Source organism: Miniopterus natalensis, chromosome 17 (assembly GCF_054644295.1).
Source record: "Miniopterus natalensis isolate mMinNat1 chromosome 17, mMinNat1.hap1, whole genome shotgun sequence".
Lineage (NCBI taxonomy): Eukaryota > Metazoa > Chordata > Mammalia > Chiroptera > Miniopteridae > Miniopterus > Miniopterus natalensis.
Window position 1 is genome coordinate 44111820 of NC_142097.1, and position 137764 is coordinate 44249583.

General features: G+C 58.4%; 6 protein-coding genes across 11 annotated transcripts; 1 reads left to right on the top strand and 5 right to left on the bottom strand.

Annotated features, from left to right (window-relative positions):
- Positions 1-478: 478 nt before the first annotated feature.
- On the bottom strand, positions 479-27737 carry USP36 (ubiquitin specific peptidase 36). Of its 3 annotated transcripts, none has more exons than XM_087826383.1 (21): positions 27687-27737; positions 25499-25662; positions 23671-23929; positions 22919-23140; positions 20282-20392; positions 19622-19724; positions 15740-15807; positions 15198-15268; positions 14546-14628; positions 13228-13339; positions 11409-11549; positions 10853-10953; positions 9934-10072; positions 7588-8241; positions 6913-7040; positions 4806-5378; positions 4261-4472; positions 3906-4007; positions 3150-3265; positions 2668-2818; positions 479-2270 (listed from the first exon to the last, which is right to left on the bottom strand). In XM_087826383.1, the coding sequence occupies exons 3-20, from the start codon at positions 23918-23920 to the stop codon at positions 2687-2689; spliced, it is 3318 nt and encodes a 1105-aa protein (XP_087682509.1). In that variant the 5' UTR covers positions 23921-23929; positions 25499-25662; positions 27687-27737; the 3' UTR covers positions 479-2270; positions 2668-2686. The 3 variants fall into 3 exon arrangements, with proteins under 3 accessions (XP_087682509.1, XP_087682510.1, XP_016061783.2); XM_087826384.1 differs by lacking the exon at positions 27687-27737 and adding an exon at positions 26920-26974; XM_016206297.2 differs by lacking the exons at positions 25499-25662; positions 27687-27737 and adding an exon at positions 25343-25475.
- An 8630-nt stretch (positions 27738-36367) lies between these two features.
- On the bottom strand, positions 36368-70247 carry TIMP2 (TIMP metallopeptidase inhibitor 2). The gene is made up of 5 exons (XM_087826387.1): positions 70100-70247; positions 46586-46686; positions 45506-45614; positions 39379-39503; positions 36368-36671 (listed from the first exon to the last, which is right to left on the bottom strand). The coding sequence occupies exons 1-5, from the start codon at positions 70227-70229 to the stop codon at positions 36474-36476; spliced, it is 663 nt and encodes a 220-aa protein (XP_087682513.1). The 5' UTR covers positions 70230-70247; the 3' UTR covers positions 36368-36473.
- Positions 55499-57353, bottom strand: CEP295NL (CEP295 N-terminal like). Its single transcript, XM_016206269.2, has one exon. The coding sequence runs from the start codon at positions 57164-57166 to the stop codon at positions 55499-55501; it is 1668 nt and encodes a 555-aa protein (XP_016061755.2). The 5' UTR covers positions 57167-57353.
- An 18485-nt stretch (positions 70248-88732) lies between the features above and the next one.
- LGALS3BP (galectin 3 binding protein) lies at positions 88733-96038 on the bottom strand. 2 transcript variants are annotated; one of them, XM_016206299.2, is made up of 6 exons: positions 95199-96038; positions 94552-94691; positions 93685-93876; positions 92960-93091; positions 90990-91242; positions 88733-90149 (listed from the first exon to the last, which is right to left on the bottom strand). In XM_016206299.2, the coding sequence occupies exons 2-6, from the start codon at positions 94601-94603 to the stop codon at positions 89060-89062; spliced, it is 1719 nt and encodes a 572-aa protein (XP_016061785.2). In that variant the 5' UTR covers positions 94604-94691; positions 95199-96038; the 3' UTR covers positions 88733-89059. The 2 variants fall into 2 exon arrangements, with proteins under 2 accessions (XP_016061785.2, XP_087681828.1); XM_087825702.1 differs by having other exon boundaries at positions 94552-96038.
- A 3358-nt stretch (positions 96039-99396) lies between these two features.
- Positions 99397-104138, bottom strand: CANT1 (calcium activated nucleotidase 1). Of its 3 annotated transcripts, none has more exons than XM_016206300.2 (3): positions 103510-104137; positions 102408-102611; positions 99397-101585 (listed from the first exon to the last, which is right to left on the bottom strand). In XM_016206300.2, the coding sequence occupies exons 1-3, from the start codon at positions 104096-104098 to the stop codon at positions 101215-101217; spliced, it is 1164 nt and encodes a 387-aa protein (XP_016061786.1). In that variant the 5' UTR covers positions 104099-104137; the 3' UTR covers positions 99397-101214. The 3 variants fall into 3 exon arrangements, with proteins under 3 accessions (XP_016061786.1, XP_087682515.1, XP_087682514.1); XM_087826389.1 differs by lacking the exon at positions 99397-101585 and adding an exon at positions 101744-101947 and having other exon boundaries at positions 103510-104138; XM_087826388.1 differs by lacking the exon at positions 99397-101585 and adding an exon at positions 101744-102002 and having other exon boundaries at positions 103510-104138.
- Positions 104139-117234: 13096 nt separating this feature from the next.
- Positions 117235-136180, top strand: C1QTNF1 (C1q and TNF related 1). Its single transcript, XM_016206302.2, has 4 exons — positions 117235-117553; positions 130670-130835; positions 133108-133247; positions 133806-136180. Exons 2-4 carry the CDS (start codon positions 130687-130689, stop codon positions 134354-134356), a joined length of 840 nt encoding a protein of 279 aa, XP_016061788.2. The 5' UTR covers positions 117235-117553; positions 130670-130686; the 3' UTR covers positions 134357-136180.
- Positions 136181-137764: the final 1584 nt, after the last annotated feature.

A 137764-nucleotide genomic window follows, 5' to 3' on the forward strand; every position in this document is an offset into this window, starting at 1 on the left:
TCACCCACAAAGGTTAGGAGCCCCGTCTCCTTAACCCTGAGTAAACGTATTGTTCAGACACCCGAATGCCCCTCTGTCCCCCTTTATTCTTAACTGAGACCTGCTTAGACGTTCCCACCAGAGCTGAAGGCGACCAGTCCCACTCCCCATGGGTCACCTGGACGTCCAGAGGGCAACACGTCATTGGAACTGAGGAAAACAGATGAGGGTCAGGATCTACCTTTTTTAAAAATCAAAGACACAGGCAGGACTCAAAATACCTCGTGATTTTATTGCACCAAGATCTTGGCCACATCTGGGGCTCCTCGGCCCAGGGAGCGGAGGCATGGAGCGTGGGGCGCAGACCTGCCCGCAGAGGTTAGCCGTTGGCCGGCAGAAGCAGGTGAGGCGGGCGGGGTGGCCCCTCCTACAGACCCTGCCCCCCTCCCCTCCACTCTAAACAGTTAAACCCAGGTTCTAAGCCAGCCGAGGGGCCGAGGGGCCGTGGTTATAAAAGCCCTGGTTACTTATATGTATTTACATATGTACACACCACTTAGAATTTGGACTAATTTTCTGGGCCCGCCCTTCCCCGCCCGTTTGGCAGATGACGTTGTGGGAGGGGAGGGCTGGCCTCTAACAGTGATAAATGCTGTCTCCAGTCAGGCCGGGCTCAGCACTGCCCATGGTGACAGACACACTCCCTCAGGTTTTACAGTGACATGGTGCGGGGAGGGGACACAGGACAGGGCCTGATCTGGAGGAGATGAGGGCGGTAACGAAAGGGGAGATTCTAGCACACAATGGACTCTTCTACTTCAGCCACAGGACACCAGACAAGCATGGCTGGGAGGCGGTCCCCACAGGACGGAGGGTCTGCAGCCCACTGCACCGCACAGGGAGCAAGTCCTGCCCACAGGGGCACCTGACTCCTCTCTGGAGGTGACAAGTGACAAAGCGCCGGGTTGGGCCCCGAGTCTCTGAACAGGTGTGGCTGACAAGCAGAGGTCAGGCCTCAGAGAAAGGGCAAAGCTCGGGACAAGCGTCTGCACAGCCCCCTCGCTTTCTCGGGACCAGAGGCAGCCCCAGGGCCAGCCACCGGTATCACCCTCCCCACTTTTTCAAAGGGAAAATGAACAGAAAGGAAAACCAAAAACTACCCCCATGAAAAAGTTAACACACCTCCCCATATAAAAAATATAACATTTAATTACCACCGGAGACCGCAGAGCAAGGGCAAGGCTGTCGGGAGAGGGGCTCGGGGCCAGGCCAGGGCACCGCTCAGCCTCGGGCCGAGGACTGCTATGGGGACAGTCCACGCAGCCCTCGGTCCAGCTCCCCGCGCAGGTCCCAGAGAAAGGAGCCGAGACGCGCGCTGAGGAGGAGCTTCCAGATTTACTTCTACCCCTGGGGCAGGTGTCTTTTTTCTGGAAAGCATCGGCTGGACTGAGAATTTCCTGTAATTACTAATTTATAAGTTTGCAGGCACGGCTTGAGCAAGGTAGAAAGTGATCTGCAGTTACACAACTGTCTAAATTCAAAAGCACTCACGCAACCGAGCGAAGGAAGCCAGCATGTGCATGTGGGGAGAGGAAAGGAAACCCACTGCTGACGGGACCCAGGCCTGGTCAAAATAATCAGCTACGTGAAGACCCCCACCTGGATAGGGACCCACGGTTACTGTGGTTACACGGAAAGGCTCGGGAGGCACCCTCAGAGCCAGCAGCCTGGTGAGCACATGGTCAGCTCAACAGTTTGAGCCCCCAGCCCACCCCACACAGCCCCCTGCCCCCAGAGAGGGTCCAGTTCCCTGCAAAGCACGATGCGCTGTGGGCCAGCCTCGGGCCCTGGCGTTTTGAGGGTGGACAGGGAAGGCATAGGGACAGAGCCCTGCCCAGGAGACAGGAGGGCAGGGCGCAGGCGGGAGAGCAGCGCCGGCCACCAGGAACAGGTGACGGATGGCTCGTCAAGAAGAGCAACCGACCACACACGGTCACCCCAAGGGCACTGGATCGAGCACACAGGAAGAGTGGCCGCCATCCTCTCTGCTCTCTCCCTTGGCTCAGACCAGACACGGCCGTCCAGGCCTCCAGCCGGGGCTGCTGTCTGTGCTACGCGTCACTGTGTGGCTGGTCACCGGCGAGCTGTCACCGGAGTACTCGTCCACAGAAGCCAGAGCCCACGTGCGCCATCCTCTCATGGCTGTCCAGGGCCCGGCTCAGGGCCCAGAGGTGACCCAGCCAGGAGTCCATGCGGCAGTTCCCAGGAAGGGACACCCCATCTCTGTGAGTCTGCGGGCAAACAATAGTGTTTCTGACATAGAAAGGACACCGAGAGTCCCTGCACCCACCCACCAGTGCCTGTCAACAGGAACCACACGGGGCATTGGATGGAGCTGGGAAACAGCATGGTCCTCCCTCCTCCAAGAGTGGCTGGAGGGCTCCACACTCCACACCCCCTACCCACGCACACCACACACACCCACACTCCACACCACAATCACCCACCAAACACACCCACTCCATACCACACACACCCACATCACACACACCAAACACACCCACTCCACAGCACACACACGCACACCTCCACTCCATACCACTCGCGCACCCCCCCCACTCCACGGCACATGCACACACACACACACACACACACACACACCCCCCCCGACTCATGCCCCAAACTGACCCATCCCAACAGCGGCGCTTCATCGGCGGTAGCTGAGGCTGGCGGCCTTGGCTGGGTGAGTCACAGACCAAAAGTTCCGTCTATTCTGAAGTTTCTGGAAGGCGTTGAAATTTCTTTTCTTTTCTCTCTTGAATTTTTTAATTTTCTTTTCCTGTATTGAGAATCACAGGTGTCACAACTGCCAAAAAGGGCTGTTCCTGGTCCCAGTGGCTACGATGAGCGACACACCTCAATGTGAGACGTTATCAACAGGCTTACTCCTCCCGTCGCCTGGAGGGGGCCCCACATCCCAACTTCACAGACAAAAGGACAGAAGCAACCTGGGACCAATGCCCTGCCCGGGCCACATCCACAGAGGCCAAGCAGTACCTGAACCCAGCACCTGGCTCCAGTCTGGGCCCCAACCACGTCAAGCTGCCCCCGTCAGGCCCTCCCTGACCGCCCGTGGCCGAGCTCCAGCCTGTGGTCGAGTCACACTGTACCTTCCCACGGTCAAACTCTTCATCCCAGTCGTCGACCACGGTGGCGGCGCGGGCCAGCCTGCTGTCTCGAATAGCATCCTGGCTAACAGCTGACACCTCGCCGCCCCACGTCAGAACTGCAACAGACACGTGATCGCTGGCACCTCCGGATTCCCTGCCACCCTATTTTTTTGTCTTTTTTTTTTTTTAAATTAACTTTACTGGGGTGACATTGGTTAATAAAGTATGTGGGTTTCAAGTGTACGTTTCTAGGACACATCGTGTGTACACTGCATTGTGTGCCTACCACTCAAAGTCAAATCTTCCTTCAACATAAATTTGACCCCCTTTACCCTGTAGCACCCCCCACCCTCCACGAAGTGCAGCTGTTTTTAAACCCACGGCCTCGTTTGAGAAACAAGGATCTCATGTCCTTTCTCAGAGTCTGAGTTATGAAAACAAGTTTGGGAGTAAGAACTCACCATGGGTGCTGGACAAGTGTTTCCGCCCCTCCCTCCCTCCCGCCTGGCCTGCCCCCCAAAGGTGCATGTCTGCCTTCTCCCACCCCCAGCCCAGGGAGAAGCTGTTCTGGACCCTTCCACAGACCCCCTGTGGGGACCAGTTCTGGACCTTGGTGCAGTGGCTGAGGGGTTGGAGAGGACCATTTAGATGCTCTCCCCACCTTTAAGCCAGTGGCGCCTGCACCCACGGTGCACCAGGATCCACGAGGACACCTCCACCCCCAAATAACCCCAAAGTCCAGGCTCGAAACAGCACCTCTCTTCCCGTAGGCTTTATCAGACGAGTATTCGAGCAACTCCCAGACCACATCGGAGCCTCGCTCCTTGTGGCCGGATACCGGGGGAGCCTGGTCCAGCCCTGCAAGCAGAGACACTTTGATGTACATTTAAAACCACCACTGGGAAAGCGGTTATCCCTTTACTTAGAGCAGGACTCCAGAGCGTGCTCCTGGCAACTGCTCTAAAGGTCTAAAAGGGAGCTCTCCCCGCCTGCCCGGGGGTGGGGTGGGGGGCTAAGTCGCTTGCGGGTGCCGGTAAGTCCCACACCTGCCTCTAGACATGGGGGGCCTGCTCCCAGATCCCTCGCCCCCAGGGCCCCGCCCCGCGCACACCTGCGAGGTCCCCAGGACACTGGCCGTTGACAGTGGGCACGGGATCGCTCCCAGGGACGGCAGGGCCCCCCAGCCTCGCGCCCCTCCAGCCTTCGGGGTGCTCCTTCTCGTCTACTTCCTGCCGAGCCTCTGGCTTTCGTTTTTTCTTTCTCTTTTTCCTCGGAGATGGCACAGTGGGCTCTGGCTTGACGGCGTCCAAGGGGGAGCAGCTCCTGGGGCATCAGAGTCAACAGCCAGTTCCCAGCAAACTGAGTGTGAGACACCTTCCTCCCTTCAACTGGCACCACCTCAACCCACAGTCACCCAGAGAACCACCACCCTGAGCCTGGCCCGGGGATGCCACACCACAGCCAAGCACGGGGGACACCGCAGCTCCTGGCAGAGGTGAGCCCTACAGAGCGGGGACCAGGTGGCCACCCTGCAGTGCTGGCCGGGCCTGGGTGCTGCTGACCACGCGCATCGGTCAGCGCGCTGCACCTGCAGGTGACCCACCCGGGAGCGGGCGGGGTGCTGGCGGGAGGGCGGGCTGTGCTCCCTGCTCTCACCTGCGCCCAGGCGGGTCCTGGAGGCCGGCTGCCCCGCCAAGGCCCTCGGCTCCCTTCTCCCTCTTGCGCACGCGGGCGCCCTCCGTCTTGCATCCCGCTTGCCAGCCGTTCACCAGGCCCTGGCCGTTCACCAGCCGCTGTCCACCGTCCTCCTGCGGCCCGGCCGCCGGGCGCTGTGCCTGGCCCTCCTTCCTGCGCTCGGGGCTCCCGGGTGGTCCTGGCGTCGGCCCCTCTGGCGGGGGACAGGGGTCCACGTCCTCTGGGCGCCGCCTCCTCTTCTTCCGCTTCTTCCCAGGAGGGGCGGCGGCTTCCCCGACCCCTGAGCCCGGCCCCTGGCTCTCTCCCGGGTGCTTCCTTTTCCTCTTCTTACAGAGGCTCGGGGGGGGCTCAGTGGCCTCTGGCAGCTGGTGTGGGGGGGCCCGGAAGCCCCTGTTGACCTGAGGCAGAGAGGCAGAGGTGGGGCTCTGTAGGCCCGACGTCCTGAGAGTCTGGGGGCTGCTGGGCAGTGTGGCGGAGTGGGGGCCAAGGGGGAGCTTCGGGAGGCTGGACGGTCCAGGAGCAGGTGAAACAGCCCTGTGAGGACAGGCCGGCAGTGAGGATGGCTGTTCTGAGACCAGGCCCACCCTCAGCCCCCTTCCCCCCAGCCAGGGTCACCCTGTGGATCTCAGACGACATAAACTATGCGTAAGTTAAAGAAACAGGCTAATGAAATTCAGATCTAGGCAAGATCAAAGTTGGTAACAATCATTGTATTGTTACTTTCCCACCTCTCTTCGTTTGTCACCAGCTCATAGTAATTTTGCAAACTCTGATGTTTTTAATTTTCAATGCATATACATCAATAGAGGAAAGCGTCACTAAGCAACACACTCCCAGCCCCCACGAGTCTCAGGATGTTCAGGACGGGAAGGGGGCCCGTGAGAAAGGCCAGTGCGGGCCTGCACATTTCCAACTATGATTTCCTCTGGAATCTGGGGCTCAGGAAGAGCAGGGAAGCAGACCGTACGGGTGGGTCACACAGCAAGACCAGCACGGGGCGGGGTCTAGGACCAGGTTGGGTTAGACTCTGACCATCGCACTTGCTACGTGACCCTGAAAAGGTGAACTTTCCACTCTGGGACTTTCCCACCTGTAAATGACTGACCAGGATGCCTGTCTCAGAGGGTCACCAAGTAAACAGGACTGTCATCGTCACCACCTGAACCAGAAGAAGCTGGGATGCCCGTATAAGCTGTACTACACATTACTGTGTTTTCTGGGATTAAACGTCAAACAAAGAATAACTACCCACTAACGGTCTTAGATCTTTAAGAACCTGCCATGTGGAAACATACTGTGCTGGGGACAGTGGTGTGCAGTGAGACAGGGTGGCTGGGGCACTGGGGGAGGGGACATGCATCAGCGCCTCCCCAAGTGGGAGAGTCCATCGGGCACAGGGCCAACAGCAGCCCCTCCTTCCCTCCCTCCCCAGCTGCCAAAGGCCTTGAAGGCCCCTCAGCCAGCCATTTATCAGTCATTCCCAGCTTTCTGCCACTCAATACACTAGGTAAGATGAGCAGAGTGGGGTCCACCAAGCCAAGAGGGGGGACCTGAACCTCCAGGGAGGGTGCCTACCAGGGGCTGGAGCACCCACAGAGCCTGCTCGGGAAACCAGCTCGAAGCAGGCAGGACCAGGGACAGTTCCCACGGGGGGGCCTCTGGGGAGCCAAGGAGACTGAGCCACTCCTCAGAGATGGGCCTGGGGAGCAAATTCACAGGCCCAAGCCCATTCGGGGTCTGTCTGGAGCTATGCCCTTCTCTCCTCCTGTGGGCTCCTGTACTGAGGCCAGAGAGGGCCCAACGGACGGATCTGTTCACAGCACACCTGAGTCACACAGGGATGTGGCAGGGAGATGGAAAACAAAGACGAAAGTACAAAAGGCAGGTGCAGAGACCACACAGCCCCTGAACAGCAGCAGGTCCCTGGCCAGGTGGAACAGAGACCCTGGTATACACGGCGCCCTGTACCTGTCCAGCCGCGCTAGCCTTCCCGCGGCGGTCACCCCGCAGCGCTCGTGCGAACCGTGGGGAGAAGCAGCCGGCCCCGCGGGGCCACGCCCAAGCTCACCTGGTGGCACCGACAGGCCGGGCGCAGGCAGCGGCAGGGTGAATGGCTTTCCTGGGGTAGGTGAGGTCGGAGAGTGGAGGGGGGGGCGGCGCACAGTCAGTGCCGGTGGCCCTCCGCAGGGTGCTGGCCTGCAGTTATTGACATAAATAAAAACTTGGTGGTCTAAATAAGGTTTCCGTGAGTGAGGAGGGAAGTAAATGTAAAAAACAGAAAACAACAAACCAACAACAACAAAAAAACAAATGAAGACGTCCAGGAAGCAGGATGAGGGGACAAGAGGGGGAGGGGGGGCGGGGCAGGGGTGGCGGAAGAAGAATCAGAGTGTTTTTGGTTAGAAACAAAAAGGAAAAAGGAAGGAAATTTCAACAAAAATCCAGGCACGACCGTTCCACCAGAGGTGCCAGCCATGTCCTGCGGGGCCCATGTCCCCCCCACGCTCAGAGCCCCGAGCCCAGCACCCCAGTCTCCCTCTGGAGCCATTTCCTCCACTGACAGGAGGGAGACCTGCTGCCCACCCCAGGCCGCTGTCAGCCGAGTGACCGCGGGAAATCAGGGCTCCCTGCCCCTGCCTCATCCCTAAACCACCTGCTCCTCCGGTCCAGGAAGGCCCGGGGCCCCACTCCCCCAAACCGGAGATGCCTGACATTCCCGACCGTGAGACTCCCACACACACACCTTCTTGGCAGAAAGGGCCAGTTTTTTGGCTGGTGGAGGAGACATGGTGTTTGTGGGCTCAGTGGCGACATTGCTCAGGACGGGGGACCTTGGCTTCACCGCCTTCGAGTCTTCGCCGTTCAGCGGTGCCCTGGGTGGGCCGACTGTGGAGGTCCTTCCCTGAGAGTCGCAGAAGCGGGCGCCGCTCCTGGGGGTTGGGGAGGCCTGGGCGGGGTCGCTGCTCCCAGAGTGCTCAGGACTGGAACTGCTGGAGTCCTCCCTGTCGAGGGCGGTGCCCTCAGGCCTGTGCCCGTTGGCAGTCGCTGAGGGCGGGAGCCTGGGTGAGGTAGAGAGGACAGCACCCCTGCTGTCCCAGGAGCCTGGCCTGTGGCTGTCACACCTGCCGCTGGCACCATGGGACCCCTGAGAAGTTTTGAGGGGCGGGGAGAGGTGCTGCAGGGGAACCGACTTCTTGACTTTCTTTCCAGGTTCATCCAGGATGGTCGGCAGGGGAGTGGGTGTTTTGGAGAGTCGGGGGAAAGAGGACCCCAAGGGCATCTTTGGAGGAATGTGTCCATTCTGAGACTTCAGGCCCGAAAGGAAGCCGTTCCTGGACACGGGCACACCCGTCTCTTCGGTGGCCTGCAGCTTCCTCATGGTCGCTGGGTCCAGTCTCTGAAAGAGAGCAGAGCGGGGGCGCAGTGAGACCCAGGCGATTCTCCCGCGGTGAAGGCCCGCTGCAGCCGCAGCAGGTCACGCTCACAGACACAGTGAAGACGCCGTTACTCCTCTGAACAATCTTACCTACGGGTGCGTGTCTTATGATCACCTTTACTGTGAAAACAGTACATTTTCATGAAGATTTGAGAAACAGGAAAAAGTATAAAGGAAAAAAATTTACCACCGTTCCATCCCGTAAGCATAACCACTGACGAACTGCTGATGTTTTCTCCTTGGGCTTCCCTTTGGCCGGGTTTAGGTGGCGGAGGGGGAACCAGTGCGTTTCAGGGGTCCCTGAGCCACGCTCTGTGAGGGTCTGTAATGCCTGACCAGCAACCATCTCATCCATGCAGCCTCCTGCACTACACTGTCTCCAGTGGTTCCGGAAACACCGATACCACAGGACGCCCCCCCCGCCCCCCCCCCCCGCCAGGCCCACTGCGATCCTGACACTGAGCCTAAACCACCCACCGTCTAAAGGCCCCGTCCCACCCCCAGGCCTGAATCAGAGTGCTGGCCATCGAAGCCCCCGGCTACCCCCATCCGGCAGAGTCTATTAAGCACTATTTGCCGAGGGAACTGAACTGAATGTTTTCGCTGTTACTATTCCATGCTGGCTTTCGAGTACGTTCGTGAGTTGCAATGCACGCTGACAAACTGCGTTTACCACGCGCTCTTACGAGCCAGCATCTCTTTTTCAAAATGTTTGCTAACTGGATACTGTGTTTGGCTCCCATCACTTAACACTAAGCATCCTTTGCGCAGGCAACAGGGCGATTTTAAGTCACCTGAATGAGTCCTTTCCATCGCTCATTGCTTTGTCTGCAAATCTGAGCTCAACTTTGTTAGTAGGAAATTTCCAATACACACAAAAATAACTTCAAGCCCGGCCGGGTGTAACTTAGCAGTTGAGCATCGACCTAGGATCCAGGAGATCGGGGTTCGATTCCCGGTCAGGGCACATGCCCGGGTTGGGGGCTAGGCAAACGATCAATGACTCTCATCATTGATATTTCTATCTCTCTCTCCCCCCCTCCTTTCCTCTCTCTGAAATAAAGATATGTTTAAAAAAAAAATTAAAGATAACTTCAAGGGTATTTCCTAAGGGTTAAGGTTTTGTCACATTAGCACTCTCACTGTCTCTCACTCTCTCTCTACCCCCACTCTCTATTTCTGTTTTTCTAACCATTTGATTACATTGTAGACATGATACCTTTTTACTCCTAAATTCGTCTGCCTGTGTACATTCCTGAGAAAAGGGCGTTCTCTCACCACAGCCACAGCGTAGTGATTAAATGAGATCACCACTGGTGCACACTCCTCACACTCTCAGCATTAAAATGTGAGGGTAGAACCTATTTTCCCAGATGCCTCAGGCCATGAGTTTGCTCAGCGATCCTGTCACTGGGCTTCTGCATGGCAGCTGGTCTAAGAGGGACGCAGCCAGCGTGACTTAGTCCTGATCGGCTGGGTCATCACTGTCCCCTCCTCCTGCTCACCCAACATCAGCTGACGACCAAACTAGGGCCGACTGTCTGCCTCTCCGACCACTGGGAAAGGTCCCTACAGAGATCCGGGGGCTCCATGACCCCACGAGGCACTGCGTGCCTGTCTGCTGCGCAAATGCCGATCCTCTCGAAGAAGTACCTTTCCTGGCAGCGGGGAAGAAACGGTCCCATTGCTAATACTCTTCTTGACGTGGTTGGGAACCACGCCGGGGCGCCCAGAAAGGGAGGAGCCCGTCCTGGAGATGGAGCCCTCGGGACTCTTCTTGGAGCCTGGGATTCTGTCAAAGGAAGAAAACAGGCCAGGGATTCTCTTACTAAAGCCACAAACCTTTACAGAAACAGTGTGAGAAGGAGCCAGAAAAAAAAAGAAAAAACGCAGGGCCGCAGCCAGAGAGAACCTTGACCCTCCTGGCGCGGTCTCTGAAATCCCACTTGGCCCTTCAACCCACGTGACATTGTTACCTAGCCTCAGATATGTGCTCAGTATAAGCGGAGAGCAAATTACAGTCAGAGCTCTTCCGAGATTAGTCTCAATTTATCAGAAAGCCTCAGATGCTTTATCCAAATTTAGGACACGTACAAAGCCGCAGGAATGCCTCCAGTCTCCATGTTCTCCAACCTCCAGGGCGGTGACAACCAGCCCCAGTCAGAGGCACCTTCCAAAGTTGCTCAGCTACAGCCCCCCCCCCCGACAACTGAGCCTCCCCCTCTGACAGCTACTTCAGGTCCCACCACGAGCACTGCCACAGAGGAAGGGGTGCTGGCCAGCCAGTATCTCCCACTAGTGCAGTAAGGGAAGAGGTAACCTTCCCATTACATTCATAGTCACTTCCATGGGGGGCAGGTGGAACCCTGTGCCGACCTTCCCAGAGGTTCTGGCTTTTACTTAATAGCCAGGCAGACGTGGTCTAAAGTGTCCCTCCTGGGGGACACAGCCACACCCACGACGGGTGGAAGGAGCGCAGCTCAGTTTCCCGCCTTCGGGGTCCCCCGGCGGGGAAGGCCCGTGGGCAGTGTGTGCAGCAGAGCAGAGGGACCGAGGGGCGAGGGGTGCCTACCGCAGGTAGAAGAGCACGTAGGCCTGCTGGTTCAGCACCACCTTGATGTTGCTGGAATGGACCAAGGAATCGTTCATCTGGTACCACTGCCCGTTGCTCGCCTGCAGCCGCCAGGGTGTAGGGAAGACGAAACAAACACCAGATCCCATCACCCTCACTTTTGAAAAGGGTATAAAACACCTGCTGATAACTGCCACACACATCCAGGTGCTGCGCAACCAGCAGCGACTCCACGCTAACACGTCTCATGCTCCCCTCACTCTGAAAGTGACCCACGGTGCGCCGAGTGCCCCCTTCTCCTGGATCCACAGACCCGAGCTTTCCCTCCCGAGGGACATTTTGGCAGCTCTGATCAGCACAGCACCTCCCACCGACACTGGGCGTCTCCAGGGTTCTAGGGCCAGGGCCCTGGGAGCAGCCCATCCAGAACCTCTCCATGAGTCCAAGAACACTGTGGACGCCAGGGCCGTCTCAGAGTCGCTGCACCCCCACACCGAGGCAGCACCGGGGCCGGGGTGCCCAGACCCCTGCCCCCTATGCAAGCGGAGCCACTGACCTTCACGTAGCAGTAGTAGTGCCCAGCGTGGCAGCTATAGCCCGAGTGCACCAGCACTGCGTACAGCCCGTAGGTGACGGGCTCGCCACTGCTCTGCGACATGTACGGACGGATGTTCAGGAATTCCGGGTAGCCCACGTCCTGTGGGAGGAGCCAAGGAGGGGGCTAAGTTCACCGCTGGGAGGCAGGGCCAGGCGGCCTCTCCGCCCAGGACAGAGGGCGCACGTTCAGCTGGCCCTGAACAGCGCTGCAGCAGGGCGCCCGGCCACGCTGGCGGGGCCCCGAGTCCACGGCTGAAAACCGAGGCAGAGGAGGGCGTCTTCTGACTTTCGTCCCCGCCACCACGGGGCTCCGCAGGGGAGGGCGCCGCGAGGCGCCGGGGCAGGCCTTCGGAGGGGCCGCAGTGGTTCCATCTCACCGGAGCGGGTCAGAACAAAGGTCGTGCAACGTTTATTTCAGAAACGGACAGTTTTTCACGGGAAAATATTTTCATAAACTATCTTTGATGGGCCACAGGAGCGGTGACGTACCTGCGTGTTTGCCTGCACAGGCTTCTCCTTAAAGAGCGTAACTTACAGGGCGAAATGCACGGCTCTCAGTGTAGTTTGATGGCTCTGACAGGTATACACTGTGACCCATGTTCCCATCACGATACAGAATCAACCCAAAAGCCTCCCGAGAGTTCCTGTAAGTGCCCGACCCCGATCGCCGCTGTTCTGATTTCTCCATCAACTAGTTCTGCCCATTCCTCAGCTTCATAACACCAGAATCAGACAGATTGTGCTTCTCTGTGTCGGGCGTCTTTAGATCAACATACCATCTGTGATGTTTACCTACCTATCCCTTTCCTTCCACTAACAAACTCAAAACCTCCAAAGCCAATTTACACCCTAGGCTCAAGAGCCCCAGTGCAATCTGGACACACACACGGCCCCCGGATCAAACAGACCCGCGACCCTCAAACTGTGTTCCAATGGAAACTAGTTCTATGAGCGCCTCGGGGCAAATGCACACCACCTCATTCACCGCCGATGACTTCCCACTGACTTCCCGGTGCCTGGCATGGCACAGTGCAGTGTAAGTTCGTAATTACTAGTAAAATGAATGAATGGATGACTCCCCAGAAAACTAGGTTCAGAAATTCGTCACAACAAATTCCCCTCTGGGAGATTCAAAATGCTATAAAGCTCAATAAAGGCTCTGAGAAGGCCTGCAATTAAGAAAAACTAGTGGCATTTCTGAAACTCAGTTGAACACAGAACACTTTTTCAAAATGCAATACTGACATTCTGCAGAACACCAACTAGGGAGATATGCTGATCTAAGCAAGTCCCCTACCACTGCCAGTAAGGGCACTGAGGCTCAGACGAGTGCCTTGCCCCAAAACATATAGCGAGGCTCTGACAATAGATGTCTAGACTTTTATGCAACAAGACATCTGCTGTTGAAATGCCACTGTGTAAAATCAACTTTTACTCCACATTTCACTAAAAGCCACAGCATGTGAGTGCACCTGTTTTAGACACACACAGGACACAGAGGACCAGAGCTTCACAGTCCACACTCACCCTTAAGGAAATGACCTTGACCTTCCACATCAGGAGCAGCCCAAGAACAGGCAGAGGTCGGGGAAAAAAGTCTAGTGAGACAGTGGTTCTTGAACTTGACTGTGTGATAACCATTTAGGGATTTCACAAAAATGCAGATTCCTGGGCCCTGTCTCCCAGGATCTGAACTTGTTGGTTCTGGGGTAGAGCCCGGAGCCTGTATTTTTAAAGAGCAGCCGGCTGAGGAGACAGATGCCTCGGTGAGCACTCACCTTGGTGATCTTGCCCCCACTGAAGTTGGCGAAACGCTTGAGGGAGAGGGTCAGGACGTTGGAGGTCCTGTGGATGGTGAAGCGCTTGCTGGCCGGCACCTTCTTCTTGCATCTGAGGAAGGGAGGGGGTGTCAGCTCCTGCTCGAGGAACTGTCCTCGCGCCGGGTTAATGGTTGCACTGCACTGTAGCGACAGGCCCGCCTAAGATGAGACTTGTGGCTCCCACACCCCTAACAACCAAACCGACACCACTGAGGAAAGGAAAGCCAGGCGTCCTGGGGAACTGGCAGAGCAAACTAGAGCACCTTCCTGACTCCAGGCTCAGAGGCATGAAAAGTAACTTGTTTTTATTTTTTACTATTATTTTTTTTAATCCTCACCTGAGGATATTTTTTCCATTGCTTTTCAGAGAGAGTGGGAGAGAGAGAGAGAGAGAGAGAGAGAGAGAGAGAGAGGGAGACACCGATGTGAGAGAGACACACCGATGGGTGCCTCCTGCACATGCCTCGACCTGGGGCTCAGGATCGAGCCTGCAACCGAGGAACGTGCCCTTGGCTGGAATCGAACCAGGGACCCTTCAGTGCACAGGCTGATGCTCTCTCTAACCACTGAGCAAAACAGGCCAGGGCACGAAAAGTAACTTTGGGCAAAGAACCAACCAGAGCAGACATGGTGGCGCAATGGCCGGGCGAGAGGGACTCGGAGCGAGTGAAGCCAGAGACAGGAAACGAAGGGGCAGGGACAGCGGCAAACGGACAGACAGCTCCCGGAGCACAGGGGGCGGGTGTAGGGGGCGCTAAAGGCAGTGTTTTGGCGCAGAACAATCAACCAGAAAAGCAGAATTAAGAAAACAGCTTTTAAATGACCTAAATACACAGTAACAAACACAGCCACACACTGAGATGGCACAGCCCCCGGAAGAACAGGGCCAGAGCTACACCTGCCGAGGGGGAAAAATGCCAAGAAAACCTAAGAAATAGCAGCCACAGAACAGGGTCATCTAAGAGGCGGGACTGCAGCCCACAGCCACGTGCATGCCCCTGTGAAATGGGGCCACTGCAGGGCCCGCCTCCCATGTGGACACAGTGAGGCACTCGGAGCAGCACTGAGTGCTGTGCGTGTGTCAGCCACAGAGACCACGCGGCGCCTCTTTGGCGTCCTCCAGAGGTTTTTCATTGAAAGACAGGTGGACTGTTCTCAAGAAATGTGAGCAGGGTCACCTCTGGGGGACACGGTGCATAGCAGTGCCGGGTGACGTGACTCTTCTACGTCTTTCTGGCAGCCCTGGTCTCTGGGCCGTGAGCAAAATTAAACTTACTTGGCACACATGTAGGCGTTCTCTCCGCTCAGGACATCTGGCTTCACAAAGAGCTCCAGAGCACGCACAATATTTGCAGCTTGCTGAGGGGGACGAACCGGGGGAGAGGGTAAGAATAAGCCGCGGAAGGAAAGGCTCCCTCCAGAACTGCCACCGTAAGGCCTTTTCAGGCTGAGACAGCAAATCCCAACGCTCCTCTTGCATAGAAATTGATCCACTAGCTGCCGCCTTCTGGGGCTCAAATCCTATCGCAAAGGATGGAGGAGCCGGGCTGCCACCCCTCCCTTCCCCACTGACAAGCAGTCTGAGCAGAGGCTGCCCACAGGCACCGGCCCCGAGTTCAAGGCTGCAGCTGGGTTTGCTCTGAGCCTCAGGCAGAGATGACCTTGCTGGGCGGCAGGAACGGCCTGGGCCCCTACGGTGCCTCATGACACACACTTGCATTTTATCTTTATTTTTTCAATGAAAAAATGTGCACAGAAAACCAGCTAGAAAGAAATATGCAGAAATGGTAGTTCCTACTTTAAGGCAGGAAGGTTCTAAGTGTTTCTGACTCATCTATTTGCACAGTGGGCCCTTGTGGGCTTGTGTGGTTTGGGGATTTTCGCCCTCTGTCCTCTGGTCCAGCTACAAACGGAACCACGGTATGTACCCGGATCTCCAGCGCCACGTCCAGGTAGGGGTCGTAGGTGTCCGAGACGCTCTTGCACACGGAGCACTTCACTGCAACAGAACAGGGGGTGATGGGCAGGTGCAGGCATCACTGCCCCCCACAGGTGTCCGAGTCCTAGAACTGGGAGGTGCCCCCGGTATCCGGAGAGACAGCTGACACCGAGTTCACAAGACCACGTACGTCAAACCCGATGCCACCCTGAGGTGGGCCGCCTTCCCTGACAGCCCATGGCACCCCCAGGTCCTCACTGCCCAGCTGGAGGGCAGAGGTCACATCTGAGGGACTAAGGGAGTCACAGGAAAAACAGTGCTGCCTTCGCTCTACACATGCCTGATGTTTTGCTGCAAACCTCCTCCCAGGAATAGTGCGCCCGTCAGGCAAAGCACGGGGCACGGGCGAGTCTGAGCCCAGACTCCGGCCTCGGGGCTTCCCCAGGAAAGAGCCCAGCTGGTGTCAGCTCTCAGCCTTTGCAGGCTAACCTTCCCGTCCCTTGACAAGAGGGGTAGAGAGAAACCACGTACCACGCGATCTGAGATAGCCTCCGAAAATCTGATGGACCAAAGTAGTCGCCTGCGTCTGACGGTCCAACCTGGAAAGGAGGCCACAGCCTTCAAGCCAGTGACAGGTACCGGCAGCCCCGCGCCCAGCACCCCGCCCACTGAGTGACACCCGGACATTCCCCACACAGCCAGGAGTCCGGTACACCCAGCCTCGGTCTCAGCAGGACCCCCCTGGTGCCTGGTGGGCTCTCCACACTGCTCTGATCTACATGGCCTGCTCCCCACAACTGCCCCCTCCAGCCTTCAGGATCCCTCTCCACCCCTCAGCAGGTGACCCTGCCCCCCACACTCCCACCCCTTCAGCTCCACCCCCTCAGTCCTGCCTGGTCACCACCACTTCTCCACTGGCTGTGGCCCGTACCAGCCCCTTATCTGAGACAAATGCCCGCAGGCGGGTCCTTTCGGCAGGACAGCACTGGTCCCAGGCGTGGGCTCAAGGTCGGACAAACCTGCATTCAAGTCTCCCAGCCTGTTTACGAACCATTCAGAGCACAGCACCTGGACACCACTGCTGCCATGTACGGAAGGTTCTGGAAGCAACACACCACATCCAGCCTCAGCTCCTGGGGTCACTCGCAACTCACTGAAGCTGCAACTTGTTCCTCAGAGTCACCACGACCTCCAGGACACACATCTAATCAACTTTTTATCTTCTTATTTAAAATGTTAAAACTGCACAGGGAACATGGCAGTGCCCGCTGGACAGTGTGGCCCTCTCCCTCCGAGGACAAGCGTCCCCTCCACCGGCTCCGTCCAGCCCTCGGCCTCCACTGCGGCGTGCACCTCCCCGGGCCGGCAGGAGGGGGCGCCTGTGCCAACTGTGCAAGTCAAAGTCACCGAATTCCGGGACAAGTGAAAACAGCTGAAATCCATGCAAAGGCACTTCAAGCAGGAAACTGCAAACCAGAAGCAAGCCCATCATCAGGTGAGAATCGGCCCCAGAAAACAAGCATGAAACAGGAGGGAGGAGCCACCCAGAACTCCGAGCTGAGCTACGGCTGTCCGGGACGCGAAGACCACCCGAGTAAGATGTTTTCAAACTACACATTAAGAAAGAAAGTTAATTGTACTCAGGAAGAAAACGGGGGGAAAAGAATGACTTGAGAAACGAAGGCTGAACTACAAGGAGCCCGTCGAGAAGAGCTCAGATGAAAGCCCAGCAAGGCGGCGAGAAGGAAGCAGCGGGAGGATGACCCCCGGGCAGGACAGCCGTCGGAGAACAGGGCGAGCGGAGGGCTGAGTGCGGGAGACCCCGACAGAGCAAAACACACCGACGGCCACGTAGAACCAGCCCACGAGGAAGATTTCCAGACATTAGACTAACGGGACTAACACCAGCGTGTGCTCCCGAGGATACAGTCCCTTTCCTGTCAGTGGGGACTGCCACCAAAGGGAGAGCACTGTCCCCGGTGATAGAGACTGGCCGTACACATTTCACAAAGAAAGCGCCGCACTGGGCGGCCTGTTGCACTGACCGACCACATCTGCCTGAGTTACTGTCGCATGTTTTCAAACCCCGACACTGGGCAGAGCTGCCCAGACACCAGCCGCCTCTCATGCTGGTAAAAACATCTTCCTGTTCACACATCTCCAGAGTCCGTCTCCACCACAGTCACCGCTCACTGTTCAGTACCTGGTACCTGGGAAAAGTGGCCAACAGCAATCAGCTCCGGGACAGTCCCGGTGAGAGCACCAGACTGTAAAGATCAAAAAGGGACCCTGAAGGCCTCTGAGCAGAAAGATCAAACACTGACCATCACAGGCAGAGAGGGGACTGGCCTCAGGCTCTGGGACCCAGCAGCCCAACCTGGGGCGGCCAGGAGACTAAGATGGAAGCAGAAGCGGGACCAATGTGGGAGGAAGGTAAACAAATCTTGTCTGTCCCAACAGAATAAGAAATAATGTGACCAAGATTTAGGAGCAGGGAGAAGGGAGGAAGCAGGGTACACACACCGCTGAAACTGACTAAATCGAGGTTCTGAAAGACCAGGGACACATGTAGCCGTCACCAGAACCAAGTGCAGGTCTCCCGAAACGCCGAACGGAAGTTTGACATAAACAAGCAAAACCAGACAGAGAAATAAGCACAGCCAAGATCTCTGTAATAATCATAAAACAAAATAAAACGGCCAAGTCAAGACCAAACTTCAGCCACAACAATGAATGTGAGGGGCTGAAGCTCCCTATAGAACAAACAGATCCCCAGACGGACCGGAGGCGCCGAGAGCAAAGCGCTTCAGGCGCTGGGAGAGGACCAAAGGGCCAGGCGATGGGCAGGGCTGTGAGCCGGGCGGGGACAGACTCCGAGCCAAAGAGCATCCAACGGTGACGCAGGCCACTCTGTGACGCTGACAGCTATAGGTCTGCACAAAGACGTGGGGTCCTGAGTGTCCAAACACAACCACTTTCATAAAAAGCAGCAGCCATGGAGGAGCAGGGAGACGCCCCATTCTCAGCAGAGACCAGGAGGGAAGGAGGGTGCTCGGGTACAGGAGACACCACCACAGTCCCGCAGCACCGACGTCACAGACGCAGACTGCCCCACAGCACGAGCAGGCCCCGTGGCACTGCACAGGGAGTGTTTGCAAAGAACAGAAATATGACACTCTGCTCACATGAACAAAAGGCCCGTCCATCCACCTGCTGTTAAATGGGGTAAGTCACTGTGCGCGACCACGCCTGCACCAGTCCTACAGTTTCTCTCCCTTCACTACAGACCAGTAAACGCTTTCTCATGGATGGGTGTCCACAAGTGTCCCACTCCCCCCCGCACGGGTGCCCGGCCACGCCTGGCTCACTGGATGTGGCACCGGATGCCCCACCAGTGCCTGCTGGATTCTGTGACACGCACCATACATGGCTCACCACTTACCTGCTGCCCAGATCACAAGCCTGGACTCCTCCCTGCCCTCAGCCCCAAACTCAAACTAGTCCATCTTACCCTCATCCCACCCCTCCCAAATTCTCCCACCTCCAGAGTCTGGCTCATGGGCCTGGCATGGGGTCAGGACCAGTTATGGTCCTAAGAGCTCCCAGGTGACTCCACCCTGGGAAGGGCTGGAGCCACTGCAGACGTGCCGCGCCCACCTGCATAGCACCACCTGCCTCTGCAGGCCTCGCAAGCCCAGCCACATTCCTCGAGGTGCAAGCCCTGGGGTAACCCCCCCAGGAGGCCTCCTGGAGGTGAGAGGAGCATGGGGTGCTCCTGGGGGCAGGTGGCCCTCCACCACAGAGCTTACACAGGCCCTGAGCTCTGAGAGCTGTGTTCCAAGCCCAGGAAGCAGCCATGAAACAGGAAGCAGCTCCTGCCTATTGTCTGAACCCACAAACCCAGGGACGATTCGAAAACCTTCCTGACAGTCACCGTTTGACAAGGGCACAAAGTTGTCAATGTGTCACGTGCTTGGTCTGTGCTCTCAAACTTGCAGTTAAGACACAGCAACTGGGCAGAGTGAATGTCAAAAATCACCACCTTCCTGCCTTCAAATCCCCAGCATGCTTTCAGGCTCCTCCATAAAAACACTGTCATTTCCACCCCCGTCCTGTGTCAGAACAACGGATGGTTTAACAAAGATGGGAAACACCCACAGTGAAGGCCCCGAAATGTGCCAGAGCCTCCCCTCCAGTGAGCTGATGAGCTGCGGGGACAGCTTGGCCACCACTGCCCGGTCCCGGCCACGCCGCCCGGGCTGAGGGAAGGTACAGGAGAGGCCTTTCCCGAGGAGCATGTGCAGCCCGTCTGAGCTTTAGCAGGTGGAGGACCTGGATGCACCAGCCCAGAGGAACCCCGGGGGGGGGGGGGCTGGCCCCTCCAGGGTGGAAAGGCGCGAGGGAGGCGCGTACTTGGCAAAGCCGTTCAGGCAGGCCTTCTGCATGGCGTCGATGGTGTACCGCAGGAACTCATGGGCGTCCTCCTGGTTCCCGAAGCGGAAGTGCCGGGCGATCTCTGCCGAGGGAAGAGGCGCCCATCAGACGGGAGGGGGAGCCCCAGCCTTCTTCAGACACCTGCATGTGTACACCCACCTCCCTGCTGACCCATTGTCCATAGCCGACCTCTGCAAAGGGCAGTGAGGAGATGAGCCCCACATACTCTATGATGTCCCACTCTCGGTCCCTCAAGGCACAACTTTCTCAGTGAGACCTAAGGGCTTGAACCCTCCCCACTGGACAGAGGAGCAGACGGCTTGGGATGCCCGGCACTGAGACTATAAATCCACCCATGACCAGCTGGTCCCGAGCCGATGCAATACAGATGGGAGGGACATGACTTGGACAGCATGTGGTCACAGGCAGAAGAGGCCTCACCCACTGTCCATCACCCAGCTCTCACTCGCATTCACCTGCCCCCGACCCCACGATAAAGCCATCCCCACGGACCTGGCCACAGCAGCCTGGAATCCACAGCCCCTTCAGTGTGCACCACCTGCTCCACGAAGTCTCGGGGCGCCATCCCCCCAACCCACCCTCCCAGCACCTGCTACAGGCAGGAGGTCCAGAACTCACTTCTCAGGTCCCGGATGAAGGATACCGGCTTGATGGCGTTGCCGCTGTTGGCGAAGGCCTGCACGATGTGGTTCTGCATGACACACAGCATACAGAAGCTGCCCTGGAGACCTGCAGGGGGATGGGGGCAATGTGAGGGCACCCCCCCGCATACACAACAGAGGGGCCTGTGACAGTGCAGCCGGAGACCAGACCCCGTGGCGGCTCAGGGACCACTGGGGACTGCCTGCCGTGGGGGAGGGAAGGAGGGCACTGGGGTTACGACCCACTGAGGCTGCGACTCTAACTCACCCAGGACCCAAGGCTCATGTGTTGGCCCCTGTAAATCCTTCTCATGTTTTTTTAATCTATTTACTGACAAGAAAAGCATGTCTGACACTCAAGGGGAAGTTCTGCAAAATGTTTCCTCTAACTTCAGCCACGTCACATGGTCAACAGGCTGGAACAGTGGGGGCACCTAGACGCCCCCCAGCCTGCACTGCTGCTTCTAGGGGACGCCCGCCGGCGTCAGGGCTCAGGAAGCTCCTGTGAAGCCCACATGGTGCACACGCCTGGTCTGCGGGCACTAGCCCTGTACACGGTGCCGACTGTGGCCCTGCCAGAGGACAGTGCCGGGATGCGCTGGGTGGCGGACGCCGACGAAGGCGGGAGGCAGCCCACCCCACAGGCCAAGTCCATCAGCCAGAAACTATGTTCCTCCCCAGGCACCAGGCGATATTTAGACTGAAGTGCGATGACTCCCAGCACCCAGCTCCACCCATTCTAGGCTGTCAGCGGGGCACTGGAGAGCCGCAGGCCTGGCCCCCGCGTCACCGTCACTGCAGCCTCGCGGGCTTCCTCTCCGTCCCCCGCAGCCCGCTGCTCAGCCCGCCAGCCGCTCAGCCTCGCTCGCACAGGGTTCCCCGAGCCGAGGGGACCGAGCGCAGCCACTGCGCCCCGCCTGGGAACGCCACCCCCACTCGCTGTCACAGCGAGGCTGCCGAGCCTGTCCTCGTGCACGTGACCTTGTCCCCGAGGGCAAGCACGCCCTGCGCACCAGGATGCTGCTGTCTCGTCGACAGCACCACCTCTGCAAACAGACCCGGCCCCTAACGCCAGATCCAACACCAACCCATCTGCCTTCCCTTCGGCACCTCCAGTCCGTCTCCCAGACCCCGGAATCAATAACGGGACGGCCCGCAGCCTGTTTACTGCACACACAACGATGCTAGTGCCGCCGGGCCAGGTGGCTCCCCGGCTGGCGTGCTGCCCCACACCGCAGGAAGGCTTGGGTTCAACTCCCGGTCAGGGCACATACCTAAGCTGTGTCTCAGTCCTGCGTCGGGGCACGTACAGGAGGCAACCGATCAATATTTCTCTCTCACATTGATGTTCCTCTCCTTCCTTCTTTGAAAAAAAAAAAAAATCAATGAAAAGTATCCTCGGGTGAGATTTAAAAAAAAGAAAAAAACTAGTATTTACAAACAGAAAAGAATCTGTGTTGGCAAAGATGTGGGAAATTGGAACCCCTGTGCACTGTTGGTGGGAATTTAAACGGTGCAGCCACTATAAAAAACAGTTGGCAGTCCCTCAAAAATTTAAAAATAGAATTCTCATGTGACCCAGCAGCTCCATTCTGGGTCCACACACAGAAGGGAGGAGAGGCAGGGTCTGGGAGACGTGGGCGCCCAACTCACAGCGGATCGCAAGAGCAAACGCGCAGACGCAACCCAAGTGTCCACGTGACGACCGTGTGCCGAGCACCAGCCCGAGCACTACGCGCGACTCGTTTGCACCCCACAACACCTGAGGGGGACAGTGTTAACTACTGTGGGTGAGGGACGGGAAACTCCAAGAGGTCAGGTAACATTCTCAAGGACGCGGAGCCGGGGGGCAGCTGGCTCAGCGCCGCTCCAGGGCCAGGGCATCCTGCATGCCCAGGATGAACCCACGCTGCCCGAGGCGTTCGTCGGTGTCGTGTGGAACGCTGACATCTACACCCACAAATAAGGCGGCTGTAATCTCCTCCCTTTCACGTTGTGCTTGCTTCGTGGTGTTATCCGAGCTGCACAAACCTCACGGGACGAGCTGGCGAGCTCCCTCCCCTTTCTACTCTCTGCGAGAGTTTATGAGCCTTGGGACACTCGCGTCCTTAAAAGTTGCATAAACTCAGCAGTCAATCATCTCAGCCTGGTGTTTTCTTCAGGGGAAGGTTCTGATGTAATTTCCTTAACAGCTGATAAAACACCAGTAAAATAAGAGGCATATGAAATAACTGAGTATACCTACAGGGCGGGGCAAACGGAGGTTCACAGTCGTGAGCGCACGAAACAGGGTTCGTTCTTGCGTTACTGTTAATTACCGTATTATTTCCCATACGAACAACTGTAAATCTACTTTGCCCGCCCTGTACTCGGAGGTATGGTTTGAAAACGCTTTGTTCTGTGCAGGTGATTACGCTCAGAAAGGCTGGGAGACCATCACTCCCCCTGAGCGACTCCCTTTCATGGCCTATCCCGCAGCAGCATGAAGCTCAGGATTTATCGGTTGCTGGGTGTCGTGAGCTTCACCCCTAAGTGTGATCCAGGTGCACGTGGCCCCACGAGCGCGCAGGTCTGCCTAGTGCCAGGACTCAGAGCCCTCCCCGCAGTCACTCACAGCCCCGCGCGTGCTCCCGGGACAGCAGGTAGTTGGCCAGCGGCGGCGTGTAGGTCAGGCACTGCACGGTCGAGTTCAGGAAGCACGTGTTGCCCAGGTTGTGCAGCCCGGCTCCCACGCGGTACACGCGCTCCCACCTCAGAGACAGCCGCTCCACGGGGAAGAGCACCTTCTGGGGGGCGGGGACACCATCGCCACCGCTCCCGTACACATGCTCGCTGCCTGAGACGGGGACAGGGAAGAGAGGGCCATGTGAATCTGCGCACAGGTGGACCACGGAACGAAGTCCCCGGCGTGTACTCAGCACACATCTGTCCGAACACGGCGGCGAAGGGTAACCGGTGTTCATTCCCATTTACTGGGGGATCCTCGAGAGCCCAGGAGGAAGCCCAGCCACCCCACCATCTTCCAGATGGAGCAGGTCTGGAATTCAAGGCCTCTCCATGGACAAGAGGACGAGATGCAGAGAACGAAGGGCCGGAGGGGCCGGAGGGGCCAGGCCCGGACCTCTGCAGCCCACCCGTTTCTCTTGCTTGTTTCCAAGCCCCAATTTGACCCTGTGAAACACACACGTTCCCAGGAAACCTAGGGACACAGATCTTTCTGACCAGCCCCGTGTCATTACTTCTGCCTCCGAAATTCACGGCCCCCACACGAAACTCACAACTCTGACCACACTCTGCTTTGGTTCCTACTCCTCCCACTCGGCCCACACGGCGAGGCCCCTCTGCCAGCACCCCGTGCGCCCGTACCCTGCCTCCGGGCCTGTGGCTCCTCCCCGCCCCGGCGAGCGGCGCCCTCTGATCTGGGGTTCAGCAGCACGTATTTGCTCTTCAGCGACTCCAGCTGGTAGGAGAAGCTCCTGCTGGCCGGCTGGAACTCGATCTTCTGTAACAGGACCTTCTTGGCAGAGGAGGCCAGGAGCCTCCCCAGCTCCCCATCGTCGGCCAAGTCCTTGCGGCCAGGTTTCAGGGCTTCCTTCAACTTATCAACAATGGGCATGGTGTGTCACTGTGGGGACAAGAAGGAACACGGAGCGATGGGTAACCAGGTCCCCGTTACTGGAACAGAGTACATCTCTGAAAAGCCCCTTTGGTCACTGCGGACACTAGCCACCATGAAAAGCTTCGCTGGGTGGCTTCCAGCCCGACAGGGGAAGCATAAAACACAGAGACCCACAGGTAACCACGAGACAGTGAGTCCACGCTGTTCCTCTCAAAAAGACAAGGCGCCTCCACAAAGGGCGCTAGACAGACAGGTGTGGCGGCACCTGGAGGCCGGGTCACCCTCCGGGCGTGCACCTCTTCCACGGGTGACTGTGGACTTAGCGCTTGGTGCATCCTGTCCAGAGGCACCCGTGGGGTGCTAATGTCTGCTCGAAATTAGGGAAACACCAATTCTCATTGGTTACATACCCAAGTCCACGTAATAAAGGAGTCAGTGTGGCAACTTAGAGGCGCACACTTGGGTGTTGAGACCCACTCTCTCCAAATCGAAGGCCACGTGGAAGGAGGCTGTTCCAAACCGAGATGTGCTGTGAGTGTAGCACACAAACCAGACTTCGAAGACTTGTAAGTAGGAGAACGTAAAACGCCTCAATAAGTCTTAGACTGCTTATGTGCTGGATTGATATTTCACATGTATTGGGTTAAATAACACAGACTGTGAAACTGACTTTCACCTGCTTCTTTTTACATTTTACTGTGGATGCCGTAACATTTTAAATTACATCCGCATTATTGGACAGATCACCTTTATAAGGGTCAGAAAGGAGAGCAGGGACAGTGGCTGGGGAGGTCACCTTTATAAAGGTCAGAGAGGAGAGCAGGGAGAGTGAGGGGACCAGAACAGTAAACTCAAGATGCCTCAACGGGAGCAAAGTGGCAGTGGCAGCTCCAGGCTCTGGAACATGACAGGTCTGCACTGTCCCATCCCCTTTTTGCTATGAGCTCAAGGACAATCACTGTGACTTCCACAGGTCTCCTAGTCTTTGTAAAACAAGGACCGACGTAGCGCCACAGGTGGGTGTGAAATTAGGGGGACGACCAGCACTGGGTGGCGGCTGAGCACCGGTCACAGGGAGGGCGCTGGTGGGGCAGCCACAGAAGCTGTAACAGTCAGGAAACCCCATCACCTCTGCCGGCTACAGCGGCATCTCCCACTTCTCTTCCCTACGCCTCTGCCTCTGGACTCAGCATCCGGTCACAGTTAGAAAAATACCTTCCCATCAGATAAATGGTGACTCCCTCGGGTCCCTGGCGACATGCCTGCCACAGGGGCACCAACTAGTCAGTTGCCCCCCAAAACCTCTGCTCTGGTGAAAGGACCACTCAAGTTTATCGTCATGAAGCATCTAATTTTCCACATGGATCAAGTTTCTTTGCCTATTAAAATGTCTGTACAGTACAGAATTGTAAAACTTACTTTTTAAAATAGAAGCACGAGTTCTATGATTTGAGGAAATAAATGCCCTTTTTGGAGGGGAATCATCTAAGAGTCCTCACCACCGAGCGTCAGCCACCGGGTCCCGAGCAGGAACGAACGAAAGGTACGCAGGGCCCCGCGCGCCGCATGGCTTACCTGGGACCGGGAGACTGGGACGCACAGTTGCTGCAGCATGGGTCAGGGTCTCGGCCAGGCTGGGCGGACGGGGCGCTGGGCACGCAGATGCATTTATTTGCTCTTCCTCTTTGGCCGTTAAATCACCAAAACTGAAAACGTGTCCTCGGAACAGGTGTCAGAACCTGCAGGATAAACAGGGCATCCGGTGAGCCCAGCTCTCCCCCCACTGCCTCATCGGCCCCCCTCTCGGCGCGGAGCAGGGAGACGAACATCTACCGGGAGCAGTCCCTCCCGGAACAGAGGGTGTGAAGGCGGGAGAGGCACCAACAACTCGGATCTAGAAGAGTCAGGAGGGGAACCGAGTAGCTACAAATCCGCTCACTGGGCAAGACATGAAAACACGCTGTTCGCCTTATATTTCAACTTTCCTGTCAGTGACAGGACCAGCCAGCGAGCAAAAACCTCCCTGCATTCGCCAGTCAGCTCCAGTCCAAGCTGCATTCTAAGGAGGAAGAGGTGAGCTTTCCAATTTCATGAGCCAGTGAAATTTAAAAAATAAAAGAAAAAGAAAACCGAAGGAGCAATAAGAATTGCCAAATTATCACTTTGACTGGCGTGGATTTTTTTTCCATTTAATACCCACAATCACTACGGTTACATAAAATCGAGGTACCCGTGGAAATGTTCAGACACACACGACATCCCGTCCCCTTATTCAATGTCAACAGTTATTACTCTGCAGGGCCATCCTGACTCCTCCACTGTCCCCACAGGACCTCACAGCAAACCTCAGGTATACCCCGTCTCACATCCTCGAATTCAAGCTCATCAACAGCAAACAAAACAGAAACTCCCTACAGTGTCCCTGCTGCAGCCAGGACTCACCCCTGGGGGGGGGGGGGGAGACAGGCTCGGGGACCTGGTCCAAGGGCGAATGTCTGGGAACCGAGGAGCCAGAGGGTAAACAGAACTTGGGGAGATTGAAGCCAACGGAATTCCAGGTAAGTCACCAAAACAGCACCTGTCCCCGTGGCCAGCGCCTTCAGGTGGAGTCAAGAGATTTTGGACGAACGTCATTTTTCCAGTTCTGCCGGCAAGACCAACCTCTACATCGTCACCAGTTCCCCCCCGCCCGGGTGAGCAGGAGCCTAACAATGACCTCTTGGGGGTGCAGGAGCCTAACAATGACCTCTTGGGGGTGCAGGAGCCTAACGACGACCTCTTGGGGGTGCAGGAGCCTAACGACGACCTCTTGGGGGTGCAGGAGCGCAGAGCCATGTCCCTGCCTCGCCAGCGGGCAGGCCCTCTGCAAACACTTTCACCCGGGAAGGATGCTGAGTCCTCCGCGCAGCAGTGACCCCCCCACTCCCCGTGTCGGCTTCTCCCCCCCCCCCCCCCGCTCTCAAACACGCTCCCCTCAAGCACTTTCTCTTTCCTACCCCCACAGACCCATAAACCGCACTGAAGACTCGGGGTCAACCACGTGCAGGCGGGGAGGAGCCTCGGACGCGCAGAGCTGGGCCTCCCCGGGGCGCGTCTAGAGGGGGGCCCCCGGTCCCCAGCAGGCTAAGCGCCCGCCCCTTGGAGGCCCCATTCCCCGCACCCCTCCTTCCAGGAAGCTTCTGTTTCCGGGTGCTCCTCTGCCTCCTGAGACCCCAGGGGACACCCAACAGTCCCCGACCACAGCAGCGGTGCCTAAAACACCCACGCGCGCCGCGACCACGGCCGCGACCACGCGCCAGCTGCCCGCCTCCCCCAGGGCCGAGCCCGTCCCTGCCGCTCCTGCGCGGAGACCCACGGGCCCCCGGCCCTGCCGCCCGACGGGCCCCCGCCCCCCGGCCGAAGCGGACTTAGGCTCCTTGCAGGCGAGCCTGGCTCCTGCGTCAAGGATGCTTCTGTGCGCAACCAGGGTGCCCAGGTGCGCGCGGGCCAGGCCTCCTCCCCGCGCGGGCTCCCGCGGCGCGGCGAGCTCTCCCCTCCACCGCCGGTCGGGGTTCGCGGGGCGGGGGGGCAGCACACCGGACCCAGGCCGTCCGGTGCCCCCGGGAGCCTCCCGGACGCGCGCCCACGTTGCCCCGCAGCGCCCCCGGGTGCGCCCGCGTCGGGCCGCAGCTTCCCGCGCGGCAGGCCCGGCGGAAGCCCCTGCCCCGGACAGACGCGCAGCCTTTCCCGCCCCACGCGCCACCCAGACTCAGCCCCGACCTACCCGGCCCGCGGCCGGCCCGCTGCAGCCCGCGGCGCTGGCTCCTGCTCGGCTCGGGCCCCGCAAGCTCACCATCCGGGCCCTCGGCGCAGCACACACGTGTCACCGCGACACTTAAAGGCGCCGCGGCCTGCGGCCAGCGCAGCTGAACGCGGAACGGCCCGGACGGCTTTAAGAGGAGGGGCTGGCCTCGGCCCCACTCCCTGGCCCCGCCCCCAGCGCCCTTACGCACGGGAAACGTCATCTCGCGGCCCCGCCAGCCTACGCAATGACGCGAGCACGCAGAGCCCGCCCCCTCGGCCGGCGCTCGGCGGTTCCCGCGGAGCTGATGAGGCTCCCACTTCCGGGTCCGGCGCGCGGCGCGGGCGGCGAGCGCACCTGGGGCTGAGCCCGGGCCGCGCACCTGCTGTCGGGGGGCGAGCGCACCTGGGGCTCGCCCTCCAGGGCCTTCACTGACCTCCAGAAGCGCCCTCCCGTGAGGTCCATGTTAAGGCTTTTGCTTGAATGTTTGCAAATATGCACGGCACATCTGCAATATATATTTTTTTAAATCCCTTTCATTTGCCCGGCCGGTGTAGCTCAGTGGTTGAGCTTCGACCTATGAACCAGGAGGTCAGGGTTCAATTCCCAGTCGAGGCACTGACCAGGGGGGCGAGCGTGCAGGAGGCAGCTGATCAGTGTCTCAAAATCGATGTTTCTGTCTCTCCCTCTCTCTCCCTTCCTCTCTCTGAAATCAATAAAAACATTTTTTTAAAAAATCCCTTTCACTTGAAGCAGCTTCTGCGGCCTGGGCAGGTGGAGAGTGCGGCTCCTGACCTGACCTCACCTCTGGTGGTTGGCTCACGGAAGCAAAGGGTGGAAATAAACGCTTTTCCCAAAAACCAGCAGCTTCGTGCACAACCCCATCTGCTGCGTCTTTGTCTTTGGGCCCTTCTTCCAGCCCCTCTAGTGGGGACTGGGGATGGAGAGAGGGAATAGGTGTGATTGGAAAGAAGTTCACCATGTAGTTAACACCCGGTCTTGGTGGGGTTTTTTTAACAAGCAAATGAGCAGAAACAAAACCTTCGGAGCCGGTTCCCCATCTGAGAATCCTCAGCGGAGCTCCAGGTTGAGATTTGTCCCTGTGTGAGTCTGCCCTGCGCCCCAGCAGTCGTTCAAACAAAGACAGTTCTCACTATCCCAGGCCTGATACAATATACGTGGGTGATTAAGTGTGGGCCAGGTGTGGGCCAGGTGCAGGGCAGGGGCAACCGGCAGGGGAATGAGCAAACTTGAGTTTTATTCCAACTCTGTCCTAAGTGGCAGGTTCTTTTAACTAGCCCCAGGCCTCAGTTTCCTCATCTGAAATAAATATGCTCTCCAACACCTCTTTAATTCTTCCAGTAACAAAACCAACGGCATTTACTTCAACTGCTGAGCTTGTATGTGCCAAATACTGAGCTGGCCACTTTTCCAACATTGACTTAATCCTCGTGGCAACCCTACAAAAAGATATGGTTCCCATTTTGCAGATGCAAAAACCTGAGTGTGCATGGTCCCAGCAAGCGAGCGGCGGTGGGGGCCTGAGGGTTTAAACCCAGGTATCTGTTAGGCTCTGAGTTCACATCTTTAGCTCAGGCTCTCAGAGGTAACCCAGACAAAGAAATAGCCAGAAAGGCCTGTGGGCTGCTTGAGAATGTAACCTGAACCCTGGATGCTGGGAGGAGCCTCGGGCCACCCACACTCTGGCCCCCACTCTCCCCTTCACCTTCCCTCACAGAGGCCCTCAGAGTGGAATCTTCTGGACATGTTCACATGACACACATAAGTCCTCCTAAGGTGCTCAGTCTCAGAGAGCACCTGAAAAATGCCAGTGAAAACCACCATGAGGTGCATATCACACCCCCTAGAACAGCTAAAATAAAAAGACCGGATGTCGTAGAGGATGGGAGCATGCAGACCCTTTGTAAGACTGCTGGGAAGGTAAAGTGAAGCAACCACTTTGGAAGCTAGTTTGAATGTTTAAGTACCAGGAGCAGGTTCCCTGTGAGCACATCCATTGCTATTGTTGCTGTAACTAGGGCCGTAGGCTGGCAAATTCCGTGTGCAGACGCAGGCCTCTCTCCCCATGTTTGGAATTGTGGACCCAGTAAGTGCCTCCTGGACATCTTCCCTGGAGGTCCCAGGAGCACCTCACACTCACCATGCCCATGCCCACGCCCATGCCCATGCCCATGCCCAGAAACAACGCCTCCCTGCCCTCTCCTAAACGGCCTCTCCGTGTCTGCCCTGTTGCCCACTTGGGCTGCTGTGCTGGCGCTCAGACCGAATCCCTGCCCTCTTCAGCTCTTTCCAGGCTGCCTTGTGAACTGGTTTCCGGGGAGGGGGGCAGGACTGGAGGGTGGAAGGGAAAAGCGGGGCCATCTCTTCCTCTTCTTTGAATGGAGCTTCTTCAGCTCCACCCAGAGGCGCACTGCGGCCCCAGCCTCCCCACCTGTGCTCTCCCTGGGCTCTACCTCAGCTTCCCCCTCTGCCCCACCGCCCTGGAGGTGCCGTCAGCTTCCTGCGTGCCCTAGGTGGCTTCTCTGGGAGTTTCTGTTAAACAAAAATGTGAACTTCCAAAGCCGAAAGTCTTAAGAAAGGTTTTATTGAGCCAAAAACACTAGCTAAAAAGAAGACTGGTCTTGGGGCCTCAAGCCCTAACCTCCAGCAGATGTAAGCTGCTGAAAAAATTTACTTTAGAGGTAGGCAAAGGGTGGGAGAAGGTGAAGTGGAGCCACCCCAGGGACAGCAGAGTCGGGAAGAGGGAGATCCACTCCTGTGGACTGGCCGTGGGCAGGGGGTTCGCTGGCGCCTGGCTGAGAACCTGCAGACACAGGCCCCTGGAAATCAACTCCACGCCCGACAGACATGGAAGGCGCGCGAGTGGTCCTCTGTTAGCCGGCCGGCAGCCCTTAGCACACTAACAATGCTGTCTTCTCTCACTCTGGTTGCTGTGATTTAATTTAGAAAAACTTCAGAATGTTCTCCTTGTCGCTTTTATCAGGATGTAACCAACCCCTGCATGAACCTCCAGAGTGGTTCCGTGTTCCTGGTTGAAATCCCAGCATCCGCCGGCCTGGCCAGCATTTTGGGCTCCTCTCTCCCTCAACTCCCTTTAAATCATCAATTAACAAATTTTGCTCATTTTACCTCATATATTCTTCAAATCATTCCCTCCCCTTCATCCAATTGCCCAAGTGTAGCCCCCTCCGCCCTCTTCTGTGTTGTTAGAATAGCCAAGTCCACTGCTCAAACTGCTAAACAGAATATTTAAAAGGCCTACCTGGGCACGTTGCACTGTGTCTGACACCCTCCCGTGTCCCCCATGCCCATGGGAAAGCCAAGCTCCTCAGCTTGGTCTCTAAGGGCCCCTGGGGGCTGGCTCCTGCCTGCCTTTCTCCCCTCATCCCCAGCCACTCCCTGCCCTGGATCCTTCAGTGGAGTAAATCCAAGTGCCCCCTAGGCCCCAGTAAGACTGTCTCTGCCCCAGGCTCCAGCTGGTATTTGGCCTAAAATTTTCTTTCCCACTCACCCTTCAACCACCTCTGGCATCACCTCCTCCAGGAAGTCTTCCTAGATTCCCTCCACCTGAGTCATTAGGTTGGTACCGCCTTGAGCTGGTCTGTACATGCCACTTACACACTCAACGGGAATGTTCTCTGGGCTTCTCCCTCTCCCACCGTGACTCTTAGGAGCCAGCGCCGCGTCTCATTCATCTGCAACTGTGAGGCGAGTGTCCCCGCTGGAGGGGAGACGCCTGACCTGCGGAGGTAGCTGCTTCCACCTGAGCCGCATCTCTGTGGGAGGCTCTGTGGTCCGCAGGTGCGGAGGAAGGAGGGGAGGAACCAGTACTCCGGAGGAACTGGGTCCGGGAGCCCACCTCTGCCTGGGTTCAAACCCCAGCTCCGGGGCTTCCTGGCTGGGTGACCAGGTAAATCAACCTCCCAAGCCTCCGTTTCTTTATCTATCGAATGGGGAAGATGGGAGGACCGATATATCTGCGTTTTATCTGCGTTGACAAGTGTTCAATGAGGTAACGTGTGTAAAACCTTTAGCACAAGTCCAGTGTGGAGCACCCATTAGCCGTGACTGGAATTACTAGATGCACTGGGGTGATTTCCTAAGCAGCGGTCCAGGGGAGTCTGGGAGGAGTCTCCTAAGCTGGGGGACAGATCATGAAAGGAAACGGACAGGACCTGCATGTGCAAAAGGGTTATCCCCGCAGACCGGAGCCTGTTCAACTTGGGAAGCCTGCCTTGCCCGGTGCCTGGGAACCTGGATTTCGGGAGGGCTCCCCCATTCCCGGCTCACTGCCTCACTGTTTGTTGATGCCGAACACCTGCTTTCCTTCTGGGAGCCTGGAGCGTGCTACCTGCTGGGCAGAGGGTGCCTGAGTGACCAGCACCCCATCACCACCCTGGTTGGAATCTTGCTGGTCCTTCCTGCAACCCCGACCTCTGCACCCCATCTTGGGCCCCATCCTCAAATCCTAACACGCGCCCTTTCTCCACGTGACCCCACCCCCACCGACACCCGGCCACTCTGCGGACTCGAGTCGGATCTGTATCGTGTGTTTCGCTGAATTGAAAGAAAATCCTCTCCCGGTTGTGACCGCGCGAACGTGCGCAGAGTGAGCTCCTGCTTCTGAAAGGCTTTTTCCTCCTGCCATCAATTTGGTTCTTGGAGCAAAGCTGCTGTGACAGCTGAGTGATCTGCCCAGATCAGAGCCGGGCCTTTCACTGCGAGACCCTCGCGGCACCTGCGGGGTGCGATGCGTTTCGGGTCCGCTGAAGGCGCGAGCCCCGGGCTGGGAGGAGGCCAGGTCGTGAGCTTCAAAGTCTTAATGCAAAACCCACGGTAACAGCAGATCGCCCGCAATGAAACCGGCCCCAGCCCAGTACATCTGGAGGCCGTTTGGGTTTGATTTCTTTTTAAGTTAGATCAGGTAAACATATCCATTAGTAATTAGGAGGGAAAAGACTGCGCTACCAACTTCTACAGTATTGGGACCAGTCCTGGTGGCCCTTCCTCCCCCGCCCAAGCCCCGCCCCACCCCGTGTCTGCTGGGTGCTCTGCCCGGACAGCCAGGCTGTCCTCAGTTGTCCCACTGACTGTTCTGCCACAGAATGAGCAAAACTGAGGGGAAATAAGAGTGTCTGGTAGACTCTCTGACAATCTGGTCGCCCCATATGTGGGTCTCCAAACTGACTTCACGTTGTTTGCAAAGATTGAGAAAACCTGGGCCTGTGTGGCTCAGTGGTTGAGCGTCCGCCTATGTACCAAGAGGTCAAGGTTCGATTCCTGGCCAGGGTCGCGGGCTCAGTCCCCAGTAGGTAGCGTGCAGGAGGCATCGGATCAATAACGGTCTCATCACTGGTGTCTCTCTCTCTCTCCCGCTCCCTTCCTCTCTCTGAAATCAATACATATTTTAAAAAAGAAAAAAATAACAAATGCACCTCTGTGGTTTAAAAGAAAAAATCACGTTTGACCTGAGTATATGGGAGAGATGAAAGGGGCAGCAACGGTCCCGCGTGCTGTTTGCTAAGACCCCAAACGCGGCCCACAGGTCAGGACAGACACAAATGCCTAGTAAGGTCGCTTGTGTGACACAAAAAGTTTGTCTTATCTTTGTCAGATGCCGGTAAGAACCATTTCTCCATATGTGTCACCGTACAGGAAAAAGCCATAAATATTTCTGCAGCCTGTGACATTAAATGGATGGCATTTACTGCTCTGTGACACAGGCGGGTGGAGAGGGAAGACGGGGCATGAATCCTCACCGTGGGAGGTGCGGGGTGGGTGCGGGGCTCTGCTCCTGTGCGTGTGTGAACAGAGGCGCCTGTGCTAAGTGAATGAAGGGGGCCCCTCCTACGCTCCTATCATTTGCCGATTTAAGGAAATCCTGCCCGGGGTGTCTGCCTGTCTGTGCCCCCCCCAGGGTCGGCCTCAGAGCAGCCAGGCCTGTTTCTGTCCAGGACAAGGTGCGCTGTGTCCCCCCCAGGTGGCGGAGGCTCCCGTGGAGGCCTTTGCTCAGCCAGCGAGCAGCAGCTCAGGCGTCGGACACAGCCACGCGGAGGGAGCCACACTTTCTTTGATAATACAGTTTATTGTCCACTGACCGAGTGCCCCCCAAGAACGATACAGAGCATCGGGGACATGCGCAGCCCACCCGCCACTGTCCACGGCCCGCATGAGCTCCCAGCGCAGGAAGGTCTCAGGCTTCACGCCCCAGCAAAAACACATCGCCCCAACATTTAAAAAAACAAACAGGAACCACCCAACAGAAACAGACAAAACCAACAAAGCTTTAAATTACGGCGGCGAGTCAGAGGTTTCTTATCAGTCACCAAGCGAAGGTCTGAAAGGAACTACAACGTAAACTTTATTTTAAACAGCTTGAGTCGCTTGCCTGAAGACGGCAGAGGGAAGCGCGAGCGGGGCTGAGGGTCGAAGGTAGCGACGCCGCAGGGAGCCTCCTGGAGCTGTGCCTGCTGGTCACCCGCTGCGCGCACCAGAGCTGCCACCGGGCACTGCCTCCGGTTCGGTGGTTCTTTCTGTCCGGCACGGCTAACAGACCAATGCGCACGGATCAAACACAAAGGCCGTCCTTTAGGGCCGCCCGACTCAGAGATCCTTTGCTTTGTCACCTTTTGAACCAGAGAGATGGGAGGCGGAGGCAGCAACGACACTCGGAGAAGCGAGGACGACAGCTAACGGAGCCGCCGTCCCAGGCCAGGGCCCCGCCACGCTTTCCGCTCTGGGCCACGTGCTTCCACGACGGAGAAACCGCTACAGAAATAAAAGCGCGAGTCTAACACCTACCGAGGGTAATAAAGAAACACAGCACGGGAACGATGACAACCGGTGACGTCAGGAACAAGCCCAAACATTGAGCGAGTCAGCAGACCCCGGGAAACGTCACATAACGCCTTCCGCGAAGCGAACGGCAGGGGGCGCTATACTGACCGCGGGTCTGGCGTCCTGGTCTGTACTGAAACCACAGGGACCGATCCACGACGGCACCTCCCAGGCCTGCTGGCACCAGGCAGCATGAACGCGCCCCCGGGCGGGGCCGGTGCCTGGACCGTCTCGCAGCTGGCTCCCGGAAGGGAAGTCACCAAAGTCTATGCCGACCGGGTCCCGGCGGGCACAGGGGCCGCATGCCTCTTGGGGGTCAGGGGTCTTACAGGTGCTCTGGGGACACCGCAGCACAGAGCAGAGGCTTGGAAGACAGAGGCTTTGGGAGCATTCTGCAGAAGGGACACTCGCAGTTGCGTGTGCATGCGTGCACGTGCGGTTACATGTGTTTGCGTGGGTAATGTGCATGATAAACTTAGAACGCTGTGTCTTTACAATACAAGCAGGATTAAAAAGATTATCTGTACTCTTACTGGAAGCTTTCTGCCTGTGGTAACCCCCACTTTGCTGGCATCAGAAAACCATTTTTAGGGAACAAACAGATTCCCTAGTTCCCTAGGAATTAAGTTTCTTAATGGAGACATCTTGGTAATATAAGAAACGCCAGCAGGGGGAGGTATGCCTGACTTGGGTTCACACACTATCCGAGAATCCATCTTTAGAAGAATGAACCGTCTCCGAAAGCCGGCAACAGCGTCCTGGAGGCCCAGGAAGAATGCGTTTCCCCAAAGCCGCCTGCCGCCAAAATGCGTCCCTCCCTGGGTGGGACTTCATAAGACACTTAGCTAACTCCCCCCACAGGGATCCAGGCACAGCACAGGGACTGTCGGGCTTGGAGGGGGTCACACTAAACGCTCCCAGGTTGGCAGACCCAGCAGGACCCAGCTGTCGCTGTCTGCAGGGTGTGCACACAGAATGTGCAGCTGGCTCAAGCCCCTGGCCACACACAACGCCCTGCAGAGCCACTCAGTGCCGCTCCGTCTAGACACCGGTGCCAGCATGTGGAGGAGGTGGCGGCATGGGGGACCTCAGAAGCTCAAGAATAAACCAAGGGCAGCCAAGTGTCCCCCAACGTCTGTCTCCAGGGCAGAGGGCCTCATGTTCCCCTAAGGGCTGGGGGATGTGTGTGCGGGGGCAGGGGGGAATACAGTGACTCGGTGGAAGCTGAAGCTTGTCACTCCCACATCCACATGGCCCCGGAGGGAGGCTCCCCCCTGGAATTCTGCAGATTAATAAGAGTAATCGGGGCTCCTTCCAGAACAAGCTGCTCCTGGAATACAGGAGTTGCAGGTGTGGGAGTCCGTGGTTATCTAAGGGGAGCCTGGGAGGGATATTTGCAAGGGGTGGGGACTGACACCCTAGGGCCAGAGGTGTGGAAGCTGCAAGAAACGAGGGACACGCCCCTGTCGAGATGAAGGGACCTGGTAGGCCTGCTACACAGTCTTGCAATGACCCTCAAGTTTCTGCAAAATGCACATTTCCAGGCTCTGCCCTGACCAGGCTGGGGTGGGGGACAGACCCCCTAAGTGCTGCCCGCTCAGCGTCTGTGACAGTGCCAAGGCTGGGCCCAGGAGGGAAGCCGTGTCCCACCCCTGCCCGCAGCCCAGGATCGAGGCTGAGCTGCACGGGGCCAGGGCTGGCCGGCGCGGTGTGGGACCGACCTCTCCCTCCAGGACCACAGCCATGTTTAAGGGAAAACGGGGGGGAGAGGGGGGGAGGGCAGAATGACACTAATTTAGACCCACTTGGATGACTGTTTTATTCATGCTATTTCCAAGAAGGGATGTCAGAGCTGGACCAGTCTACACTCTCGCAGGCTTTTCTGTTGGCCAAGGGGTGCCACTGGCCTGCTTACGGGTCCTCAATGTCGAGAAACTCCTGCTTGGGGGGCGCCGCTCCGCGGTACCATGCGCAGGAGCCATCATTTCTCTTGATACAGGCGAAGAACTTGGCCTGGTGCCCGTTGATGCTCTTCTCCGTGACCCAGTCCATCCACAGGCACTCGTCCACGGAGGAGATGTAGCAGGGGATCATGGGACAGCGTGTGATCTAGGAAGAGGGGCATGGAGGACTCAGTCAGGGACAGAGGTGGCTCGGGCAGCTCCAGAGCCCAGCCATGTGCCTGCCAAAGGCAGCCAAGGGCAGTGCGTTGAATGAGTGGCCACAAGAGGGCAGCACAGGAGCTGAGTGGGGCTGGAGTGGAATCATCTCCGCCATCAGCCTTTCCTAAGTGTCAAGCTCTACACCCCCTCTACACCCCTCCCCACTACAGGTGCACCTCAACATTGGGCCATCTAGTCTACCTTCTGGCTGGGCCACCATGTCTACCTTCAGGCTAGGTCATCCGGTCTACCTCCTAATTTGTTGACCTGGTCTACCTGCTAGTTTAGCCATCTGGTTTACGTACTAGTCTGGCCATCTGGTTTACCTACTACTTTGGCCATCTGGTCTACCTACTAGTCTGACCACCTGGTCTACCTACTAGTTTAACCACCTAGTCTACCTACTAGTTTAGCCACCTGGTCTACCTACTAGATTGGCCATCTGGTCTACCTACTAGTCTGGCCACCTGGTCTACCTACTAGATTGGCCATCTGGTCAACCTACTAGTCTGGCCACCTGGTCTACCTACTAGTTTAGCCATCTGGTCTACTTACGAGTTTAGCCACCTGGTCTACCTACTAGTTTAGCCACCTGGTCTACCTACTAGATTGGCCATCTGGTCTACTTACTAGTTTAGCCACCTGGTCTACCTACTAGTCTGGCCACCTGGTCTACCTACTAGTCTGGCCACCTGGTCTACCTACTAGTATAGCCATCTAGTCTACTTACTAGTTTAGCCACCTGGTCTACCTACTAGTCTGGCCACCTGGTCTACCTACTAGTTTAGCCACCTGGTCTACCTACTAGTTTAGCTACCTGGTCTACCTACTAGTTTAGCCATCTGGTCTACTTACTAGTTTAGCCATCTGGTCTACTTACTAGTTTAGCCACCTGGTCTACCTACTAGTTTAGCCACCTGGTCTACTTACTAGTTTAGCCAGCTGGTCTACCTACTAGTCTGGCCACCTGGTCTACCTACTAGTCTGGCCACCTGGTCTACCTACTAGTTTAGCCATCTGGTCTACTTACTAGTTTAGCCACCTGGTCTACCTACTAGTTTAGCCATCTGGTCTACTTACTAGTTTAGCCATCTGGTCTACTTACTAGTTTAGCCATCTGGTCTACCTACTAGTTTAGCCACCTGGTCTACCTACTAGTCTGGCCACCTGGTCTACCTACTAGTTTAGCCATCTGGTCTACTTACTAGTTTGGCCACCTGGTCTACCTACTAGTCTGGCCACCTGGTCTACCTACTAGTCTAGCCATCTGGTCTACCTACTAGTCTGGCCACCTGGTCTACCTACTAGTCTGGCCATCTGGTCTACCTACTAGTCTGGCCACCTGGTCTACCTACTAGTCTGGCCACCTGGTCTACCTACTAGTTTAGCCATCTGGTCTACTTACTAGTTTAGCCATCTGGTCTACCTACTAGTCTGGCCACCTGGTCTACCTACTAGTCTGGCCACCTGGTCTACCTACTAGTCTGGCCACCTGGTCTACCTACTAGTCTGGCCACCTGGTCTACCTACTAGTCTGGCCACCTGGTCTACCTACTAGTTTAGCCATCTGGTCTACTTACTAGTTTAGCCACCTGGTCTACCTACTAGTTTAGCCACCTGGTCTACTTACTAGTTTAGCCAGCTGGTCTACCTACTAGTCTGGCCACCTGGTCTACCTACTAGTCTGGCCACCTGGTCTACCTACTAGTTTAGCCATCTGGTCTACTTACTAGTTTAGCCACCTGGTCTACCTACTAGTTTAGCCACCTGGTCTACCTACTAGTCTGGCCACCTGGTCTACCTACTAGTCTGGCCATCTGGTCTACCTACTAGTCTGGCCACCTGGTCTACCTACTAGTTTAGCCATCTGGTCTACTTACTAGTTTAGCCATCTGGTCTACTTACTAGTTTAGCCATCTGGTCTACTTACTAGTTTAGCCATCTGGTCTACCTACTAGTCTGGCCACCTGGTCTACTTACTAGTTTAGCCACCTGGTCTACTTACTAGTTTAGCCATCTGGTCTACTTACTAGTTTAGCCACCTGGTCTACTTACTAGTTTAGCCACCTGGTCTACCTACTAGTTTAGCCACCTGGTCTACCTACTAGTCTGGCCACCTGGTCTACCTACTAGTTTAGCCACCTGGTCTACCTACTAGTTTAGCCATCTGGTTTACTTACTACTTTGGCCACCTGGTCTACCTACTAGTTTAGCCATGTGGTTTACCTACTACTTTGGCCACCTGGTCTACCTACTATTTTGGCCACCTGGTCTACCTACTAGTTTAGCCACGTGGTCTACCTACTACTTTGGCCACCTGGTCTACGTACTAGTTTGGCCACCTGGTCTACCTTCTCTAAGTACAGCAAGGTGACTTTACTTCAGCCCCACCCTCCTGGAAGTAGAGTAACTACAACAAAGGTCTTAAATTTCCTGAAGACAGGCAGGAGTGGAATAAAAAGGGCAGTTTCCTGCTCTCAGGCACACCTGGGCTCAGAGGGGATCAGCAAACTGCATTTGGGCTGGCCCCAGAGCCCTGTGCTAAGTCAGCACCCTTGTCGGCATCAACAAGCCTGGGAAAGCCAGGGATCAAACTCTGGCATCCACCTGGAGGCGGCAGTGATGAAGGAAGCCCGGAGGAGTTGGTGACTTACCTTACACTCACAGCCCATCTGGTACCTGTGGTTCAGGCTTTTCTTCTGGGTGGTGCTCAGGGTGTCCCAGGGCACAATGAAGTCACAGAGGGTGATGTGCATCTTGCCGTTGCCCTCAGCCTTTCCTGAGGAGAGACAAGGACCACCGGGCTCAGCGCAGGTACAAGCTGTCTGCTTCCTTCTGCCCACCTCCTGCATCCGGGTGTAGCCCAGGCATGTGGAAGTTTAGTTCTCACAGCACTGTGTGTTATGGGCTGAGTCGTGTCCCCCAAATTCATAGGATGAAGCCCTAACCCCCGGCACCTCAGTGTGTGGCTGTATTTGGAGAGAAGGTCTTTAAAGAGGTGAACTGGTTAAAATGAGGTCACTGGGTGGGCTTGGATCCAAACTGACCCGTGTCCTTATGAGGTGATCAGGACAGACACACACAGAGGGATGACCCTGTGAGGACACAGGGAGAGGCCAGCCGTCTACACACCAAGGAGCAGGCCTCTTTTATGTGCATGTGTTGACATAAAAGATCAGGTTGTAGGTAGATTATACTGTTTCCTGCTTTATTTTTTTCAGCAAATTTTTATTCATGAGCTTTCCCTCCATCTGCTGTTGAACTTGGAATTCTGGGTTTTTCAGTACGAAGAGCCAATGCATGGAATTCTATGAAACTGGAAGTCAGCTCCGAACTCCCTTCTTTGGGATGACAAGGCGCTGCTGGTCTCTGGGACCTTAGGTTCCCAACTCATCTCCCTTCCTGCCTTTGCTGAAGAGCTCACGCTGGCGGTGGCCTTGGCTTAAGCCCAGCAGGAGGAAGACAAACAGGTGCACTCCGGCGAATGACAGAGCCTAGCAAGGGCCAGGGAGGTCATTTAAAACTTCATCCCTTCTGCTAGGATGGCACCTTGTCAAGAGACAACAAATACCCAGCAATGAGCACAGGAGCCTGGGGCTGCCCCCTGAGCACCTGCGTGCAAAGGTCCTGTGTTCCCAGCTCAGCGACCTCAGGCACAGCGCTGGCCGCGGAGAATCCGCTAATAGAAACATGCTCAGGGAAGGAACGCATCCCCGTCATGCGGAAATGAAGTCGCCAGGGGACTGTCAGGATCAGCCGGCCTGAGGCTGCGAGGGGGCACAGTGACACCCTGTGTGCTGGGCAGGTTTGCCGGGAGCCCTCTCTCCTAGGCTCTCGCCTGTTTTTAACCGCTCCTTAGCTTCGGGGACCCTATTCCTCCTTGTGTCTGTGTGGACTTGTCTGACGTTGATCAGGAAGCAGGGTTACCGCTCTAGCATTTATTCCGAATGCTACTGACTGAAAAGGAGAAGTTTGGGCGGCATTCAACACTTCAAGGAGAGTTATTTGACTTTTCTCCTAGACTTGCAGCCACTTTCTGTGAGCCGAGAGTATCTGAGGCAGGCGCGTAACTGGCAGGTGGCACCTGACTTACTCCCGTACCCCGGTTTCCTCTGCTTTCCGGCCAGAACCTCGCGCTGCAGCCCCACCCCGTCCGCCCGCTCGCTCCTCAGACGGCTGCGCTCGGGCCGAAGGCCGCAGGACCGATACTACATCGCTGACTGACGTCAACGGCCACTTTCTTAGTTCCCTGTCTTTCTTACACATCTTGCTCTGTAACCACATCAAAAGCACAAAGGCTGTGTTCTTAACCCTTCTCCAGCCATGGCTATTTGCACATAGTAGTTGCTCAATAAAAGTTTACTGGTGATGACTTGGGTGCTTGTTCAAACAATCTGTTTCCTTCTCTGTCTTTTTCGGCAGCCTTCCCCTTTGCCCTTTCCACCACCCGCGCAAGCTTCCACGGACAGCGGGCAAAGCAGGGTGAGGGGGTGAGATGCAAACTGTATCTTTTCTTTTTTTTTTTTTAAATAGATCTTTATTGATTTCAGAGAGAGGAAGGGAAAGGGAGAGAGAGAAACATCAATGATGAGAGAGTCATTGATGAGCTGCCTCCTGCAAGCCCCCGACTAGGGATCGAGCCTGCAACCCGGGCATGTGCCCTGACCGGGAATCGAACCCCAATCTCCTGGATCCGAGGTCGATGCTCAACCGCTGAACCACGCCCGGCCGGGCACAAACTACCTTTTCAACGGCCCTAGTTGCCGGGTTAACAGGCACTTTGGAGGTCCTGTATATGTGAAGTAGCATCTCAGCGTTAGAAGGAGACCCCCTTTGGGAATAAATCATCAAGACGCTTGGGCATGCTTGATGTGAGCATCTGCTGCAACATTCTACTTCCGTCTGCCTTGGAGAAAAGCAAAGTCTTTCTTGGATACAGAAAAACAGGAATTAATTAAAATCTGTAGCTGAGGGTTGCATGTTTTTCTTTTTTTGGAGGAGAGGGCTGCAGGAGGAAATTACGGGGCCAATTCTGTAAGAGTTCCTGCACGAGTGCCCAACTCATGTGAGTCACCAGCCCGAGGGGCAGGCGGCCCGGGCCGTGTGCTCGCTCCCGGGGCCGCAGCCAGCGCCGGCGGAGTGGCTCGCTGCGCCCCTGCCTCCCGGTGAGCCCGTCCTGACCCCGGGAGAGAAAGATTCAGAATCTGCGCTTCAGGAGTCAACACCGGGTTTAACCCAGAGCTGTCACTGAGCCTGGGGGAGAGGTCGCCGATGGGACAGGTTCCTTCGCCGTGGGGCAAGCTGCCAGCATTAGCAGTGCCTCCAGGACCAGTTAGGAAACTGAAATGTGCCCTGTGTCACTTGCTTGCTGGGGGAACAGGCACACGGTTACCGAGTGCATGCATCTTCGAACGTCTTTAATCTTTATAACACGTGGAGCCACACTCTGGATGGTTACAACGTGGGTGCTGCGCTGACCTGCCTAATGAACTCTCTTCTCCTGCGGAGCGGGGACAGTTCAATGGGCACGTGTGATAACCGCACAGGACATGCACCTGCTACAGAGACTGACAGAAATTATTAGGTTTTCTGTGTTTGACTCAGCATTTCTTTAGACACAGGCGCCCCACTCTTTCAGATAAGGGGCTGAGCAAAACAGATTCTCCTCCCATGTCCCCCAAATGAAATAAAACAAAGCCACCACCAGCAAAATAATCACCACGAGGCTGTGATGCAGGTCGGACTGACCACAAAGGGCCACAGATACAAAAATAAGGTCCCTTTGCTACTAACTGCTCCGGCAGCTCTGCAGTTTGGCCAGACAGCCCCTAGGGGGCGGCGTGAGGAGCCCGAGGGGGCCGTGGGGCGCTCATTTCACAGCGTGGGTCCTCGGGGACCAGCACAAAGGGGCGGCACTGATGTGCTACGGCAACAAGCTCTCTGCGCTACGAGAGGTTCTGTCTCCTTTCTCCTCTCTCCAGATCCTATTTTTATGATCATAAAAATAACAGGTGTCATAATTTGCAATATTGAGCCAAAACAGGAACATAGAGAAAAAGGAGACATAACCGATGACGGTGAGGCGCAGGCTGATTGCCTCCCACTGTCCCGCGCATGCTGAGCGGGCCCCCTCGCCCCTCGGGACGCCCGTGCCTGCGCCGCGTGCACCGGGGGCCCCCCACCCCGCTGCCTCCGCGCCTCTCGTGTCACTGTGGAAATGGGGTCAGGGTGTCAGATCTCGGCACCCTGAATTTTGTCCCCATACCCCCCACTCCGTTAGCTGTGACTTTTCTTATAAAAATAGTAGGCGCTGGGAACGGAAAATGGTGCAGCTGCTGTGGGAAGCAGTCTGGCAGGTCCTCCGATGATTAAACAGAGTCACCATATGCCTCGCGATTCCATTCCCAAGTATCCACCCCAGAGAAACGAAAACACACGTCCACGCAGACTCGTGCACAGATGCTCGTAGCAGCGCTATTCACAATCGCCAAAAGGTGGAAGCCACCCCCATGCCCACGATATGATGAATGGGGAGAGTGTGGAGCATCCATTCAGCGAGTATTACCCGGCCACGGGAAGGTGTGAACTTCCGACACCCGCTACAACACACGTGAACTTTAGAAACAATGCTGCCGGCCGGCATGGCTCAGTGGTTGAGCATCGACCCATTAACCAAGGGGTCACCCGTTCGATTCCTGGTCAGAGCCCAGGCCCGGGTTGCGGCCTCGATCCCCAGCAGGGGGCGTGCAGGAGGCAGCTGATCAATGTTTAGTTCTCACATCGACGTTCCTCTCTCTCCCGCTTCCTCTAAAAAATCAACAAAAACTTATGTTTTTTAAAAAAGCATAACACTGAGTGACAGAAGCCAGACACAAAAGATACGTATTATATGATTCCGTGATATAAAGGTCTGGACGAGGGAAATGTGTAGAGTCAGAGCACAGATCAGTGGCTGCTGAGAGCCGAAGGTGGATGGAGAAAGGGGGCTTGGGGAGGTAAGAGCCTGGGTACAACCTTTCGGGACCGAGGTGATGAGTACACACCCCTCTCAATACGAAAACCACTGAGTCATACACTGTCAATGGGTGAACTGTACAGTGTGTGAATTATATCTCAATAAAACTGTTAACAAATAGATGCTCTTAAAACATTTAAGATGTTCAGAAACGCCCACAAAAGGTTAAAAAAAAAAACACCAACAAAAACTCCCATTGTCCCCAAGGAAAGGAGTCAAAGTCTCGATGGAGCAACAAAGAAACCAGGGAAGCAAGTGCTGGGCATGAGCACTGGGGGGAGGGGGAGAAGGACCCAAGGATATATCACAGACGTCTTCCTCCCTCGGCGACCTCCTGGAGGACAGCCAAGGTCAGCCCCTTCCCCCGGCACTAAATCTGGACCCTTGTACCTGCGAGGGTCTCTCCCTCTTCGAAGCCGCTAAACACTGACTCGCTATTCCACGTGTCCACAAACAAAACCTGTCTTGTCTTCTCCAATTTCTTCTCCTGCACCCCCCCGCCCCCCACACACAGTGGGACCTAGCGTGTGCATCCTGACCAAGAGGGCCCAGGGTCTCTCCTCCTGAGCCCCCAATGCACCAAGCACAGATCTAGGCACTAAGGGGCATCCGCTAAATATGCATGGATTTTTAAATATTCAAAATGGAAAGGAAGAAAAGTACAAATAGCCTAAACAGAAGGAAATCCCCCAAATCGTGGAGACTTGGACTCAGAGTTTATGTATACGATTTGGACTGTGGAATAATATGTCAGTCCAGGAGAGTTGTCCTTCCTGTCTCTTCCGAGCAATCCTGCCCCCCGGGGGACATCTGGCGAGGTCTGGAGACCCCACAGCTAGGGGGGAGGATGTTATGGCAGTTCGTGGGCAGAGCCGGGGACGCAGCTAAATGTCCTACAATGCACAGCACAGCCCCCACAGCCAAGGATGGTCTGGAGGTTGGGAAACCCCCTCTGAACCCCTGGGGGGCAGCCTGGGGAGCAGCAGCCGAGGGAGGCGGAAATAGTAAAGGGAACTACTTTTATGTAAGACTATAGTGTAAAGAAAGCACACGCAACAATAAACACAATGGGTCCGCCTGGCAATGGAATATTACTCGGCCTAGAAAAGGGAGGGATTCTGACCCAAACTACAACATGGATGGACCTTGAGGACATTATGCTCAGTGACTCGCACCAGACACAGAAGGACAAACCCTGTATGATTCCGCTTAGGTAAGAAACTCAGAGCCGTCAAATCCACAGAGACGGGCGCGGGCGGGGAGCTGGCGTTTGAAGGGTGTGGGGTGCCGGGTTGGGAAGATGAAAAGGCTCTGGAGATGATGGGGTGATGGCTGCACAGCACTGTGAATATGCTTAATGCCCTGGGGCTGTGCACTTAAAAATGGTTCAAGCGGTAAACTTTGTGTTCTGTGTACTTTACCGCAATAAAAAATAGCGATAGGCCAAGCCGAGGAGCCAGGTGCACAGGAACATCAGCAGGGTTGCAACAATGTTTCCACTCCCCCCGCGGCCCAGCCTGGCTGCTCCCGGCACCTTCACAAGCCGCCCTTGAGGAACACGCGGCAAAACCCTGCCCTCGTCTCCACCTGACCCCGAGGCCCTACCGGCGACTTTGTTTCTTCCGGTCAAGTCACAATGGTTCCATTGCGGTAACGGGGAACACAGGGGTGGGGTGGGGTGGGGGTGGAAATGTACTGGGAATTTTCCGCAGGGAGAGGCAGGGCAGCCCCCACCCGCCGCCTCCCAGCGCCCGCCGCGTACGCACCTGCGATGAGATACTCCTTCTTGCCTCCGACGTCCAGCGAGACCCCGCAGATGGCGGAGGAGGGGGCGGTGTAGATGAACTCGATGTCCTTGTCGGGGCCTTTGAACATCTAAGGCGAGGATGAGCGGCAGTGAGCGGAGTGGGCCGCCCAGCCTTCCAGTCCCGCTCCCCCGGGGGCGGTCCCACCTGCACCCGTGACCGCCAGCTCGGGAGCTCCTCCGGCCCCACCGGGGGGCCGCGACAGGCGGGGGTGTTCATGGCACTGAAAATGGCTCTCGGCCCTGGCTTTAGGGGTGTAGCCTGATGGAAGTGGGTGCAGGGAAAGGGGAGGGCATGTGGGCTCCAGGGCCACACACAAGGAGGCGAACCGGGGTAAAGAATGCGGACACCGCGGGCTCTGTGATCCCACGCAAACCTCGTTGGGACCCGCCGCGGCTGTGGCTAAACCAGGGTTAACAGCATCGGCGCTTTACTTGGTTTGCCTGTTTTTTTGAGAGCTTCATAAGCAAACCCAACCGGGACAAGGTCGTCCCCAACGTCACGATGAAAGAGCTTCACGAGGGCTACGCTCCAGCCCACGCCAAGATAGGTCAGGGCAGCTTCCAGCAGAGCTAAGGGGCGGCCGTGGAGTTCCCGCCCGGCCTTCAAAGCCACTCGGTGAGGTCTGAGAGCGGAGACGCCCCCCTCCCGCTTCACTAATACAGACGCGGGCACCAGAGGCGGGGCCCCCCTTCAGTGACACCGACGCAATGATTAAGCGTCTCGTTGACCTTCTAACATTTGTTTTCTACTTTTTGTTTCTGGAACAAAATTCAGTATGGGTGACAGAGCTGTCCCTCCCCGAGAGCCCAGAGTTTTCTCCTCGCCTGTAGACCAAGTTAGTTCTGGGCAACAGCAACTTTCCGGATCCTTCCCACCTCCCTGTGGCCCTCCTCCCGCCCTCTGCCTCCCTCTTGAACACGGGCTCCTGCCATGTGCCCCGGGACACCAACAACATCCCTCCAAAAATAACAAACAACCCCCCAGACGCCTGCCTGGCCCCGCCCACCCGGCGAGTGACCGCCTCAGCCCCGGCCTCACCTTTATCTGCTTGATCTCGTACTCGATCCTCTTGATAGGGTTGCCGTAGATGTCGTTCCCGGAGCCCACCTCCTTCTCACTCACCACCTTGGCCCTGATCACTGCAAAACACAAGGACGCAGTCAGCCCGGCCCCCGAGGCTGGGGAAGCGGCAGCGGGGAGGCGGGAGGCGAGGGGACCCTGGCCCCCAGCAGGGCCTCGGATGCCACACAAGCTAAGCAGTGGGCCCAGAGATGCCACGGAGACGCCCCATGGCTCGGAGCAGAGGCCCCCGTCCCTCTGCCAGGGTCAGGCTGCCGCTGATTCGGACACAGCTCCCCGCGGCTGTCAGTCTCGAGGGCCTCGGGCTTTTTCATTCTCTCCAAGGGGCCCGTCGGGGTGGCTGGGGCAGCGGGTGAGCCCACTGACTGACCCGGGGTCCCGGTCGTGAGTCCGATGCTGAGATGCCCCCTCCCGCCCCACGCTCCATCCACACAGCCCACCAGTAAACGCCTGCTCAGGCTGAAGGACATGGGTCGTTACCCATCTTACAGAGGCCCCATCAGGTTTAGGTTTGGGGTCTTGAATTCTAAAGGTATCTCTCACTGCCCCGATCTGTCCCCGGAAAATGTCCTGTGGATGATTCTGTGTAATAAGAATTATTTCATCAAGGACATGTCAGAAGGTCGGAGCGTTTTAACGGAAAGGGCATTGAGCTGGGCAAGGGGGGCACACGTGGCAGGCCTGAGGGACAGATGTCAAGGAAGGAGGCCAAACAGAAAGATGATCCCAGGCCAGGACTCAGGATGAAGGACGGGTGAAGAAGTCAGGCTGGAAAGGTTCCAGAATGTTCCCCGGGGCCCGCCCGAGTCTGCTTAGGGCCACGCACCACAGGGCTTCCTACTGGCAGTTAAGCCAGGACTCTGTCCCACCCCGTGACCTGCCAGCTCTTGGATCAGCGGCTCACGTTGCTGGTGGGCAGAGCCCTCCCTTTTTCCATTTCAAGGCTTAGCAGCTGCTGCCACAAACTGTCTTAATAGCTTTAAAAGCTTTGCCCTGCAAAAGACGACTGTGCAGGGTCACTCTGATTAAGTGTCACATTAGTGCGGATGTGAGGGACATAAGAAATAAGGAACAGATAGCTCCTGGCTCGAAGGAGCTTCCTACCTCCACCCCCAGGCAGGCAGCTTGGATCTCAGGGCCATCTTTTCCCACAGAACAGAGGGGCTCAGGCATGTGGATCCCCCTGGACCGGTGAAGTGCTAAATCTCGACCTGGTACCGGAGCCCCCCACTGTGGCCCCAGTGCCCGGCCCCAGGCCAAACCCCATTCTTATTTCTTCTGTTGGAGCTGAGTCATGACAGGTCCAGGCCTCAGGTTCCTGTTTCCCAGCCTAAGCCAGGCCCCAATCTGCAAAGCCACGTCTAGGAAACACCGGCCAGTGGGCCAACCCGAGAACAGAGGGCTTTCCCCTTGGTAACAGGTTCCCGTTTCCAGTGTCTCCTCGCACCCCCAGCGCCTGATATCTTTTTATAGTCCCGTCGCTTCCAGCTCAAACACCCACCTCGGCTGCCCACTGGCCTCATCTCACACAGGAAATGCTTTGAAACCTGGTGCCAGTCAATGGCTATTTCATCTGCGTCGGTGGCCCCCGCTTTGCTGTCCCATCAGTCCATTAATATTCTCCCAAGCCTGGACCTGCCCAGGGGTGTCCCCACCTCTGAACGGGCAACTTTCTTCTGCCCTGAATGCCATCTCCCGCACCCTGCCTGGAGAACTTCTATTCATCCTCCAGGACCCAGCTAAAATCGCCCTTTCTTGTTTTCCTCTGGGAAATGCTGTTCTGTGGTGCATTCCACATCTCCCTTCCATTCTGCTGCAAACATATGGATGCTTGTCTGCGTTTCAGACCATGTAAACAGGGCTGGGGAAAAGCAGAGACCCAAAGAACCTGGGAAGAAATTAAAATCTAGGCCTGGACATGTGTTTACTGAACACCTACTATATGCTGGGCCTGGTGTTTGGCCCTAGGGTGGGGGATCACCTCATGTCCTGCGCTCCCCCAGAAAATGGGCTGCTCTGCTCCAACCCCCCCACCTACCCCCCACCGACTACAGGAACCAGAGGGGGCAGGAGGAGGGAGAGTCTTTATAAAGATACGTGTTCTGCTTTGCTCCCCAAAACGATGGCCTCTTCCCCGGCTGCTCAGATTTTGTTTTCTTCTTTCCCTTCTGCCGTTCGCACAACATCTGGGTTTAAGATCAAGGGTGACACACTGGCTGATGAATTCACTGCCAGATGTCAGCTACTGGAATGCACAACCATCCACTTAATTCAAAGCACACGCAACCGCAGAGCCCCGCCCCCACCCGGGCCGCGGACACCACATGATGTCACTTCCCCCCGCCAGGAGCCTGCAAAAACAATCCCCGGCACAGCCGCCAGATTTGGGATGGAAAAGAACTGGGCGGGTGGAAAGTCAAGATCACGGACAATGATCCGAAGAATACAGGCTGCATTTAGACTGCGAGAGACAACAGCCACCCGGGGAAAGTCCCGCGGAGGCCAGACCGTCTGCTGCTGTCCCGAGGGGCCGCTGTGCCAGGCCCGGGCTCCCAACCCTCAGGACAGGAAACCTGTGCATGTTAACACGTGACTTGCAGACAGTCTCGGCCCTGTGCCATGCACCCAGCACACTGACTTCTAGCCCCAGGAAAAATCACGCGTTTGCCCAGAAGAGGTGCGAGAATCCCAGGATTTGGAAAAACATCCGTCTCCTGTGAGGTCAAAATCCGGCCCCGGGTCATCTGAGCCTTACCCAGGCCCTGACTCAGACTGGCAAGGGTGGCTCAGCGTCAGCAGCGGGCACCGTCCCTGCCCGGCCCATCTCCTGAAGCCTCAGCTTGGGCCTGGGAGGTCGCTGCCGGCAGGGACAGGGTGCTCTCAGGTCTTGGCCACAGTCCTCTGGAAAATGCCCGGCGGTCCCTCCGATGAGGGGCCCACGTTCCCAGTGCCACTCACTCAGGGCCTTGGATTGGGCAGCACATTTGGCAAAGACCCTGCTGGCCCCAATCAAGAGAAGGGGGGCAGGTCGTTCTGCTGTGACGGGGGTGACTGCCGGCCAAGAGCACAGCGGGCCCTGGTGTGAGAGCAGGGGCAGCAACGTGGTCACAGGGCCACTGGCCACGGAGAAACTGCACTTTTCTTAGATGTGAACGGTGTTCAGTCCCCCACAGGTCACTTGGTCCATTTCTGTGTCTCTGGGTACAGTTACATGACAACCATTTCAGGGGAATTCAGACACGATTTTCCTGCAGACCAAAGCCAGCCCTACTCACTCCAGGCCGGGCGGAGGATCCGGGCTCCCCAGGCGTGCCCCGCTCGGCTGGGGGACTCGAGGGGGGCTGCAGGGTTCCACAATTTTGTCTATGCTCCCCAGAAAAGGGTGCCGAGAGTGAAGACATTTCCACCCTCCAACCACACAGCTACCAAAGTCCTGACAAATGCCTGCGACTGGCTCCCACGCTGCCACTTGGGAGGAGGGGGCCCTGCCCCTGGATTAGTGAGGACCCCTACCGGCTCACATGTAACTAAATCATCTCAGGGGGCCTTGGGGGCACAGGAGAGATGGTTTTGCCTCTTTCCAATGGGACTGCATCTGCTTCGTCAGCCGGTGGCCTGGACCTCACCGGCTGGAGGGGCCGCGGACCTAGAAAGGGAGTCGTGCACACAGAGACCTGCACACTGGCTCTGATGCCCAGGTTTCAAGGCCACGTCCCTGAATTGCACAAGGAACGGGGTGTGGTCGAGCAGCCTGGGAGATGTCACTAGCAATGCATGACATCAGCACTGGCTCAGCGCCTGGGAGTCCGAGGGAGTGTCCAGCCCCAGCGGCCCCACCTGGCCCTGCAGCCTCACTGTCTGCCCGGCCCCACACTTTCCCAGGTGCCCTCAGTGGACAGGTCGTGGGGTTTCCCCCAAGCTCTCAGCTGCCTTCCTGGCCACCATGCCTGGCCCCTTTCTGTCAGTGGAGGAACAGACCTCCAAGTCCACTCCTTTTAGGGAAATAGAAAAAAGGGGGCTGTCACTTAGTAATTAAAAACAGCCCTGTGCTGCTGAGGGAACCACGGGTTTCCTGTGTCCCTGCAGCGGCTGAGAGAGGCCACGCCCACCCTCAGGTCCCTGCAAACCTTCCATCCCCAAGAACTGATGGACATTCCCGGCTCTGGGGCAGGGCTGTGCCTGTCCAGGCTGAGGGAGAGACTTGGCCACTGTGACTCAGGCCAGGGTTAGAAATGCCTGGAACGAAAACTGCTCAAAGCAGATGTGATTGGGGTTGAAGGTGGGGCAGGGAGAGTGATGGGGTGCAGCCCCTGCCCTGGGCCACACTGTCGCGAGCCTGGTACCCAGGGGCCTGCCAGGTCTGCCTAGTGCTGTTCATTCTAGCACACACGTGAGCTGTTGGCCACTGGATGCCCGTCGCCATGGAGACCGGCTCTCCCATCTCCATTTCCTGTCCATTTGCTCCTACCCGCACACACACCCTGACCTTGGAGCCAGAGGGACAGGTCTCCTCTAAACACCCACTGTGCATGGCCCACTGGCCTCCCTGACCCCCCAGGACCCTGGCATGACCCCGACCCCAGCCCTAAACCCTCCTCCCTGTGGGCCCTATGGGATGTCACGCCACAGGCCTTGGTCGCATTCCCGAAGCTCGGCCCTTCCCATTCACGTGCTGCTGAATCATTTGAAAAAAATGCACCCGACCCTGGGAGGGTTTGCTGAGAACAGTGCGGCTTTGTGGAGGGACTGCAGCTCTCACTTTCTCCGCCAAGACGGAGGAGCAGCCAAGCCTGGAGCTGGGGCAGGCGGAGCAGGCAGGGCAGGGAGGGGGCCTGGACAGGCACTGAAAGGTAGCCCAGAGTCCCTTCGACCCCTTCCCACCCGAAGGCTGAGGAGGGAGACCAGAGAGGCTGGGTGGATGGCTGGGAGCTGAGGGGCCACAGACCAGGGTCCTTCCCCACACTGCTGCCAATGGGCTGTGGCCTCAGGCAGCTTTGTTCCTCTCCAGGCCCCCTCGTTTTCAGGAGCAGACACCCGAGGGCTGGACCCATGGCTTAGGCCTATCAGCAGGAACAGTGCATGGGACTGAGGCCCATGGTCTATGGCTGACCCCAGCCGCTGAGTTTCTCAGTCAGGAGACAGAAATGGGGATGTAAAGGCTGGAATCCCAGTGTCCACCGTGGAGAAACCCACGCAGGCACTGGGTGGCTCATGCCCCACGGCTCTGTGGAGTCCTCACTGGTCAGCCTTGCAGAGAAACACTCCGAGCTGTCGTATGCGGGCGAATCCAGTCCCCATTTTAGCCCGGGGCAGGGCCGGGGCCGGGGCACCACCTGTACAGGAGGCCGCACTCCCAAGGCACAGGGGGTGAGGCTGGAGCCAGGATGCCATCCGCATCTGGGGGCCTCTTCCTGAACATTGGAAGAACTAATGAAGGTCAGCGAGGGCCCCCGACTTTGAAAATCTTGTCTGCTGGTTATCTCACATTTCTGAGGTCCTGGATGTTATCACACACACTATGGCCGTGCATCTGGCTGGGTAGGGGAAGTACAAGAACCTGCAGAGCAGCACAGAGTGTGGGGTCACATCCCGAAACAACAGCCGTGAGCCCAAGTGCAGGAGCGGGCCCACATCCCGGGGTAGAACCGCCAGTCCTACTGCTGCCCTGGGGACCCGACCGGCACCTCGGGCCTACACCTGCCTGTGGATGGGGACCTTGGCCGCACCCACAGCCAATGCCACTGTTCCCTGCAAACCCCGGGACAAACAGGCGAGAACCTGTCTACCACCAAGGTTGGCCACTGACACCTTCCTGAGTCCCGGTGGTCTGGGGAGAAGCAGGGTTGCAAGGAAGCGACCTGATGAGAAAGGTTTTAGTGAGTGCAGGGTGAGACGGGAACAGGGAAGCTGCCCCCAGATGTGGAAGCAGAAGCCAAAAACCCATGGAAAGCTCTAGAAGACACAGGAGGAAGAAACCCACAAGACAGGGCCTCTCTGAGAGGGACTTCCGAGGGCGAAGGTGCACACAACTGCATGTCGGGGTCATCACTGCCACTAGCACTGCTTGCGGGGAACCCTGTGCCCTTCCAGGCAGCTCTCCAGGGCCCTTCACACCACGGTCCAGCTGTGTCAATGTGACCAAGAGGAGCCAAGGCAGGGGTCTCACAGAGATGGAAGTCACCTGGGACATCTCCACAGGGAATCACTGGAGGCCATTATTTTTTTGGGGGGGAGAGCGGATCCTGGAGGGCTGTTTCATTCCCACGCTACTGGCCTGGACAAAGAAGTGCTCTCCCCCATTTAGCCGTCTGTGGAATAGGTAGGAAAGGGCAGGGTGTGTCTTGTCCTCCTGCCAGGGGTCAGTGTGGGTGGGACTGTCCAGGCAGAGATGAGTCACCCCACAGCGTGTCTCGCTGCCTGTCCCCCACATCTACTTTTAGTTCAAGTGTGGCCAAGAAGGGGCAATCCTCACCTAGAACTCAGGGACCACAAATATAACCTTCGAAATTGGAAACAAAAACATCCCACTCAAAGTCAGGCTCGTCCATTCATTAGACTGCGGCTTCCAGGTGGAGTCGGGAGACCTCATTACTCAATGTTTGGGTCCCTGGTGGCCGCGGCGTTAGACCCGGTGATCCCACGACGCCCTCTTAGCCGGAGGCGATCCCGCCTGGCAGGCAGGAGTGGCAGGTGGTCCTGGAGCACTCGAGGCTGAGCACCAGCCAAAAGCCCGCCCCCTCCCCCCCCAAAGGCCATCCTCTAACAGCAGCCCTCCCGCCCCCGCGGGGCCCTGCTTTCTTAACCACGTTGGGCTCAGAGCACATGGCTGGGCCCCTGCGCAGCCCTGCCCTGCGCCGCTCGGAAGCAGGTGCCCGACAGACACCGGGCCTGGAGCAAACACTTTCCCTACGTCAAGCGGGAAAGCCACAGACAGTGGACGCCCACGATGGAAATGTGGGCTGGTGGAAGGTTCCCCACCAAGCTACTGATTTAAAAACAAAAACAAAACCACTTCGTGGGAGGCTGTGACTGCCCCCCACACAGGGGCACGTTTGGGGGCTCGATACTCCTCAGGGAAGCCCGGCTAGGGTTCCTTGGGGACACGCCACACTGGTCAGTCACCCACGTCTCCCTGTGCATCCCACTGCTGCCATCTGTCACCCCACATTTACTCGTGACCCTCCACTAGAACCCGAGTCCCGGGCTCTGCGTGGGGCTCACTGTCCATCTCCAGTAACTGGGGCAGTGCCTGCCGCTCAGTATTAGTAAAGTAAAAATAGTGTGAGGGCAACTCAATGCTCTCCATGGCAAAAAAAAAAAAAAGTGAAAATGGGAAGGAGGGGACCTTTCCCACACCTACGTGTCAGCTGGCGTGTAAACCTTCCAAACGCACTTTGTGACCCCCGGCCTTTTGGACCAAGTGCATTAGGGATGTAGTTCTCTTTTTGGGAACAGGCATGAAACAGAGGAGAAGTTATGATCCTGGGAAGGAGGCTCAGAGAGTCATATGATGACAGGAGGCTGCAGCCAAACGGAGAGATGACACCCACGTGTGACATGGATGAAGTAACTGCTGAGTCCAAGAAAAGCTTCCAGAACACGTATGATATTGCGTTCTTTTTATAAAGTTCAAACACAAGTCAAACTCAACCACACCGTGCTCCGTGTGTGTGTGTGTGTGTGTGTGTGTCCAGAACCACATCGTGGAATGTGGGGCGACCCCCAAGGTCGGCAGGCACAGAGCCATAGGGGACACCACACAGAGAGGGGAAGTCACACACACAGCTGCTTTTCAGCAAACATTCCAGGTCTCGGTTTGCACGGGGAGCTCCCGGTGCAGTATTTTGTCTACAAAGTATCCATAAGATAATAGAGGCCGTTCATGAACCAATGATGCAAATGGATCCTGAGTGAGGATGCAGGGTCCAACTCAGGGTATCTGAGGTCCTTGGAAGAGAGGGGAGGGGGGAGTCAGGCACCATCTCCTCCACAGGCTAGTCCAGGGGTCAGCTAACTACGGCTAAGGGCCAAGTCCAGCAACCCTCCCCCCATTTTTGGAAACAAAGTCTTATTGGAACTCAGCCCCGCCCATGCATCGATACATTGTCTACCGGGGTGTGTAGCCTGCAAAGTCTAAACTATTTCCTATCTGGCTTATTGCAGAAAAAGTTTGTCCCCTGTCCCAGTCCCTAAGGATGCAGTTGGCAGATAAAACTCCACCCAGTGTGGGGTCTCCGTGGCTGCTGAGTCAGAGGTAAAGCTGGGGGGTGGAAAATGACCAGACACCCACGTCCCCCTACCACTGGCAGCCCCAGAGGGTCACCTACTAGGATAAGTGGCTGGGACCATGTGCCTCTCTGCCTCTCTCCCTTTTTCTCTCCCCCCCTTTCTCTCTCCCCCCTCCTCTGGCCCCCCCCCTTATTAACATTAGGCACAAGAATGTTACCAAATGATGTGCTATTGAATGATTTTGGTTTCCTTGGTTTGAAAGACAGAGAGGTGTTAGTTCAATCTCTCCGTTAACCTCCCCCAAGGGCTAAGTGACAGGCGATGCGTCTTTTGAAGCTGTGCCCGTCTGACCTCGGATGCCCCGGGAGTCCAGTGCTGAATTTACCTGGACTTCCCGTCTGCACTGTGGCTCCGGGACACGCCTCTGCGGGCCCGGCCAGACCCGCCACGGCCGCCACACGGGTTCCTGTTTCCGAGCCGAGGAGCCCTCCCCAGCGGGATCCTGTTCTAAAGGCAGGACGAAGGAATGATCGAGGGGCCCGAGCCGCAAACACAGGTCTCACAGACTCAGGTCCCGGTCCGGGCTTCACGCCATGCGACCAGTGCTGTATTTACCGCGGTGGGACTCGCACTTTTAACACATCACCTCTGAAACTCTCGCAAGCGTTTCCTGGCTTCTTCAAGAAACTGCTGGTGCAACTTGCCCTGATCTAAAATCTGCTGTTGAATGTCACGGATCTTCTGGCCGCCGTCGTCGTCTTCATAGTCGCTGCTGCTGGAGGCCGGGGGGGAGGCGGGCCTGCACCCATATCCGCCGTCCTTCCCCGGGTCCCGAGGGGAGGAAGCCTCGGCACGCCCTGGGCGAGCTCTCGTCTGCTCCCCCCTCTCATCTTGATCCGTCAGGCCGAGGACTTCCAAGCTCACCTTTGGGGGTTCAAGGAATTCCAGCTGCGTTTGTCTTCTCTGCTCCATGTCCTGCTTCAGCCTTGAAGCCACCGAGCCGGCTCTGTCCGCCTGTCCCTGCGGGTGAAGCCGCAGCGAGAGTGTGTCCAGTCTGGGCAGTTCCTGCCTGGATTTCGCGCTGGACCAGCTCGTGCTCTCCTCGCTGATCAGTGTTCCTATCTCAGTAGATGACAGGTTCCCCTTGTCCTTAAGAGGGGGCTCGAGCATCCCCCGATACTTCTGGTCGTCGAGCTTGCTCAGCAGCTTCTGCAGGTTGCTTCTGGGCGGCGCGTGGTGGGCGTGCTCCTGGGCTGCACGCGTGGCCTCCCTGTCAGGCACCAGCTCCGTGTCCGAGGCCGCCACTGTCTTCTCCGTCCAGGTCTCACTGTGGTGTCCACGTGCCTCTGAGAAGCCCTGTCCTTCCTTGGGGTCTGCACCCACCCCCGTCAGGGACTGAAGGTGCAGCCTCAGGTGTCGTTGCAGCTTTCTGTGTGTGTTAAACAACTTCTCGAAGGCCAGCTCCAGCTCCTTCCTACACTTGCTCTTTTCCCAGCGCTGGCCCGGGGGCGAGGCTCTCCCTCCTCGGGTCGAGCCCACTGGCTGCAGCGGCTCCAGACTGTCCACCCGGCCATCGGGAATCGGACGCAGACAGTTGTTCCGGCCTGGAACCAGATGGGCCGTCCAACCCACTGTCCTTCTCCTGCCCCGGGAGAGGTCTCTCTCCCTTTCCCTGGAGACCGAGGTCCCCCCTGTAGCAGCCGAGAGCTTTCTTGTGTCCAGGCCTCCGTTCGCCCAAGGGTCAGCAGGACAGCGGCCACCGCCAGTCTTCCTTGAAGGCCCCTGCTTCCCTTTATTCTTCTCTGGGGGACCCAGGGGAGGGGCAGGGTGTGGCTGGCCCGTGGCTTTGAAAGCCCCCTTCCTCTCCGCGCCCGCCACTGTCCTCCGGGCCTTGGTGCACCAGGGCTGCAGTCTGCCCGGGTCTTCTTGGCGACGCTTCTCTCCTCTGACGGCCGCCCTCTGATTCTCCCAGCCCCGGGGCCACCAGCTTGCTGCCCCTCGCCAGGCCGGCCCCTCCAAGTCAGGTTCAGGCTCCCTGGCCCATCCTCCCTCCGCCCCTAACAGATGTGCTAAGCTTGGCCGCTCCCATCCTCGGGGGTGCTGGTGAGGGGCCTCCTGCCACTCAGGCCTCAGTCCCGCGCCCCAGTGCGGGGGCTGCAGGCTTTTCCGCTGCCTGAGGTCCCGTCTTCTCTGCGCCGCGAAGTCTCCTCTCTCTCGGACTTGGAGCGGTTTGTGTCTCTGCCTCGAAAGGCAGGTGTCCTCGTCGGGGTCGGAGCTCAGGCGAGCGGCTCTCTCCGAGCCCCTTTTCATGGTGGAGACCTTGGCAGACGTGGCATCTGAGGGACGCTGGTGGGAGCCACGGGACAAGGGGCCACGGCTGTTCCACGTCAAGCCTGTGCGGGCGGGAGGACACACGCCACCGCCCGGGACGCGAGCAAGGCCCTGGGGATAAGGCACACGGGCTCTGAATGAGGGGACAGACTCGGACGTGTCCCTGCCACTTTCTCCCTCCACCCCCATCCCCCAGGGCCTGTCCTCTGTCTTCACACCTTCAACAAGATCCTGACATTTGTGTCACAGCTGGAGGCAGCTGCTACTGTCATCTTGAGCGGGGAGGCCAGGGATGCTTCTAAACATCCCGCAAAGCACAGGATGGCCGCGTAGTGCTAAGGTCAGGCTGGAGGAGCCTGGTAGGCAGGGGCTGTGCGGGGCGTGGAAAACTGCAGGGGGAGGCATGTGCGTGCACACTGGGTACTAAAATCCAATGCAACCCAATCGGAGAGGAGACTAAACTGGAGCTACTCCTGTTTCCATGATTCCCTGCTCTTTCCTTGTGTGACTCTTGGGCATGAGGAAGGGACCAGGGCTCAGGCCCGCCCAGGAGAGGAGGTGCCTTCACCAGAGAGTGGAGTCACATCTGTGTGCACCGGCTCCTGAGGTCAAAGACGGCCAGCCTATGGGCTGAGTGGCTCCCTGCACAACTGCAGCCTGCAGGGGGCGCCCCTCAGCTGCCCCCCCCCCCCCCCCCCAAGCTCTCATTTGGTCTGTGTGGAGCCAGGCTGAGCTGCAGGAGCCGAATCCTGGCGGCCCCGCTATGTAAAATGCAGCTCTGCTCCGGGTACTTTTTTACAGTCACCTTTGAGGTGAGGAGCCATTATCACCCTGGGTTCACAGGTGGGGAAACTGAGGCAGGGAGTGATGAAGAACTGGGACCTGGATCACACAGCTAGCAGGTGAAAGAAACAGGCCTCTGCCACTTGGGTCAACAGCAGGGACTGTGACCAACCTCAGCTGGTCTTGCTGACGCCAGCTTTTGGTAAATTTGACCGCTCAGAATAGTGGCTAATAATATATTCTACCAGGCTGCCCGCCGCCATGATGGACGAGAGGAGGAGAGAAGGTGGGCTCGCTGAACACGATAACTGAGATTTCTGACAAAGGTGCCAAGGCAACCGACTGGGGGGAAGCATGGGGTTAATCCCCCCTCCCAACAAATGGTGCTGGGACTGTTGGCTCTCCACATGGGAAAAAGGTGAATTCAGGCCCTCATCTCACCATAGACAAAATTACACTCCTTACATAAAAGTGAACTAAACTACGATCGGAGGCCTTCATACGCGGTCTAAGACGACAGATGCCGAGAAGAAAACAGAAGCGTATCTTCATGACCTTGGGTTAGGCAAAGGTTTCTTAGATACACCACCAAAAACACCCGCAATGAACTGATAAACTGGGCATCGTCGAAATGAAAAACCTTCGCGTTTCAAAAGTCATCATTAACAAGCAGTACACAAGGCACAGACTGGGAGGAAATATCATAAGCCATACATCCAACAAAAGACCTGAATCCATAATATATAAACAACTATGACTCAGCTGGCAGACAAGCAAGCCCACTTAAAAATGGGCAAAAGATGGAAATAGGCCTTCCGCGAGGAAGATTTATGCTCGGCTGACAAGCCACAAAGATGTTCAGGGTCAAGAGTCATTAGGGAAATGCAACCTGGAGCTACAGTGAGATGTGACTGCCCCCCCCTCCACTGGGACAGCTACCATGGAAGAGACGGAGGGTGTCGGCGAGGATGTGGCTGGAAGTCAGAGCTGAGAGCCAGGACTTGGTCTTGGGCTGAGCTTGTCCTTACCTGACCTCTGGCCTCCCAGGACTGAGAGGAGCCGATGAGAGGGGCCCTGGCACCTTCTGTGTGCATCCACCTGCGTGCACTTGAACGGGCACCCGCCCCTTTCCATTCAAGTGTTTTACCTGGATAGCGACAGGCACGATCCAGCACAGTGTTTCCGAATCTTATGAAAAGCCGGGCTCTGACTGGCCAGGCCCAGGGGATGTGATGCTGCTGGTCCCTGGACCACACTGCGAGCAGCGAAGCCCTGGAAATGGTCTCTACTCTGTATCGGTGTCCTGATGTGTCCCTCCTTTGCTGGGTTCCTCCCCCAGCAGCTGAGCTCCCCGCGTCTCTCCTGAGCTCCTCCAAGAGCCTCCCAATCAGGCCCCTGCCACGCCCACACCTGACCTCTCCTCCAGCACCAAGGTGACAGCCACTGCTCTAGCTCAGCTGCCTGACATCAGCACCTACACTAGCTAGTTTCCAACCCTGTCTGCAGGCCACCTGCACCACTGTCACCTGCGCTGCTACTTAAAATGCAGATCCCAGGGCCCTGGCCCAGACAGATCCTATATTCCAGCCTCTGTGGAAGGAACCCAGAAATGTGCTCCGTTAACCTTCTCCCCACATGGGGCCATCTCTGGCCTACAGGCTTGGGGACAGTCCTGCAGGTCACGGGTTGACACCCCTTTCCCAGCTGGACATGCTGCCAAGTTCCTTGCCATCCACGTGCCCACACTCAGGCCCAGAGCCAGAGCTGCACTCACCCGGTTCCTCTTCCTCAAATGGACACCCTTCCTCCTCCCTTCCCGCAAGTCCCCCCCAGGTCCAGTTCCTCCTTCCTCCACTCACGTCCCCTGACCTCCACGGCAACAGGGAAGCTGCTGGGGCCTCGGCTCAGAGGCCCACAGACTCAGCGCCTGGGTGACTCAGGTTGTTTTTGTTTTTTTTTCTTTGAAACATAAAAATAGATGTAAAAGGGCTCCCATTAGCTGGCGTGGCCACGGAGAGCACATTTCCATATAATTAAAATTTCCTTTTGTATGCAAACTTCATCACTTGTCTTCTGAGAGATCAGAGAACAGAAAGAACTGCACCTTCTTGGGAAAACTCTGCATTATCTTTGGAACTATAATACAGGGGACTGCTAAAGGTTTTTAAGATGTGGGGGGGGAAGTCCATATAGGACAGAGTCCCTCGAAGCCACATGACCCCAGAATATAATTTGGGTTATTTAGGTCAACTTTTCATAGCTTCCTGTGTCCTCCAGGGTTGTGCTTTCTGTGGGCCGTCTGGCACCCTGTCCCATTCCCATTCGGCTCCCAAACCGCCCTGGGCCAGCACCCGCACGAAGCAGCCTGTTGAAACCGCATGAGTCAGAGTGAACGGAGTCCGGGCCCTGATGGCTCCTCACTGAGCCAAGTCCGAAAGTGTGGACTCAAAGCTTATCAATTCTGGAGGCGACCCCCACAGCACACGACGACCCCCGGGGAGCCAGGCACCAGCCCACGTGGTGCTGGAGAGCAAACCTCCAGCTCAGGCCGTTAACAGGCCGACACCTGCTGGATCAGACAAGACCAAGGCAATGCGAACACACCTACGACTCACAGGGGGCCCCTGGACCCACTGCGCAGGCGCAAAGCAGGGGCTGCAGGTCCAAAGAAGCGAGGACATTAGATGGCCAGGGCGGAGGAGCCAGGAGTCGGCAGAGACGCGTGACCACCAAAGAGCCAATGCGGTCCCCACCTGTGCTGAACAAGAAACGCCTAGAACAAGAGCGCAATGGTCCGGTCCAGCCGAGCCCGCGCTGGGTCAGACCTCACTGGATGTCCCTGGCCCTGGTGTGAAAGGGACACAAGGGAGAGGACTGCCAACGTCCGGGAGCACCCACCACTTCCCACCCCCCGGGGGGAAATAACACGTCCCGGGAAGCGCTGAGCCAGGCTCACAGGGAGGCTCAGGAACGGTCTGAGACAAGGGACGGATCCCACACGCAAGGGGCTGACAGACGCGTGCCTAGAGAACTTCAGAAAGGGAAGAGATGCCGGTGTCTAGCAACACCCAATTAGACGTCGCCGCCGTCGTAAGAGGAAAGTTTCAAGATCAAAATGTTTAGAAATTAACCTGATAAGAAACGTATACCAAAGAACTACAACTTCACTAAGGGAGGGGGAAACCTGGACAGTACGAGCAGTGTCTCCGCAGACGGGAACCGGAAAAGGCCAAGAGGTAAGGACGGGAGCGGGGGCCGCAGCCTCAGCATTCAGGACAAAGATGAAAAAAGAGAAAAACCCGTCACAGGAAGAAAAGTCCTAGAGAACCAAGAAAGCTTCAAGCGGGGATTGCAGGGGGTAGAAAAGTCTAGAACCACACACCGGTATGGTTAAGAGTATCACCTAACTATGTGACCTAGGGTAAGCTTCTTCACTCTGGGAGCCTCAGTTTGCTCATCTGTAAAACGGGAACAACAGCAACATCCATCTATATAGATGCCTATAGATGCCAGCACTCATCACCATTAGAAACACCCCAATGCCTGGCGAGCCATTTGAGGAGAGGGTGGTACTTACTGTGCGTGTCTCCAGATGACTGAGCTAGACCACCGGGAACACATTAGAGACGCAGGAATTGGCTGGGTGGAAAGAAGCACTTTCTACAGGGTTGTGTTGAAATCATTGGGCTAACTTGAAAGGTACTGAGACACCCATCGCTGGAGGCATCCAAGCCAAGCTCAGATAAAACAAACATCAGAAACATTTTAAAACTCCTTTTCTCTGAATTCTAGCCTCTAAAAATACACGGGGTGACACCCAGCGTGCGTGCTGCCGGGTCTCCGCTTCCTGCTACTTCCTGACTCTCAGCTACGCTCCAGAGTGGCGGGCGGTTCCCAACACCGGCTGGGTTTGGATGGGCTGCATCAGAGTCGCCTGAGTGGGGGGTGGTCATGGCAGGACTCGAGTCCCAGCCAGGCCCCTGAGCAGGTTTCTCACCCATATCCTGGGGTGGGGCTTGTAAATCTGTCTGTTTAACCATCTCCTGATGCACAGACAGGACTGGGACAGCTCTAGAAAGCTGAGGTGGCTGGGCAGTCAGCCTCGGGGGACAAGCTCGGGCTCACCTCATTTCCCTCATCGCCTGGACCAGCCTCACAGAGATACACATGAGGCACAGGGTCTCCCACACTTACGGGAGACATCTGGCTACTGGGTGGGTGCTTACAGCTGATCCAACTGGCGGATGATCCTAAATGTCTCTCTGACCTTACAGATTCCAGGTCCCCCAGCCTGGGCCAGGGGTCTCACTATTGCCAGCTGTGTTGCTTCAGGATGGCCTCTCCCTCACTCTCCACATTCATCCCCGGCCCCATCCCACCATCCTTCCAGATCAAAGTGTGTCCGGAGGGCCCCAGGGTACCGGGACTTGCAATTCAGCCTCTGGACCTGAGGCCTGGAGGCCCTGATCAGCCCACTTTCTAAGGGCCTCCTATGAGCCTCACCCAACAGCTGGGCACAGAAAGAGCCGCTCCCCACAACAGATTGGTGGACACAAGAACCGCAGCCCTGGCTGGTCTGCATGGGCCCTCGGGGGCCCGCTGACCCAGCTCGGCGGGGACTGCAGCTCTCCACCTCCACCAGCAGCCAGCGTCTGCCCAGCTGGTGAACTGCGACAGGCCGCTGCCATGGCAACGGCAGAGCTGCTGTGCTGTGACATCAGAGGAGGGGTGAAGTCAGGGACAGTGATGAGCCAGCCAGAGGGGGAGCTGAGCACCTGTCAGGGCACCTGTTGCGGGTCCACCAGTCATAAGGATTTGGCTCAAACGGCTGGGGCGCTGGGCGGAGAGATGGCCAACACAGGGGCACCGTGAAGGTCCCCGGCATGCGCAGGCCCTTGGTGTCTACGGAGGGCCTGGCAGTGAGAAAGTCTGCCCTCCCTCAGCCGGGCAGCAGGTGACGGCGCTTCTCAACCTCACCGGGTTGTCACTCTTCTGAGCTGTCGCATTTCAAGGTCAGGGCTCCCCGACAACGCTTGCCACCCCTTCTCCTGCAGGGAGAGCAGCTGTCCCCACTCAGGTCTCAAACATATTTCTCCTCCAGGCGCCACTGTCGAGCTGAGCCAACGGGAGGCAGAAGACAAGGAATCCTGGCCCGGGCCTCCCTTTGTCACCCACCTGCCCATACAAAATAAGAAACACACCTAACCTTGTGTCTAGGTCTTGAGTACCCACCCTCTGGCAAGGGACAAGTTCTGGGGGTGGGGTAACCTGGCAGTCAGAAACTATAGCTTGTTGGGGCCTCTGATGACCTTCCAGACGTCCCATCCTCTCCAGGTTGCTCAGGATTGAAGACAGTGTCAGGCCGCTTCCTCATCCTGTCCTTGGTTAAGACCGGGCTGTGGAAGTGCTTTCTCCCAGGGCCTCTGACTGTGACCAGCGGGGCCTTGGCGAGCCAGCTGCAGTGCCACGTGCTTCGCCGAGTCTGTGGGGTGCCCGGGCCTGGCGGGGCTGCCAGGAGAGCTCTCTCTCAGCCACTGTGCTCATGGCTCCAGAGCCCAGAAACGGTGGGCACAGTCGCCGCACCACTGGGGTCAGTTTGGAAAAGGGATCACGGGCCACCCTGCTCTGGTCTGTGTGGCAGCTAAAACTCGACGGCTGGAGCCGAGCAGCAGCTGTGGACGTTGCATCACGAGCGAGCTTGGCCGGGACCCAGCAAAACCTTGTTTACGGCGGGATCTGGCTGCAGGCGGGGTGTCCGCCCAGCCCCGAAGGGCCAGCAGGGTGCAGGAGGCTGAGGCCACCGCGTGCCTCCCACTGTGAGGCTCTGGGAAAGACGCATCCCGGCCTCGAGGGAACGGGCGGAAAGGCACCTCCTGAGCCTTATCTCAAACACGCCGGACAGACCCAGCTCACAGGCCGTCCTCCGCACGTTGCAAAACCAGCAGCGGTCAGGTTGCATCACTGTGACTGCGCCAAAAACCACGGAACTGGGCACGGAAACCGTGACCCGCACGGCACGTGATACCTCAACAGAGCTGATAAAATGCACAGCCTGTCTCCCCAAATAAGCTTCCACCCGTCTCCCCCTTCCCATCCCGGATGCCTTAAAAACAATTACAGAGCTAACATGTTCATCACAGAAACGCTAGAAAATGCAGACAGGCCGAAGTCGAGAAAATCACCCTCGATCCCACCCACCGCCTAGAGTTTTGACAGACACCCTCCCAGACTTCCTCTGTCCGTGCACTGAAATTCAGGCACACCTCTTCTTGTCATGAGATAAAGAGACATAAACCAAAAAAAGAAAAACCAGGGAACTGTCGCCATAAAAACCAGGACCAGGGTCATCTCTAAGAAAAGGGGGGGCTGGGACCAGGAGAGGTAACAGAGTTTGGGAGGGGCAGCAATGTTCCGCTGCCCGACCTGGGTGCTCGCCTGCCAACTTTTTCCTGGAGCGTTCACGTAAGGGTTGTGCATTTTTAAAAATGCCATGTCAGCCCTGTGACTCAGTCCAGGCAAGAGACCACGTCGAGGATGGAAGCATTCAGACGGAGCCTGGGCTTTTTCAGTGAATCCACTCCGAACATTTTCTAGGTCACAAACAGGGATCCACACACTGCCTAAAATGACTGATGTTCTGCTGTCAGGATACAGCTTAATTTATTCAGCTCACCTCCGACTGATGGGAAAACCTCATGAACAAGGCCAGCCCTCGGGAATTTCCCCCCCCACCCCCATGACCCTCCCCACCCTTCGCCCATCCAAGCCCCTCCCCAGAGGCGACCCTCACACCCCTTCTCATTTTAAAACAGTCCTCTTACTCTATTTGCCAACACTGTGACCCTGAGCAAGTTTTATCCGGGCCTCGGTGTGATCATCTGTAAAATGAGGATAGTGAAGAATCACCCGAGTTAACACTAGGAATGTGCAGAACGCAGTCCCAGCACCAGGCACTGAACGAGGACAGGCGGGGTCGCTGTCATTACTGTCGGCATCGTTTTCCCCTCGCGGGACCATCATAATGTCTCTTCTAGGCCCCCCTCCCATACCTGGGCTGCTTCTTGGCCTCCTCCTGGGAGGCACCTGGACCCGGCTTGTGTCTCTCTGAGCCCCCCTATCTGTGGGATAACCAGAGGCCCCCGGGTTGGGTGAAGAGCACACTCCCAGCACGGGGTCTAACACAGAAAGAGGTGATGCCTCCCCAGCCTTGAGAGCCTCCTTGCTGCCCCCACACTTCTGACACCCTCTGGCACTCAACAGAAGCCTGGACGAGCACCCTGGACACCTACCCGTGGGCTTACAGTTACATGCAACAGAACAGCCATCTCTGTACAGTACACGCTTATAACATTCTCCTCTCGCACCCAGACTGTCTTGGGTACCCCGCTTTGGGGACAATGGCTCGGTGCCAGCTTTGGCGGGTAGCAGAATCACCTGGAGAGTCTGGGAAACACCAACACCCAGGCTCGGGGCCCCGAGGCTCCAATTCAGGCACCAGCTCAGGCAGCTGCCTTTCGGCAAACTCCTGGGAGGTTCTCGCTATCACCCATGTGCTCATCCTTGGTGGCTCGCCTTGGGTCCCGGGCACGGTCCACATGATAAGCCAGAGCAGTGACATTCAGTCCCAATCTCCCTCTTGGCCCTCCCGGTGCCCTAGCCCTCCACTCAGGCCTACCTGGATCCAGAACTCTCTCTCACCTTTGCCCAGGCACTTGGTCCCTTTGCTGAGCTCACCTGGGCACGCCCCATGCTGGCCCCACTGACCACGCGCTGGGAACATGCTCTCAGATCTAGGGATCTCGCAGTTCCAGAGAGAGACATCGATTGGCTGCCTCCCGCACGCACCCAACTGGGGATCAGACCCGCAGCCTGGATATGTGCCCTGACTGGGAATAGAACTGACGCCCCTGGGTGCGTGGGGCTGCGCCCAGTCAACTGAGCCAGGCCGGCAGGGCCCTCCTGCTGTGTTTTCACCCACCAGGCTGCCTGGGGTCCCCTCCAAGCACATCTCTTTGCTATTTTGGAACCAAGGGGTTCACCTCTACCCCCAGCCCCTCAGGCATCGGATTAGTAGGTCTGCCTCAGGACTAGGGTGACTTCAAGTCCCCCGCCCTGGTAAGCCTGGGAGTTGTCTACACCCCTTCTCCGTGAGCCCAAACGTCACCAAAGATCCGCACCAGTGGGATCTGCATAGCAACCCGGCTGAGACGGCGGCGAAGAGGCAGGTGACCAAGTCCATTTGCAGCTCATGGACCACTGGCCAGGGCTGGACTGCACATTCCAGAGGAGGGAGTGGGTCGCAGGCTGGCACCAGGCACTTTGATCACCGACAGGGAGGAAGGCGTGGTGTCGGGAGAGCTCCCCTCCAGCACCTGCCACGCCCGCTGTGCAGCCTCGTGCCCAGCACACAGCAATTCCCTCTTCTGGTCTCCCAACCCCGGGAGCTGCCAGCGACTCATTCCCCGTCACTGCCCTGGGAGAACGCATCCTGGCAGGGACACTGTCCAAAACATGTCAGCCTGGCTCACGGCTGCTTTGTTAATTATTTGAGTCTGACTTGGGGGTGAGGGGCCTGCAGGGCTCCTGCTCACCCTGACCCATGTGGGTTTAAACCGTCTTCCTCACTGCCTGGCACTGGCGTCTAGCTCCCCTCCTGAGGCCGGGCTAATGCCTGCTTCTCCCTCCCATCCCCTGGGCGGAGCTGGCACCCCCGTAACTGCTTGTTGGCACACACCCCAAAATCAAATCCAGGACGCACAAAGATCCGTCGATTGTGCGCTTTGCAGGAGTCACCACCTCCCCCGGTCCCCATGCACTCGAGGCCTGACTGAACTCAAAGGAATCCCACTGCCTGGCTCTTCCTAAGCGTGTCGCGGGCACGACAGAGCAGCTGCCCGAGCGCTTGTGTGTTTTTCGAGATGGCTGCTGTCTGGCCCCCAGCAGTGCGTACACAACCCTGGCTGTCGACCCCCGGCAGCCAGCACGTGGCCTTGGCTGTGAGCCCCTCTGGAGTGACGTGACTTTGGGCATCGCCACCCAGGCCAGATGGGAGATTTTATTCTCTGGGTCTAGATCTGGCCGGAGGACCAGGGAGTCAAGTCCCTGTGCGGGCTGAGTCACTGCAGGCTCCCTGCCCCGCGGTCCTGCCCGATCACCGGGCTGTGCAGGTTGGCGTCGAGGGCGAAGGACTCCATCAGACAGAGGAAGCGGGCCATCAACGCATCCCGGCGTTGCTCCCAGACATCAGAGGCTTCCTGCTCATCCTATCCCAGGGAGCAGGGGCTCCCAGGAGCCCAACTGTCTCTTACCACCCCCTTCACCCTCAATGTCACAACCTCATAATGAACTCTTTGCAGACCACTATTCCAATCCTACCAGCTGCCAGAGCTGGGAGACACCTCCCAGGGATCCTCACATAGGCAGACAGAAGCGTATTTCTTAAGCCAGTTGCGTCTTACAGATACCAAGCCATGTAACAAGCCTGCATCCGGGCAGCAATGAGAAGCCAACGTGCTGCGGCCCAGGTCAGCTCCCACGTGCACCAGGACGCGCCCTTTCCCAGGCCTCTGGGCCAGAGCTCTGGGGGCACATCACCACCTGTGGGGCTTTGAAAACTACAGAAGCCGAGGTCTGAGCCAGGCTCTCAGCATCTGCAAAGGGAACCAGTCCTGAGTGACCTTTAAAAGGCCTCAGGCAGTTCTGCTCCCAACCAGCGTGGGGAATCGGAGGACGTTGAGAACCTGTGCCCCTTAAGGGAGCAGGGCCGCGTAGACAGGCTGCTGCTTCCCTGTGACGTTTACTCCCGGCCGGCCGGGGGCCTGCGCGAGCATGTGGCAGGCTCTGTATCCCCAGCCGACGGAGCACACGAGGGCTGAGTGTGGAACAAGACCGGACAGCCTGGCGCAAACTGCATCCCCGTAAAATTCATGTCCGACCAGACCTATGAATGAGACCTTATTTGGAAACAGGGTCTCTGCAGATGTGATCGAGTTAAGATGAGGTCATGTTGGATGTGGGTGGGCCCTAAATCCAACCGGTGTCCATAAAGGAAGGGAGGAAATTTGGACACAGACACAGGGGAGAAGGCCATGTGGAGACGGAGCAGAGACCCGAGTGATGCGTCTACCGGCCAAAGATCACCAAGGATGCCGGAGCCCCCAGAAGCGGGAGAGAGGCCTGGAAGGATCTTCCCTCAGAGCCTCCAGGAGGAACCAGCCCTGCCCATACCGTGATTTCGAACTTTAGACCTAAACTTCAAGAGGATCAATTCCTGTGGCTTTAAGCACCCCAGCATGTGGCAGGCTGTCCCAGCACTCCCAGAAATTGAACGCCCCGGGCTTTGCCGTAACCTCTGGCAGCAGCAGGGCCCACCGGGCCTCGGAGCTGGGATGGGGTTCAGAGTTTTAGCTGCATGATGATTTTGACACAACAAGTTGGAAACAAACGCCAGGAGGTCCAGGCAAAGGGCAGAGTCATACACAAAGCAAGAAGGAGACTCCAGACATCCTGAAGCTCCCCGACCCTGACCCCTGGCTGCACCTGATCCACACCCCAGGCAGAAACAGCGCCAGTCTCAGCCAACACTGGGCAAGCACCAGGTGGCTGGTGACGCTGAGTGGTCCCAAGGCCCAACCCCTTCCCACTCTGCTGCTGCGAGCCAAGCCCTGGAGTCTCAGGAGCCAGGATGCCTGCGGGCCTCAGCCTGTTCTGCCCATGACACTCTGGTCAGAAGCACGGCTTGTCTCTCAGCAAAGGGACCTGGACAGGCCTGGACCCCCTGAGGGGATACCCCGTAGGAAGGCTGATCCTCTCCTTCCCCCTCAGATCATGCTGAGCTCCAAAACAGACCTCACTTCCCCCATGCCCAGGTGGCCTGAGCCACATGATGCCCGCAGGTAGGAGCACCTGAAGGCCTCTCAGGCTAGGCAGCAGGGTCAACTTTAATAGCCAGTTAGGGTGTAGCAGGGAGCCATGGCAGGTGTGGGGAGTCCAGGGGGGCATGGCTGACAACAGGAGAGACCCAGAAAAGTCCAGCTGGGAGTCTGAGCAGGTGAAGGCCGCCCCGCTTCACCACATCTGGCCTGGAAATGGGATGCTGGGGTGGCAGAGACGCGGTAGCAGGAAATACACCTGTTGAGAAGTCGGAGGGAGGTGCAGAGGCCCACCTGTGGTTAAACTGACCTTGCCTCAGGATAACCTGGCTGACCTTTACCAGGGCTGCAAGTGTCAGACCTGGATGGAAACCTCTGGGCCCCAGCTAGTCCACCCTCCAGGGACCAAAACAAATAACTGGGCTCCTCCTCCCTCGCTAGCTCCCACCTTTGAGGGGCAAGGAGTCCTGAGGGTAACAGATATTTCCTGGGACCCTAAGCAGCCACATAATTCCCTTCCCCTGTCCCCTCCAGTGACCAAAGTCTCAAGCTTTTGCGGATGTCCTGAAAAAGTAGTCACCAACAAGCCACTAAGGACCCTCCCTCCTGTCCAACCCTGGGTGCGAGGCCTTCTGGGCAGAGCACAGATGAGGAGGGGCCCTGGGGCTGTCCAGGCCTTTCTGAGCAGCCCCTCTGAGCCCAGGGGAGGGAAGCGTCCATCTGCCCCTCACTTAATCCAGGAACCCCCAAATGGGGCTGGTGGGAGAGGTCTAGACCTAGAAGCCATTCCCCACCCAGCCCCAAGCCCAGAGGAGCCCAACTGCCACCTCGCATGTGAAAGTTTCTTCCTGGGGTCCCCAGCCCTCCAGCCACCGAGGCCAGCACTCCCCTCCACTCACACACGCCGTGTCCCCCACTCTCCCCGCCCCCGCGCTGGCATCTCCGGGCCCTCCGCCTGCCAAGACCCAATCCGGTCCCTGGCTCCCTTTTCTGGGGCTGGAGCTGCAGCGGAATTTCGGTGGAATTTTGAGGTTGAGAAGCATCTCGGCGGCGGCGGAGAGGGGAAAGAAAGGGAGTGGAGGAAGGGAAGAGAAAGTGCGATTTTGGCGTCAACTTGCAGGATCGGAGAAGGCGCGCGGGGCCGGGAGGAGGGCGCCTGGGTCCCTCCGCGGGGCGCGGGCGGGCGGGGGTCCCGCGCGCCCCCGGGGGAGGGGGGGTGGTGGGAGCCCCGGGGGCCCCCGGCGGGCGTCGTCCTTACCTACGTCTGCATTGCAAAATGCCTGTTGCGGGTGCACCGGGGAGCAGCTGCAGGCGTCGGCCCGGCGGAGCAGCGTCCCCAAGAGCAGGAGGCCGAGCGCGAGCCGCAGGCTGCGGGCCGCGGCGCCCATGGCGGGCGGGGGGCGCGGGCCGGGGGCGCGGGCTCGGGGCTCGGCCGCCGCCGCCTGGATTCGGGGCGCTTCCCTCCGGGCGGGCTGGGGCGCGCGGTCTCGCTGCGCTGCCGGGCGCGCCCTCCGCACCGGGCCCGCACTCACCCCCACAAACTTTCTCGGGGCTGCGTTCCCGGGGGCGGCGGGGGCGCGGAGAAGAAAGCGGTGGGGGTGGCGAGGCGCGCGCGCGGCCGGCCGGACCCTCCCCTGCCTTCTGGGGATGTGTGCGCTGCGGGCTCGGGCGCCGCCGGCCTTTTATAGCGCTCGGAGCGCGTCGGGCGCCGCCGGCGTCCAATGGGGCTCGGGGGGCTCCGAGGCCCCGCCCCGCGCCGCCCCTCCCTCCCCCAAACCCGGCTTTTGTTGTGCTCGGCGTGGGGGGCTCGCGCCGCGCACCTGGCTCCCCCCCCGCGCTGGGCCGCACCCCGTAGCCTCCCAAATCGCCAGAGGTTGGGGCGGGGGTGTGATGCGTGCAGAACAGCGCCCGGTGCGCCCTGGCTCAGCTCTTGGGACGCGCAGCCCACTCCCCAGGGCACCAGGGTCCCACCCACCCCCTTCCCCTGCCCCTGCCCCTGCCCCTCCAGCTTGGCACGGGAGGGGTAGACGCCTCCTTCCCTGGCACTAGGGGGGTCCCTCAGATTCCAGCGGGGGGCCGAGGTCAGCGCCTGCGGCCCCGCCCCGTGCCCCCGTGGGCGGCGGCTCCTGAAACTTGCTGGCTCCCTGCCTCAAATGGAGGCCTTAGAATTTTAAGTGCGCGTCGTCAGTTTAGTTGCAAAGGGAGGGGGAGTGGTTACTATGAACAAAACAGGATTTTATATAAACTGGCCATATTTTTGACCAGCCAACAAGAGCCAGGGGGGGTGGGCCCAGGAGCCCAGGAGGCAGTAGGATTGGATGAAGGCATTTGCTGGCTCCCCTCGCCCTTCCCTCCCTCATCCCACAAATGTGGGAGCTGAAGGTCTTTTCCCAAAACAGCTCTGTGTTCCAGAAAGGGCGGGGAATCTTACTGAGAGGGTGGACGGCGTGGGGCGTGGGGTGAAGTGTGACCCCCCGGGGACCCTGTCTGGCCGCCGCTGAGCCTGCCCTGCGCCCCTGGGTGGTGGGCAGTTACACACTGGACCTCGTACCCCGCAGGGGAGGTGGAGGGGGGCAAAGGGCACAATTAGGGTAACCGCCTGCTGAGCTGCGTGGTGCACCCTCGAGATGTGAAACTGGAAAATACTGAAAGTGGAAAACCAAACTGTTTCCTTCGGTTTCTGGGGGGCTTTCAAAGACAGCCGGGGGATGAAGATAACTGGGCCGGGCAATATTTTTAGCACCCTGATAAGCCCAGTCACTTTTTCCACTTTTGTTCACATAAAATAGTGTCACATACTCTCTGCTCCGGGTGACAAGGCCGGAGGAATTCAGGGAAAGGGCTGCAGCGCTGACCTCTGACCTCTGACCTCTACCCCAAGGAGGGAGGACAGGGTCAGTCGTCTCCCTTTCAGGCAAGAGAGGGAAGGAGGCAGGAGGACCCGGAGCTGGTACCTCCATCAGCCACCTTCCCTCCTAAGCCGCCTCCCCTGCCTTCATATTGGCGGCCGGCTGGCAGGGGAGCCGCAGGGACCCGCCCGTGTGCGCTCTGGCACAGCCTGCTGGACCTGGCCTTGTGCCTGTGCCTCCCAGTAGGACAGAGAGGAGAGGCCAGTGCCTGCCAGGCCCGCTGGGGAGAGGGCTTCTAGGACCCTCAGACCACACTCCCTGGGTCACCACTGCCCGCCAGGAACCCCCACCTTGCCCCTGCCTCACCCCTGCCCCCCCAAAGATTTGGTCTGTGGCTGTCATCACGGTCCCTCCCAGTCTACACACACCCAGCAAACTCATCCTGGGCTTGGCCTGACGGAGTTAACATTGTCCAGCGCCAGGCAGAAGTGCCAAGGCCTGCCCCCACCCCCCTTCCCACCCCTTCTCAGGTAAACAGAGTCAGAATGACCTATAGGCCTGGGCAGGAGCCCCACCAGCCAGGCTTTGTCCCCGGGGCTCACGGGGGACACTGGAAGCACCTCTGCCCAGTGGACTTACTCTCCCCGTCTGGAGAAGCTCCATTTCCTCCTGAGCCCGGAGTGCTCTCTCCCTGGAGACCGCTGGAGGGGAGCTGAACCCCACACTCCTCCCGGCCGGTTCGGAGAGCCAGATGCTCTAGGGTACACGGGCATGGAAACTGGCCCCACGTACCCGGGAAGCTGCTCCCGAAAGAGTGGGCGTATCTTGGGCAGGTCTGAGGGCAGCCGGGAGAGGGTGGCTGTGTGTGTGTGTGTGTGTGTGTGTGTGTGTATGTGTGTGTATGTGTGTTTGGGGGTGGGGTCCATGTGCCTGGCTATCCCAAGGTGTCTGGTTTGTGATGTGTGGTCCTCAGAGAGGAACCTACTACTGACTTCAGGGTCACCATGGGCCCCCATCACCTCTGGGCATCAGACTCATGGCCACAGCAGGCAGGTGGTGCCACCCAGCACGGATATCTGTCCCCAACATTCCCAGGTGGAGGACTGTTGACCACAGGACATCCTGAAGGTGACAGGAAGGAGTCTGGAATGACGGAGCCATCTACATCACGAAGGTGGGCCGTAGTCCACTGCACAGTCCCCCTAGCGTCTTCGTGACCAGTGGTGACTCTCTAAAGCCCCTTTCGATTTTTATTTCATTTCACTAATTTTATTATTAATCCGGCTGCTCGGACTTGGCACCACTAACCTCTGAGCTGGATCAGTCTCTGGTGGGGGATGTCCTGTGCTCCGAGGGGTGTTGAGCAACATCTCTGGCCTCCACCCTCCAGATGCCAATAGCACCCCATCCCAGCATATGTCCAGACGTTGCTCAATGCCTCCTGGCGGGGGAGGGGGTGGGGGAGGGGGGGCAGAACCACTCTGGTTGACAAGCCCTAAGTGATAAAGATCTTTGGTCGTGAAAAAAGCAAAATTCAGAGACATAAACAAGGTTGCCTGCCTATCAGTGTGTTTCCGACAAACCTCTCTGTCCCAGCTGGTTCTCGGGAGAGAGGGAGGGCAAGGAATGCCAAAAAGACTGTTTCTTAAAAGCGTCCATGAGAAAACAGCATGCATCGTATTTCTTTTATGGGAAATTAAACATATGCATGGACTACACAGTCCTATAAAAAGGTGTCGACCAAAAAGTCAGGGAAGTGACTCCAGGTGGTGGGAACTGAGGTGACAGGGCAGAGGTCACATTCTGCTCCTTGGTCAGGGAAACAATATTCAAAAGAGGTTCAGTCCTAAAAAGGACAGCTCCTGGGCAGAGTGAGGCGGTTTCTCCGACTTTCCCTGGGGGCAGCTCCTCAAGGCATTTACTTTCAAAGGACCCCCTCCCTCCCCTTCAGTGCTCTTGGCTCACCGCTCTCGTTGGGGTTTCTTTTGCGGGTCCATGGTGGTATTTTATGCCATCCACGGGCGTCTTTAAGAAGGCGGGGCTCGGCCTATCTCCTTCACTCTCTGCCCACGCACCTGTCACCTGCCCCGCCCTCTCCTACCAGGCAGGCTCCCTTCTGGGTACTGGCCTCAGTCCAGGTGGACTCTCCTCCTGTGACACAGAGGGTCCTACCCTGCATGTCCTCCAGCCAGGAGTGCGGGAGGGTCCGCGGTTCCCAGGCGCACGCACCTGAGCTCTGCCCTCCGCTTTAGCTCCCGCTCCTCACCTGTCTGCCTCCCGCATCGCCCGCACCCGGCCCTCCCTGGACCCTCCCGTAGACTTTGTTCCCGTGAAAAACAAAGGGACGGAGCAATGCTGCGGGGGCTTCTGCAGGCCGCCGCATGTTCTCATGCCCAGGCTATTTCCTCTTGGCCCTGGGCACGTGGTCATGTGCTTCCTCCGTGGGCGGGTTGGGGAGCGGGCCGGGAGCAGGGATGGGAACCCGGGGCCAGGGAGCCGCCTCAGCCTGCGTGCTGGGGACCAGGGGCTGGGGACGAGGGGCGGACACCTGGGGAACCGGCTGCCCAGCTCAGCAGGGGTTTGTTGAGGCTGAGTTTCTGTGGTTTCGGTTTCCTCTCCCTGGAAGCCCAGAGGCAGGAGGCTCGGGTTTCCCGCCTACCCGCCATTCTCCTCTCCCTTTGGTGTTGGGAGTGACGGGCCCACGGCCATGATGTCATCACCTAATCCAAACAGAAGGGGGCTGGTGTGGCGGCTCTGGTTGGCGTCCCGTGCTGAGAACAGCAGTAAATTTCACTTCAAGGCTGTGATTAGGACTGTGCCCAAGAACTGCCTCCCTCTCCTTCCCTCTCCCCAGTCCTATTTTTCTTGCTCTGTTCCAGCCTAGTCTCCCCCCACCCCGCATCTCTCTCTGGGTCCCTCTCTTCTCTGGGATGCTTCAGGTACCCATGAGGTCAGCCCTGTGGTCAGCAGCCCCGAGCTCCGTCCATCCCGAGTCCAGGTTCTTGTCTGATCAGATGCCAAACCACCTCACCCCCAGCCCTGCGCTGCGACCAGATTGAGAGCCTGTGGAATAGGTCCCAGGCCCTGGACATCACCCCATGCAGTGCGGGGAGAGGGCCAGGGGACAGAGCTCCTCAAGGCCCAGGGCCGGACAACAGGAAGAGCACAGTTTGGGGGTGGCTCTGGTCACCAACAAAGAGATCAGAGGCACCAGAGCTTTCCGAGGAGCCCTGAGAAGGCTGGGACAAGCTGGGCTCCTCGGAAAGTGAGTCATTGAGTCCTGACCACTGTTCCAGCTCATTCCTGGAGTTTGGGGTCTGGCTCATCAACTCGGTCATTCCACCCTCTCCTCAGCTCACAGACAGCTCCCCAGCTCTGCAGGCACGAGGGGCCGAAAGGCAGCGGCTGGCTTTCTGGTCCCTGTGTCTCCCTGAGCCTGTCCGGCCCTAGGAGAAGGGGGATCCCGTGAGCCGTCAGTCCTACACCAGTCGGCTGCTTATTCTCCTCTCCCTTGGGGTCCCTGGTTCTGTCCTGGTGCTCCTGGGCCCCTGGGACAAGGCTGACCGCTGTCCCCATGATCTCCTCTCAGCTTCCCCTCACAGGTGTCTCTTGGACGCCCCCAGGGAGGGCACCGGGGTCTAGGTGGGCCAGGCCTCCCAGCACCAGAGCTGCGCTGGGCTTCCTGCAGTTGTGAAGGGGCTCTGGGGCCCCCACAGAACTCCCCATGGAGTCCAACTGCGGTCTGACTCCTCGAGGAAGGTAGGGGGCACCCCATGTGTCCCCGAGTCTAGCAGGCATTCCCTGACCCCCCAGGCCCCTGTGGGACACAGGTCCCTCTCCAGGCCTCCTTCCCCAGGGAGCCTGGGCATGACTGAAATTCCTCCTCACCTGGCCCCAGGCAGCCAGCCAAAGGTGGGTTACAGCTGATTTCTGTCCCAGGAGGTGCCCAGCTGGGGTTGTGTGGAGAGCAGGTGGCCCAAAGTGGGGAGAGATGGAAACTGCCCCCCCCCCCCCCAGCCCCAGCCTGGACTCCTCTCATGATTACCGTTTCCATGTCTGTCTTCCCCATGACCCTCTACGTCCTAAGGTTACAGCTCATCAGTTCATTCATTCATTCACTCATTCATTTGTTCAAGTATGTGTTGGACACCAGGTGGGTGCCCTGGGGCGCAGGTGCTGAGGGTTCAGACAGAACAGAGCAGCCCCTTCCCTCCTACAGCTCGAGCCCGTCAGTAGAAACACTGACAGAGTCGACAGCGATGCGGGTGCCAGGTGCCGGGCACCTGTGAAGCGGAGGCGGCCTGGGGTAGAGGAGACCTGGAGGTTGGTAAGAATAACCTGAAAGGCGGGGGCCTGTTCTGGACAGAAGCACCGGCTCCGCGAGGCCTAGAGCTGGGGGCAGCTGCTCAGGCAGGGTCCCCGGGGCTGAGCGCAGAGTCGGGGTGGGGGTAGGGCCCCACTGTCAGCATGGCAAGTCTGAAGGTGAGTGCTGGGGATGGAAACAGGCGGCAGCTGCTGGTGGTGACTCACGGCTGGGCAGAGTGATTGGAAACACATGTCCCCAAGAGGCAGGTTTGTTACCCAGAGCCCAGGGTTCTGGGACCACACGGGAGTCACCCGGGGAGAGGGGCCAGGAGAGCAGGGTCAGCGGTCAGCGGCAGCCCCACAGGGACCCTGCCGGGCCTTGATGTCCTATGCCAGATGCCTTCTCAACTCTGGTCATGTTCCTACTTGCGACTTTAAAACCAACATTTTATCATGAAAACCTTCAAACGCATTCACAAGGAGAGGGAGCAGCGGAGCACTAACCCACGCACCCATGCTTGGCTTCGGAAACGACCGGCGTGCCCAGTTTTCTTTCGCCAGCACCCACCCCTTATGGATTACTTTGAAGCAAATCCGTGACCTTGCAGCTCATGCCTAAATACTGAAATAACTTTTTTTTTTAAAGATTCACTTTCTCTTCTTCCTGGTACAGGAGGATGTTCATTCGATTTTATGAGGGTTTATCTTAGCCTGAGACGTTTTCTTCTCTCTGGGCACAACCGGCTCCCTGATGGAGGCTCTCCCTCCCATGGCCAGCTGGGTGGCTTGGGCATGACTGACCGCTTAGCCTCGCCCCTCTATGCGCGCTGTTTGGAACATGGGTCCCCCTAGTAGGGCTGTCCAGAGGAGCCGTTGGGAAGGCCTGTCACACGCGGTGGGTCCTGGGTGATACTACGAAGGGGCCAAGAAACAAAGCAGGTCACACAGCTGGAAGCTTCTGGAGTCAGGATTCAAACCCAAATCTGCCAGCCCTCCAAACCTGTTACCTTTCCCACCACAGCCCCCAGGGACTTTGAGTCCTGACCTTGAAGGCCCCTCTGCCCTGACCCCACCCCTCGGACACCTTGGTCAGGGGAGGCGTCCAGTCCCAGGGAAGCACTTTCTTCAAGAAAATGAACAGCAAAGGGGGGGGGGCCTCCCAGCCAACGGGCAGGGCGGGGATGAGTGGGGGTATAGCCCAGCCTGGATCTTTGGGCTGTAAGGAATGAACACCCAGATGAGATAGTCGAATTAAAATGGGTGTTATTCCAAGGATTCAGGGAATGCGCGTCACTTACGCACAGAACGTCCCGTTGGCCCCAGGAATGTGGACAGCCCTCGGGCTAATTCCTGCTTCCAGCTCCCCCTCTCCCTCCCCCGGGTCTTATCTCACCACAGGCCTTGCCTCACCCGGTCCTCTCCCTGCTTTCTCTGCCTTCCCAGGCTCCACCCTGCCCGCCCTGTTAGTTCAAACACTCTCACCTGGGTCCTTCTCTGGGGTCATGGCCCTGCAGGTGCAGATCTGACGGCTCCGCTAGGGTCAGGTGACCACGCACACTTGACTCAAAGGCTGTGGCCACTAGCACCAACCGGGTAGTCAGGGCCTAGGGTGGGGAGGACAGGCCTGCTCAGAGGGGTGTGGGAATGGACCCCCCTCTGCAGGAAGTGCCTCCCACAAGGAGACATGAGAAGTAGGGGTGCAGTTGGGCCCTCACTGCCTGCCTGCAAGACCCTTCAGCAGTGGGAGGAGGTGGTCAGAGTCTGGGCCTCCAGAGGGCCTGCCATACCCCCTGGCTTCGGCTTCGGAGAGGTTTGGTCCACTGGTGGGTTCCGTGGGGCCCCATCTCCCAGGCCTTGTGATCTCTACGACCTCGATGGGAGAAAGAGCCCGATTCACAACGATGTGGTCCGAGCCCTTGCCTTGTCCATGACCACGTCTCCTGGCAGCTGCGGACGGCCGTGGCCACTCCAGGCTTGGACGTCGCCTGGAAGGCATGTCTGGGGCTGCTACTCTCTAAACGGCTGCCAAAGAAAATATTTTTTGCAGGTTTCTTGTGAGCTGAGGATGAAAACACGACACCCAGCAGGAGGAGTGGGGGAGGGAGGCCCAGCTTTCTCCAGGAGTCTGGAAGACACTCGGGGATGACATCACTCAGGCACAGTGGGGACTGCGGGTCCTGGTGGTGGCCGAGAGGGGACCCGGTGGGCAGAGTGGTCCAGGGTGGACCGGGCCTGGAGCTAGGGCAGATCTTGGGGTTGTTGTAAAAGCCTGTGCCATAGAAAGGCAAACGAGATGACTCAGGCCGAGCCTGTTTACTCCCCGAGAGGAATGTGCCAGAAACGACTCCTTGAGAGGGACTGCGTGAAACCTAGCTTAAAATAAACAGGAGAGAAAGGACAGAAACTTCTCAAAAGTACAGAATCCAGGTTGAGTTTTCGAAAGTTCAGATAAACAAAAAGAAAAAAAAAAAAGTAACCAATACTCATGCGGAGAGAACCATGTCCATATACGGGCATCTGCCTTCTATTTTCACATTTGCACAGCTACACACACACACCAGGTAACACTGTGGGCACTGTTTTGTCTCTTGCTTTTTTTTTTTTTTTAAACATGTATTTTTTTTTTTATAATTTTTTAAAAATATATATCTTTATTGATTTCAGAGAGAGGAAAGGAGAGGGAGAGAGAGAGACAGAAACATCAATGATGAGAGTCACTGATCGAGCCCGCAACCCAGGCATGTGCCCTGACCGGGAATCGAACCCGGATCGCCTGGATCCCAGGTCGATGTTCAACGGCTGAGCCACGCCTGGTCGGGCTCTCTTGCTTTTTTTTAACCCAAGAAGGTAACATGGACCTCTTCCCGCAACACCGGTTTTAACATCTGCGGCGCATCCCGCTCAGGGGGCAGGATGGGGTCGCCCATGGCAGCGCCAGCTCGCTGGTCCCTCCAGCTCCCAGCCCTGCCGAGCGGGCAGGTGGCCTCAGCCGTTACTATGGCAAATACTCGCGGAAGGCTCCGATTGGCCAGCCTTGGATCCTAAGCGCGTCCTTGAGCCAATCGCTGCAGCCAGAAGGACTGAGGGCTGTGATTGGCCAGGCCTGCGCCGTGCGCCCATCCAGCAGCCAGGAGGAGGCCGAGGGGAGGGATGCTGAGCAGCCCCGAGCGTAGCGCCCCCAGGCGGCAACCCGACAGCAGCTCCTCGAACACGCGTGGGAGGAACCGCCAACCAGGGAGTTGGGCCGAGCCTAGGGGACAGATCGGGGGACCTGGTCCTCAACCTGAAGAGGCTTACAGTTTGGGGGAGACCCCAAAATATGCAAAATCCAGTTCAAGAAGGGTCCCCTTGCCAAAAATGAGATAAACACAACGGGAGGACTCTGTTGCAGGACAGACCTGGGTACGAGTCCCATTTCCACTGTGATGTTGGCCAACCTCTTTACTTCTCTGGACACGAGCTCCACCATCCACAGAGCGGAACAGTAACACCTCCCACACGCACCGGGGTATGGCAAGAACTCCCCCTGTTGACATAGGAAGAGCCCGGCTTGGAGCTCAGCACCCAGCATGTGCTTGGTGGGCACACAGTAGGTGCTTGGTAGATGGTAGTTATTATTATTGCTACTCATATCTGTGCAGGGAACAGAGCGATTATAACGCACAGAACTGCCGCTTAAAAAAGGCTTAAGTGTGAATTGTGTTCATCATAGCAAAAGGTGGAAACAGCCCAAATGTTTGTCACATGCTGACCAGATAAATAAAATGTGCCACATGCACACGAGAGACTGTTACTTGGCCATCAAAAAGAATGACCTGACATACTGGGTGACCTTGCCACACCAAGGCATCTACTGAAGGCTGGTGTGATGGTGGCGAGTCCCAGGCAGGGTATGACAGCCTCTCAGAGGCAGAGATCTCTGGGCCAGCTCATGTTCCAGAAGAGGGCACGTGGAGAGAGAGCCCTTCCCAGACCTGTGCCCACACAATCGGTCCCTGCAGCGTTTCTCAGGCACATCGCCGACCAGGGCTGCCACCCCTCGTCCCTCACTCACAAGATGAGCAGCTCACCCACAAACCAGAGCGGTGGCCTGGAGATTCTCACGTGGGGCCACCTCTGCGGACGATTCCTCCCTCCCACAGGTCACCCTCCAGACTCCAGCTGCCTGGGGAGAGTGCCCGTCTCTGACCCACGGGTCCCCTGCTGGAGAGATACCGGAAGACATTTTTTTAAAAATTCAATCACAACATATACACAGAAGCTGGACAACCCCCTGCAAAGTGAGCACACCCACATGACCACTGCCCAGAACGAGAAATGAAACCTCACCAGCACCCAGAGCGGCACCTCCCGGCCATGCCCTCGGGTTAGAGCTCAGTCCTGCACCGGCGGCTGGCCAGTTATTTGGCCAGGCTTCTATTTTAGGTCAGACCATTCCAAACACATCCCCATTTTTCAAAAACCTGTCCAGTTGGTTTTGCAAAGACAATTTTATTTATATAGACACCACAGTCATTGCTTAGTTAGGTCAAGCTATTAATTTCTCGCCGACAGTTTGTCTGCATTTGGCTGTATTGGGGTGACTGTCTGGGAGGAAAGGTCACCAGGTGGCAGGAATCCTGTCGGTTGAAATTGCTCAGCATCCCAGAACTAGGTCCAGTGATCCCCTTGGCTTCCTGAGGAAGCGACCGGAGCAGAAGGAAGGACAGGGAAATACAAAGGAAGGTTCTACTGCCGTCAGGATGGTGCAAATCTGCCCAACAGCTGCCCGTCGCCGATGCCATGCACGGCCCCCAGGGCCGCAAGCCCCCCATGCGAACGCTCTCCGGGGCCCTGGCCCCGGGGTCCCTGGGGTGAGATGTGTAAACCATCCTTTTTGGTTGTGCCTGTCGAGCTGGTGTTTTATTTGCAGTGGAAAGCAAACCAAACTGAGACCCAGCTTTCTGAGGACATGGCTACATTGTCTTCATCTTGCCAGTTTCCCACAGATGGGTGAAAACGTGTGACCACCGTCCTGGGACTGGCCTGGGACTGGGCTCCAGCCGGCTGGTTCTGAAGGAAGTGCCACGGGCCCAGGGGACAGTCCTGGGCCCCACTCGCTGCGTGGAAGGCAGGCTGCAGGGTGAGCCGGGGGCTCTCTTCCCAGAAGCGCTCTCAGGACACACGTCTTTTATTTTTTTGAGGCTTCCTTCCCTCGTGCTCAGCAAAGCTGCGTGTGCCAAACCTCCTCGGTGGGGCTGGAGAGCGGGAGGATATTTGCCTTGTGAGACGTTAACCTTGAACAAGCAAAACAAGAAAGGCCGCGCGTCCGGGGCTGACGGCTTTTACAGGAACCGGGCCGAGTTGACTGCCGTGAAATATGCTGATGGTGTAGAAACGCCGAGGCTCCCCTCCTTCGGCTGCGCCCCGCCGCCCACGGCAGTCCTGCGAGTCTCTGTCGGCATTTGGCTGCTCCGATGAAGAGGGACTGACTTGCCTTTCTTGTCTTTCTTCCACCACAGTCACACCTTGGGGGGAGCCACTGCGATGTGGACCGCGTGGGCTTTGGAAACGAGCCGGTGAAGGAGCACCAGCAGGTTGAGGGCAGAGAAGGGCGCAGGGCGATGATGTGAACACCTGCAGGTTCTGGAAACGTAGCTACACCTGTGGTTCTCATGTATTGTCTCTCCAAGTAGGATTCAAATAACCGAGTGTCACTTACTGTGCTGGGCACTGGGGGCAGAGAAATGCTTGAGGCCTGGTCCCTGCTGCTTGTTGTCTAATCGAGTAGACAGACATACAGACAATCCCTATACTGAAATAGGAGAAATATTACAATAACCTCCTGTACTGGTTAAGGTATTCTAAGTAACTCTGTACCCAGCTCACACAGCCTTAAACAGTAAAGTAGATTTACTGCCTCACTTAACTGAAGAGGCCCAAGGGAGCACAGGCATGGCCATGTTCGGTCAAGGCTCTCCGCTCCTTTGCGTGCTTCTTTCTCAAGTTGGATTGCCTCATGGTCACAAAACAGCTGCCAGTGCCCCCAGTGCAACCAGGCTACATGTTTCCACATTCAAGCTGCTTTCTTCAGTCAGGAGCCAAAAGTCCTGAACTTTGCTATGGAGTGGTCAGTCATGTCGCCGTCTCGAAATGGAGCCTCCAGACCCTAGTTGAGCTGCCCCAGCTGGTGATGCCATGTGGGGTAAGGGTAAACCGTTCTTGCTAAGTCCTGCCCAAACTGCAGATTTATAAGCAAAATAAAAGATTTTGTTATTAAGTTTTGGGGTGATTTGATGGACAGAAATAGATAACTACAACAAGAGTTCTGAAAAGAGGTTCACTCTGCTTTCTGGATGTCGTGGTACAAAGCCGGAGCCACCACAGCTGATGTGGCACCGTGAGGGAAGCTGGTGCTACAGACGGTAGGATGGGCACGTGGCCCTGAACCTGGTCCTCTGGACGTGGCTGAACTGCTGGCTCCACCATCCATGAAGCCCACCCAGCTTCTGAACCTCCCAGGCGATACAAACAAAAACACCCTCCAAAGTTTAAGCCTTTCTGAACTGCATGTGTTACTCATGCCCCAAGGCATCCTAACGAATGTCTCCTATCCTCACAGGGATCTGTGTGGGCTGGAGCAGAGGGACGTGTCCACTGGGTACTTTAGAAGAGTAGCTATGGTGGCCCCATGGGACTGGCCTGGACAGAGCTGCGGGGCAGACAGGCCCCACAGGGGGCTGCGGCGAGACTTCCCAGAGGGAGAAGGCGAGGGTCAAGGTGAGATCTAGAGAAGGGACATCACCCCCGATGGACAAAGAACGGGGCGAGCAATTGAAGTATTGGGAGTGGCTCTCCCTCCCCTCCCTTCCACTCCCACGAACTGGAACCTTCCTTTCCCTTTGTCCTCACTGTGACGAGGGGCTGACAATCTCCCGCATTCGGAAAAGGCCCCTGGGGAAGCGGGAGCTGCTAGGCCCAGGTGGTCGGCTCAGCGGCGGCTCGGCCTGCCCACTGTCCTCTGCCCTCGAACCAACGACTCTCCCTGTTTCTGCCCGTTGTTCTGGGCTGGTCCCCACCCTCCGGCAGAGCGAGGCGCAAGGCCGGCCTTCCCCCGTCCCCCTCGGCGCCCCCCTGCGCCCCCTCTCACAGCTGGTAGTTGTTATTGCTGCCCTCAGATGTTTACCAAAGGGCTCGCTCTGCGTTTTCTCTCCTCTGGCAGCGCAGATCCTTAAAGGGGCCCGGCTAGCTTTCCTCCTCCTGGGCCTCGGGGACCCCTCTCCCTCTGGATTCCCCCTGGGGGGTCCTTGTGTGGAGAGCAGGTGCCAGGATGGGGACAGCCAGGGCCCGCAGGCTGATGACTCCCTCCCTCGGGGGTCAGCCCCTGGGGCCACAGCATCTGGACCACCCTGACCGCCGAAAGGGGGAGCTGGCCTCCTTTACCTCCTCCGACGGAGGGCGTTCACCCCCACCCTGAGCGAGCTCAGGACGAGACCCCCCTCTGGGGGGACACGGGGCCCAGGTCCTCCAGGCCGCCGGCCCCCTGGGGTCTGGCCACCCGCAGCCCAGAAACACCCGACGTGCAAAAGTGAAGAGACTCCTTCTCAAAAGAGCTGGAACTTTTAATCATTTTCAGAGACCCTCTGACCTGCGTGAGACCAGGCGGGCTCCCTGTGACGTGTCCCACAGGCCCGGCAAGGTCACCGGGAGCTTCCCCGCCCGTCGTGTGGTCAGGGATGAACGAGTCCTCCTGGCTGTCCCCCAGGCCGGGCCCCTGAGGGGGGCAGCCCAGTGTGGGCTCCGCACCCGCAGGGACCAGCTCTCCTCTCGTCTTCCCCGAACCCCAATCAACACGAAGCCTTTGAATGATTGCAAAGCCTGGACCCCAAATGCCCAACGCTGCCTATAACCCCAGGGGCTGCGGAAAGCTTTCGCGAGTGTCTGGCAGTGACGATGGGAGAGGCACAAACACCCCTCCAAGGACTGAAATTTGTGTCCCTTCCCGGCCAAAATCAAAGGTTGAACCCCCCACCCCCCACTGCCACCGGGTGATGGTGCAGGAGGTGGGGCAGTGGGGAGATGGGTAGGTCCTGAGGGTGGAGCCCTCCCGAAGGACATTAGTGCTCTTATTAAACAGGCCCCAGGGAGCTCCCCCGGCCCTTCCGCCCGCGAGGACAAAGCAAACGAAGACAGCTGTCTCTGCACCCAGGGAGGACCCTCCAGACACCACATCCAAACACACCCTCCCCGTCGGGACAAGGGGACTGCGGCCCAGGGGAGCCTCCAGGTCCCCCGCCATGGGGTACCGGTGACAGCCCTGCAGACAGGGAGTGAGGCGTGTTATCAGCACCCCCTTTACGGAGACCAAGCGAAGGCTCAGAGGGGTGAAGCCTCTGCCTGAGGTCACACAGCAAAGAGACAGGGGTCCCGCTGGAGACGGCTCTCAGGCTGTTACCACCTTTTGCCTCAGACTCACCTGGAACTCGGGCTCCCTCGCTTGTGGGGTTGTGGCTGCCGAGTGAGCAAGCGGCCGGTGTGGCCCGGACGCTCCGGGGCAAACAGGGATTAGGCTTTGGTGTCTGCGCTTTCAAACGGGCCTGGGAGAGGAGAGGGTGGTAGGGAGGGGTCACCAAAGGCCTCCCCCCAGAACCGCGTCTCATCACAGGCTTGGGACCGGCCCCAATGGCAAAGCAGGGAGCTGAGAAAGCCACCGGCCCCAGGAGCTGGCCAAGGTCAAAAGCAGCCCTGTTACCATCACCACCCCCTAGGTCTGTGTTGCTAAGGCAACGCTCCTCCCGGGCGACCCATCCCTGCCTGGGGTCCGCCTGATTGAAGCAAAGCCTCTTGCACGTGGCTTCCTCGCCGGGCTTGAGGCTGGCCTGATGGGGACCAGCTGCCCGCTCGCCTCCCCCTGCCCGCCTCCCTGCCCCAGGCCCCAGGCCCGCCTCTCTGCACACCTGAGACGGCCTCCCCCGCTCTGGGGCAGTCCTGCCCAGCCCCCTCCCTCGCCCCATGGAGCCCGGGGAGCCGGCACAGGCAGGGCGGACCCCCCGGAGTGCAGTGGGGGGCTCTGATATTTCGATATAATAAAAAGTGCATATTAGGCTTTCTTCCCGGTTCCTGGTACAAGAGCTGCTCTAACTTCCGGAATTTCCTGAGTGACTGGGGTGAGAGGGGCCTCTTTGGGCTTCATGATGAGCCTCCGGTGACCACGCCTGAGTTTATGCTATAAGGAGGTGACTCTGGGAGGGCGGGGGCCTGCGACCAGGGCACTGGACCCCGTGGTTAGAAGCTTGGTACTTTCGGCCCCGCCCGACTTCAGGGGTGGTGGGTGGGAGACTGAGCTGATCTTGCCTGTGGAATGAAACCTCCATAAAACCCCTAAATGATGGGGTTCCAGGAGCTTCCCCCTAGGTGAGCTCGTGGAGGTGCCGGGAGGGTGGTGCACCCAGAGGGCACAAGGAGCCCCCGCCCGGGCCTCTCTTCCCTCGGCCTGCTCCCACGTGGGCTCCTGTTTATGATATGCCAGTGACGGTAGTAGAGTGTTTCCCTGAGTCCTGGGGCCGTTCTAGCAGATGGACCCCCCCGCCCCGGCTGCCACTGGAGTCTGGAGTGGGGTCCTGTGGCACGGACCCTTCGCCCTGGGATCAGCATCAGAGAGCTGGGAAGCGGTGCTGGAAACAACCCCACAGACGGGCGTCGGTGGGGAGAACAGCTCCCATCTGGTCCCGAGTGATAGCACATCGGACACGTCCCGAGCAACAGCACAGGGGCGAAGGAGGCAGGGCTCTGCGAGCTTCCCAGGACCCCGGCGTGACCGCAGCGGCGGTCACTGGTGCAGACACCAGGCTTTGCCTCAGTGCCCCAGGATCCCCAGGGTTCCTGACTCCGCCGGGCTGGGGCCCAGAGGATTCGTTCGCATCACTAACGAGTGCCCTGGGCTGCGGGCGCTGCCGGTCGGACCCACTCTGAGAACTGCAGGTTTACAGGGCCTGAGCGGAAGCTGCCCTAAGCTGGCCCGTGGTCTCAGAGCTCCCACTCCCTCCAATTCCAGCTCGAAACAAGACCCATGTCTTGCCCCAGGGGCCTCCGTAGGAGCCTCTGCCCCGCCAGCCCGGCGCACATCTGGCCTGGGCACATCTGGCCCGGGCATGGAGGAGAGGGAGCCGCGGGAGCGGGTGCGGGGGGAGCAGAGGCTCTCCGCATTCCTTCCTGGGTCTGCGACTCCCGGGCGTGGCCCCTGCCTGCCCACCCAGCGACATTCTTCCAGATCAGCTGCGGCCACATTGAACCTTTTCGGCCCAGCTCTCAGGGAGGCCTGGGCTGGCCACCTTCTCCCTGGGCCACGTGGGTGGAGCAGGAGGAAGTCACCTCGAGTTCCAGGCATTTCAAGGAGCCACAAGCCTGTCGGTGGCCCAGACCTGGGCGTGAGGCCTGAGCGGCCAGGACTTGCCGTGGCCGGAGGGATAGTGTTTCCAACGGGGCCCATGCTCCTCACCCCCACCACAGGCTCCCCAAACTCCTAACTGTGGCAGAGGAAGTGGGGATCCCCTGGCTCCTTCCTGGGATCGCCCAGATGTGCTCAAGACGCACCCAGGCACCCGGGGGCTAGTGCTTTGCCTCTGGTCCCTGAAACCCCGGGCTCTGCTGGTTGGAGGTTTCAGTCAGTCATTCCCTCATTTATTTTTAATCGTCACCCAAGGCCATTCTTTTTTCCACTGATTTTTAGAGAGAGGGAGGGAGGGAGGGACAGACTTCAGTGTGAGAGAGCAACACTGATGGGCTGCCTCCTGCAGGTGCCCTGACCGCGGGGCCAGGGGTCAAACCTGCAACCCAGGTGCCTGCCCTTGGTCAGAAACCCAGCTCCTGACCCCCTGCCGGGCGGCCGACGCTCTGCCGCTGAGCAACCCAGCCAGGGCTGGTCGAGGGGTTTCGAATTCAAGAGCAGGCTGCTTCCTCCGGGAGGCGCCTCTGTGCTCCCCCTCACTGGAAGGTGAGCCTGGCGCCTGGCTTTGGGGCACTGCCCGTGCCCTTGGGCAGATCCCGTGGGTGAAGAAAGAGGGCATGAGGATGGCGCTGGGCCGGCCCTGACGTTCGGGGGACGCAGCTGCTCCTCCAAAGCGCACGGCGTTCCCTGCCCGGGCCCACCCCTCTGCTGCGAGGTGCTGGCCGCAGGGAGGGGGCGGCTGACGGCGGCCCCCACACGGCGGCTCACCCGGGGTCGCCGCTGAGCGTCTGTCGCACACGTGGGAGTTTCCTTTCTGTTCTCTGCCGCTGTTGCGCCCCACGGCGGTGCCGGTGGCGGTCCACGGTGCGGTTTAAATAAACGACTTAGAAAATGCGAAGGAGCCCTGGCCGGTGTGGCCCAGGAGCGCCGGCCGGGACACTGAGGCCGGGTTAGATCCCGGTCAAGGGCATGCACCCGGGCTGCAGGCCGCCCCAGCCCCGACCGGGCCGTGTGGGAGGCAGCCCCTGACGTGGGACACATGTCGATGCGTCTCTCTCTCTCCCCTTCCACGCTCTCTGAAAAGCAACAGAAAAAAGGTCCTCTGGTGAGGCTTAAAACAAAACAAAACAAAACAACAACAAAAATGCGAAGGAGCCCTGGCCGGCTTGGCTCAGTGGTTAGAGCGCCGGCCTGCGCACGGAAGGGTCTCGGGTTCGATGCCTGTGGGAAGCAACCAATCAACGTCTCTCTCTCACACAGACGTTTCTCTCTCCCCCCTCCCTCCTCCCTCCCTCCTTTCCACTTTCTCAAAAAATCCTGAGGTCAGGATTAATGACAACAACCACAAAAAAACCAAGGAATTGCCAAATAAGTGGCCGAGATGGGCCTGGAGCTGGGCGTGGCAATTGGAGCCTAGGGCCTGGGCTCCCTTTGGGGAAGGGGAAGCCGCCCTGGGGAGGGGGGCGGGCGGAGGACCATTTCTCTGCCTTCGTCTCTTCCATGCTGGTGGGGAAGGAGTGGGGGGGTCGCTGATGTCTTGGCTGCCCAGCGTCTGAACCTTCCTCCCATTGGGTGGGCTTTGGGCCGCCTCCCCTTCCCGAGGCCAAAACAGTCCAGATGCTCGTTCTCCGAGCCCCTGGCCGAGAGTGGCAGGCACGTGGCCCGAGCTCGGCCAACCGGAGGCTCCAGCCCGGGGACCCTGTGCCCGGGGTGCATCGCAGGGAAGCGGGGCGGTCTGGAATGCTTGGCCCTGCTCTCGGAACCCGGAACCCGCGCTGCTGTTCTAACTGGACGTCCCCGTGGGACCCCGGGCTGGGTCCTCCTGCCTCTGCCTTGACCCTGGGGGCCACCCAGGACCTTCCTGCACATCCTTCTTCCCCCTGACCTACACCACCGGGGGTCTTTTATTTGTCGTCAGGCCCCTCGCCAATGGGTAGCTGAGTTGTTTCCGAGTTTTCACTCTTAGAAACAACGCTGACGTGGCAACCTTTGTTCCCATCCCTGTGCACACACGTGCGAGGCTTTACGGAGGACAGACTCCCTGTACCTGCTGTTCCTTCCCCGGAACGCGCCCCGTCCTGTTCAGAATCCAATTGGAGGCGGTCCCAGCCGGCACCGCCACCGCACACCCGGGTTTCCATCACCACGGGCCCAGTTTCAAGTGCCCGGTGTGTGTGTACTTGCGATCACTGCCTGTCTCGCCCGCTAGCCTGGGGCTTCGTGAGGACAGGGACCGGGTCTGCTTGTTCCCTGTACCCCGGGGCCCGGCACACCCAACATATAAACGCAGAAGAGACTCACTCGGTAACCCTTTCTGCATGAAGGAGAGGACCTGGGGCCACTGCACGGTTTTAATGATCCGCGACAAGGGACAACAGAGGGCTGAGCAAGTGAAAGGCGGTGGAAATCCAGCAGCCACGACGATCGTGTCTTCTCACTCACTTCCTGACCAGCCAGCCAGGCAGCGGGGAAACTGGGGGTTCTCGGCCTCCGGGCTGAAACCTTCCAGTACTTTCTTTAAGCTCAGAGAGAGAGAGATCAGTGGCAGCAGGGGGCCATCTGGAGGCCGGTTGTGAGAGGTGGTTGCTTGTGGAGAGAAAGGAGCTCGGCTCGGCTCCCTGGGAGGGCAGCCTCCTGCCTAGTCCAGGGCTGAGGAGTTGGTCAGGTAGAAGGGGCGGATCACGGCTCGGAAGCTGCTGAAGGACCCCTCCGGGCAGGGGAAGAGGGAAGCTCTCCTGGAGCTGTTGGTGTCCAGGGCATTGGGGACCATGGCCTTCCCGTTCTTGAAACCCGTGACGTCGGCCACGAAGCGGCCCTGGCAGAGCATGAGGGCTTTGTTTTCATAGCCAATGGTGGGATCCGAGTAGCCAGACTTGGAGAGGCTCAGGACAGGGACCTCGTCAGCGGAACAGGAGACCCCATAGTTCCAGCAGCTCTGGACAGTGGGGAGGTAGATGAGAGACCAGGAGACCTGGCTGGACTGGAAGAGGAAGCTGGGGTGCGGTGGGGTGTTGAAGGACTGGTAGGTGTTGTCCCTGGTGTGGTAGGACCTATAGCTGTAGAAATTATTCTGATAGGGGGAGGAGTCTCGGGATCTATCCTTCACAGACCCGCTCCAGGTGGGCGAGGTATAGAGCCGGGGCTGGTAGGCGTCCGAGGAGAGGTTCAGGCCTCGGAACTGGGACAGGCGCCCCAAGGACACGGTGTGGAACTCCAGGGCCTGTAGGACCTTCTCCTGGAAGACGGCCTGGTGGCTCCAGTACAGGCTCAGGTTGAACTGCAGCTGGAAGAGGTCCTCGGGCAGGATCATGGGGAACCGGACCCTCTCCACCAGGCCTTCCACGTCCCTGTTGGTGGTTCCCGTTTCCTGGCTCCAGGCGTCCAGGGCCATCAGCAGGGCCAGCTCGCTGGGCACGGCCAGCTCGCTCCTGGAGAGCAGAGCTTGGAGCAGGGCGATGGGGACGCGTGGCCAGGCCTCGGACCCTATCAGGGCCCCGAAATTCCAGGCCAGGAACTTTACGCACAGCTCCTCCAGCAGGGGGTCCTGGGTGGCCAGTGCGTAGGCGTGGAGGTCCAGGGCCGTCTGGAAGGAGGGGTCCTCGGGGAGGAAGAAGGAGAAGAGGCCCGAGCAGTAGCTCTGCAGCTGCTCAACCCCATAGGAAAAGGCCAGCTTGTGGAGACACCTCACGGTTGACAGGGAGACATCGATCCTTCGGGAATAAAAGTACCTGGAGGGGTGGGTGGAAGCTAAAAGCCTGGCCCCATCCCTTGCCCCGAAGGACAGCAGGACAGCTGGGGGGGGGGGGCCCACCTCTCTTGCTTGGGCACCAACAAGTGGGTGGGTCCCTGGAGGACGCTGCTTCACCTCCCAACCCAGCCAATCCCCCACCCCCGGGTTCCTGCCTGCCCCTCAGCCTTCAGCAGGCACCTGAGTGGTGGGCATAGGGGTCATAATGGTTCCCTGGCCCTGAAAACACCCTGAAAAGTAGAAAACAGTACCAAAGGCTGGGGTGGGGGCTGTTAGTGACCCTGAGAAACCACAGAAACTGGCAAGGAGCGGGGTAACTGACAGAGGTCTTGGTACAGAGCTGCGTGTGGCCACAGGGCAGCAGGAAGGGGAGTGTCTGCTCGCTGGCCCCTATGGGGAGGGATCTCCTGAGGCCTTCTGGGGCCTGGACAGGGCCAAGAGGCCAGGACACCTGAGCCTGAGCTTTGCCAGAGGCTGGCTAGGCACCTGCCTCATTCTCAGATACGTCCTAGAAATAAACCCCATCAGGATGGCTCAGGCTGTCCAACAGGTTCTCACAAGTGGCTGGAAAGAAGCTACGCTAATCTGTTTTAAATGCCATCTGTTAACTCCTGCATGTCCCTTTCAGCCATAGAAAGCCGTGGAGGTCATCAGAAGGAGAGAGGGCAGTTTTAATGCATGCGATTCTTTAAGTCCATGATTTCAAAGCACATCCCCTCAGAGGCACGCACCTTGGTGACAACGTGGACACGCGCTAGCAGGGGGGTTTGGGGGTCCTGGGACACTGACACGCCCAGAGCCCCACCCTGAGCACACTCACCTGATTAAGTCTGTGACGACAGGCAGGCACTCAGCGTCCACCTCGATGGTGACCGTGCTGCCTGGCTCCTTCCACAGGGCCTGGGCCTCGGGGTTGCTGGCCAGGATCAGACTGTGGGCGCACATGCGCAGGTGCTCGGAGCCCTCCACTGTCACCTCAATGGACAGGTCGCAGCCCCCCTGGCTGTCAAAGATCTGCTCGAGGGCCTCGGGGAGCTCGCCGGTCAGGTCGAGGGTACGGGTGCCTCTGGTTTCTAAAAAGGGCAGAGGGAATGTGCCGGGCTTGCTCAGGCGAGCGCGGGCCCATCACACGCCTGCTCTGTGACCCGGAAGTACTTCTCCTCCTTGGAGTCAGTTTCTTCCCTTAACTGTCAGCCTCTGACCCTGCCTTAGCTACTCCTGGGGAGACGAGGGATGTCTGCTCTGGAAGACAGGGTGCTCTGGCCCACAGTCCTCCCAGCCCACCCTGTCGAACACCCCTGCTTTACTCATCTGCTCCCCCGGATCCAGGCAGCCCCTCCAGGTGGAGGACTTGGAGATGCTGACTTCCAGAGCCCGAGGCCCCATCCTTTTAAAATCCCACCCAGATGTTACCTCCTGAAACCAGACCTCCTCCCTGGGGTGACGTCGAAGCCTGAGGGTCTCTCAGCAACCCTAGTGCTAGAACTCTCTGTCCTTAGCAGCCACCTTCAGGGCACCAAGGGTGGTTCAAGGGGACTCACGCCCCTCCCAAAGCATCACTGGGAACTAAATCCACCTGTTCTCTCTTTGCCACAATTAGGTTTAGATCAATTGCAACATTTAAACTGGTGGGCTCAGTCCCCTCATTCCTCCCCACACCCCAGACTCTCAGGAGCCTCCTCTGGCCACCACTCACCGCGGGATTCGGCTATCAGTGCTTCCTGCCCTGCACCCCACCCCAGCCCAGGGGCCCCCTGCACCCCTCCCCAGTGCGAGCCCTCCACTCAGCTGCTCTGTCCTTCCGAAGACACCCTGGCTTCCCTTGGAGCACCCCCCAGGCCCCGTGTGCAAGTCCAGGAAGAAGCCCCAGGTGGACGTGAGGGAGCAAAGAACAACCATAAAACTGGGACTAGGGACTGACAACCAGAGCAGCCCAGGCTCCTGTTGGTCTGACGTAGCAGGGACGGGGGTGGCTGGGCTGTCTGTAACAGGCCTCCCACCATCAAGAAACTTCCCCAGCCCGGCTGGTGTGGCTCAGCGGTTGAGCATCAACCTATGAACCAGGAGGTCACAGTTCGATTCCGGGTCAGGGCACAGGCCCGGGTTGTGGGCTCAATCCCCAGCAGGGGGCGCGCAGGAGGCAGCCGAGCAATGACTCTCATCATTGATGTGTCTCTCTCTCCCTCCCTCTCTCTGAAATCAATAAAAATATATTTAAAAAAATGAAAGAAAGAAATGTCCCCAGCCCCAGCCGGTGTGGCTCCGTTGGTTGGACAATCGTCCTGTGTACTGAAGGGTCTGGGTTCGATCCCTGGTCAGGGAACACACCCAGGCTGTGGGATTCGATCCCTTGTTGGGTAGGGGCCTGTGTGGGAGGTAACCAATGCTTCTCTCTCTCCCTTCCTCTCTCTCTAATAAAAAAGAAAGAGCAGTACCCCAGCACGGTCAGCGGCTGGTGGGGTGGGTGGGGCCTATGTGACAGGCTTCTGCAGGGAACCAGCAGAGATAAAATGCTGGCGGTTAAGGAGAGAAGCCTGCACTCTGTAGACATCCTGGGCATTCGAGACGGGGCTCACTGCCTGACAGTCGGGGACTTTAGGACTGGTAGCTGGGAGGCCGGGTTCTGAGACTGTCCCACCCACCTGGGGAGTGGGGGTCACCTGCAAACCTGTGCCCAGGTGTATGATGGGCTGGGAGGGCCAGGGAGTGGCAGGACCACCATCCCGGGCCCAGGGCCCCGGGGGGGGCCAGCACCTTGGGGGGCGTGGGATGGGCGAGCCCCACACACACCTTTGCTGCAGACGACGCCGGCGTCCTGGCTGTGCCTGCACTGGCTCCTCAGCCAGCCCAGGGAGGAGCAGTTGGCCAGCGAGGGCTCCGTCCCCACGCACTGCACCTCGTCCAGCATGATAGGGCCCTTTCCTGGGGGGACAGCAAGGACGGACACAGGAGGTTGGGCCGGGCTCCCTCGAGAAGCCAGGCAAAGAACAGTTGCCCGGATTGCACAGGGATGGGAAACCTCCAGAGTCCCGAGCCCTTAGAGCTCTGTGTTACGTGAGTGTGTCCTTCACCTGGGACAACTGGTGGCTCCTTGACTGTGGGTTCCCGCTTATTGCCGTGGCATCGTGCCACAAGCGGGCCTTCCTTCTCATGTCTGTCTGCTCCATGGACAGTACATTACTAAAAACCTCGATTATTTCCCATTTTTAGGAATCACAGCCACTGTGTCTATGAAAATCTTCCTGCACAGATTTTTCTTTTGGGGGTAAATTGTTTCAGGAAGATAAATTCCCAGGAGTGGGGCTTCTGGGCTGGAGGGAACAGCCACAGCTGATCCCGAGGGACGTGCCCATGAGCCTCCTCACAGCCACTGCGGGGTGAGTGGGCGGGAGTGGGGGTGCCTTCCCTGCACCAGGCCCACCATTGTCTGCAGAGGGTGTGGGAACAATGTGCTCGTGTCCCAGGTCCCTTCCTAGGATGGGCTGCTTGGGAGGATCGGGGACAGGCTGGCCTACCTGGCCCGAAGGTGGCTCTGCCTGGTGCCTCAGTGGCATTCTTGAAGCCCAGGGCACGGCAGACGACGCTGGCATCCGTCAGGTCCCACAGGTTGTCACACACTGTCCCCCACTGGCCTCCGTAGAAGATTTCCACGCGGCCCTCATTGGCAGAGGTCCCATTGGCCAGCCGCATATCACCATCTTTCACGCCTGCAGGGCTCCCGAGGGGACACAGAGGTCAGTCTGGGGGCAGCCGTGCACCGAGCAAGGGCTGCTGGAGGGGGTGGGGAATGCCTGGGGCAACAGGCCCAGGAACCAGGGAAACACAGGCAGAACAAGCCAGGTGCAGGGAGAAAGTGGGGTCCCGGCTCCACACTGTGCTTCCAGGACCCAGCCTGCTGACTGCACCCCCTCCCCCAGGCTCAGCCCCCGCTGGAGCTGACAGGGTCAAAGGGCAACACTCAGTTGGGGTGCAGCAGGCTTCGTGGGGTCACCGGGGTCACTGGGATGAGGAAGGCCTCCTAGGGCTCCGGGTAAGGAGCATGAGGACCAGTGTCTATGACTCTCGAGGTCTGTGTGCAAAGGGCCCTGGTCTCATCCCCCAGCATCTGGCTGGTCAGGTGGTCCCTCCTGCTCACCCCACCTTCCCCGCCCTCCCCATCTGTCCCCTGGGAGCTGGATGGAATGGAGAATTCCCGGGTATCCCCCCAAAAGGTAAAGCCACACAACTTGGGACACCTGGGGCTTCATGCAGGAGAGCCGGCCTGAGCTGACCCCGGGGACTGGCACCAGGCACAACGTTGCCTAGATCTTCTGCAGGTGGGGAGAGGTGAGCCTACCCGGTAAGGGAAAGGCAGCTGCCGGATGGCTCCCGGCTCAGCTCACCTTGTGTCCCTGCAACCAGCAGCCACATCCAGAGGAGCCATGGGAGGGCCATGGCCAGGCTGGCTGCAGCAGCAGATGTGGCAGTGAGACAGTGGTGCTGATGGCCCTGGGACCAGGACCAGTCTCGTCCAGCCTTCACTCTGTTGTGGAGGGCAGAGGGCAGGGGGCAGAGGGTGATGGGTGCCCCAGCAGGGGTCCCTGGCCTCCCCTGAGGGGTGGTCCTCTAAGGTCCTGTAGGACTTGCCCAGATGAAGGGGGAGCAGGGGGTGTCTCAGGGCAGCAAGCACAGAGGAAAGGGGAGTGCACCTCAGAAAACCAGTCCCTGTCAGCTGGGGCAGATGGGGAGGGCAGGGAAGGCGGGGAGGGCAGGGAAGGTAGGGACAGCAGGGATGGCAGGGTGTGCAGGGCGCAGGCAGAGAGAGGCCCAGCAGGCCTTGCTATGCACGGAGAGGTCACAGACAAGCGTGGGCTGCGTGCAGAGCACCCTGGTGTCCTCGTGCAGCGAAACACCTGCTTGGCTGCGCAGGAGGCCCCGTGGACCAGGGAGCAGCAGCAACGACCCCCAGGCTCTGGAGCAGCAAACAGGAAGAGCTGGATGACACTGGATAAGGAGAGGGACGCCCACCTGAGAGTGAGGCGCTGCTCACCTGCCTGCGCGATGCTGGTGGGCGTCCAGGGCACCCCTGCCTTCCTGCAGCAGGACCCTCTGCAGACTGTCCTTCACCCCGGAAGACCCAGTGTGGAGCGCAGTCAAGCTGGTCCCAGACAGTGCTTCAGAAAACTGAGTCTAGTTTCAATTTCTAGAAACCACGTGTCCCAGGATTCTTCTGGGGTTGGCTGCTCATGAGGCTCGGGGGGGCCCCTCTCTCCCCTCTCAGCTCTGATGTGGATGTTGGTGATGGCAGCCTCCCAAGGCTGCAGTCTGGGTGACGTGATAACCAGAGCAAGATGGATGACAGCCATGGTTGAATTTTAACAATGTGGCTCGGCTGTGACAAGGAGACCGTGCAGGTCCCAGACAGGGTGTGGACGACACTGCTAGGACACATTGTTGGTGACAGTGCCGGGGCTTTCAGAGTAGGAACAGGGCCTGCAACGCTGATAAATGTAGCCAGGAGCGGCTTCCTCCACCGCTAATCAACCCTTTTACAGACGAGACGGCGGAGAGGTGGGAACCACCCAAAGCTACACAGCCGAAGGGGCAGGGCTGGGATTTGCTTTTCTGTCTTTCTTTTTAACCACTGGCTCAAGATGTAACTTCTGTGGGATAAAATGCATTAATTTAATGAGTTCTGACGGTGACAGGTGATGGCAATCATAACACACAGGATGTTTTCATCAGGCCCGATCTTCCCAGTCTCCTGCACCAGCCCCAAGCCCGGCGACCGGCCGTGCCGCCGGCCTGGCCTGCTGTAGAGCCTCATGCCCTGTCCCTGGCTGCCGGACGGGCCGTGCCGGGGCCTGGCCTGCTGTAGAGCCTCATGCCCTGTCCCTGGCTGCCGGACGGGCCGTGCCGGGGCCTGGCCTGCTGTAGAGCCTCATGCCCTGTCCCTGGCTGCCGGACGGGCCGTGCCGGGGCCTGGCCTGCTGTAGAGCCTCGTGCGCTCTGCACCTGGCTGCTTTTACTCAGCAGGCGCGTAGCAGTTTTGCTTGCCTCACGGTGAATGCCCGTCGTTGCTGGTTCCCCATCGGGCTGCAGGAGCCGCTGCCAGGTCTGCCGACACCCTGGCTGCGCACTGGCATCCGCCGGCCCCTTTACTTTTATTCGTTCCGGTGCGTGTGCAGCAGACTCTCACTGCGGTTTTCATGACTGTCGAGGCTGAGCGTCTTCGCCTGTGCTTATTTGTCGCTCATCCCTCCTGGTTGTCGAAATGTTTATTTAGATCTTATGCACTTCCTGTTGTTGTTATTCCTCACTCCTCTGATTTTCAGAGAGAGCGGGAGGGAGGGAGAGGGAGAGAAACGTGGATGTGAGAGAGACATCCACTGGTTGCCTCCTGCACGCCCCCGACCAGGGCCTGCGGCCCAGCCTGCAACTGAGGTGCGTGCCATTGGCCACAATCGAACTCTGGACCCCTTAGTCCACAGGCCGACGCTCTAACCACTGAGCCAAACCTGCCAGGGCTGCTTTGGGTTTTTTGGTGCTTTTGTAAATGACATTGTTTAAAAATTTTTCCATTTCCAATTGTTCACTGCAGCTACATAGAAATAAAATTAATTTCTGTGTGTGGACTGTGTATCCTGTGGCTCGGCCAGACTCCACGGTTAGTTCTAGTGGTTATTTTTTAAAGATTTCTTAGGCTTTTCCACTTAGTGAATCTTGCCATTTGGCAAACAAAGGCAGTTTTACTTTTTCCTTCGTAACCTGGGTGACTTTCCTTTTTCTTGCCTAACTGCACTGCCTGGGACCTCCGGCAGGATGACTGGGGAGTGAGTGGTGTGAGCAGACAGCCTGCCTTGGTCCCGCCTTTCCCCACAAGGTACGAGGTGAGGGGCGTGCAGGTTTCTCACGGGCGCCCTTTATTGGGTGAAAGTGAGAAAGAGAAACATCGGTCGGCTGCCTCCTGCACACCCCCTACTGGGGATGTGATCTCTTGGTTCATGGGTCGACGCTCAACCACTGAGCCACGCCAGCTGGGCGGTAACTTTTTGTCGTTGCTGTGTTTCTCAGTCATGAATACGTGCTGGATTTTGTCAAATGTTTTTTTTTCTGTATCTTTTGAGATTGTCACAAGGCTTTTCCTCTTTAGCCTGGTAACAGGGTGGTCACACTGATCTTAGGACATTAAACCACCCTTGTATCCTGGCATAACCTGCAGTCGTGGAGGGTTTTCATTTTTATCTATTGCTGGATGTTGTCAATTGGCTGAGTTTCTGCCAAGGATTTTGGCATCTGTGTCCATGAGGGATGCTGGCCTGGTTTTCTTTTCCTGTAATACATCTGCCTGATTTTAGTGTCAGAGCAGCGGTGCCCTCATAAACTGCCACTGGGGAGTGTTCCTGAATCCCTAGATCATGAAAGGTTTCGTGTTGGATTGGTGTTAATTTCTTCCTTGATTAAATGCTTGGTACAATTCACCAGTAAAGCCGTTTTGGCTTGGAATTTTTTTTTTAAATATGTCTCTATGGATTTCAGAGGGAGAGGGAGAGAGATAGAAACATCAATGATGTCATTGATCGGCTGCCTCCTGCACGCCCCCTACTGGGGATCAAGCCCACAACCCAGGCACGTGCCCTGACCAGGAATCGAACCTTGACCTCCTGGACCACAGGTCGATGCTCAACCACTTAGCCACACCGGCCGGGTTTATGAGGGTATTTTATTTTTGCTTTACTTAAACCTTTTAACAATTTTATTAAGGTGTAATTTACCATAAAATTTACCAATTTAAAGTGCACAAGAAGACAAGATCAACATTTGGAAAGAAATTAATTTCGTTTTTTCAGCCAGTTCAGAGGACTTTTGGTTCACTTTCTGCACGCTGGCCATGGCAGTGCCACACAGGCACAAGTCCCTGCCCATGTCAGCCAGCAGATCAGGACAGGACTGACTTCTGGTTCCTGGGACTCCATGTGCAGTCCCCCCTTCCATGCCCGCCTCTGCCCACCCCCTTCTCCCGGAACCGCCAGGAACACCTCATCCACCTGCTCAGCTCTGGACACTCTCCAGGCCTTCCTACTGACCTCCGCAGCCCTGGGCATCCACTGTCCTCCCTGGCTGTCCCCTCCGGCTCCCAGCAGGAATGGCTGGTTCTAGACTCAGATAGCCCCTGGAGGCTTTAAGGGGCTACAGGTGCTCTCCCCCTCAGGAGCACCTCGTGCCTTTCCCCGCCCCTCCTCTCCCCCAGGTGCATTAACGTCGCCTTTCTCTCTCCTAAGCTCCAAAGACCCCTCTTCTGCTGCTAACTTGTTTCCTGAGCCTAGCCAGCTGGCTCACTCTACTACCTCTGTTAACTTTCCAAATAAACATTCTCTTATAATTTGAAGAAAAAGGGGGTACTATTTACAGTGTGGTACCTGGAGCTGTTCCCATTCCCAGGCCAGAAGGGACAAAAGTGGGGAGAGAGTGCAGAGGTAGCTGCCTCGGGAGATGGGGTCGGGGCTCCCAGCTTGCCCTGCTCTCTCCTGCCCCCGAGGCCTTGGAGGAGGCTCACTCAGGTCAGCCTCTGGGGACACAGGGCAGGACAGGGAACAGAGTGGGTCTGAAGGGACCAAAGGAAGACCATGATGCTGGCCTCTGACACTGCTCGGCCAGTCCCCTCCACGTCTGATGGCCTCTCTCCTTCACCAGTCCCTCCTTTCCGGTGTCCTTGAGGCTTCATTCCTAGGACCCTGCCTGTCCTCTGAACTCACTGTTTCCTGCAGACCCAACCACTCTGTACCTCTGGCCTGAGCCCCACCCAACACCGGCGCTCCCAGGTAACTGGGTAATTTCCCAACACCCTGAGGCGTGGGAATGCACCCAGTGTTCCGGCAGCCTGTGAATAGCTCTATTGTCACTACCTCCCTTTCACAGATGAGGAAATCAAAGCATCGAGAAGCCAGACACCCTGCCAGGGTCAGGCGGCAAGAAGGGCCTGAGCCCAGGCAGCCAGGATGAGAGCCGGGAGTGACCGCAGAGCCTATGCTCCGAAAAGTTGGACTCAGTGCCTCGGTTTCCAGGAGGCTCCCCTGGTCTGCGAAGGCGGCTGCCCGTGAACTCCACGGCACATGGGGACCAGGCAGGGCTGCCCACCCCATGGGACAGAGCCACCCTGTGGTGAGGGGTGCGGTCATCACATCCCTCCCATACCCCGGGCACAGGGCCCTGGGCAGGAGGCCAGCACAGAGCAGGAGACAAAGAACTCCCAGCCCCTCTACACTTTATTGTTCACAGAACAATGGCTCCAGCAAGGAGCACGATTGTTACAATCACAGCGGCGAATATTTATTTAAAACGTTTCAAAGTCACAGTGGGGCGAGCAGGCTGCTCTGGGCACCCTGGCCCTGCCAAGGCCTCAACACAAAAGCCTCAGAAAGGTCTCAACGTGGCGACTGTCCTGAGTCTCCCCACCTTCCTAATTCCATCTCTGCATTTTTAAATCTCGCAGCACTGACATCACTGCCGTTTGTCAAGGAGGTGGGTCAGGGAGCCCGCCAGGCACTGTCAGAAAAGGCAGGTCCAGTGGGAGCTGCGCTGAGATAATCGTGTCACTGTCAACAGCCCGTTTTCTGTTCTCTCACTTTTGTGGCTCAATAGAAAAAACAAATGACCAGCAGCTCAAGGAAGAGGGACCCTCACTGGGCTCCCTCCTGGTGGCTGTGTTGCAGTTTCAAACTTGAGAAGTCTCGGGACAGGTCCACAGAGCAGCAGCCAGAGTGGGAGGCGGCCCTTCCTACCATCCAGGCGCCCTGCGTTCTCCTGGGGGTGAGGCAGCTTCTGGGCCAGGGGCCCCCTCAGCTTGGGTCCTGGCTGACCTCTGTTCCAAACCCTCTGCCTTTCCCCCGGGGCATTGCGAACAGACCACAGGGCCCAGACAAGCCAGAGTTTGTGGGAGGATTCCCTGAAGAGGCTGCGGAACTCCCACGGGAAGAGGGGGGACGAAGGGCGGGACGCAGAGTGCGGGCAGGGCCGGCAGGCCCATCCACGGCGCCGGGCCGAGGCTTGCCAGGACCCGGGGTCTCACTGGACTCAGCAATGCTATCCGAGCTACTCGTGGGAGTCCTTGCAGGCAGGGCAGTTTCTGGTGCTGGAGAAGATGCTGTTCCGTATTTTGCATCCTTTGGCCAAGGGCTCACAGGTGGGTAAAACCTGCCTCACCCACTGTAGCTCTTGGTCACAATTCCCTCCACTGGGGGAACAGTCTGTTAGCCCGGAACTTGGCTCTGTGTGATGAGACTTGGCGGTTCCCTTTTATAAGAAAGGGAACTGCTTTAATTAGAGCAAGTTAATAATTAAACTTCAAATAGCTACGGAGCCACAGACTTTTCCTGAAGGGAGGAAATGAAACCGGGGTGTGAAATCGAAGTAGTCTGATGTGAGGCTTGGGGACAGACGGTGGGCTAGCAACCTTTCCTGTAGCATCCCGTGCTCCCAGGGGCCGGCCCTCGCTCATACAGCCCAGCAACGTCCCAGAGAGTCCCGAGGAGGGAGTCCACGGTCCTTCCCAAGCAGGAGGGCAGGAGGAAAAGGCGGGACCTGGAGTTCCTGATGGGAAGGCGCACTTCAGGGTCACTGCTGTGTCCCCAGGGGCTCAGTGCTGGACACAGGGCAGGAGCTGAAGAAACGTTTATTGAACAAAAGAACAATGGAAAGAAGAGAAAGGGAGGCAGAGGGGGCGCCGGGCCGGGCAGACGCGGGGCCCTTGCTGCGGTGCCTGCAGTGCTCAGCTTCCGCCGCCAGGTGTCAGCGCGCAGGACCAGCAGCCCTAAGACTGGCCTGGGGACTGGCCTGGGGACTGGCCCTTCCCAGCTCCGAGAAGACGGGTCTGGGCTGCTCCACACGCCGCGCCCCTAACTCCCTACTCTGGAGGCCTCTAAACCCACCCACCTCGGAGTCCCACAAAGAAAAACAGCAAAACAAATACCAGGAAAGGAAAGCCCTCTGCTTTTATAGATTTGAGTCCCTACATAGCTTAAAACCGTCCACTCCTCAGCCTTGCCCGACGTCTTGATTTTTAAAATTTAAATAAATTCTATTCCTTCGTACTTCACACTTCCAACCTTGGTCTCTGGCAGAAGGAAGTGTCCGTCGAGCGTGAAGGCCATGATGTAGGTGGCGATCTTGCCGCCGTCCTCCTCAGACTTGAGGGCCACGATGATCTGGTCGTCAGTGTTGGGGACAAACTTGAAGGAGGAGAAGCCGTGCGTGGGGACCACCTCCCCGATGCGGCGGACGGAGATGTCCCTGAAGCCCGGGGCGGCGCTCAGGAGCAGGTTGGTGCCCCGGCGTTCGTCGTCCTTCTCGCTGTAGCGCTCGTGGCTGGCCCGGCGCGGCAGGAAGAACCAGCGCTGCAGGGTGTCGCTCCAGCAGGCGGACTCATGGATGAGGTAGCCTGGGGACACAGGGCAGGGCTGTCAGGGTGGGCCTGGCCCACCATGCTGACTGGGGTGCGAGGGGCTCTGGGCTTCAGGGCAGCAGGCGAGCAGGGCCCAGGGCTGCTGGGCAGTGGCCTTGTGCCCAGCACACGCTTCGAGGCTGCAGCCCCCGTGAGCAGTATCACCGCCTGGCTTCTCTCCAGCTCTCCTGTTTCCTAGAAGCTGCCTCAGGGTCTGTCCTCATCACCCAGAGAATCAGGGATGGACAAAGCCGATGGAGCCTGTCCTGTCCCGGGCCCCATCTTCCCTGGCCCAGCTTCTCCAGAGCTGCTGAGCAGCCATTGCCGTTCGGTCTGTCTGTCCTTCTGCTTCCCTGGTGCTGATCAGAGAGCAGAGTGCCAGGGGAGGGGAGCAGAAGGGACGAACAGGCTGCTCTGTGATGGAGGAATGAGGTGGTTGGGCAGGAGGGCACCTCCCGGCTGCAAAGGCAGCATCGCTACCGTCCCACTGGGGGGCAGGGCCGAGCTGGAGCCCTCAGCCACATGCCCCGTGCCTGGAGCTGGCCAGCCACTCCACATCGCCACCCCCTGCCACCACGACGGTGACTCTTGGGAGGTGAGGGAAAAGGCCAGAGCGTGGCCCCCTTCCTCTGTCCCGGGGACAGCCATGCTGGGCTCAGCCGGGCCAGCAGGGCCATGAGTCAGGGCGAGAGGGGTGACAGAGAAAATGCCTCATCTGCCCCAGAATTCACTGGCTGTGAGGAGCAGCCACCAGACCCCTAAAGTCAACAAACTGAGCAAGAACCAAAACTACAGACATCCTTGGGCCCCAGCTCTTACCTGGTGGGTGAATCCCTGCAGCAGTTCGCAGGGCGTTGTAGCTGGCCACCCAGTTCTCGTGGTCCACGCTGCCCCGGAAGCCTACCACTTTCACCCACTCAGGGTTCTCATTGACCACCTCCCCCGTGGTGGTGGTCCACTCCTTGCCCAGGCCGCCCACGTACAGACGCTCGTCCTTCACTGCCAGCCACTCAGCTTTGAAGCCTGGGGAAGAGGAGATGAGTGGGCGGGCTGAGACCTCAGCTGGCCCTCTGCCCACCTGGCACCTGGCTCCTGGGGGTCCCGCCACCGTATTAAACTTCACTTGAGCCAGTGACCAGAGAGTGGACAAGAGAGCCTGGCTCAAGCCCCATTCCTGGAGGGTCAGCAGCCAGCGCTCTCTTCAGAGCAGACCCCAAAACAATTCACACAGGGAGCTGCCCTCCAGGAACGACCTCACGTGCCTCGGGTGGCTACCCCGGGCCTCTGCTGTGACAGCCTGTGAAATGGACGTCAACGCTCCTGCCGCTGCTGCCTCACCACCGCCTGCCCCGCAGCGTCCTGACCTCCAAAGTCCTCTTCTCAAGGTGTCTCCTTCTGCCTCAGGCAGCCCCCCGTGGGATGAGCTTTCTAGGTTTAAACCCACAGCGACAGTGTGCCACACGCAGCAGCTCCGGTAAACACCTGCTGTGGCCAACGCCTCCTGCGGCCGCCTGTCTGAAGTTCCCTGGCCCCTGGGGGTCCCCCTTGGTCTCCTCCCAACTGCTGAAGGCAGTGACCCTTTCCTGGGTGACAGAAGAGCCGCAGGCATGGAGGGGCTCAGAGGTTGGCATCCACCCAAGTGGGGTCACTGCTCACAGACCCTCCTGCTGGGGTTCCAGACTGGGGAGGCCGGGCGGGAGAAGTGTACCTTCTCAAAAGACTCAATTCAAAGTGACAACACTCGGACCTCAGGGCTTCCGGGGAAGGTGCCTGAGCAGGGTAACCCCAGTGTGCTCTTAAGAGACTGCTTAAGACATAAGTGGTCCCAAAGGTGCTGAGAGCAGTGTGGGACAGAGCCAAACACCCATGGAGCTGGCCCCCGCACCTCATGGAGCCCCGGAGACAGCGCCGGCCCACTTACCTTTCCCCACAGTTCCATCGCCATCAGACAGGATGACCCAGGGCACGGCCTTGGTGCCCTCGATCTGGTACACAACCCCGGTCCGGTCATCCACGGAGTACAGCTTCCCATTGAAGACGATCAGGTCAGACAGTTCCATGCCCCTCCCCTTTTCTGCCAGGTGGGACTCCAGGACCCTGTGGCCTTTGTCCCACTCCACGGTCACTTTGTCCCCGCTGTTGGACAGGGTCAGATAGCCCTTCTTTAGGTAACTGAACCAGGTGTTTTCCTCTTGGGCCTTTGAGTCAGTGTCCAGGTCGGCAATGAGAGCAATTCGGTACCGGGTCCCGCCTGGCGTCCTCTGGGGCGCCGACAGGGGATAGGTGTCATTGTACCAGTCAATGGCCTCCTGGCCGAATTTCTGGTTGTGGGCACTAGGCACGGGGGGCCTGACTGGGGACAGGCGGTGTGAGCACAGCAGCCAGAGGACGGCAGCGCCCACAACGGACGGCAGGATCACCTTCCAGCGGGCGCGGAAGCGGGGATCCGTGGCCTTGCTCATGGACGCCAGGGCGGGAAGGCCCCCCACACTTATCCAGAAGAAGTGCATAGATTCATTCCATGCTGGGGGCTGGAGCGCTGGCAGCCGGCCAAACGGAGGGCTGGAGGGACCTGCACACAGGGGAGAGAGAAGAGAGGTCACAACCTAGGGAAGGTGCCTTATCCAGAACACACAGCACACCCGCTGTGGCAGTCACCATCACCTCCTCAGCTCAGTGAAACCCGGAGTCTAGCGAGATCTGTTTACTCTCATTCGGCAAGATGAGAAGTCTTCCCAAAGCAAAACGATCCCGTCTCCTCCACCCCAGCTGGCGAGAGGGATGGCTCAGAGGGACGGCCCCGCAGGCTGGGGCTTTCGATCTCAGGGGAGAGGAAAGAGCAGGGCTGGGGCTAAGGGGGGAGGGCAGAAAAGGGAGAGGAGGAGGGGTCAGCATGGCAGGGGACAGAGGGCACAGGTCTGCACTTCTGTCCAATGTTGCCTCTTTTGGGAAGCCCTCCCTGGAGGTCTGCTCCTGGCAGCACCTCCATCTCCTTCCCTGGCACCAACCAAGAACACGTACAGATACTGCTCTGTTCAATCCCAGCCCCAGCTCCTTCGACGGCACACACGGCGGACGCCTGCTGGTGAAGCAGGTGAATCGCTACCCCTCCTGGGTTACACGTCTGTGATTTTCAAGATAAATATATAGAATGGATCCAAGCCCAACAGAAATGGTTGTTTTTAGCAACATCTGTCCCTTGGCACCTTCCTGTTAATGCCAATGACTGAGGGACCAGAGTCTGAACAGTCCGCACTGCCTCACCTGGGGCCTGGCTGGGCCTCGGGCCCCGGCCCCCTTGTTGAAGGAAGGACACACCCACCTCCTCCACAGCCCCTCTCCTCCCTGTCCCTCACCCCACCTTCGGTACACAGATCCACCCCAAGGACCTGCTGCCCAGCTGTCAGGGCTTCAGGCACCTGGGTCAGGATGGTAAGCTGTGCGCAGTGTCTTGTTGCTGGAGGCCTGGGGCAGAGCGACAGTTTGCACTTTTATTAAAAACAAAACAAACCCCCAACACACACAAAAAACTGCCAGCCACACACCCCAGCAGAAAGGAGCCAGTGAAGGCAAGAGGAGAAAGAGACAAAGATGTTCCCAGACGCAGGCCCACCCGGGGCTCGCCCTGCCCTCACTCCTGAGTGTGGCTAAGCCGTGTGGGTGCGTTACTGTGCCAAGAAGGCTGCCGGCCCCACCACCTGCAGCATCGTGGGCTGATTTTACATCGTCAGGAAAACTGGGGCCAAGCTGCTACAGTGAAATGTCGGGTTCTCTGGCTGGCCAGGCTCACCCGTCCAGGTGGGCCTGCCAACAAGTTCTCTCTGTCAGGAACCCCAGGGGACAGCACCCCAGCTGGCTTCCTTTCTCCCGAGCAGCCACACTGCGGGGCAGCAGCCCTGGAAAGAGTACCCACAAGGAGGGACAACCACCCAGAAGGCTCGAGTCCTAATCTCCCTCCCACTTCCAGGGTGGTCTGTCTGAGGAGCAGCTCACTGACACTCATGAGTTTCTGGCTCCTGTCAGACCAGCATTTCCTTATAGAACAGGTTTGGATCAGCCAGGCAGGCAGGCTCCCAGACGCCAAGGGGGACAGCACCCAGGGAGACGCCCCCTCCCTGCCCCAGGAGCGAGCAGCCCCTCCACCCTCGGCTAAGAGTGAGGACTGGCTCAGACACCCCTACCTTCCCGGGCCATCCTCGGGCCTGCCACCAGGTTCTACAAGGCTCAGATGAAGAGGGGCAGCCATTCCTGACAGCCTACAGCCCAGAGGGTGGCTTTCTCAGGCTTCCCTCGGGAGTGGTCCGGACAGGTGGCAGAGCAAACAGAGATGATGGCTCCTCCCCTTCAGGATCTGGGGAGGGCAGGGAGGGAGAGCCCTGGTCTGAGGTGAGGAGGCCCCCTCCCAGCTCCTGCCTCCCTGCGCCCTGGACAGGGCAGCCCTCTCCTCCCAGGCCCCTCCTGCAGAGCAGCTGCCTTCCTTCCCCACCAGCCGCGGTCTCAGATGGCCCTAAAGAGCCCGGGTCCAGGCAGCGGGCAGCCCCCCACTCTGCTTGCTGCCCAAGTGCACTGCCTGATTGGAAGGAGAGCTGAACCCACTGACCTCCAGGACTTTGCCGCCAGCGCTGAAGGAACGCTCTCCGGATACCACTAAATGCTGCCTCCCCACCCTCCCTGGGCACACAACAGGCACTCACGTTCACCAAATCAGTTACATACAGTTCAGGGTCACGTATTTCTCAGTCTCATTTTTAAGCCGACCACCCAAGAGGAGTGTATTAATTTTCCATCACTGCTGTTACATCACTGCAAACTGGGCAGGTTTGCACCCCTAAACCTGCCCAGCAGTCACTGTGTACCCCGCGGGCGGTGCACGATGTGGGTCTCGCTGGGCTAAGATCAAGGGCCCGCCTCTCTGAGGCTCTCCTGGCTCTTCGGCTCCAGCCTCCAGTGGCCGCCGGCATCCGTTGGCTTGCGGCCCCTCCCTCCTGCTGGGAGCCAGCATTGCTGCACCTCTCTGTGTCTTCCTGCCCTCCCTCCAAGGCTCCCCTGCCTCCCTCTTCCCTTGTAAGGACCCTGTGGTCACACTGGGTGTTCCTGGGCATCCAGGATGATCTCACCTGATTAGCACCCTCAATTCCAGCTGCTCCCTCCAGCCCCCTTTGCTGTGTAATATATTTGCAGGTTCTGGGGGTTAGGACGTGGACATCTTGGGGACAGGGAAAGAACTTCCACCTTTTCCCAGGGGCCGGAGCATCCACACACGGCTCTCCTGGCTTGTACTGACTGCACCTCGGCGGGCTGTGTATGCTTACTCTGTGTCATCAACATTACACTTGGAGGACTTTCAGCCAAAATGTTGCCCTGTCCGTTAAAAGTGCCACCCCTGACAACACTAACATCAGGCTTGTTTTCTGGAACCAGAAAATAGGGAGTGCAATAATCCCACAATGGGCCCAGGTTGGGAGGAGGTGTGTGTGCTTCCAATGACGGTGGACACACCTGCCTGAATCCATCTTCTCTCCCACTGCCCTCAGTGCTGGGCTCCCGGGACACAGCGACCCCTCGGAGCCACTCTGCAGGGCTCCAACCTCACACTCACACCCATGCTGTCCCTCTAATGCACACATGTGCTCATGGCCCCGTCGCGAGCCCCACTCCTGCCTCGTTTCCCATGGCCCATTCCCCTGCCTGAGAACCTGGAGCTACGAGTTCCATGTTCTGACAGCACTTATCACAGATAAACAAGTGGGACTTGAAAGGCACGCAAAAGGGAAACCGAACATCTTCCCAAAGAGACTTCTCTAGCATCAGGATTTTTTCCTAAGCAATTGCCTCCGTCTAAATCAATATAAAAGTCCTAAATCGCTATAAAAGTTCTAAATCCCCTTAATGTTGGCATTTACTAAGCTTTCCAGAAATCTCCACAGTCTACAGTGTTAATGAAGGACAAAGAATAATTACCGTCTCCCCTCACCCTCCACCCCCATCCCGGAGACCGTTCCACAGAAATCTGTACAACTGAGAGACGACTTCCTTGTGGTAATCCTGACGCACTCCAGGACCCTGGACCACACTCCCAGACCTGAGATACGCTGCTTTTGGAAGAGCCAACACTACGGCATCTATACCTCACCCTAGACCGTCGCGTGACAACTGCCATGTTGCCGCCTGGAAAGTCCTGAGGCTCAGATGAGAGGGGCCATGTGTATTTGGGGGAACCCGGCATGAGCTCACCCCAAAGGCCGCCTTCGGGAGTGGGGGCGAACACAGCACGAGAGCGAGACCTGCTCCCACCGCACCGTGGGTCTCTCCTCACCCCGCGGGCTCAGGAAACATGGCAGGTTAGAGGAACAGTGGGCTGGTGGGTAAAAACGTCCTCAAGGACCAACGGCTTAAACCTACGTGTTTACTTGCTACTGGCCATAAAAACAGGGCGTGGACTACATCTGGGGCACAGCTTCAGGGGGAAGAAAGGAAACTAGTAGCTCACGCAAGGTTTGAAATGATCAGATTTACACCTCGACTTCGGGATCATGCGGTGACACAGAGTGACCTGTACGCTTGGAATGTGATTCCCTCCCCCACCTGTGACGGGACATTGCCTGTGTGGTCAGGTTCATCTGGACAAGAAGAAGAGTAAGACGACAGAGAGGCCTCTGTCCCCAGACCACAGTGGGGACCTGTAACAGTGCCTGACCCAACCACGCTTCTCCAGGTGACGCTCTGGGCCACACAGGATGGGACGTCCTGACGAAGTCCGGAGGCGAGAAGGCCGGCCCGTTAACCTGCCTTTCAACGGGCGGTCAGGGCGGAATAGAAGGCTCATTGAGGCCAGCAGGAAGGGGCGCCAGGAGGCCACGCAGCTCAGGAAGAAACCCCGCCTTGTCCACAGGCTCGGGCTGGACTTTTCCAAGGAGAGGCCGGTGGGTGGAGCTGGGGGTTGGGGGACGTCTGCAGCCCAGCCCAGGAAGATCCACCTCAAAGAAGCTCCCCTAAGGGAGGGACCGACAGGCTGCAGAGACGCCGAGAAACCTCAGTCCACACCTGCACACGCGTGTTCCCAAACATATGCTTTGTTGAAAACGTGGTAGGAAAGCTGCCCGGCATATACTCCGAGACAGAAATGAGAAACCAGGCTGGAGTGCTAAGAGACATGCTCTCCCGGGGGGTACTAGGGTGCTCAGGAGAAGGAAGGGTGACCGCGGGTGCAAGGGGCCTGCCAAGCCTGGGACACACAGCACAAGGGAAAGGCACGAAGTCGAGCTGCAAGGATGAGCAGGGAGGTGCAGGTCCCCAGGGGCGAGAGGTCCCAGACCAGGGGGAGGGGGAGGGCAGGGAAGGGGAGAGGGTGTGTAGTCTGGGTGCGAAAGGAAGGAGAGAAGAGCCTGGGTTGGGGTGAGGAAGGTGGTGGGACAAAGTGTCAGTCAGACGGGGGGGAGGGGCGGGGGGGCCCTAATTTGGTCAGGAGGCCCTGCTCAGGTCAGAGTAGGGGTGCTGACATCAGAGGGGGGCAGGAAAGGGCTGTCGTCAGGGGCAGGAAAGGGCTGTCGTCAAGGACAGGTGTCCCACACAAGTCAGAAAGGGAAAGTGTGGATCAGAGTCAGAGGGGGAGGAGTTGCCAGGTCCCAGGGGGAGGTGTCCCCAGGCCACAGGGGGAGGTGTCCCCAGGCCACAGGGGGAGGTGTCCCCAGGCCACAGGGGGAGGTGTCCCCAGGCCACAGAGTGAGGAGTCCCCAGGTCACAGGGGGAGGTGTCCCCAGGTCAGGGGGGGAGGGGGGGTGTCCCCAGGCCACAGGGAGAGGTGTCCCCAGGTCACAAGGTGAGGAGTCCCCAGGCCACAGGGTGAGGAGTCCCCAGGCCACAGGGGGAGGAGTCCCCAGGCCACGGGGGGAGGAGTCCCCAGGTCACGGGGGGGAGGAGTCCCCAGGCCACAGGGTGAGGTGTCCCCAGGCCACGGGAGGAGGTGTCCCCAGGTCCCGGGGGGAGGTGTCCCCAGGCCACAGGGGGAGGAGTCCCCAGGTCACAGGGGGAGGTGTCCCCAGGTCACAGGGGGAGGTGTCCCCAGGTCACAAGGTGAGGAGTCCCCAGGCCACAGGGAGACGTGTCCCCAGGTCACAGGGTGAGGAGTCCCCAGGCCACAGGGTGAGGAGTCCCCAGGTCACGGGGGTGAGGAGTCCCCAGGCCACGGGGGGAGGTGTCCCCAGGTCACGGGAGGAGGTGTCCCCAGGTCCCAGGGGGAGGTGTCCCCAGGCCACAGGGGGAGGAGTCCCCAGGTCACAGGGGGAGGTGTCCCCAGGTCACAGGGGGAGGTGTCCCCAGGTCACAGGGTGAGGAGTCCCCAGGCCACAGGGAGACGTGTCCCCAGGTCACAGGGTGAGGAGTCCCCAGGCCACAGGGTGAGGAGTCCCCAGGCCACAGGGGAGGTGTCCTCAGCCCGGGACGGCCGCCGGGTCCGGGGACAGCGGCCCCGCGGGAGGGAGGCGAGCGGGGACGGGAGCGCTGGGCCAGGGGGCAGCGGCCGGCGCCAGGGCGAGCCCGTCGCGAGCGAGAGCGCGGGCGGCCGCGGGCGGCCTCACTCACCCGGTGCGGGCGGCTCCGGGCCCGCGGGCGGCGGGCCTCGCTGCGGGCAGGGCCGGGACCGAGCGGACAGCCAGTTTCCGCCCGGCGCGCTCGCCCCGCCTCCGAGCAACGCGCTCCCGGCAGCCTTTGCTTTGCGGCTGCGCGCCGCGCGGGCAGGGGCTGCTGGGAGTTGTAGTTTTTGCGGCTCAGCGCGCGGGTGCGGGAGGAGGAGCCGCGGGCGGGGGCGGGGCCTGGTGGGGCGGGGCCTGAGCCGCCTGCCGCAGGCCCTTTCCACCGACTTAACCGGGAACCTCGGCCGAGCAGAAATGGGAGGGGGCTTAGGTGAAGGCTCCAGGGGTGGGAGGTTATCATTCCTCCAGCTGAGATGATAGGACCCCTTGCCTACGCCTCTTTCTGCCACCCACGTTCTTAGAGCCCCCTCCCCCTTGGTTCTTCCGAGCACCCACGCGGGAATGTGGAACACTTTCCAAAGCTAAAATTAGCGCACAAGTCTGCGCCGGGGTTCCCCTGACTTGCGGTCAACAAACCCCTCCCCGAATCAGGGTCTCTGATTCATCCAGTTTCTCCAGCTCCCGAGCTATGTTGGTGGAATACGTTCAAAGGCAGTCCTGCCTCTGACCCCCAAGTCCTGCAAGGATGCTCATTTTAGAAATCCTGGGGGGAAAAACACACAAAACCGGGTGGTAGTGGAGTCACCCAGCGGCGGGGCGCGGGGGGTGCTGGAGGGTCTGCACCCTCCGCCTGCGCCAGCGCCCAAACCTCTCTGGGTCCCAGGGGCCTTTGGTTCAAGTCACAGGCGCGCAAAGGGAATTTCAAGTTATATAAACGGGGCGCAGCGAAAAACAACCCTCCCTCCCGCCCCATCTGCGTTCCCTCCCCAGAGGCAAGCACTATTGTTAGTTTCTTGTGGTTATCCTTCCAAATATTTTGTGACACACGAACAAATCATAAACACATACGTTAAATTACCTTTTTAAAAAACAAGTGGAAATGTGCTAAACACACAGCTCTGCATTTTTTTTGGGGGGGGGGCAAACCTTTATTTGAATTCATTTATGTTTTCTATCATGCTAACCTGAGTTCCAACTGTATACCATATATGACTAAAAATTATTTAAAATTATTCAAGCGTTTACTTACTAAGGTATCTGTATCTCTATATGCCTCCCAGCTTAAAAAATGCAACATTAGTCCTATGATCTTGGAAGCTCTCCAGGTACTTCTCCTGGTCCCCAGCTCCCTCCCACCCCAAGGGGTGACCGCTATCTTGAATGTCGCATCAATCATTCTCATGCTTTATTTTATAATTGTAGCAAATAGGTATGTATCCCTAAACAATACATAGGCCCATAATAACTTTCACAAAATGAAATAAAACCGTATGCAGTGGATGAGAGATCCCATTGCCCCACAGATATTATCGGGTGTATTAATTTTACCAATCTGATGGCACGCAGATTCTTCTCATGGTCTGACGCCTGAGAGGTTGTGTATCTTTCTTACATCTTTTTGGCTCTCTATATTTCTTTTTCTGCACATGCTGAACCTCTCAGTGCTGTTTTTAGGAAATAACCTGTCCCTTCCCCCATCAATATGTGTGCAATGCTAGTTTTTCTCATAGATCAAGTTTCCAAATACGTGGCTCCATTGTGTTGTATTGGTATAATATTTCATATCTGCTCCAATACCACTGTCCTCATTAGTACCTCTTTTTAAAAAAAAATATTTTTTATTCATTTTTTTTTTAGAGAGAGAGGAAGGGAGGAGAGAGAAACATAGATTAGCTGCCTCCTGCACACCCCCTACTAGGGAGAGCGCCCAAAGCCTAGGCATGTGCCCCGGCGGGGAACCGAACCTGCAACCTTTTGGTGCAAGGAAAACACCCAACCGAACGAGCCGCACCGGCCAGTGCGGCAGGTACCTCTTTATAATAGACCCTCATAGGTTGTAGGACAACTACCCCTGCCTCCCCACCGCGTCCCACCCACCCCAAGCTTTTGGGCTTTTGAATGGAATTGCTTCGAATCTGTAGATTGCTTGGGAGAGAACTGAGATTTTTATGATATTGACTCTTCTACCCAAGAACATAATTTGCCTTTCCATGTACATCGGTCTTTTATTTTATTTTTTATTGTTTTCCAGTAAGGTTTTTGATGTTTCGCTTCACACTCGAGCTTGTTCATCTCATTTTACAAAGAGCTGCTCCGTTCTCTGAAGAGTGTGGCTGTGGCCTTCCCGGGTGGGGCTGAGCTGTCTGTCACCCGCTTTCCCAGACCCTCGAGGGGGGCCCTTTTGGGATACCTGTGATCCATCCTGTTCCATCAGAGCGACACTCCAGGGCACGTCCTTGGACTTATTCTTCCAGCGCAGTTGTGATATGTCCGCAGGATCGAGCCCCGGAAGAAGGTCGCCGACGTCGGGTCAGGCTGTGCCCGGAAACTGCTCCTCACTGTCAACAATGACTCGGCGGCCACGGCCACGTAGGTGTCCGTTTGATCCCCATCTCTGGGTCTTCTCTGCGTCATGGGGGACGTCACCTTGGCTTTCTGCTGGGAATTCTCTCCTCTCGGTTGTGGCTCTGCGTAAAAGACGAAGAATCCGTCGCTTTGGCCGTTCATGCGCATGCTGACTCACCCACTCGTTCGTTCAGAAGTCCGGTGCTGGGACCGCGCATCCACCAGGGGGCCCTCCCATTTTATTTATTAAGTAAACGGTTGCCTAACTTCTGTCTCTGCCCATCTCTGCCTAACTCTGAGTCCCAAAAAGGACATCCCCAAGTAGGAAAGGAAACGTTGAGAGATGGGGAAACTGAGGTAGGAGGCGGCACTGCATGGCTTGATGAGGGTCAGAAAGCACCTAAGTGGTAAAGTAAGACTGCACGTGTAGCTTCTTACCCATGACTGCGCACTTTGCATCGAGCGCGCACAGGGGCCGTCCTTGGAAAGCCTTGTGCTCCTTAGATGGGGGTCTTCTCCAGGTGTGGGGAGCAGAAAGCAGGAGATCGGCCTGTTCAGTCTTTGCAGCTGCCAGTCCTGATGCCCCACACCTGCCCAGAGCCTTCTAGACCACGGGCACCACCATCCAGGAGCAAGGAGTGCGGGGCCAGCGGCCAGGGAGGCCCGGTCCGGCTGCCAAGTTTCCATCTGGGCTCCTTCTCCAAATCTCCGCAGAGACTGTCCCACCCCCACCCTTGGCAGTGGGACCCCGCCATCTGAGCCTGCCTGCGGCTAACCTTCAGGAACGGAATTTAAAAGGCTGCAATACCAGTCCCTGCCCTTCTGGGATGACTGGGCAGCTTGGCCCAAAATAGCCGGGAGAGGCAGCCAGTTAGGGCCTCGGTGGGAAAAATCACAGGGGTGCTAACGACCGGCTGGGCTTATCGGGAACCTAGCCTCTTGCACACTTGAACCAAAGGTCACATCGTTTTCTGTATTGATGAGAAAACAGAGGTAGGGAGGAGCCAGGACAGGCCCCGGGAGAGAGGACTGGCCCGCGGGGAAGGACACAGCATGCTCCCCCTGGGCAGCGATCCGGGAACGTTCTTTCCCAAGGGCCTCGGGGCTTTATGGCCCTGGAGCTGCCCTAGTCCTGGGAATATTCAGGAAGCCTTGGGGGTTTGGCCCAGACGTCCCCGCGTAGGAGGTGTGAGCTCCCAGGGAATTCCAGGACGGGCGTGGCCTGCAGCTCTATGGGGGGAGGGGGGCATCTTTCTGGTTGGCGCTGGCCTCTGACCCATCCAAGGCTGACAAAATCTCCCCCAGGCGCTGCTGCTGGCTTTGGGTCCTGATTTGTCAATGCTGGTTTTTCTGGGTTTTTTTTTGTTATGACTCCTGTCCTAGAGCTGGCCAGGACTCTGTGCCATGGGAAGACATTTGCTGGGAACGTTTGCCCTCATTTCTGCGAGGGAAACTATGGCCGGCCACGGAAGAGAACCCAGCCGCCGGGAAGGCCGCCCCTGGCTGGCCAAATTTCCCGTCCTACTCACGCTTTTCAAGCAGCAAATGAAGTTGACAACAAAGGGCATCGGGGACCTGGCCAGCTCTGTGTCTGGGGGACATATTTTACTTCCTTTGTTGAAGGCTGACCTGCATTCTCGGGGAGCCCGGCCTTGGGAATCTTTGCCCATTTGCTTGTCGGTCTGAGCCGTGGGCCAGGACAGGCCCAGGGAGGTGCTACCCAGGATGGACTCAGACCCCAGGGCCGTTGTTTCGAGTTCCCCACCCCTCTGAGCCTCTGTTTCACACGAATTCCCAAGAAACCCCGTCTCTTGTTGCCCCGGTTAATACCCGCTGCCCGGTTTCTGCCTCAAGGAAAACAAATAACCCCTTTTCTGACCTCTCTGGAGATGTGGGGGCTCCGCTCACACTTAGAATAATCATCATAACAAGCCCAGCCAGTGTGGCTCAGCGGTTGAGCGTCGACCCATGAACCAGGAGATCAGGGTTCGATTCCCGGGCAGGGCACCTGCCCCGGTTGCGGCTCAATCCTCAGCAGGGGGCCCGCAGGAGGCAGCCGATCAGTGACTCTCTTATTATTGATGTTTCTCTCTCTCCTCTCCCTCTCCCTCTCCTGGCCTCTCTCTGAAATCAATAAAGACATATTTTAAAAATAAAAATAACAAACATCCTAGCGCTTTGTACCCGCTCCAGCAGCCCTTCGTCAACAGCGTGAGGATTTACAGGTCTTAATCCTTTACGCCAAATACCCCCAATACAACAAGCTCTGACTACTCAGTTTTTCCCTAAATTCAGCACAACAAGGTGACTCCAACCGGGAGGCGGGAAGTGGCGCCCGCCGATCCCAGCGCAGGAAAGGCAAGTGTGGGACGAGGGGGCGCCACCCCAGAGCCGGGGGGAAGACGCGCTGTGTGCTCCTCGCATCTCAAGCGGAACACAAGCGGCCTCGCCAGCTCCGATCAGAGCCCCGGGGCCCCTCTCTGCTTTGCAGGTAAGGGAACTGTAAGGGCCCCCGAGGCTGGGCTCCCCCACGCGGAGGACTTTCGGCCGCCCCAGCTGTGAGCCTTATGGGGCAGCATTTCCAGAGCTCTGCTCCGCTCTGGGCCTCCAGGTCCAAGCCTCGGGATTATCTTAAAGGTAGCTGTCATTTAGTTCTTCAACCCTGAAACCATCTTGGTTGGACGGGGTCGGGGGCGGGAGCAAGTCCCCCGTCTCCACGCCTGTTTCTCTCGGAAGCCCCTCGGCCTGTGCGCTGAGCTCTGGGGTCGGGCCCCTGGGGGGGCCGTGGGGAGCTTTCCCACCGCGTTCAGGGAGCTCCCCCGAGAAACACCCGGATCCTCAAACGCCCGAGACGAAGGTCCTGCTTCTCTCGTGGTGTCTGTCCCGCAGTCTCCCGGTGCCAAGGCTATTTGAGGACGGAACACTAGGAGGTGAGTCCCGTGCTGGGCCCGGGCCTGGCTGACGGGAAAGCTCCCCGTTCCGCGCAGGACGGAGACGGGCTTATCTCCGGGTTTCCTGTGTCGATAATGAACCAGGGACACGAGTTTGGCCAAGCCTCAGACACGAGCCCGACATCGTGAGCAAGTCTCGGGTCCTCTGACACCGAGGACACAGTGTCTCCGATGGGAATGCGGTTTCTTCATCTTTCCAGAGAGTCCGTGAGCCTCTCCAGGTCACGCAGGACCGGGCACACGTCTCCCTCTGCTCCCGCGGTGCGGGGTGGCTGCTGGGTGTCTGTGGAGTGGCCACTGGTCTCTCACTGGCTCCCCCGCCCAGAGCCCACCCTCTGCTTCCACCTCTGTGTTCTCAGCGTGGCTAGTGGTTGTCAGGCATGCACCCCCCTCCCCCCGATTTCTTCCAGGCAGACACATGGGGAGCAGACACGGGAGAGATATTCCAAGGAGGGGGAGTGAGCCGCACGCAGGCTCTTTGCTTTGCCCTGAGCATCGCCAACCGGCATCCCAGGGTCTACATCCTCTGTCCAGGTGCAGCCAGAGAGAGAGGCCCTGAGTGGAGGGACAAGGAGACAGGAAGGGCAGGTAGGCCGGGCTGGTGTGGCTCAGGGGTTGAGCATCGACCCATGAACGGGGAGGTCACGGTTCGATTCCTGATCAGGGCACATGACTGGGTTGTGGGTTCGATCCCAGCAGGGGGCGTGCGGGAGACAGCCGATCAATGACTCTCTTTCATCACTGACGTTTCTATCTCCCTCTCCCTCTCCCTTCCCCTCTCTGAAATCAATAAAAATATGTATTTTTTTAAAAGTGCAGTTACGACCTCAGAGGAGGTCGGAGAGGGCATGGGAGGGGAGTGAGGGCTCAGAAAGAAAGAACTGTGACTGCAGCAGAGTTTTGCTTCTCTGGCCAGATCCCATCTCTTCTCCTGATATGATAAGATTCCAGAATAAGCCGGCTTTTTTCGGGGGAGGGGGGGTGCAGCTCCCAGGAAGCTCGGGGCAGCTATCGGGCTGTGAGGTGGGGCCAAGGGACTTGCTTAGAGAGAACTCGCGTATAAGATGGACGGAACGTCTCTCCTATCGAGGAATGAGACCGAGAAACGCTCCGTCCCTCCTGGCCCCGCCCCCGCGCACACTGACCTCTGGGAAACCCCGCTCCCCTGGATCTGGTCAAAGCAACAGACCATCACGGTCCAACAACACACACGCGTACGTACACGTGCACGCATGCAATTCTGCATTCCGCTCGGGGCGTTCGCAGGTTTCCCCCAACCTGTCGGTGGTCCCTGGACCCCAGATGGAGGCCCTGATCAGAGACGTGTCTTGGATCTGCCACGGTTTGCGGACTCGATCCCTCCCAGTTGGCTACAGGTGCCCCCTGAGCTCCTTGAACCCCACACCCCCTGCCACTAGGCGACTTGGGGTTCCCAATCCTCCTCATCCTGGGCTCCCAGCCACCCCCACACCAGGGGGGACTTCCAGACACTGGGAGTGGCCACCCCTGTCCCAGCCGGGGCGGGCTCCCCAGGGGCAGGGGGCCAGGAGGAGGGCAGCCAGCTTTCCCTGCCCGCCGGGCACACACACAGTTAATTCTCCGCGGCTGCTGTTTGGATAAAACACACTGGGAGCATTGGAGGCTCGGGCCGCTCACATCTGGCTGGGCTTTGCTCCTTACGCGTCCGTCCTGCTTTCTACGGCTCTTCCTTCACTTTCGAGAAACCCGTTTCCGCTTCTGGCCAGAGAGCCCTCGGAGCCAAGGAGATCAAGGTGCCCGGACGGCTGGGACCGGCCGCTGCCTGCGTGGGCCTCCCCTCTCCCGCGCCTTCTCCCCGGACGACTTTTCCCTCTTCCCCGCTCTCCGCCGACAAGTCTGTTCTCCCCCCTTCGGCCCAGGAGAGGCTCCGCTGCCGGGAGATGCTCTAAGAGGCGGCGCCGCGAGAGCCCAGAGGCCGAGACGGGGACGCCGGCCGGAGGTAGGTGGCCGGAGGGACCCAGCGCTGACTGGCTCCTTCCGTGGCTTCAGCCTGGGCGCCAGAGCCGAGCGGGGCTGACACCTTAGCTGCCAGGCGGGCGAGGAGCCCAGTGGGAGGGGCCCCGGTGGCAGTTGTGGCAAAAGGGCCGAGAGACTGGGAGCCGCAGAAGGTCCCGGTGCCTGCTCTGCAGGAGAGCCGGCTCTGTAGGAGGGGGACGGCCGACTCTGGCCCCCTCTGCGACTCAGGAGCAGGGGCTCTGTGGCCCAGGGACGCTGTCAGGAATGATGGGACGTCTCCCTGTGTTTTGTGGGGTGTTCATCTTGCCTTGCTCTTCTCTGGTGCTTTTCCAAAGGTGTGAAAGGAAAAGAAATGGTACCCAAGTCCCCTCTGCACCTGTGGGGAGCCTCCCGTCCCCCGATAACGCCTGGACCACCCGAAAGCCAGGTCTGTCCGGCCCTGCCTGGGGCCAACTTGGACCCCACTCAGGACAGGAAACGCTGACTCGAGCCTTGGTGCTCCTGGAAGGGTTCCTGCCTGGAGAGGGAGCAATAGTGCCCCTCTTCCGGGGACCCTCCCGGCTGCGGCCCACACTGCTAGGAGAGGGCCGGGGCCGAGTCCTCCGGCCTCTGGCCTGCACAGGCCTCTGTGTGCCGGCCCCCACGTACCGCCCAGCTCCCCAGGGCACTGCCATGCTGCAGGTATGCTCCCCCCCATCCTGGGCCCCCGCAAGGTGTTTGCCTGTCTCCCAGGCAGCCCCAGCGCCTTCCGTGGACCCCTGTGCCGCGGGCACTCGCAGTCCTCCCGTCTGCGGGAAATGGGGAGGAAGCCGCCTCGTTGGGACTGGTTTCTGTCTCTCCTGTCACTTAGTTTCTGGGAATGGAGGCAGTTGGGCACACTTGGAGTTTTGAAATCAAGGAGCGTCCTGAGAAATGGAATTTTCTCAACTGTTGGCTGAGTCTGGGTCCCCGGGGGAGGATTCGAGGTCCCCAGAGGCTGCTGGACCTTTGCTTTTTATAGTGCGGAACACTCGAGGCTGGCCCATGAGCCCGTCCGAACAGAGGCACTGGCCTGCTGTGTGCTGCAGGGGGAGGCCTGCCTGGCCGGGAAGCTCCGACGTCCCCAGGCCTGCTTGGTGTCCCTGCGGAAGGCAGGAGAGACAGAAAACGCAGGTGGAGGGGAGATGGGGGTCAGAAGGCTGCCTTGTCCCCGCCCATCCCTCCTCCCCACTCACCCTCTTGACCTGAGAGCTGAGTGGATGAGAGGAGCTTAGGGATGAACCCAACAACAACCACCGCAATAAAACTAGCGGGAGCCACGTGTGTGTGTGTGTGTGTGTGTGTGTGTGTGTGTGTGTGTGTGTGTGTGTGTGTGTGTGTGTTTGTGATCCAGAGCAAGTGTTCTCAACAGTCCTATCCGTGGCGCTTTCAGCCTTGAGAAGCTCAGGGAGGCCTCACTCCTTGCCCACGGGTGGTAGATGAAGACCAGAGACTCAGACCCGCGTCTCTGTGCCCAGAGAGGGGATGCGATTGGTTGAAGGATGCACAGCAATCCAGGCTGAGGCTGGAACTCGGAGCTTCTCCTTTCCAAATTCCCACTTCCCAGCTGCCCAGAGAGAACAGAGAATGTGCCCTGGGGCAGAAGGACAGCCGGGTCCTGCTTCCCAGGGGCCCTGGCCGCTCCTCTCGCTCCTCTCGAGCTCTCCCCTCCGTTTCCCACCTCGAGTCTCCAGTGATGCCAAGGAAAGTGCTCCCTGCAAACAGCACGTCAGGGAGACAGAGAAGCTCTGAGCAGAAGGGCTTGGGTGGGCCCCCTTCTGCCGGAGGGTGCTGCCACCTGTCCGGGGCAGGTGCAACCCGGCAGCAAGGGGCACCTCCCCGGTGGGAGCTGAGAAAGCCGACGTGGCCCAGGGAGGGCGCAGGCTCCTCCTTCCTGGGACATCACCTCCCTGCTCCGGGAACCAGCACAGCACAATTTCTTCGTTCCGTTGTTCCCGGTGCCTCGAGCCCTCCCTCAACCACCAGCTGTAATTAGCATGACTCACAGACCAAGTATTTTGGCATTGAGCTTCACCCATCAAAACAGAGATGAAAGGAATTTCGTAGATGCAGTGGTGCTGCTGGGAGTCCTCCCTGGACACAGGCATGTCCCCGGGCTGGCGGCTGGTGTGGGTCCCTGTTCCTAGGGCCGGGAGCGGCCGAGGCTTCGGGGCCTTTGGGAAAGGGAGGCTGGGAAGCCGCGGGTCAGGAGCTCTGCCTGCCAGCCCACTGGGAGCAGCCCCGTCTCCCTGCCCGGAGGACCCAGAGATATTTAATTGGGGGGCACAGCCTTCCGCAGCGATTCATCTTGGTGGCGTAACGACAGTGTAGGCTGGGGGTTATTATTTTTGCCCTGTTTTTACCTGCTGGACTCTCCCTCCTCTCAAAGTCACATGAGGCCAGGCATCTCCCCGACCCTCACATAGCGCAAGGATTGTCTGCCACGTAGAGGACAGTGTGACAGGGCCATCGAAGCCTGCATGGTGCTTCCTGCCATGCCCTCGGGCAGCCCCAGAGCCGGTCCTGTGAGGCCTGGGATCTGGGACTCTCAGGAGCCTGCCCGGGGTCCATGCGGGGTCCTTGGCCTGGCAGGGCCCGTTCTGCACTCTGGAACCGCAGACGTTCAGAACCGGGCACATGGCTCTCCCCTCCTCCCCGAGCCCCACAGCAGAACCTCAGTGACACTTACCTCCCTTCCTCTCTGGGATGGGCTCAGGGGTATGAGATGCGGTGGGGCTCGTAGGGACATCTTTATCTCTGGGTCCCACTGAGAGATGCCTGTGAAATGGGAGACACAAGTGGCCCTTATTGTCTGGGGAAGCCACTCACCCTCTCCCACGCTTGCTTTCCAGAGCTGGGCTCAGAGTGGGGCAAATGTGAGCAGGGGCACTGGAGCCCCCCCCCAAGCCTATCACGGGTGTTCTTGGCCTGCTCTGGAGGCCCCTGGAGTCAACCCCTTCTCAGCTGTGGATGGCCCAGTCCAACTGGGGAGTCCTGCCCTGAGCATGGATGCCATGAGCATGGCTGTGGGCCAGGCTGGGCCTCGGGGTCTGACCATCTCCCTGGCTCCTGGAGGAATTTTCTTTGAAATGAGACAAAGCCAGGCAGGAGGCTGTGGGCAGGGAGCACGGGAATGAGGCAGATAGGCAGGGGGTGGTGCATGAGGGGTGGGACATCGGGAAACCAAGTGCTTGGTGCCCTGTGCTGGGCTGGGTCCCCTGTCCCTGCTGGCTACTGGTCAGGCCACCCTTGGTGGAATGCCCCAAATCCTTTGCCATGGGTTACACCCCTGTCCCGAAGGGAAAGCGCCTCATCTGGGAAAGCCTCGAGCTCTGGTGGGTTTGCAAGGGGTGCAGTCAGGCTAGGTTGGCCCTGCAACTCCGCCCCAGGGGTTCCTGGGGCTGGTCTTTGGGTAGGGACTGAGATGTGCTTGGAAGCAATTGGGCCCTTTCTCTCTGTGCAGAATCGAGTGGGTACTGGTGAGAGACGGGTGGATCAGGGGGGTGAGGTTCCATGGGGTTTTTGGGTCTTCAGGCATCAGGACTTCCCTCCCCCATGAAGGTATAGTTGTGAGTCCCGGGGGTGAGAAGACCCTGAGAATGGCACCTAAGGAGGGGCGGGACCAGGCCAGGCAGCTGGGGACCTGGGCTAGAGGCCGATGCCCGCCCCCCTTTCTGTCCCAGCTCCTGTAGTCTCCTGCTTCCCATCCCCTCTCTGCAGGTGCCCCTACTAGGGGTCCGCCCACGAGGTCCCCAGGCAGCGATCCAATGGGCTTCCTCCCATCAGAGGATGCTGGGGGCTGGACGAAACCATTGCCACCCTCTCAGGACGTGGGCTTCTTGCCCTCCCTTTTCCATCTGGGGTTTCCGTCCACCTTGCAAAAGCAGTGAGTGCCCTAAAAATGCACGTCCCACAGCTACGCCCCTTATATGTTGAGGGGCGTGTTCCCGGTAATGCTTTGCCTGCACCCAAAGGAATTAAACTCCTGGCTGGCTGGCATCCCTAGAGAAATCTCAGCACCTGGCGGAGAGTAGGCCCTCAGTAATCTGCAGAACGAATGAATGAACGAATGCGCGGGCCCAGCTGGTGGTAAGCTCTTCAGAGCCAAGGTGCAGCTGCTGTTCCAGGGGGAACCAAGGGGGCCAAGCAGCTGGACACATGGCAGCTGGGAGCTGCTGGACTGCAAGCTGGCTGCATGAGCCTGTCCTATCTGCCATCTTCCTGGGACCCCTCGAGATGAAGTGTCAGACATCCCTGGGGCTCACCTGAGCTCCAGCCCCTCCCCACTGTGGGACCTGGGGTGAGGGGCCCAGAGCCCGGCATCTCATCGGTGCTAACAGCTGGGGCTGTTAGCGGGAGTCTCTGATAGACGATGGGCCGTGAGCTTGCGTGGCCACTGTGCAGAAATCCCGACGATGGGCTCAGGGACTTGGCCCCGTGGAGTCGTCTCAGGGCTACGGGCAGCTTCCTCTGGTAGCAGGTGCCACCACTAAGTAGTGTGTCAGGGACAGACGAACATCCTGCTTCTAGAAGACCAGTTCTCTCCAGCTGGCCTGACCCTAGCCCAGTAAGGTGTCCGTCCCCGGCCTGACCCGTGTCCCCAGCATCTCCAACAGGGCCTTCTGCCCCCGAGCGAGGGCTGCTCTTCTCCCTGTGTTCCAGAACCCGCCCTCTGCCTGGGATGTAGTACACATTCAATAAATACCCGAGAAAGACTGTGGGACATCAGCGCCAGGCCCATTTATGCTCCCCATGGCCCTGCGAGAGCCACGGATTTGCCTCGGCTCCCTGAAGCCCCTCCTCCCTTCTGCTGTTCTATGCGTAGAGGCAAATTCCCTGGAATAAACAAGATGCTCCCTCAGTCCCAGGGTGGGGCTTATTTGTCATTTTTCTAAGTGGAAACTAATGTGGACTTTATGGGAAAAAATATGCGGCTGTTATAGGGCCCAAACCCAGGGAAGCGCAGCAAGCATACGGCCAACATCCGCGTTTCATCGCCCGGAGATGACGGCTGCTAGCAGCCAGGTGGGTGGCCTGCGGGTCCCCGCGGCCGAGTGTGTGTGCGTGTGTGCGTGTGTGTGCGTGTGTGTGCGCCCACGTGGACATGTATTGACGTGTGGGTGTCAGCAGCCTGCACCTTCACTCGTCGCGGCTGATGGACGCCTCCCGTGTGCGCACATAGTCACGTGTTTGCAGAGGCACCCAGGGCACTGCCGGCAAAGCAGCCCCCACCCCACGCCGGCATCACTGACGTGTTTATTGAAGTGGGTGTCCTGGTTCTCAGCTAGCCCCCCTCCCTTTTTTTTTTTTTTTTTAATATATTTTTATTGATTTCAGAAAGAGGAAAGGAGAGGGAGAGAGACAGAAACATCAATGATGAGTCATTGGTTGAGCCCACAACCCGGGCATGTGCCCTGACCGGGAATCGAACCCTGATCGCCTGGATCCTAGGTCGACGCTCAACCGCTGAGCTACGCCCGGCTGGGCCCCCCCTCCCTTTTTAAATCCTTACCTGAGGATATTTTTTTCCATTTTTTTTTTTTAGAGAGAGTGGAAGCGGGAAGGGGAGCGAGACACACCGACTGGCCCCGCGGTGTGCAGGCCGATGCTCTAACCACTGAGCGCGCCCGCCAGGCCCCCCCTATGCTGCACCAGCGGTTGTAATAGCGAAAGGCGTTTGAGGCTGTTTCCTCAGGACGCTGAGGTGGCACGTCGCCCTGGCTCACGGAGGCCGTGGGCGGCACCTCTTTCTGAAGCATTAGGTTTTCCGAGTGCAGGTAAGAGGAGCATTTGAGGAAGAGACGGCTGGGTGGCCACACCAGGATCCTGCGTTCCCAGGACATTTAATATTGTGCCTTGCGTCACCCGACCCCGAGTCAGGGGGGGGTTTGCACTGTGGGTTCCCGGAGTCCTCTCGCATGGTGGTTCTGCTGCTTGGGAATAGCCTGAGAAGTGAGTGTGCAGGCCAAGCAGTACCGAAGGCCAGCCAGCCAACCTTCAAGGCGGGCCTGTACTGGATGCTGGAGAGGGGGCTTCCCGGAGGAGGCGGCATTGGGCTGGATATGAGGAGCATGTGGATGAAGGAGGTGGTGGGAGAAAGAGACATAGGATGAGACCCTGGGACTTGTGTTGGGGACTTGGAGTGGCTCCAGATGGCTGGAGTGAAGGACACAGGAGCCGGGTGGGATGAGGGGGGCCAGAAGTGAGGCAGGAGCTGGGGGTTCAGACAGTCCCTTTATTTCCATGTGGCTCCTGTTAAGCCAAGGGTGGAGCTCCGCTCTGCAGTTTTGAAAGCTGCCTCTGGTGAGCAGTTTGGAAGAGAGACGAGAGGCGGGGAGACCGGAGAAGAGCCGACAGAGAAGTGGTGACAGAGGCTGGGTGGCGGGGGGGTTAGGGTTAGAGAGAGACCTTCAGGAGGGTGGGGATGGGTCAGAGGAGGCAGATGCAGGAGCGTCTGGAGTCTTTATGGCTCCCAGCTCTCTGGCCCGGGCCCTGTGTGAGCGGCTTCGACTTTTCCACAGGGGAAGCTGGTATGATGGGCGCTGGGGTAGGAGACAGGGAGTTCAGTGGGGCCCAGGGGTCTACGACAGAGCAGAGACGGTCAGAAGACGGTCAGGTACCTGGGCCCAGCCCAGAGCTGCCAGGAGAGCTCCCTGCAGAGAGGGATGCTGTCCCTGCTGGGCTGTCCAGGAAGGCGGCCACTTACAATATGCTCATGGGACTGAGAATGTCTTCGTTTATTTTAACTAATCTAGCCAGCCCCACGGCTCGTGACTACTGTTTTGGAGAGCACAGACCAGGCCCAAGTGGGGACGGACACTGGGAAGCTTTCGGTTGATGCCACTGTGTAGGAAAGGACAGGCAGAAAGGGTGTTGGGGTGAGGGGCTGAGAGCCGGGGCACAGCCAGGAAAGCTGCCATCCCGAAGGGGGCGACGGCGGAGCTGGGGAGGAAGAGGCTGCGGTCGTCCCTGGCGGTCACTCCGCAGAGGGCTGGCATCGAGGGACGCCGCTGATTGGAGCCATAGCCGTCCTGGCTGGACTGGGCAGCAGGGCTGATTGGATGCTGAGCTGAATTCTCTTCTTGCCCTTGAGGCCAGTGGGCACGGGACGGAGTTCTGTCTTTGCCAGGCTTCCTCTGCGGGCGGATGAAAATTGCTAAGTTGATATCCAGGCTCCAGAAAACCGACGACGGTTGTACCGCTCGTGAAAGGACAGTGTGACGGACGGGGGCCCCGGGGGGCCCCGGTTCTTTCCTCCTGTCTGGGCGCGGGCCGCTCCCCAAGGGCGTCTCTGCTGCCAGGAAGCGGGCTGAAGGCCAGGCCACCTGCAGAGAGGGCTCGAGGCACAGCATGAGCTGTCACTGGCTCCTCTCTCACCCGGTTCTCAAAGCAGTGGCCAGCCCGCCGCCAGAGGCCCACAGCTGGGAGGTGATCTGAGGACAGCGCCCCAGTCAAGGAAATCTTTGTCTGCACGGGGCCGGGACTGGAGCTGCGGAGGCTGGGCCAGGCTGGCCAGGTGCCCCCAGAGGCCTGCCGCCTGCGGCCCACGTGGTCCCCGTTTGCAGGGCCTGGGCAGAAACTTTGCGTCCGTCTCTGCTCCAGGTGAGCAGTTCCTGGCTGTTAGCTCCCCAGGAGAGGATGGGAATGTTTTAGGGTGTGGGGGGGGAGGGGGCAGTCTTGGCCCCTCTTTCCTTCACCGTTTTGTCCCAAGTCAGACCTTGCTCCACGTGAGGGAAAGAAGTCCTCCCTTATCACTGGAAAGCCCCATCTCCATCCCTGACCCTGGGCCTCGGGGTAAACAAATAAACCCTCAGACCTTCAGAAATAAACGCTCCTTCTCTAAGCCCAAGAGCCGAGCTGCTTCTTGGAAAGTGGAAAAGAGGGAGATTCAGGGTGTGAGATGGCCCGGGATGCCCAGGCTCCGGGAAAGGCGCTGCTCACCTCCCACTGACCTGATCCCACACCCCCACTGCTGCAGCCTCTGCAAGATTGGGGAGAGCGGGGGTGGGGGGGGCAGGGTCCGGGACTGAGCTGGGGCTGCCCAGTCCTAGGAGGCAAAATAAGATACGAAACGGGCTCTGGGATCGGGGACCATGCATTGTTCATCTGGGCGCCACGCTGCCTCCCTCCTGCCCGTCGCGAGTGTGGTCAGTGGACACTGAGTGTGAGGAACAGCTTCTGGGGAGGAAAACGCTGATGGTCATCAGGGCCAAAGGGACATCCCAACATGACACCTTCTCCCTGCTGGGCACCTCAGGATCCGAAGCCAGGAGACCTCCCCCAGCAGCTGGAGAGCTTGGAGCGTCCGTCTGGCAGGAGAATTCTGGCAGCTGTAAGGGGGGGGGGGGGCGGCCTCGGGCTTCCTCTCTGGTGGAGAGGCTACTGGGAGGGGCAGGGGGCAGGGGGCAGGGGGCAGGAGCAGGAGGCGGTTGCCGAGGAATGGCCGAGGCTGTGTGGAAACAAGGAGTGGTTGGGTGCTGAGCGACAACTCATCCTTGACCTAGAAGACGTTAGTGTGGGAGAAGGTCCGAGCTGATGCAGATAGAATTTGGGGGTGATGTCCAGGTCCCACAAAAGCCAGACGAAGATACTGGTGTTGGGTGGACTGAGGTCTGGGGCACAGCCAGTGCTCCTGGAAAGCGTGCAATGCAGGCCAGCGGTGGAAAGGAGAGACCTTCAGCAGATATTAACGAGGGCTGGTGGCTGATTCGATGTGGCGGGTGCAGGAGAGGAAGGAGCCTAAATGACTCCCAGATTTCTGGCTGCTCTTTGTTCGCAGTCCCTCCCTCCTCCAGCACTGGCGTCATCGTGCTGGGACACAGCTCTCGGGCTCTCTGCAACGATGGAGAAGTTCTGCCCTGGGCTGTCCAACGCGGTGGCCACCAGCTACGGGCAGCTACCGAGGGCTGGGAACGTGGCTTGCGTTCTGAAGGAGCTGAATTCTGAATTTTATTGAATTTTAATCCGTTTGCAATGAAATAGCTACATGTGGCTCATGGCCATGCATCGGGCAGCGCCGCTTAGAATGTCACCACTCACCGTTTGCTTCAATGTTGCCATTCTGACCCTGGCTGTAACCATTTGCTTCAATGTTGCCATTCTGACCCTGGCTGTAACCATTTGCTTCAATGTTGCCATTCTGACCCTGGCTGTAACCATTTGCTTCAATGTTGCCATTCTGACCCTGGCTGTAACCCGGGACCCTCTGCCTCCTCTGCTGGGCACCTTCCTGAGTTTGGGGTTGGATGCCTGTCTCCCAAACCCCACTGTGTGAAGGGTGGGCCTTCAGCGAGCCGTGCCCCAGCGGCATTTTCTGCTGAGAGGAGCTGCTGGGGCTACAGGGGCTGTTGGGCTTGTTTTCTAAACTGTTGCTAATTGTTGCTAATCCAGGGAGATCCTAGGCTTCTCCCTCTGGAACAGCTGGCCACCCGATGGGGACAAAGGGAGAGGGAAAACCATGTTTATAAAATGCCTTCCTCAAAAGGTGCTGGGCTGGGTGTGGCAGCGAGACAAAGTACAAACATGTGGTGCCTGAGCTCTGGGAGGCGACTGTCAGACTCCTTGTGACAATAAGGAGGTGGGCGGGGCCAAAGAGGACAGGCCCGATTTTAAGCAGAGGGAAACTTGGATGTGTCTGGGGGTGTTGCCCCCTTCAAGGGTGCACCCAGCTCCACACAGGGCTGAGGGGGGATGAAAACTGCTGACGAGGAAGTGTCTCCAGGCCTCCCACCTCTTCCGGATCCTGCAGTTGGCCCAGGGTCCCTCCGTCATCCGCCCTCCTGCTCGAACGTTTTGTTCCTTGTTGGGGTGGTGAAGCTGGCTGCCGATGGGGAGGGTTGAGGAGCTGCAGGTCCGAGAGGCGAGGGGGAAGGGAAGAGGCATTCACGGGGTTGCTGTGGAGCCTGGCGAAGGACTTCTTCCCAGGGTTTGGGAGACGGGAGTCCAGAACTTGAGTCATGCTGGAACTGACCTCAGATGGCTCGACCGCAAGGCAGCCCAGGGCCTGGGCCACGTGTGGCCGGCCGTGGGGGCCACTTCCCGGACCTGCCTCCGCTGCCCTCCTGGGGGCAGACCTGTCCCTCTGTAGGGGACGCCTCCCAGTGGGAACGCTCAGGGCAGCCTGGAGCCGAGTCTGGTTCGAGGTCGAGTCATCCCGTGACTAAATGAACACACGGTCAGGATGCGGGCTTTGCCGCCAGGCTTGGTACAGTGGTGCAGAAGGTATTTCTGAAGAAGAAAAGCTTTCGCTCTGGGTTTGCTTTGGCCTCTGCTGCCCTCGCTGTCTGCCCTGCGCCTCGGATGCTTTGCTGGCCTGTCACGTAGGTCCACCCCACTGACACCCTCACCCCCAGGCCAGCTGCACCCGGCCCCCGCCTCCCCCGATCAGGGCACAGAAAACCCCTCTTCCCTGCCAGAAAGAGACCCGGCAACGAGCAAAGTGCTGCTCCCATCAGGGGTGGGGCACCGATTCTCAACGGCGGGGGGTGGGGGTGGGGGGTGCTTTTTGCTTCCAGGGGACACGGGCGAACTCTGGAGACATTTTTGGGTGTCTCAGCTGCGGTGGTGGTGCTCATGGAATCTAGTGGGTGGCAGGCGTCCAGCGGTGCTGCTAAACATCCTACAATGCATAGGACGATCCCCCCAACAAACAATCGCCCGGCCCCAAATGTCAGTGGTGCCAAGGCTGAGGAGTCCCGGGGACAGAGGCAGGACCCCAAAGTCACTCTTCACTTCCTGTTGTTGTTTCCCCGGCTTCTCCAAAATGCATTATTTTGGATCCCCCTGCTCCCCTCCCCCCACCAAAAAAAAAGTTTAAAGAAAGGAAAACCTCTCTTCCTTCCAAGAGATGCAAGCTTGGCATTTACAAGAAAAAGAGAGTCATGATTAAGGCGGCGAGGAAAACAGGAAGCACACAGAGAGGGAAATCAACAGATACAGAGAATTCAATGGGTCAAGTGACAGTCAAGTTCAGGCTGGTCCGAGAGGTACTCAAGGATGTCCCAGGCCCGGGGGAGGTCACCGTGGGCTGTGTGGAGTCTCAGGGGCCAAGCGAAGGTGCAGAACAAGAGGCCGTGAGGAGCGAATGCGAGGAGGAGGGAGAGTTAGCGCCCGGAGCGGGTTGGGGAGGCTCCAGGTGACGTAGGAGGCCCTGAGCCCCCGGGGTCCTGAAGACCGGGTAAGATTTTGACGTGACCCGAGGGCAGCCTGTCCAGCGCGCATCCCCCACCTCCATCCCCTTGTGCTTAAAAACTGGGCGATCTCAGGCTGACCACTTCCCTTCGTCTGTTTCTCCATTAGTAAGTTCGGTGTCGCGATGAGTGAATGTTGTCCCCTTAAGGGCGTCACCGCAGGTTCATACGGGGTCTGCGACGGGGTGAAATGATGAAAGGACGTGTTCTCAGGCCCAACACCAACGGGCGAGGCCGCGAGAGTGAACGGAACGGTACTTGCCCGCCCAGCCCGGCGCCCGGTGCCCGTGGCCGGGGCCCCGCTAGCCGGGTTCTTGGTAGCAGAGAGGAGAGCTCCCGGCCAGGGTCAGGGCGGCCTGCCGCTGGGTGGAGGCGGGTGTGTGAGGGCGCGACTGGCACCTGGCCCTCGCGTGGTCCTCGGACCAGCAGCACTGGCGGTACCTGGGCCTTTTTGAAAATGCAGATGCTCATGGCCCCGCCCCAGGGCCGGTGAAGCAGGATCTGTATTTTGATAAGATTCCCGGGCTATGTGTGTGCGTTGAAATTCGAGGTATGGGGTGCTGTGCTGAGCAGCTGAGAGTGGGGACAGAGGTGGAGGGTCAGGCTTGTCCTGCCAAGGAGCCAAGGGAGGTCGTAAAGATTTTGAGTGGGAGGCTGGTCCAAGCGGCCTCGGTTACCGGAAGGGTCCCTGGGCCCTGATGCTTGGCTGGTGGACAACTTGGAGGCAGGGGCCCAGTTAACGCCCTGCAGTGGAGGGGTGGGGGTCATGCAGAAGGTGGGTGACTGGGAGGAAGGGGGCTCCTGAGGGGCAGTCTTCCCGGCTCTGAGTCTCATCACATCTGCCTTTTCTGTCCCAGGCTCTGGTCCCCGCTCTCTGCCTCCCCTCTGTCCTCTTGACATGGCACGGGGTCTCTCCAGAGCTGTGACAGGGAGCCCCTAACATGGGGTGTAAGCGGGAACCCCACAGACCGGCCCAGGGCAGAGGGTCACGCCCTCGCCACTTCCAGGCCTCCGCACAGTGGGTGTCTGAAGGAAGCCCTGGCTCCCCGGGAGCGTCGAAGCGGCATTTATCGGGGCAGATAGTCCTGACAATGGAGAACTCCGTCTCAGGGCTTCGGTTTCCCTAAACGTAAAAGAGGAATTAGAAGAGATCAGGTGCAGGACTTTGGAGGTTGCTGTCTGGCTTGTATGGCTTGTCTCAGTCATGACCTGATCCCACCCTGACGTGGCCGGCGGTTCTTGTTCCCACTGGGCCTCGGTTTTCTCACTGGGCAGCCAAAGACGGTCAAACTACATCGCCACAGGTCCTTTGAGGTGTTAAATTATGAGCAAAGATGGGTGAGGATTGGCCACAGCTAGCTGGGGGGATACCCCTCACTAAAATCCAGTAGGGTGCTTTGCCTATTTTAAACCCAAGCACCACCCGAGTGGGCTCACTGGGCCCCCCGTGGACATCTCTGTGTGGAAGGACCGTCTCAATCCTGGACTAGAAGGGTCCTGTCTGTGGCTTTTCCCAGAGCAGGGTGAGTGAGACATGGGGTTGGCCTCCGAGGACTACAGCTGCCCCCTGGGGCTGGGGCTGGGCCCCGCCTGACACTGTAAACTGGATGCTCCGGGACGCTCACTGGTTGTCGTCCTCTGGTGGCCACAGAGCAATGTGCACACCTGCCTACTCGCCGGTTCCCAAGGTGCCGGCTGGGGCAGAGTCGCTGCACAGTGATCCCCAAAACCCATGTGGGATTTTGCTTGTTGTCCTAATAAGGCTGATAAATGACCGTCTGCGGAACCCCATGGCCGGGGGGTCCCATCCTGGGAGGCTTGGTGGGCTTGGGCAGCTGGGTGCCCCTGTGGAGCCCCTGACAACCGCATCCTTCCCAGTGTGTGTCTCCCAGCAGGGCGCTGCGGGACGATGGGGTCCCATGGATTGGGACTCGCGCTGGCGCGCTGCTTGCTGCTGGCCTTCGCCTGGAGTCTCGTGCTGGGCCGTGTGCCGCCTGGCCAGCAGGAACAGCAGGAGCAGGAGGGGACAGAGGAGCCACTCCTGGACCATGCAGAGAGGTGAGGCTGCAGGTGCGGGTTGGGGTGCGCATGCAAGTGAGGCTGCAGGTGAGGCTGCGGGAGCTCCAGCTTGGCCGGGCTGAGCCTGGTGCTCCAGCATCTACGGGGCTTGTTCCCCTCTCCATGCGAAGGAGCTCCGTGGAGTCTGAGGAAGCTGGGCCTGGAGGCCAGACGAGCCATTTTCCCACTCAGTGACCTGGGCACCTTATCTGAGGCTGAGAACAGTGACCCAGCCTCATTCCAGTCCAGAGGAATGTGGATCTGGGTGGGGTTTTGCAGCCACATCTTTAACTAAAGAGCAGAGCAAAACCCTGCCCCGCCCTCGGTGTCTCTCCATTTCCACTTTGCCCTTTGAGAAGCTCAGCTGGGCTCTAGGAAGTGGGAGCAGGGACGATGCTGGACCCACAGCCGGTTGGTCTCCACGACCCTGACCATCGGGTCAAGCTGCAGGATGGGGAAGGATTGCTGATGCCTGGCAACAGAAGCGGCAGCTTTCCTGGAAAAGTTACGGATTTCTTCTCAGTGGCGTTGTCTCCACAAACACGACCTTCAGTGACATAGACTTTGGCTGCTTGGGATATTTTGTAGGAGTACCCAAGATGCTTCGGGTTACTCATGAAACCGTCATTCACTGAATGTGAGGTCCTAGCCCTGGCCGGTGGACTCAGTGGTTAGAGCGTCGGCCGGCGCACCAAAAGTCGCAGGTTTGATTCCCGGCCAAGGGCATGTACCTGGGTTGCAGGTTCGATCCCCAGCCCCGGTCGGGGCATGTGTGGGAGGCAGCCCACCCATGTGTCTCTCTCACATGTCTCTCTCTCTCTCCACATATATATATATATCTCCCTCCCTCCCTCCCTTCCGCTCTAAAAATCAATGGGAAAAATATCTTCAGGTAAGGAGTAACAAAAACAAAAGTGAAGTCCTGGACGCCCAGGTGACAGCCTGACCCCGGCTTTCAGTTTGTTCATTAATTTGAGCCCTGGGCTGACTTGGTACCCAAGGCTTCACTGTCTTCAGAGAACAGTGGGACTGCCCAGGCCTTGGGGCAAAATCACATCCCTCACCCCCATCGCCCCTCCTTTTCATCCAACAAACACTGAGTGCCCACTGTTGGTCCGGCCATCTGCTGGGCACCGGGGATACACAGATGAATGGCACAGTCCCTGGTCTCCAGGAACTCTGAGGTTGTGGGGGGCAGACACCCATAACCTGATGCAGTGGCTGGGGGCCTACGATGCTGGGGTGGGGGTGCTGGGGAGACCAGGCAGAGGAGTGACTGTGTCTTGAACACGTGGGAGCCTCCCAGGCGCGGATTGAGGGCATATAGATCCCTTTCCTCGATTGTCCTGGGGTTTGAAAGCTGGCGTGGAGTTAGATAAGGTGCTGGCGCATTGAGAGGGACTGTGCCACCTCCCAGAGGGTCCTGTCCCCGCCCTGGAGCCAGGGCGCAGAGCTGTGGGTGAGAGTACAGTGCAGCATTGTGCCACAAGGTGGCAGCATGGGGCTGTCACGTCCACCCAGCCCAGGAGCCAGTCTTCCAACGCTGCTTTGTAAATACTAGTCTCCAGCTGCTTCCGCTCGAAGAGACCCCAAAGATCTGGTCGAACTCCCTCATTTACAGGGAGTCGGCTTCATCTAGCATCTTCTAGAATCGCAGATGCATGAAGGGGACGGCCAGTCACAGCATCGTCACGTTGCCCAAAGGCCTCCTCCTTCAGGGGCAGATTCTTCCAAGCAGCCTCTGTCTGGCAGCGCCCACAAATGATTAGGGGTGGGGTGGAGTGGGGTGTATGTGTGTGTGTGTTTAATGTTTTTATTGGTCTTTTTGAGAGAGAGGAAGGGAGAGTGATAGAGAGAAACGTCAATGATGACAGTCATGGATCGGCTGCCTCCTGCACGCCCCCTGCTGGGGATCGAGCCCGCAACCCGGGCCTGTGCCCTGACCGGGAATCGAACTGGTGACATCTTGGTTCATGGGTCGATGCTCAACCACTGAGCCACACCAGCCGGCTGATTGCTGTTTTTGTTATTATTGTTTCCATTACTTTCAATTGCTGTTAACGGGGGGGGGGGGGCATGTCTCTCTCCCAAATCTGAGGGCCCCAGAATTCACCGAGAGCCAGTGGGTCCCTGTCGAGGGGAAGCTCACGCAGCCCCTCATGTCTGAGAGAGCGAGGGGGCTAGTCGGCGATGCTGGCCCCCTGGCAGAGGAGAGAGGGGTTCCCAGCTCTGGTGGCTTACGGCTTTCACTGGGATGTCTTTATTCCCCTAGGGCTGAAGGGGAGCATGACAAATACAGTCCCCAGCAGGGCGAGGAGCCCCCAGCGTCCCGGTGCTATCGCTGCTGTGACCATAGTGCCCCCGTGTACCCCGCTGTCCCGGTGCCACAGATCAATATCACCATCCTGAAAGGTCAGTGTGCTACTGAGCCAGGGGCCTTCCCCCGGGCGTGGGGCGTCTCTGTCCAGATGGGGTTGAGGGGGACCAGGACGGCTCCCTCGGGCACAGAGCAGGGGCAGGCTGTCGTCAGAGGGCCGGGAGAGGAAATGCCGTTTCTGAGGCTCTTGGCCCCTTTCCAAGAGGAGAGATTGGCTCTCCCCCACCTGTGTCCACACAACAGGCTCTGGGCTCTGTTTTGAGGCTTGGCGCTCCCCTCCCCGCCCCCAGCCCTCCACCCAGCCGCCCGCATGCCCAGGTCCTGCACACGGTGGGTAATTCTGCAAAATCACAGTGTTGGGAAGACACGTGGCCGGGTCCTGGGTCCCTGGGCTGCGCCAACATCTGCAGTCCATTTGCGCCATGAGCCGCGGCCTGGACTCAGCGCCTGTTGCCGTTGGACAAACCCATATGTTCCCTTTGCTTTGCCAGGACTTTCCAGAAGGAAAAAAATAACTGTTGCTTCTGGGTGAAAATAGAACCCCGAGGTCGGGTCCGCTTGCTTGACGCCGTGTGTTTTTCTGTCCCTTTCAGGGGAGAAGGGTGACCGGGGATATCGGGGCCTGCAAGGGAAATTCGGCAAAACCGGGGCGGCAGGTGCCCGGGGCCACATGGGTCCCAAAGGGCAGAAAGGCTCCATGGGGGCCCCGGGAGACCGTTGCAAGAACCACTACGCGGCCTTCTCCGTGGGCCGCAAGAAGCCGCTGCACAGCAACGACTACTACCAGACGGTGATCTTCGACACGGAGTTCGTGAACCTGTACGGCCACTTCAACATGTTCACCGGCAAGTTCTACTGCTACGTGCCCGGCATCTACTTCTTCAGCCTCAACGTGCACACCTGGAACCAGAAGGAGACGTACCTGCACGTGATGAGGAACGCGGAGGAGGTGGTGATCCTGTACGCCCAGGTCAGCGACCGCAGCATCATGCAGAGCCAGAGCCTCATGCTCGAGCTGCGGGACCAGGACGAGGTGTGGGTGCGTCTCTTCAAGGGCGAGCGTGAGAACGCCATCTTCAGCGACGAGTTCGACACCTACATCACCTTCAGCGGCTACCTGGTCAAGCACGCGGCCGAGCCCTAGCCGCCTGGCCTCCCGCCGCTCCGCCAGGCTGACTCCCCCGCTCGCGCTCGCCTGGACCCCACGGTCCAGCACCAGGTCCAGCACCAGGCCGACACCGTCAGCTCTCCCCTCGCTCTGGGTTACCCAGTCCCCACGCCCCCAGCTTTGGCATTCGACATGAGGCCCCTCGCAAGAATGGGAGGGAAAACAGCCGTGTGGTCCCAGGCCTTGCTGCCTCCAGAGATGAAATCACGGCGCAGATGCCTGAGAGTGGCCGGGACCTCCAGCTCCCCTCTGTGGACATATCCTTAAGTGACCTCCGCGCGGTCCCCTGCCACGTGGCACGGTGTCGGTGTCCCAGAGTAAGTCATCTTTTCTCTGTTGCTCAAAGTAATTATGCAAATTTTGAAAGCTGAGCCGAGCACAGGAACCTCCGGGAGAGGAAGCCACTGCCTTCCCACAGCCGCCCTGGACCCCGGGGGAGGCCTGTTTCTCTCAAGGTTGCAGGAGATTCCTTTTAACAGGAGATTGATAGTGGACCACATCTGGCTCAATTCTTTCAGGCCACATACGAACCTTCTTGTGGACAGCCGAACTGATGTCACATCCTGTGGACATCTCTGTGGCCTTGTCTGAGGGTTCAGGGGTCTTTCTGAGCCACAATAGTGAGGGGGTTTGGGTTGGGGAAGCAAATGTCAGCTTCCAAAAGGACAGCCAAGCCCTGGGTCTTGGTCTCATGCTGGGAAAAGCAGCTCCCTCACTGTCACCCGCAGGCCCCTGGCAGCAGCTAGGGACTCTGGGCCCGGGACCTCCAGATGTTTCTGTGAGGAGCAAAGCTCAGGATCACCAGGGCAGAGCCGCACACCTCGTACGGCTCTGCTCCACTCCTCCCCCTCCCTTGAGCCCTGGGCAGGGCCTCTGTGCCCACCATCCTGGCATCACCTCTGCTCCTCCTCTCAGACACGTCACCCACGGGAGGCAGCAGGCCTTTGGTTCGGTAGCAGCCATCACGGTTAGACATTTCCTATAAACCCCATGGCACGCCGTCTCAGATTCGTGTTTCCAGAGGGTTCAGCATTCAGCCCCGGAGCCCTCCCCGAGGCCTCCAACCAGCAGCTGAACACTGCGTGGGAGCGAGAGGGAGCTGGGAGGGGCTGGAGGTCCCCCTCGGCCCATCTTGGGACTCGGTCCCTGGTGCCAGGAGAAAGGCTTGTCCCAACCATGCGGTCAGACCCCCTCTCTGAGGTGGGTGTGGGATGCCTGGGGTGGGCTGCTGCCGGGATTGGTGCTTTGGCCTGCAGCCTACATTGGCCCTGCAGCCCTTCGTGCTTCTGATTAATGCCCAGGGCCAGGGTCACTCTCCTACCTGCGTGGGCCCTTAAGTTCCTCCAGAAGGCTTCCCTCCCACCACCTGGGGACCCTTGGTCTTGACCAACGCCTCTGCCCTGGGCCTGGCCACAGGGTCCGGGTCCACACATCCGCCCTCTGAAGGAGTTCTGCTGGTCAGACGTTCAGCCTGGGCTCCCACGGGTATGCCACCCAGTAGGGTGCCCGCCGCCGCTTCCTGCCATCCTGACGCTCTTTCAGAAAACATTAAACTCAAAATCCTGCGTTTCAGCATCGTGGCTCCTGAGTCTGATCTTTGAACCTTCCTATCGTCACCTCCGAACCCTACCCACTGCCTGTGGGAAGCCTGAGGACCCTCAAATGGGTACCTGGGGACATTGGAACCCAGTGAGCACTGGCTGGGCCCTGACCCGCCTCTTTCCTTGGGGGAAATGTTTCCCAGGCTCCGCTGGACACGGCCAGGGGACGCCCTGTGGTTGGAGGTGCCTTCGAGTGGCCGGCAGGACTTGGACGACTGTTGTTGCCTGGGTTGCCACGACAACCAGCAGGCGCTTGAGAGCTTCAAACAACAGTGGCCAGTTCTCTCCCAGGTCTGAGGCCAAGAGTCCAAAGCCAAGGTGTAGGCAGGACTACCCATCCCCCCCGCCCCCAGGTCCGTAGGGAGGGTCCCTCCTTGCTGCTTCCAGGTCCCCGTGGCCCCAGGAGCTCTGTGACTTATGGCTGCATCACTCCAGGGTCTCCCTGTGTCTCTTACATCCCTTTCCCTTCTCTCTTCTAAGGATACCGGTCCCCAGATGAGGGGTCCGCCCTAATCCAGGATGGTCTCCTCTTGAATCCTTGTTTGTTACATCTGCAAAGACCTTATTTCCAAATGAGGTCACGTGCACAGGTGCAGGGGTAGGACTTGGCTGTGTCTTTGTGGGGGAGGACAGCACCGACCCACTGGCACGCCCTGCAGGCCCCCCCCAGCCCCCCCAGCCCTCTTGCTGCCTGAGTGGCCGAGAGCAGACTCTGCCTCTCCCCCGTGCCTGCCAGCTGGGTCCGTGGCCAGGCCCTGACCGGCTGCCAGCGGGCAGTTCAGAGGCAGGCGGACAGCAGGTGTCCTTCCTTCGCCGGGTCCCGGGTGAGCCGGCCAGGCGTTCAGCCTTGGGCCGAGGCCAGGACACCGGGGCAGACACTGCCATCCTGCTTCCTGCAGGACAAACAGAAGGTCCCGCCCCACGAAGCCGAGGCCGCTGGGCAGGGGACGTGTTCTCCACGCAGCCGGGAGTCGGGCCAAGCGTATTCCCCAAAGGTGCACGGAGAGGACTAGTCAGCTTCATCAGGGTCCCCCCCGCCAGCCCTCTCTCGAGGGACGGTCACAGGGAGCGTGTGGCCCCTGTCCCCCTGCTGGCCACACCAAAATAGGAGAGGGGACGGTATTTGCTCTGGGCCCCACGCACTGCCCCTTTGGATGTCCCTCGCTCAGCTCTCCCCACACCCCCTCCTCCCAGCCCCAGGTCCACTCCCTTCCCGCTGGCATTTTCTCTCCAAGTATCACCACACGCCCCTCTGCTGGGCACTGGGGGCTTGATAACAAATACAACATGGGACTGGCCTGCCAGGGGACTTTTCTGGGACCTTAGCTGCAGGGTGACATGGATGCCATTCTTTTCTGGAGAACCACATGCTCAACCCAGAGCCAACTGCGCCTTCCCACTCTACCCTAAGCAGCTTTCTTTCGCAGGACCCCAGCTGAGAAGGAACTGGCTGAGCGTCCCTGGCAAAGGCCTGATAAACTCAGGTGCAGCGTACATATTAGTGTTTGAGCAGAGGACTTAGAAACGGTGGCTGAGTCAGCCGAAGGGAAGAACTGCTCATGTCAGGACTTTCAGGAGTTTGTGCAGCCAAGGGTGGGAGTGGCGAGCAGGGCACATCCAGTCTTCTTGGGTCATCGTGTGTGTGTGTGTGTGTGTGTGTGTGTTTGTGTTTGCGTGTGTTTAATTTCCTCTAGGGCTCACCATGGGAACACCACAGCATGACTGCACGTTCGTTTCACTGGGTCATAGTAATTGGGATAAAATGAGGCCTTCTTGTCCAGAT

Coding starts and splice junctions, on each gene's coding strand:
- USP36 (XM_087826383.1), bottom strand. CDS start 23,920: ATGCCCATTGTTGATAAGTTGAAGGAAGCCCTGAAACCTGGCCGCAAG. Junction 15,269..15,739: donor AGGCTATCTCAGATCGCGTG/GTACGTGGTTTC, acceptor GTTCTGTTGCAG/TGAAGTGCTCCGTGTGCAAG. Junction 7,041..7,587: donor TGGCCCTTTCTGCCAAGAAG/GTGTGTGTGTGG, acceptor CAATAACTGCAG/GCCAGCACCCTGCGGAGGGC.
- CEP295NL (XM_016206269.2), bottom strand. CDS start 57,166: ATGAAAAGGGGCTCGGAGAGAGCCGCTCGCCTGAGCTCCGACCCCGAC.
- TIMP2 (XM_087826387.1), bottom strand. CDS start 70,229: ATGGGCGCCGCGGCCCGCAGCCTGCGGCTCGCGCTCGGCCTCCTGCTC. Junction 46,687..70,099: donor ATTTTGCAATGCAGACGTAG/GTAAGGACGACG, acceptor TGTGTTTTGCAG/TGATCAGGGCCAAGGTGGTG. Junction 45,615..46,585: donor ACGAGATCAAGCAGATAAAG/GTGAGGCCGGGG, acceptor TCCTCGCCTTAG/ATGTTCAAAGGCCCCGACAA.
- LGALS3BP (XM_016206299.2), bottom strand. CDS start 94,603: ATGGCCCTCCCATGGCTCCTCTGGATGTGGCTGCTGGTTGCAGGGACA. Junction 93,877..94,551: donor GCTGGTTGCAGGGACACAAG/GTGAGCTGAGCC, acceptor GGAGCCCTGCAG/GCGTGAAAGATGGTGATATG. Junction 93,092..93,684: donor CAGAGCCACCTTCGGGCCAG/GTAGGCCAGCCT, acceptor CTGTCCCCCCAG/GAAAGGGCCCTATCATGCTG.
- CANT1 (XM_016206300.2), bottom strand. CDS start 104,098: ATGCACTTCTTCTGGATAAGTGTGGGGGGCCTTCCCGCCCTGGCGTCC. Junction 102,612..103,509: donor CGATGGAACTGTGGGGAAAG/GTAAGTGGGCCG, acceptor CCTCTTCCCCAG/GCTTCAAAGCTGAGTGGCTG. Junction 101,586..102,407: donor TGCAGGGATTCACCCACCAG/GTAAGAGCTGGG, acceptor CTGTGTCCCCAG/GCTACCTCATCCATGAGTCC.
- C1QTNF1 (XM_016206302.2), top strand. CDS start 130,687: ATGGGGTCCCATGGATTGGGACTCGCGCTGGCGCGCTGCTTGCTGCTG. Junction 130,836..133,107: donor CTCCTGGACCATGCAGAGAG/GTGAGGCTGCAG, acceptor TTATTCCCCTAG/GGCTGAAGGGGAGCATGACA. Junction 133,248..133,805: donor CAATATCACCATCCTGAAAG/GTCAGTGTGCTA, acceptor TGTCCCTTTCAG/GGGAGAAGGGTGACCGGGGA.